At 38.2% G+C, this 103,165-nt stretch overlaps 7 protein-coding genes, 2 long non-coding RNA genes, 1 other non-coding gene and 2 pseudogenes across 11 annotated transcripts; 5 read left to right on the top strand and 7 right to left on the bottom strand.

Annotated features, from left to right (window-relative positions):
* Nucleotides 1-2,389: 2,389 nt before the first annotated feature.
* On the bottom strand, nucleotides 2,390-2,504 carry LOC122649298. Its single transcript, XR_006331261.1, has one exon. It is a non-coding gene; the product is annotated as a U5 spliceosomal RNA (small nuclear RNA).
* A 1,860-nt stretch (nucleotides 2,505-4,364) lies between these two features.
* Nucleotides 4,365-7,786, top strand: LOC122671780 (MA3 DOMAIN-CONTAINING TRANSLATION REGULATORY FACTOR 2-like). 2 transcript variants are annotated; one of them, XM_043869221.1, is made up of 4 exons: nucleotides 4,390-4,463; nucleotides 4,562-4,806; nucleotides 5,175-5,269; nucleotides 5,473-7,786. In XM_043869221.1, the coding sequence occupies exons 2-4, from the start codon at nucleotides 4,602-4,604 to the stop codon at nucleotides 7,273-7,275; spliced, it is 2,103 nt and encodes a 700-aa protein (XP_043725156.1). In that variant the 5' UTR covers nucleotides 4,390-4,463; nucleotides 4,562-4,601; the 3' UTR covers nucleotides 7,276-7,786. The 2 variants fall into 2 exon arrangements, with proteins under 2 accessions (XP_043725148.1, XP_043725156.1); XM_043869213.1 differs by having other exon boundaries at nucleotides 4,365-4,806.
* A 7,232-nt stretch (nucleotides 7,787-15,018) lies between these two features.
* Nucleotides 15,019-17,971, top strand: LOC122643717 (annotated as a pseudogene).
* Nucleotides 17,972-21,290: 3,319 nt separating this feature from the next.
* On the top strand, nucleotides 21,291-23,913 carry LOC122642036. The gene is made up of 2 exons (XM_043835434.1): nucleotides 21,291-21,691; nucleotides 23,581-23,913. The coding sequence occupies exons 1-2, from the start codon at nucleotides 21,332-21,334 to the stop codon at nucleotides 23,791-23,793; spliced, it is 573 nt and encodes a 190-aa protein (XP_043691369.1). The 5' UTR covers nucleotides 21,291-21,331; the 3' UTR covers nucleotides 23,794-23,913.
* Nucleotides 23,914-23,924: 11 nt separating this feature from the next.
* LOC122642030 (ABC transporter A family member 7-like) lies at nucleotides 23,925-31,122 on the bottom strand. Its single transcript, XM_043835421.1, has 14 exons — nucleotides 30,788-31,122; nucleotides 30,580-30,701; nucleotides 30,138-30,299; nucleotides 29,829-29,991; nucleotides 29,613-29,738; nucleotides 29,419-29,499; nucleotides 28,398-28,756; nucleotides 28,103-28,309; nucleotides 27,875-27,984; nucleotides 27,662-27,746; nucleotides 27,068-27,190; nucleotides 26,505-26,610; nucleotides 26,320-26,408; nucleotides 23,925-24,311 (listed from the first exon to the last, which is right to left on the bottom strand). Exons 1-14 carry the CDS (start codon nucleotides 30,942-30,944, stop codon nucleotides 24,030-24,032), a joined length of 2,172 nt encoding a protein of 723 aa, XP_043691356.1. The 5' UTR covers nucleotides 30,945-31,122; the 3' UTR covers nucleotides 23,925-24,029.
* A 614-nt stretch (nucleotides 31,123-31,736) lies between these two features.
* LOC122642045 lies at nucleotides 31,737-32,306 on the bottom strand. Its single transcript, XR_006330007.1, has 3 exons — nucleotides 32,294-32,306; nucleotides 31,970-32,026; nucleotides 31,737-31,883 (listed from the first exon to the last, which is right to left on the bottom strand). It is a non-coding gene; the product is annotated as an uncharacterized LOC122642045 (long non-coding RNA).
* A 6,151-nt stretch (nucleotides 32,307-38,457) lies between these two features.
* On the bottom strand, nucleotides 38,458-38,630 carry LOC122649289 (annotated as a pseudogene).
* A 1,558-nt stretch (nucleotides 38,631-40,188) lies between these two features.
* LOC122648887 (small GTPase LIP1-like) lies at nucleotides 40,189-51,188 on the bottom strand. The gene is made up of 7 exons (XM_043842182.1): nucleotides 50,694-51,188; nucleotides 46,762-46,853; nucleotides 46,526-46,667; nucleotides 45,533-45,837; nucleotides 42,687-42,740; nucleotides 42,461-42,591; nucleotides 40,189-40,559 (listed from the first exon to the last, which is right to left on the bottom strand). Exons 1-7 carry the CDS (start codon nucleotides 50,782-50,784, stop codon nucleotides 40,367-40,369), a joined length of 1,008 nt encoding a protein of 335 aa, XP_043698117.1. The 5' UTR covers nucleotides 50,785-51,188; the 3' UTR covers nucleotides 40,189-40,366.
* Nucleotides 51,189-60,272: 9,084 nt separating this feature from the next.
* On the bottom strand, nucleotides 60,273-62,036 carry LOC122648065 (probable WRKY transcription factor 45). Its single transcript, XM_043841335.1, has 3 exons — nucleotides 61,708-62,036; nucleotides 61,453-61,599; nucleotides 60,273-60,469 (listed from the first exon to the last, which is right to left on the bottom strand). Exons 1-3 carry the CDS (start codon nucleotides 62,001-62,003, stop codon nucleotides 60,274-60,276), a joined length of 639 nt encoding a protein of 212 aa, XP_043697270.1. The 5' UTR covers nucleotides 62,004-62,036; the 3' UTR covers nucleotide 60,273.
* A 10,076-nt stretch (nucleotides 62,037-72,112) lies between these two features.
* On the top strand, nucleotides 72,113-80,063 carry LOC122641125 (ras-related protein Rab7-like). The gene is made up of 7 exons (XM_043834453.1): nucleotides 72,113-72,293; nucleotides 72,402-72,428; nucleotides 73,039-73,138; nucleotides 73,244-73,390; nucleotides 76,460-76,540; nucleotides 76,615-76,760; nucleotides 79,748-80,063. Exons 1-7 carry the CDS (start codon nucleotides 72,241-72,243, stop codon nucleotides 79,815-79,817), a joined length of 624 nt encoding a protein of 207 aa, XP_043690388.1. The 5' UTR covers nucleotides 72,113-72,240; the 3' UTR covers nucleotides 79,818-80,063.
* On the bottom strand, nucleotides 78,349-100,943 carry LOC122641144. Its single transcript, XR_006329816.1, has 3 exons — nucleotides 100,818-100,943; nucleotides 80,079-80,087; nucleotides 78,349-78,359 (listed from the first exon to the last, which is right to left on the bottom strand). It is a non-coding gene; the product is annotated as an uncharacterized LOC122641144 (long non-coding RNA).
* LOC122641105 lies at nucleotides 86,396-100,868 on the top strand. The gene is made up of 8 exons (XM_043834429.1): nucleotides 86,396-86,529; nucleotides 87,007-87,058; nucleotides 89,244-89,317; nucleotides 90,530-90,631; nucleotides 95,237-95,380; nucleotides 96,235-96,286; nucleotides 98,503-98,576; nucleotides 100,726-100,868. Exons 1-8 carry the CDS (start codon nucleotides 86,399-86,401, stop codon nucleotides 100,856-100,858), a joined length of 762 nt encoding a protein of 253 aa, XP_043690364.1. The 5' UTR covers nucleotides 86,396-86,398; the 3' UTR covers nucleotides 100,859-100,868.
* Nucleotides 100,944-103,165: the final 2,222 nt, after the last annotated feature.

The raw sequence follows: 103,165 nt of genomic DNA, 5'->3' as shown, positions 1-103,165 counted from the left end.
ACAGCCCCCATCCACCCTTTGGCCGCTCTTCCTTGAGTTGGGACGCTCTCCTCTAGTGGCCTACGGGCCATTGGTAAAAAACATTGAATAGGTACTTTAATGAAATCAAACCTAATTTTAAATAATTTTATAATTTTCCCAAATGTTTTTTTGTTTTTTTAGGAATAAATCCCAAGGTTTTTTCACCGTAGCTGTTGGAATGTCATAATAACCTACTCTTATATTTACGACAACATGAATAAGGATACCATTTAGAAGTGGTTTTTTTTTTTTTTGGAAAAGGAAAGCTTTATATTAAATAAAAGAACAGAGATGGAAAGAGAGAAGGAACAAAACAGAAGGCCAACACAGCAGACCCTCACTAAAACCCAAGGAGACCTCTTAATTACATTTTAGACGAGCATATCTACATCCCTTGAGATCCCTAACCATACAAGTTTGGATCTTAGAGGGCAAAGACTCAAAAGTGAATTCCACCCTGCCAATAAATGACTTCAACTTGAAGTGGTTTGATGCACCAACAATGTCCAAAGTTATTCCAGGGACAATAAATACTTTTGTACAGTGTAGGGGTGTCAATTTGGGACCCGAACTATTAAAATCATCTCGGACCTGCTAAAATCGGAATCAAACCATGCCATTAAAGGATGGGTTTTGGGATCGATTATTAAATGGGGTGGGATGGTTCTGGGAGTTGGTTTTGAGACTAATTACAAAATGAGATTGTTTTAAGACGGGTTTTCCAATAGTTCGAAAACCGAAAGACCCGTTTAAGATACATTTTTACCACCAAAAAAAAAATTGTCGATAATGTATAGTATCATTGGAAGTTATTTGTATACTTGAAAATTTTATTTGAAAGTCTTGAGTATCAAAACCTTATATGGAAACGAAACTAGACTGTTCTATTATTAAATGGGACCGTATCCAAGTTTTAGAACCATTGTTACAAAAAAATAGGAATAGAATCAATAAGATTGGCCGATTATGATCGGAATTGGCAGTAACCTATCTTGATTCTAGATGCTCCAAAGTGGTTGATTCTAGGGGTCTGGGGACCAGATCGTTGGCTTTTTATATCTAGGGGGCCAATTCTAGGATTTTTGGGACCAATTCTGATTGGGTATTTGTTTGCACCCCATTTTCGGTCTATTTCGATCAATAGAGAAATAGACCAAAAGCTATTTCAGTCAAGACTATTATGTTAATTAGTGATCGGAAAAACGATCAATGATTGAAAACGATTAGACAACGATCATGACCGAAAACGATCAGAAAAACGATCAATGATCAAAAAACCATGCATACTTCAAGGCCGTGCATTGCATGTGCCATAATGGGTTCCTTTTTGAAATTTGAACAGCAAAGTGGGAAGATGGTGAAAGAGGTTATGTGCAGTTACGTAACCACCTACAAGTGTTCAAATTTAAATTCAAATGTGAAGTGATGGAGATTGGAAGTTACTTAACCACCTAATGCCTACAAGGGATTGCCAGCTACAACTATATAAGTGATGATGGTGATGAAGAAGGGATCCACAAATCAATCAAACAATTTGTAATTTATCTTTATCTTTTATTTGTTATGTTCTGTTATCTTAGGAGTAGGGTAATTATAAATGGCTGCTGTTCTTTTCCTAAAAAGAACTTGTTGACGTTACTCTTCAACAACACCATGTTCTTAGTCAAATTGAAGATCTCTGCAGTCCTTCATTTTACCAAAGATGTATCTGGAGAGAAAATTAATTTGATTATTTCTTTTTCTTGTTCTTGGTATTGCAATCTTTGCATTTCTTTTGAAAAGTCCTTGGATTACCGAGGCATTGGTAGAACCCACTTTTTTCAATTTACTTTATGAAATAGTTTCCACATCCAACAACGGTCTCCAGACCGAAGGAATTTGGAGGAAATAGTATTTAGATTAGATCAGAATCGGTAGAATCAATTTAACCCCTAAATTCCGAGTTTAAAAACCATATTTAGGACATGTAAAAAAACAAGACAGCTCTCAATCAGCCCCCAACTCCAAGGTAGGAAGTTAAGAAAGCATCTTGTTCAGGAGCAGTGAGTGTTCATTCTCTGACTCCAAAGACTCTCTAAACAGGGGTAGTATTGGATTTATAGAGTACAAATTCCATTAATGAATACGGCCACGAATCGAATATGAAAGGTGAGTACTTTATTCTTGTTGGCCTCCAAGTGAGAATGTGATTCAATTGCACCGATCCTACGTTTTGAAAACAACGCACCTCATACATCCTAAGGAGAATTTAATTGGAAACCCTCACGCATCCTACTTTGAAATTAATTGAAAGTACATTTTGTATAAAGGGGTATTGAAATTAGAAGAAACAAATCAAACCTTTAGATTTATAGATTTATAGGGTCTCAGTCTATAGAAAGAGACCCTTCAAAAATTGGCGTATGCCGTTTATAAGTGGCAAGCACACGGTATTCTTTAGTAAAAGGCGAAAGAATAGTTCGCTCTGTGCTTACCACACGGCTGCGTGAATGATCACTTTGTAGACCACCTCATTATATAGAGCTTTCTCTCCTTTTCATTCTTCTCCCCAAAACGATGTGGGACTAAATGCCATAAAGTCTTTTTCCTTTACAGGTTGGGTTGGGCTGGGCTGGGTGATTACCAATTGGTTTATTCGGTCCAATTTTCGATCAATCAATTCTATTTTATGCATGTACTGGGTCATACTGAAGCTGAACCATTAAGGTTTTGTTCGATTACTGATTCTTATTTCTTATTTGGATTTTCTTAAGTGGCTCTTATTGGTCTACTATTACTTCGTATTCATTTTTTCATAAATAAAAAATAAATAAATTTCTCATTTTTTTTTGTTTTCTGGCAATCTTAATTGTCGTCTAATTTGGATTTGGTTTTGATTTTGTACCGGTTTCTAAAAACCCAAAACCGAACACGACCAATAAAGCCATTGGATCGTTTCCTGTTTTTTAGTCAGTTCTTGTTGGTCCAACCTGTTTGGGCTGATTGTTTACAAGGAAATCTCACCACTAATATATTGTAATAACCTGCCCTGAATACGAATATTTGAATCCCCCTCTTCTAGAAGTTCCTTCCGAGACCCAAAACCCATGAATGACAGAAAACTGTCTATCTTAGAATTACCACAATAAGAATCAAAATATGGGCCGGGCTTGCACTAACGTTAGCCTAATCCTAAGATCTTTAACTCAGCCAAGGCCCAGTCCAGCCCTACCAAGGCCTAACAAACCCTCGACTTTGCCCAGCCTGGGTTGAGGCCTTGGGCTTGGCCTAAAAGACCAAGATAGTTAATATTCAAGTTCCAGTTAGCTCTTTGTAGGTGAACACATTTCCTTTTTTGTAGGGAAGGGGGAAGATACCAGTCAAGAGACTCGAACTCGAGACCTCCTGGTGAGCATGGGCATGAAGCCACAGCTCACCATCTACACTAGGCAGTTGATGGTCCTCTTAAGACTCTCTAACAGCAATATGGAGGGACATTCAAAGAAACGAAAGGACATGTGTCATTATGAAACCGTACGTGAAGCGTTCATGCACAAGGAGTTGATTCAGTTAATACACCTGTACATAAGGACAGAGGAGTCCGGAGTAGCTTCCACGTGTACGTTACAATTTATATGGTTAGTATACGGTTCACGTGTGCAAACAACCGTACCATTGGGATATACTGTTGCTTGACCAACGGGTTTCCCGGGCTTTCAGTTTGGAAATTTCAGAGGGAAGCCCTACCCCTCTCTCTCTCTCTCTCTCTCTCTCTCTCCCCTCTTAGTTCTCATTTTTTGTTCGATAATTCTGCATTTCTTACCTAAATATGTCTGCATCTCCAGATGGCACGTATTCCTTTACTACTCTTAATCTCTGTATATCCTGTCTCCTTTTTCCTCTTTCATTTTGAAGTTCCATTTCTCAGAAGGCAAGCCAAGCCATCCATTCTCTCCATTTCAAGAGGTTTCTCAATCTGGATATCTTCTTTTCTTAAACTGTGATTCAATTTCTACTTAAGTGGTTATCTTTATAGATCAATTCTGCAGTCTTTTAGTTTTTTCGTGATAAACTATAACGATTGAGAAGATCCCTCCTGCCTTTTATGATAAATAATTTTGTTCTAAGATTGAATTTAGTCTTATTTATGACTGTTCTACAGTGCAAGTCCCTGATATAACAAGATGCTTCTCTGCTGCTCTGTTTTCATACACTTTAGTTGATAATTTCCATTATTTGTTCTACATAGTGAATGTACTTGGAATTGTTTATTGTTTATTAATTATTGAATTGCAATTCAGTTAAAATTCTAATTGTGTCATATGGTTTGTATTTAAAGATTTTGTTGGGTATCTTATATTGAGTTTCTAAATTTCAATCAGGATCTACAGAGCAAACGGTTCCATACATTTCAAAGAACAGTTTCGCAGGCATAAAAAAGGGGTTGAGAGGATTGAAACATCTTCGAGTGCAAACATTGCGGATGTAGAAATGTCTCTAAAAGCGTCTGAGTGTAAAGGGTTGATTAGTTGTCACTGAAGAATGGTATTTGATGTAGTCTTTCAGAACCAGTAAGCTCATATTGGTGTTCATTTTCATGTATGATGGAGTTCAACAATGAGATTCTGCCAGAGGAGAAAGGGGAACTGCTCCAATCTGATCCAGGGGGTGTGGATATTCCCTCTGCTTCTGCAAAGTCTCCAAGGCCCTCCAAAGCTCATCATGGAAAATATATCCCTGGAAAGGGGAGTCCAATCAAGCTTGATAGGCATTCACATTCTGGAAGAGATGGGCGCCCTAAAAAAGGTTTGTTCATGCACTCACTATAATTATTTTGATATGATCTCAAAGATCTTCACAAGGTTGTTCACTATCACCATCGTCTCATTTTCTCCCCCTAAATAAAACCTAGTATGTTTTGAGCTGGTCAAGGAATCTTGATTCTCACTTTAATCCCACCAGACTGATCTGTAATTTGTTTTCATGATGTTGTTTATACGCACCTGTCTCTATATCTCTTTGCATATTAATCTCAAATCAATTAAAGAGGAGCATGGATCTGGCAGTGCAGCCTTGTCCTTGAACTGGATCTTTCTTTAGTTCCTATAGATTGAAACAAGAAGATTGGTGCTTTCATTTCTTGCTTAAAAGAATAGATCTTATTATCTGTGCAGGTGGCTCTGGTGGAAAAGGAACGTGGGGTGGGTTACTTGATGCAGAAGATGGCTATCAACTGGATCCAAATGATCCAAATTATGATAGTAATGAGGTATCTAGTAACCACTTGAAATCCCTATCTCTCTCTCTCTTCATGCCCCTGTTTGTGGTTCTTGTATGTGAATACCCTGCTATGCACAAGAACATCTTAACAAGACCTGGAAAGCCCATTTCTTTTCTGTTCATTTTTTGAGTCATGCCTATCAATGCTTGTGGTTATGTTCATCTCATATTTGAGTAACTATTTGGTCGTAGGAAATCAACCAATTAGACAGAATCAAATCAGCAAAAGCTTTCGAGGAGTTCAAAAAGAAGGCTACAATAATAGTGGAGGAATACTTCGACAATGATGATGTCATGTCAACTGCAGATGAATTAAGAGAACTTGACATGCCAAGCTACAACTATTATTTTGTTAAGAAGCTTGTCTCCATGGCCATGGATAGGCATGACAAAGAGAAAGAAATGGCTGCCATTCTGTTATCCACACTTTATGCTGATGTTATCGATCCTCCACAATTTTATGAAGGATTTCATAAATTGGTTGAATCCGCAGATGATTTAGTTGTAGATATACCTGACACAGTAGACGTTCTTGGTTTGTTCATAGCTCGTGCTGTGGTAGATGACATACTTCCTCCTGCATTTCTATCTAAGCAATTGGACTGTTTATCCGCAGATTCAAAAGGGATTGAAGTCATCAAGAGGGCTAAGAAGGGCTACTTATCAGCCCCACTGCATGCTGAGATCATTGAGCGCAGATGGGGAGGCAGCAAATGTAAAACAGTTGAAGAAGTGAAGGCAAGGATAAACAATTTTCTGCTAGAGTATGTAGTAAGTGGTGATAAATTGGAGGCTTGCAGGTGCATCAAGGATTTGAAAGTGCCCTTTTTCCACCATGAGATAGTTAAGAGAGCCCTTGTAATGGCAATGGAGAGACGGCCTGCAGAAGGCCTGCTTCTTGATCTATTGAAGGAAGTTGCTGAAGAAGGTGTTATTAATTTGAGCCAAATATCAAAAGGATTTGATCGGCTAATAGATACTGTTGATGACTTATCACTTGATATTCCAAGTGCAAGAGAGCTGTTGCAGTCCTTGATTTCAAAGGCAGCTTCAGAGGGCTGGGTATGTGCTTCATCTCTGAAGCCTTTCTCATCCCAGTCACCAAAACCAATAGAAGATAATGCTGCACAAATTTTCAGGACGAAGGCTCAATCTATTATCAAGGAGTATTTCTTGTCAGGTGATATTTGGGAAGTAATTAGTAGTCTTGAATCAGAGAATAATACTTCCTCTGCTGAGTTGAATGCTATTTTTGTGAAGAAGCTGATTACTCTGGCAATGGATCGGAAGAATAGGGAGAAAGAAATGGCTTCTGTCTTGCTTACTTCTCTGTGCTTTCCAGTGGATGATATTGTAAGTGGTTTTGTAATGTTAGTTGAGTCTGCAGATGACACTGCATTGGATAACCCAGTTGTTGTTGAGGATCTTGCTATGTTCTTAGCAAGAGCAGTAGTGGATGAAGTCCTGGCTCCGAACCATTTGGAGGAGATTGGAAGCCAGTGTGTGGGGCATGACTCAATCGGGAGCAAAGTGTTACAAATGGCACGGTCATTGCTACGAGCTCGCCTTTCTGGTGAGCGTATCTTGAGGTGTTGGGGAGGTGGGGGTAGCAGCAAGCCTGGATGGGCAATTGAGGATATCAAGGACAAGATTGCAAAACTGTTAGAGGAGTATGACTCTGGTGGTGATGTACGGGAAGCTTTTCGTTGCATAAGAGAGCTTGGTATGCCTTTTTTCCACCATGAGGTAGTCAAGAAGGCAATGGTAACAGTGATGGAGAAGAAGAATGAAAGACTCTGGGGTTTGCTGAGTGAGTGTTTCAGTGTAGGAGTAATTACTCCAAATCAGATGATGAAGGGTTTTGGCAGACTAGCAGAATCACTTGAAGACTTGGCTTTGGATGTGCCAGATGCTGAACAACAATATGCCCATTATGTTGAGCGGGCTAAAGCTGCAGGCTGGTTGGACACATCATTCTCCAGTTGCAAATCATGAATGGCTCCTGTTAATAAGACTGGAATTTAAGGCTTTCTGGAATTATATTTAGCCCCTCTTTAACCTTACATCTCTTTGAAGTGTGCAGTTGCTTGTCCATGTTTTGCACTGTAATTCCACTTTTTACATAATTGATCCTCCATGCAACACAGCATAAACTTTATGGTTCTAAAGGGTATTCTCTTTAGATGGAATAGTTGCTAAGTTTGATTATTTATGACCAAGAAGATCATCATATAGTTAGAAATTTAAAATGAATCTTCTCAAGAAAAATGAAAGGGTCTCAGGATTTGCATTTCTTTTGTTATTAGCTATGAAGGGAAGGCTTGGAGTTGCTGAAGATAAAGGCAGTGATGAACCATGACAGGCTCTCAGGGCTCTCTGTAACAAATTGAAGTAGTCTTTGTAATCTTGGAAGGTTACTTGTGCTGGTATTCCGTACCGGCTACTTGCTGTTGTACTAGTCTTTCCACTTACCTAAAAAGATGTGGGTTGAAACGAACCAAAAGTGGATATTGTTCATTTATTTTATTGCTGAAGTTGTTAAACATCAGCTGCTTTTAACTTTTATCTTGAATTGAAACATTTTGTATTTCAAAAGCCTCTAAAAACATATTTTGTCTGTATCTTTCCAGAGTGATCTCTTTCTCTGGGCATACTTATAATCATTGGACTTCACAAAAAAGCATTGGATAGGTCTGGATTGAACATTGACAGGTCTGAATTCAGATATCTTTCCTAAGTCAAGTTGGATGACCCTCTGTCTACTCTTATCACCCAAAAATATTGTAATAGACTGAAATCAAGTTTTTTTATCAACAAAATTTGTCGTGGGATCTCTTCATAAGAGCGGGAGATGTTTATTGACTTTAAATTTGAATTTATCTTGAAGAAAACCAACCTATTTCAAGACACCTGAAGGCCGTCACAACTCCAGTACGAGAAGACTCACCCAACCGGTCTCCTTCACTACACCCATGGCAAAGCCGTTACTCATGGGGACCTAATGTTTCAGAAAGTAAGAACGAGACGAGGAGAGTAGGAACAGTGGAAGACGGAAGAACCTAAGAACAGTAAGCTCAGGGATGGAGAATTGCAGATTTTCGAGCGCTTCTCTTCGCACCACAACCCTTCTCCAAAGATTTGCAGAGGTCTTGTGAGGGACGATTATGAGGTTTTAGGGCCAAAAACCCCTATTTTTATGTTTAGATGGCAATATTCATGGAGGGTATGGAGGGTATGGAGTTGGAGAGAGGAATGAAGAGGGGACATCAGTGCTTGACTTTGCGATAGCATATGACATGTGCATTGCAAATACCTTTTTTAAAAAGAGAGATGAACATTTAATTACCTACAAGAGTGGGCAGCATGCAAGCCAAATAGATTTCTTCCTAACCAGAAGGTCTGACAGATTATTATGTAAGGATTGTAAGGTCATACCGGGAGAGTGCTTAACCACCCAACATAGACTGGTGGTCTTGGATATGTACCTTGGTACGAGACACCGTAAGAAGGCGAAATAGGTTTGTCCTAAAATAAGATGGGGCCGGTTACAAGGAGCTCTCCTAGAATCATTTATCGAAAAAATGGCCTTGCAAGGGAGGTGGGATTTTGAAGGAGATACAAACGAGATGTGGATTAATATGACGACTTATATCAAGAAGGTTGTTAAGGAAGTACTTGGGATTTCTAAAGGTATGCATCTGGGCCCTAGAGAGACTTGGTGGTGGGATGATGAGGTCCAAGCAGCCATTAAGACTAAAAAAGATTGTTTTAAGACTTGGCAAAGGACTAACGAGGCAGAGGATAAAGTGAACTATTATTCGGCTAGAAATGAAGCTCGAAAAATTATGGGGAAAGCAAGAGCGAAGAAATATGATGAACTTTATGAAAAGCTTAATACAAAGGAAGGGAAAAATGAGATCTATCGGATAGCTAAAATAAGAGAAAGGAAGAGCAGAGATTTGGACCATGTTAGATGCATTAAGAGCGAGGATGGTAGAGCACTAATACAGGATGTAGACATTATGGAGAGATGGGATTAGTATTTTTATAATTTGCTAAATGGAGCTACCTCGACTGATGGGGTCACTTCGGAAGCGGAAAGCAATAGGTTTGAAGCCAACACACACCATGGACAACTCCAACGAGTTGAAGAAGCCGAAGTTAAAGAGTCTCTACGAAAGATGAAGGTAGGCAAAACACCAGGACCGGATGAGATCCCAATTGAAGTGTGGAAGAGCTTAGGAGGAAGGGGGGTATCTTGGCTAACCAAGTTGTTTAACAAGATTCTAAGTACAAAAAAAATGCCAAATGATTGGAGGAGAAGTATTGTAGTTCCGATTTATAAGAACAAAGGTGACATCCAGAACTGCAATAACTATAGAGGCATTAAGCTAATGAGTCATACCATGAAACTTTGGGAGAAAATATTGAAGCTCACCTAAGAAGAGATACTGATATATCGGACAACCAATTTGGTTTTATGCCAGGGAGATCCACGACAGAAGCTATTTACCTTCTAAGGAGGCTTATGGAAATCTTTAGAGCTTACAAAAGGAATCTATATATGGTTTTTATCAACCTAAAAAAGGCATATGATAGAGTGCCTAGAGAGCTCATTTGGCATGTCCTAGGGAAGAGAAGGAGCTCAATTAACTATGTGGATATAGTTAAGGACATGTATGAGGGCGTGGTGACAAGTGTCAAAACTGCAGAGGGACAAAGTAGTGAGTTCCCAATTACAATTGAGCTACACCAAGGATCAGCTTTAAGCCCCTATTTGTTTGCACTCATCATGGATGATTTAACTAGACATATTCAAGATGCAGTCCCTTGGTGTATGTTATTCGCTGATGATATTGTTTTGATAGATGAGACAGTGGAAGGGATTAATGCAAAGCTGGAACTATAGAGATCAAACTTGGAATCAAGAGGTTTTAAGTTAAGCAGAACAAAGACAAAATATATGATGTGTAACTTCAGGCAAACCAGGAGAGATGATGAAGTGGTGAAACTTGAGGAGAGAGAGCTACCACAAAGTGAATGCCTTAAATACCTAGGGTCAACCTTTAACAAAAAAGGTGATATAGAAGATGATGTTTCCCATAGAATTAAAGTAGGATGGTCGAAATGGAGAGGAGCATCAGGAGTTTTATGTGACAAACGCATGCCTATTAAGCTTAAGGGGAAATTCTACAGGACAGTAATAAGACCAGCGATGATTTATGGGGCGGAATGTTGGGCAGTTAAGAAAAGTCATATAGATAAGATGAGTGTAGCGGAGATGAGGATGCTGAGGAGGATGTGCGGCAAGACCAGGAGAGATAGAGTAAGGAATGTTTGTATTAGAACCGAATTGGGAGTTGCACCAATTCAGGACAAACTTCGAGAGAGCCGCTTGAGATGGTTTGGTCATGTACAAAGGAGACCCACGGATGCACCAGTAAGAAAGAGTGACCAGATTCAATTGGAAGGAACTAAAAGAGGTAGGGGCAGACCTAAAATGACTATTGGAGAAGTGGTAAGAAAGGATATGCATATGGTAGGGCTAGATCCTAGTATGACCGCGGATAGAGTTGTTTGGAGCTAGATCCTAGTATGACCGCGGATAGAGTTGTTTGGAGGTCAAGGACCCGTGTAGCCGATCCTGCGTAGGGGGATGTTCCTGGGATGCTGCTTTGACTAATGCTTAACCCCCCCCCTTTTTTTTTTTCTTTTTTTCTTTTTTTAGCCCTTTCGGATCCATGTAGCCAACCCCATTTAGTTGGGATAAGGTTATGGTTGTTGTTGTTGTTGTTGTATGGCAATATTCACTTTTGCCCTCGTTAACTTAAGTTAAGTTCATGTTTCTCTAAAAAATTTTAAAAGTGTTTCTCACCAGAGAAACACTAATTTGGTGTTTTGCAAATGTGTGCTAAAAGTGTGCCAAGTGTCCTATTCGTTTAAAAAAAACATAAAATAGAACTCGACATACCATCAGATTTTAGCGTGTTTTTGTTCCAAAAAAAAGAAAAAACATTAGAAACACTAAAAAAGAACGTTACTATACAGAGCCTAAACCACCCATCTTAACCAATAGGCAAAAAAGGCATCAAACAATATTGCTCTAAAGTGGTGGACATCGGCTTACACGGGTGGTTGCTTCTTGCTTGTGGAATCCAAGGCCGAGTGTCAGGTCTCCCTTGAGTCCCCTCCCACACAAAGCAATGCTGGCTATCATTGCCCCCCTTGGTCCCACCTTCCACCCTAACACCCCCACTCACGCCTCTCTAGGAAGAGTAAAAATAAATAAATAAATGGAAAAGAGAACGCTATTTGGTTGTGTGCGGTGAGCAGCCCTTGCACCCAAACACAGGGCCACGCAAAAAGACTCGCATTCTCAAGGATTTTCGTCTTTCCATGGGGTGTGGCGATCTTTTCCAGGGATTCCACACGCGACCAAGTAATGTTCTTTCTCCCAAAATAAATAAATAAATATATCTTGCTCTAAAGGTCTGAAGGAGTTTGGCTCCCTCTATATTTTTTCTTTGCATTCATCCAGTGATCGAAATTGTGGGCATTCCTAATATGCATCTAGGTTTTACTAATATTTACATAAGGTAAAAAAGAACGATTAATGTACTTTTTTATATAGTTACATAAACTAAAGAAAAGGTTCTTTGAGCTGCCAGGGAAGAGTACGTTAGAACGGATCACAATCGTCTCCAGGGAGCCCAGCGCCCAAGGTGCGCCCAGGGGGCATCCAACGGTTGAGCTGTGCCGCACACATCTTGATGCATGCCTAGGGTCTAGGGATGTGTGTGGCACAACCCAACTGTTGGCAGCACCCTGGGCGTGTTGGGCTCCCCGGAGATGAGCTAAATTCCGTTAGAACCCTCTCTCTCTCCCTCTCTCTCTTTCATATGAAATGACCTCGCTATCCTCTCATGTATGAACCCATTCAATCGTAGAATCCCCCTCTATGCCACTTGATCACGGACCCTCTCCTTAGAAGCTAATTAAATGTTATAGTATTAATGTGAATGTGCATAATAGAATCATTGTCCAATTGAAGAGTGACACAAATAAAAAGCTTTAAAAGGAGGAAATATAAAGGGTGTAAAAAAGAGTGAGGAATAGCTATTGTAAAGCTAAAAGAAGTTTGGTCTTCTGACAACTTTTTGACTGGACCTCTTCCAACTCCATCCTTATCTCCTTGGCCCTTTCATTTCAACTTATTTTTTGCAAATCTTGGATATGTCTAAAGATGTAATTTTTAGAAACATAAAAAATTCAAGGCTAATCTACCAAGCACACATAAACTACCATGTATGAATGAACTATGTATTAATTTGTAGGGGTGTAAATGAATAGCTGAAATCCGTTTCCGTATCCGTGTCCGTATCCGTTTAGTACTATCCGAATCCATCCGAAAGCTAAACGGATGCGGATACAGATAGGCTATAGCTATCCGAAAAGTTATATTTACATGTAAACGGATAAAATATCCAATTCGTATCTATGTCCGTATCCGCTTAGCATTATCTGAATCTGTCTGATAGCTAATCGGATGCGGATGCGGATATAGCACTATCCGAGCCAAATCCGATCGGTTTACAGCCCTACTAATTTGCCATCTTTTTGGTAATACAATCCTTTCTTTCATCCAAAAAAAAAAAAAAGAAAGATATTGTAAAGCAGAGTCAAAAGCCACTTTAATAGAGAATATGAGATTGTAGAGTGGCAGACAAATGAAAAACTTTAAAAAAGAGAAAATATAAAGGAGAGAGGAAGAGACAATGTAAAGCACTAAGAGGTTAAAGTCACTTTAATAAAGAATAGAATTATTTGCGGGTTTGCAATTTGGATTGTCTACAGCCTGCCTGCCCGTAGCAGCCGTAGCAACCTCCTAATGAGGCGCGGTGCAATAACCGCCTTACCCTTGCCCGAGCACCTTGCCCGAGCAGGGGTAAGGCGGTCATTGCGTTGCACCTCATTAGGAGGTTGCTACGGCTGCTACGGGCAGCAGGCCGTAGACAATCCTGATCCGTGGCTTTGTGCTCCTAATTTGCCATTTTTTCAGTAATACAATATTTTCTCTCATAAGAAAGAAGGGTTTTTACAAATGCTTCCCTGAAAATACCTATTTGTCCAAATGCCCCATACAATTTTTTTAATTATAAACTCCCTTTTACTTTCAAAACATTATAGCATTTTGATCCAATCCGTTAGTCTAGGACATTAGAAGTTAGTTTTAAGGGATTTAATGATCAAAATACCCTTACGATAAAAACCAATCAAAATTAAAAAGTAAAGTGATCAAATTACCCTCATCCTCCCCAAATAATTTAGGGTTTGAAATGAAAATTAAAAAAAAACCCTAAAATCATTCAAAAAACCATCTTCCCTAAATCCTTTACAAACCCTAAGAGGTTATGAGTTCAACTCTACCTATCAAAAAAAAAAAAAATTCTTGATGAATCGAAAGATTTTTTTAATCAAGGACTGGTGAACCAAAGATAAGACAAGTACCCATCACAGGAATGCTTTGGATCGACTCAAAGTTTCCACTCAAGAAGAAGCTGGGAATGTGAAGTGTGGATGAGAAGGGTAATGGAGAGGAATGGTAATGGAGGGGGAAGGAGGAGACAGCTCGTTTTCTTGCTGTTGGAATCGCATTCGAGGGGTCCCTCGTGACCCACCAATTTGGATTTTGTATTACTGAGAAGCCTAGAAAGTCATGGGAATTTAAAAATCATAATCAAACATGAATACCCAAATCAGCTCCTGGTTCCAAGTTTAATAACTTTGGAGGTGAGTGGTGACTATGTGAGCGAGTCACTGAGTCAAAAGTATATTTCTGTGATGGTTACATAGGTGCAGATTTGAGATTTTTTGGTGGTTGTTGTGGGAAAATACAGAATTTACGGATGAAGACAAGAAAGAATGATAAAGGAAAAAGGTTATTGGAGATAATTGTAATTGAAAAGTGAATGATACTAGTTATTGTTAATTAATTGCCTTCTGTCTTCTCTGATTTCGTTTCCTTTCCATTGCAAGTTCACACAGCAGGAAATTTTTTTCCTCCTTTACTTCATCCTTCAACTGTGCATCTAACAAACTTAAAATTAAGCGTGTGTTCTTACTGTTACAGTGTCATTTGGATGTAATGCACTCGGTGTGAATTTTGAACAAAAGCAAACATAAATTCAGAGATAAAACCTAGGAATCATTTAGGGTTTGCAAAGGATTGGGGAAGATGGTTTTATGAATGATTTTAGGGTTTTTTTCGATTTTAAATCTTAAACTATTTGGGGAAGATGAGGGCAATTTGATCATTTTACTTTTTAATTTTGATTAGTTTTTATCATAAGGGTATTTTGGTTATTAAATTTCCTAAAACTAACCTCTAACGCCCCAGACTAACGGATTGGATCAAAATGCTACAATGTTTTGAAAATAGAAGAGAGTTTACAATTAGAAAAATTATGGGAAGACATTTGGACAAATGGGCATTTTCAGGGAGGCATTTGTCAAAAACCCTAAAAAAAAATCACATATTGTAAAGCAGAGTCAAAAGCCCCTTTTAATAGGAGAATTTGGGATTATAGTGGCAGACAAATGAAAAGCTTTTAAGAAAGATAAAATATAAAGGAGACAGGAAGAGTCAAAGTCACTTTAATAAAGAATAGAATTATTTGTGGCTTTGTGGTCCACTGCAATGAGTCATTTGAGATCCCCTAATGTGTGTGATTGTGTTAACTCAACAGCAGTAAGGAACACAGAGGGAAAACTACTTGCTTCACAAAAACAATCAAATTTCTGCTAAAAATGGCGGAAGGCGTCGTCTCATTTCTTATAGGAAAACTGAGCTTGCTGATATCACAGGAAGCTGGTTTACTCGGTGGAGTAGAAACGCAAATCAAGTCTCTTCATGATGAACTTGGGTGGATTAACTCCTTCCTAAGAGATGCTGATGAAAAGCGCATTAGAAACCATAGGGTGGAGTTATGGGTGAGCCAAGTCAGGGATCTGGCTTCTGAAGCTGATGATATTATTGATTTGTACATACTTGAAGTCCAGCGACAACAGCAAAGAAATATTGGGCTGAGGTTTTTGGGTTATCCCAAACACCTATCTACTCTACACAAGTTAGGGAAGCGAATGGAAGACATCAATAGAAGGATTGGAGAGACTTCAGCCAACAAATCCAAGTACGGGATTGTAGCTTTAGAAATTAGTAGCACTGGAGAGACTTCTTCTTCTTCGGCTCGTTTGGATGATGATGGCGGCTTAACACGGAAGGTAATAATGAGGAGAGCTCCCATGGTAGAGGAAGTTGAAGTTGTTGGGTTTGAGAAAGATATTGACGAATTTACTACCCAAGCTTCTTCTGACAAAAGAAGATCCCGGGTCCCGGCAGCTTCTTGTTGTTTCCATTGTCGGTATGGGTGGTTTAGGCAAGACCACTCTGGCGAAGAAAATTTATAATAGGAGTGATGTCAAGAACAGTTTTGATTCTGTTGCATGGATTTACGTCTCCCAAGAATACAGAATCAAAGATCTTCTCTCTGGGGTCATAGCACAACTTATGAAGCTCACAGGTGAGAAAAGAAGGAGCTAGAAGCGAAGGATGAGGAAGAGTTGGAGGAAATGCTCTCTGATTACTTGAAAGAAAAAAGATGTCTGATCGTCTTAGATGATGTATGGAGGATAGAAGTTTGGGATGGATTCAAGGCGGCATTTCAAGCTCATCAACAGAATGAGAGGAAGCAACAACAGCTGCGAGTGTTACTTACCACCCGTAATGTGGAAGTAGCCAAACATGCTGACCCATTAACTGCCCCTCATGAACTCAAACATCTGAGCGATGAGGAGAGTTTTAAACTCTTCTCACAGAAGGTCTTCCAATACCAATACCAATACCAAGCGGGAAGTCATGATCATGAGGAAAGAAGCTACAGCTCCAAAGATTTGGAAGATCTTGGAAGAGAATTGGTTGGCAGGTGCGGTGGATTACCGCTTGCGATTGTGGTATTGGGAGGTCTCTTATCTACAAAAGAGAAAGACACCCAGCGTGTGGAACAGGGTACTCGAAAGCTTGAATTGGCAACTTAATCAAGGACCACAGAAATGCATGGACATATTAGCTCTGAGTTATACAGACTTACCATATTACCTGCAATCCTGTTTTCTCTATTTTGGTCTTTTCCCAGAAGACCATGAGATCCTTTGTGAGAAATTGATTCGGTTATGGGTTGCAGAGGGTTTTATACAACCGACAGGAGATGAAACAATGGAAGATGTTGCGGAGGAGTACCTAAGAGAGTTGATCAATAGGAGCTTGATCCAAGCAGCAAGTAGGAGATCAGATGGAGGTATTGCAACATGTCGTATTCATGATCTCTTGCGGGACTTGGCAGTTTCAGAATCCAAGAAAGATAAGGGTGTTGAGATCTATGGGAGTAGTAGTAACTGTTCTTCTTCTTCGACTACTTCTCTGAACAGATTCCGCCGGCTTGCGATTCATTCCTTGTTATGCTTTAGTAGTACGGAAGGCCTCGACAAAAAGCTGTGGAAGGGTCTGTATGTGGGGTTTAATCTGCTTAGAGTATTAGAATTAGAGGATGTAGAAAATCTGGAAAGTTTACCCAAGGAAATTGGAGGGCTCGTCCTTCTAAAGTACTTGAACTTGAAGGGAACCAGAATTCGAAGAATTCCAGATTCAATATTGGGAAACCTCTGCAATCTACAAACTTTAGATCTATCTTTTACAGGAATCAGACACATACCCAATGAAATATGGAGAATGCACCAACTAAGACATCTACATTTGTGGGGAAATCGGTATTCTTCATCATCAATTTTAGTTGAATGCGTAGACAAGGTTGGTGTGAGTACTCTAAGTTGCTGTTATCGTCGTCCTCCTCCAAGAATCGATAATCTGAAGGACCTCCAGACGCTACGTCTAACTTCAGGCAGTTGGATAGAAGATGGGCTTGACAAGTTGACGAATCTAAGAGAACTCGGGATAGAAGGTAGAGATTCGATGTTTTGGCATACAAAAAAGAAGGCATTAATCGACTCCTATGTCAAATTGAAAAAACTCCGAGTGTTGCACCTACATGCAAGATACGATCATAATTTGCCTGATGATCTTTTTGTTTCATTTTCACACCGTCATCATTTGTATCTCTACAGAATGGATTTGAGTGGACGCCTAGAGAAGATACCTGCAGCCCCTGAGGATTTTCCACCATTTCTCACAGAGTTGAGATTGTATTGGTCGCATCTAAAGCAAGACGACCAAACAATGGCAACACTAGAGAAGCTACCAAACTTGAAGATTCTCGAATTAGGATTTGCCCCATTTGAAGGAAAGGAAAGGAAATGATTTGTTCTGTAGGAGGTTTTCCTAAACTCCAAAATTTGGAACTTTTCAACTTACCTGACTTAGAGGATTTGAAGGTGGAGCAAGGAGCCTTCCCCAGCCGTAAAGTTTTGACCATCATCGACTGCTATAATTTAAAGATGCTTCCAGATGGGTTGCGACACGTCACTACCCTCCAAGAGCTCAAGATAGACGGAATGCGGCAGCAAGGAATTCAAAGACAGGGTTCAAAAAGACAAGGGAGAGGATTGGGAAAAGATAAAAGCACATACCCTTTCTCACCATTGTATAAGTAAATGGAGCAGAGCAGCCAGCGAGATATTTCGTACAGATTAATTACAAGTAAGTTTTCCGGCCCGTCTCAGATATATATATCATTTGTTTTTTCAGTAGGGCTCAGACAGATATATATATATCAGGAACAGTACTTCTTATAATAAGTGCTTTCTAGCTCCCTAGTCTTCATTACTTAGTTTTAAGTTTTAACCATTCTCCTCACCCCTTGTATTCCTTTTCTATTTTATTCTGAATACTTATTTAGTTTTTTTTTTTTTTTTTTTTTTTTTCTTTTTTTGAATTAAGGGACCCCCGTCTACACATTAGACATTACATGAGTTTTTTTTTTCAATTAAAAAAAAAAAAATCCATTACAAACACCCTCTATGATTTCCCCAACTTGTAGTTTGTTTGATTACCGTTGTTTTATATATGCATGCTTAATTATGGTAATCATATATTACTTTCACTTATATATGGGCAGCTTTGACCACCAAACAAATAAATTAAAGAGGTGAGGTTGGGCAGCTGTAATTAATTTTGATCTTAACAAACAGATTTTTCTTATTGTATGTTTTGGATTATATCTATATAGGGAGGGAGCCCAAAGGAGATAATAAGAAGACCACAACAAAGAGCTTGACAAAGCATGCAACGCAGATGGGAAGCCGGTCACAGGGACATATATAGCTAGACAGACATATTATGGTGTCGATATATCAGACTCTGATCAGGAGCTAGCTAGTGAACCGGCCGGCCTGTTGAAAGCTAGCCTTGAAGGTGGTGGTGGTAGTGGTCATGGGATTGAATGTCTGGTATCAAAACTCTATAGAACTCTCATTATACATGGAGTACTTTTGTAAAGATTGATCAAATACAATTTCCTATTAGAGATTCATCTTTGTCTCTCATTCATTATTTTAAAAACTGGATTGGCATTGCGCGCTGGTCAAACCAGGTTTAATTAGAAGCAGCCATTGCAGAACCTGGTTTTCTCTGTTTTCCCTTTGCTGTGTGGGGGGAAAGGGATGAACTGGACCCCTTATCTGAGAGGGGGAAATGTCAACTTGAACTTCTGTATCTATCCAAATATTCTGGAAAAAAAATTGTTGAATGCTAGCTCACATAACCCATATCCTATACTCATTGATTTTTAGCTTTTAAGAACTAGTACAAAAAAGCTGGTTGCCTAAAGAAATATGATATAGTCAGGAAGAGGACAATTTTCTCTCTAATAAAAAAATATCACATCAGAGAGCCATTGAGTCATCTATTTCTTCCCCCTATCCAGCACCACATAAACTGGTCTAGAACAGAGTAATTTTCAAATTTCTCCATATAGACCAGCAAACTGCTTCATCCTCCGAGATCCCTTTTTAAATTTATCTTTGAAGAAGAAAGAGGCTGAAAAGAAATGAAAGCAATAATATGAGGAATTTACTGTTGCTCATTCTATGAAACTCTTTCGACTTGTGTAAGGTCCTGATAGGCTGTTATCACACTTTTTCTTTTTCTTCTTTCTGTTGTTAGTTTGAAATCAGTAACAATCTTTGATATGCTCTTAACAAATGTGAGTTTCATTATAGTCCTCCCAGTTCTCCATGAACATGTCAGTGGATCTGCAACAGCAATTTTAGAAATTCAATGACTATATGGAATTACTGCCCAAATGGTAGCAATTTTGTGATCAAAGAGGAACCTACACTCTAAGGAGAACAGGCCAGAACATACACAACCAAAGAATTTTCCACACTCCCCCCCCCCCCCCCAAGAGAGAGAGAGAGAGAGAGAGGGATTCTTAGATGTGTTAAACTTTTGTCTGCAAACTCATTGCAGATTTCAAATAATCTCAGAGGAATATTAAAACTCATTGCAGATTTCAAATAATGTCAAGAGTAATATTAAGATGATAGCAACTAATATAAATCAACCAAGACATATTAAGGTTACTAAAATACAGAAACTAAAATTGAGATGATAGCTACAAATATAATCACTATCTCACAACCTGGGTGGCCGTGGTAATAAACCGCCCCTGCTGAACTTCGGAGCTTGCATTTTTGGAGTTAAGACGATGAACAAATTCATGATCTCAACGAAGAAGATGGCAACACGAAGAAGGCATTCCCAGACCAACGACAAACAGAGTCACGATCTCAGCAAGAAGACGGCATCATTAGTTAGGGTTCAATATTTAAGGAGAAAGAGAGCTTAGAGTTCAGAAGTAGGAGAAATCGAAGTACAGATGTGTAAGGGTATTTATGTAATATCCCTTCATATGTTCTAATATAATCCTACTTGTATTAAAGCTCAGGCTATGAGGGGCAATCTAGTAATTAACCCATTTGACTTAATCCTTAGTTTTCCTATAAATACTAGCTAGAGGCAGCCTAGGTATTCCAAACTCGATACTCAGGGTGTAATGCTTTAAGCAATCATGTGCTTAAACCCTAAACCCTAACAAGATGTATGGAAGAGACAAGGGTTTAGGGAGGAAGAGAGATCCAACAAAGTCCAGTTCAGTGGAGGAGACGAAGGGAAGAGTGACCTCATCGTTACAAGGGATAGGGGTGAGGCCGTGAGGGTAGAGTCTTACCCAGGTTAGGGACGGTGGGTAGAGTTGTACCTAAGATTAGAGGTAAAAGGTTAATCAGATGCAGCGTTAGCATAAACGGAACGATAAAAAAACGGAATCTTACGATGGATTTAAAACAGCAAAAAATTACAAACGGATGGTCGCATAAAACGGTCTAAAAAACAAAAAAACGATAAAAAACAAAAAACAAATGGTAGGGTTTGAAAGATTTATATTTCAACAAAAAGGAACCAAAAAAATGGTACTATTCTCATATAAATTGAGAAATTTTTATTAGAAATACATATTTCTATTTTTGGTATTCGTGCATTGACCTTGAGTTGAGGGTGTTATCATGAAAAATGTAGTCCTTCAAGTCATCTTTACGTCGGTGAAAGAACTAGGTCGATTAGACTTTGGAAAAGAAAGATATGGTCAATTAAGTCCAAAATCTTAAAAAAGGCTAAACAAAAAAAAGGAATGTTTGCCATTTATCGTTTTTTACCATATGTTTGTGAAACATACAACAAAACATGTTTAAAACGGTAAAAAAAGAGAACGTGTTTGCGTTTTTGCTAACAGTGAGGTGGCCTCAATCTCAACCCAACACAGGCAGGGCGTGTAACTTAACTCGGACAGTGGGGATGGCAGTCATTTCCACCCTGTCTGTGTCAGGCTGCACACCGGCCGCACAAGCCTGCGGCAGCAGAGGATTCCCGAACCCATGAAGTAAGAGAAAAACGGCACCACGCATGCGGTCGTGCCTCATGCTACTACTCCAAATCAGTGTTCCCTCCCTGACTGGAACGAAGGAAAGAGAGAGAAAGCAGAGAATGGAGAACGAGAGCGAAAGAGAAGAGATAGAGGAGAGCTCCAAGATCGACCATGAATCTTCAAAACCCCATAAACCTAACAAACCTCCCCGAACCGTGAAGACCAAAGTTCCAGAGGTGGAAATCCGCCTCTTTCGACGAGGCAAAGGCCCCATTGACGTCTTCAAATCCAGCCTAGGAGGTTGGGATCAGAACCAGTTGGAGGTCTCCGACATTCTTGAGAAATATAGTTTCAAATCGATTTTCGCTTTCAATCCTGAATCGGGAAGAGGCGTTTCTATCCGTTTCAATCCTCGAAATGGTAGATCCTTGCTCCCTTACACAGATGGATCGGTGATCTTCATAGATGGAGAGCCAAAGGTACTTTATTAATTATTACCATTTCCGTAATTGCTTACTTTCAATCGTATCAATAACTGTCTCGATTATTGTATATTTTACTTTCCTACGAATTAGAAGATCGAGACTTTGGGTTTTATAAGAATTAAGAAGCCCTATTGTTTTGGTTACACAAATAACTAAGGAGGTTAGTTTTGATTTTTGAATTTTAATAGATGCTTTCTTAAATTCAATACCGTCAGTTTGAAATAAATCCGGAAAATCGACGGATGGCTAACGAATAATCGCATGATTCCATGGCGTTGCCAATCAAACGATGAGAAATCACTTCATTTCATTAGGTCTGAATCGTTGAAGCTTGAAAACATTAAACGGCTTTTTTATAAACATTGCAGCAAGTATCTTATATTGCTCTTCTTGCAGTATGTAGAATCTTAATTTTTACTGTTTAGTTATTTTGTATGGATTGATTACAGAATTAAAACATCAATAAACATCAATATGTTTGCTTTTGTTAAGTCCATATGTGGGCAGGAAGTGTCAATATTTACTTCACTGACAACTATAACCTGCATTGGAAAGCCAGATAATAGAATTAAGTCTTCTTGATTGGTCAAGACTCATAGTTTAGGAATTGCTACTCTCAGTGAAAGCTTAGCTTCTTTATGGAAGACTGGTTAGAACCTAGGAATTACATTTGGTGTGATATAGAGATCTGGAAGCATTGAAATTGTTGGGTTTCCCCCACCATTTGGATCACTGAGTTTTCAGATCTGAGGGCCGATTGTACAGTTTTTGGGACTGATTTGAACCCCGATTCCGATTTTAATAACCTTGTTTTCCAATCTTTTTTCTTTCCGGGATGGGGGGGAGGGGGGGGGGGGGAGGAGTTTTCCATTGGGGGTTCCCCTATTCAAATACCATTATTGATTTTTTCCCCTGATGAATATTCACTTTTCTTCGATCAGCAGCAACAATTTTGAATTGGCTGATCAAGTGCTTCAAGACAACCCACAACATTGAGATAATGGGCTACTCTGTGTGCCTTATGCGTTTACGGGTGCCAGAGAGGGGGCTGGGTTGGAATTGGATTAGCATTTAAATTCTGAAATTGCATCCAATTCATGTCAGCTGGAGCTGGTCCGATTTATTGAAGTTGTTAAGCAACATTCCAACCTTGATCACTTTGGCATTTCTCCACTCAACTAATATGCAGGTTGGGTTAGGCTCAGAGTTTAAAAACACGGACTCGGGACCCAAATCGGTCCCAGTCGATTCACCTAGATCGGCCTTAGAATTGGTGTTTTAATGCCCTTTAGGGTTTTCCGTACAAGGGATCGGACAAGCCAAATTGACCAAAATCGGGTTCAACTTTGGCTGATTCCGACCGATCCCAATTCTTGAAAGCTTGACTTGCATTCGTCAAATGGAATCAATATGATCTGACTAGTCCATTGTCACTCCTAACATCAATACGACACCTTCTTTAGAATCTCACCATCATTGCTTATTTGGTTACGTAGTCTGCAAATTGCAGGTGTATTTTGGATGTGTTGTGATATTCCTCTCTCCCCCCCCCCCCCTAAAAAAAAAAAAAACCTTATTCTAATTTGGTTCAAATGGAAACATTTTTATTTAATTGTGAAACAATCTGATGTATATTCAGAAACTTATGATTCAATTAATCCCATTCAAAAAGTTCATCCATATGTCACTGTTATGATGTTTGTTACTATCATGGTCTCCTTCTTGAGCTTTGTAAAAGTTATTTCTGGAGTACGTTGAATAATTTTTATCATTTAAATCAAGTATAGGCTGTATAGCTCTGAAGCCGACCCCATTAGTTGGGATAAGGCTGTGTTGTTGTTGCTGTTGTATGTCTCTGACTCAGTTATATTCACTGATTACAGGACTCGATGGTCAAACCTATAACCAAGATTGCGATAGGGATAGCTTTAATGACCTTTTTAATAGTAATGCTTTTCAAGGAAACTCCAGACTGGATGAAGAGATTTAACTTAATAGGTGGGACCTTCCCTCCATGGGTTCTGGCTTGTGCAGTTATAGTTTTCACTCGACTGAGGAAGAGAACTAGGGACATTTTGAAAAGGTATGGCTGGTGAATAGATATCATCTGCATTTTTCTGTGACCTGTTTTATTCTTGTTGACATTGGGAGAGCCATACACGGATAAACGGTGTAGCATGAGATGCTTCACACTGAAACTTTTGGTAATTGTTCAATTGCTAATCTGTTTTCTGGCCCTTCTTTCTGATCTATGTACACAACACTGGATTCTGTATCTTGAAATAATGAGACATTGAAACAACAATTATTAATAAGAAATCAAACCTACTGATTACTGTGCCCCTTTGGCAACTTTGATGAAAACATCTTCCAAGGTGGTATCGGTTAAACCCCATGCTTGTACAGTGAACTTCTTCTTTGCATTCTCAATTGCTCTGAAAACTTGTGCAATTGTGACATCTTGCTTTGGTAATTCAAACTTCAGCGTGCCTGATAAATGATATACCTTTTTTGCTTTCGGAGAGAGCCTGTGTGCCAATTCCTTTATTTCTTCTTCATGATCAGAAGAGGTTGTGATCGTTAAGACATAGATCCCTCCATATCTAGCTTTTAGCTGTCATCGCATGCAAATATGTCAGCATTTCCTGAAAGTAAATATAAGGAACTCTACCAACATGATATCTCTACATGTAGTAGATCAGTCTGCATACAGACTAGGAAAAAGAATCACGACAAATAGGCTAGAAATGACACAAAAACGAAGGTGTGTGTATGCACACACACAGGAAAAACAAGATACTGCCCTGACAATTGTACTTCTTCAATTGTGAAAATGATTGTCTATTCTCATGTATAAGATAATAAGATATGATTGACAATTGTACATCTTCAATTGTGAAAATGATTGTCTATTCTCATGTATAAGATAATAAGATATGAGTTCTACTAAAACCATCCTTGATCATGACTTGTCTGTTCACAGGAACTAAAATAAACGTATGTGCTTCCTTAACAGTTAATACCATTACACACAAATTGCGTCTTTCCTTAGATTTTTTTCTCTTTTCCCTTAGTTACTTATTGGATCTTGGCCTCATGGCTGAGTGGTTGGTCTTGTTCTTTAAATTTGAGACTTTTCAATATAGCAGAAATTTATTTAATAAAAACTCTTGAGTGATTTTGTATTACCAGCCCCAGGCCCAGAGAAAGAAGGATAAATGTATCAGGTTTGCAATTGCTTTCAAAACTCACCCAAACCTTTCAGCATGGATCTGTTGAAACTGAATTCCTGTAACCAACTTGAATCAGTTGGGATAAGGCTTGCTTGAGTTGAGTTTGATTGGGTTTGAAAGTAATTATCATACTGAGGTAAGATAGATATATAAGCCTTAGCACAGCACACATATTGGAAGAATATGATACCAATGCAGGTGCCAGTTGCTACATGCATATCTTTTGGTTGTGGTTTAATTAATGTCCTGAGGGGTTGTTCTTTATTTCAGTTCTTCTACCTTGTTTCGTCAAAATAAAATGAAAAAGAATGTAGAAAATGTTCTAATGGATCTTATCATAAAACTCAATTCAACAAAGCCTTATAGCCTATTGGTTTCAAGAAATTTTACATGATTTTAAGGTTATGAAGATAGGAATTTGCTTTAATAGAAATGAAGCAAACGGTTTAGGTTTTTTAAGTATCAAGGTGTTCCTTCAATAATAGATTTCCACTGTAATTTTTTATAAAAGGCTCTTACTGTCTCTCTCTCCCCTCTCCTTTCTCTCTAAGTAAATATGTGGCCCTCCTCCTCTGTCCTTGTTAAATATAGTTTTTTGTTTTCTTGCTATTGGCTTGGCATGTAAAATATCAATATAAGTGAGTAGTGTATAGATCTCTCTCCCATAATTATTTTATGAAAATAAAACAGAAAGATGATCATCATGTCAGGCGTGTTCCTGTGTCCATATCAATGTCTATTAGGTGGTATGTGCATATGCATGTATACCCGACATTCCACAGTCCTAAAAGTTGGTTAACCTTTTGGGATTGGTGTGTGGTTTGTGCGATTACACTTTCATCAAAAAAAGAAGAGGGGCATGTGTAGGTTTAGTCCCACACCGGGTGTGTGAGTGTGGTGTGTGTTGTGTATATCTGCCATTCCATGGTCCTAAAAGTCAGTTCCTTTTGGGATTGATGTGTGGTTTGTGTGATTACACTTTCATAAAAAAAAAAAGGATAAATTACAGATCAACCCTTGGTTTTTGAAAAAACTCAAATGTCCCCCTCTCAAACGCCACGAGTGCCTCCGTTCTTTTCAATAAATTTTCTTTCGACCAAAAAAAATAAAAATAAAAATTTATTGGTGTGAAAGGATTATTTTTCCCTTGTACTAAGACATTAGAATTAATTTACAATACTACCCTTCCTTCATCTCCAACATTAGTCAAGGGTAGTTTAGGGATTTTAAATTTATTTAACTGGCTGACATCATCACTTAACAGTATAAAACTAACGTTAGGGACTAATTAATCATTTTGGGGTCTAAATCAAGGGGTGATCTGTAATTTACCCAAAAAAAAAAAAAATGCATGTATGTGATATTGTTTAAAAAGTAGGTTAAGTCCACCTCAGTCGGGCTACCGATGCACTGCAGTCTTCCATCTACAAATATTCCTATCCGGTTGCATAGAGCCTCTGCCTCTTCCATTGAATGTGCTGAAACCATTTCGTTAAGCTTATTAATGTCAATTCTTACAGCACCAAAGAGAGAAGTAAATTGAACTGTTATTATGAGGAACAAAAGCATCTTACTTGTGAGAATCATTGCTTTCCCTTGTTTTGCGTTTTTTATTGCTTTCCATAAGAAGTCTCTAGAAGCTGGATCTAGTCCTGTGCTAGGCTCATCCAGAAAGATAACCTGGTAATGAGATAAAGCACTATTACTTGTCATATTTCAGTAATATCTTGAGGGCAATAGGATGAAGATGGTGTTTATGCTGTAGATTTGGCACACTTACAAGGGGATCAGACTAGACTTTTAAAGGGATATACCATACATCCGAAATGTCTGGCAGCAAGGTCACCTGCCCCCGCATTTTTTGAGGTTTTGGGATGGCGGATAAGAACGGCGTCCAGATGGGAAAAACAATCTAACGGCTCCCCCACCATCCTGACCATGGTCGGCGTCTAGACTACTCAAGGCATTGGAGGGGGACCTAGATGCAAAGAAACATTCGAGGCACCTAGACGCCTAAGTGACGCCTTGATAACTATGATCTCGACTAAGAAAACGTTTTGAAAACATTGGGCCAGACATATTTTCAAACATCTTATAGTCTAGCTTACTAGTATTCAAAACGCCACTCTTGCTATACCTTAGGATTTCCAAGCGCTGAGATGGCAACACTAAGCCTCCTTTTCATGCCGCCACTAAATTTTCCTGCTTGTTTATCAGCAATGCTAAATAAATTCACACTCTTTAATGATTCTTCCACAGCCTGTGATAATGAACAAAGGAAAAGACTTAAAATTTGACAATTCTCAAATGGTACACCTGGAAAAATCATGTTAGTACAGTGCAGTCTATATAACACATGCCTAATCCCTTAAGCATAGTTGTCACAGTGTTTAGGCGACCCAATCCGTTGGAGGACTCCAACCTGGATGCAAGGCAACCAAGGCACCTGGACGTCTAGGAGACGCCCTGACCACTATACCCTTACATTCTCACTTTTCTTAGTTTTCTCCATTATTTTTTAATCGATATTACTTAGTCCTTTCTGTGGGGTCTTGAAGGGGCTATTGCTTAAAGCAATGGTAAAAATTTCAGGTCGCCAAAGCAAATGCCCGGTTCGAGTCTTGAGGGCAGCTTTCTTTGTATAGAAAGAGGGACACAACCCCCCACCCCTCCCCCCTCCAAAAAAATAAATAAATATAATCTCAAGGATGAAAGATGGATTTGCTCTTACATGTTCTAATTCAATGCCTTTGAGGTTCTTTAGTCGACCATAAAACATTAGGTGCTCTCTTGCAGTTAACATTTCCCAGAGCAAGCTGCATTGGATTTTTACCAGTTAGGGAATGACAGGAAGAATCTATAAGCAAGTTCTATTTTAACTAATATGTGATCTGAATCCATTTCATTTCTGAGCTGAAAATGCCTAAATATAACTATTTCTTACTCATGCTGTGGACAGACACCCATGCTACTGTACACTTTATCCATTTCATTCCTTAAATCAAACCCATTAACTAATGCAGTACCAGCAGAGGGAGTTGTAAGACCAATCATCTGCAAACAACCATAGACATTTACAGGGAGGGTAAGTAAGTTATCATGAGATAACACTCTGTGCCTCTAAATTCTAAACCCATCAAATTTGGTGGCTATTAGATTTATCAAAACTAACCATACTGATGAAAGTAGTTTTTCCTGCACCATTTGGACCTAGCATACCCAAGCATTCTCCTTCAGGCAAAGCAAGAGATATTTCTCGTACTGCATATTTCTCTGGGTTCCCATCCTTGCTAGGATATACCTTGTGGAGTTTGTCCACAATCATGGGGTAGCCCTCAGAGTTAGAGGGCTCCTCCATTAGTTTATCAACTAATTCCTTCTGCAATGAAAGTGAATGTGAAACAATGAATGCACATATTGAAAAAAAGAAAAAAAAAAGGTAGACGACGCCTGAGATAAAAATTTACCTCACGATAGACATCAGCCTTTTCAACATTGGCAAGCACATCAAATCCTTTTCTATGTGGGTCATTTAGAGGAGTGCATGAACAGGTATTAAATTTGCAATTCAGGAACCATAAGGGGTGTTTCTTGACTCCACCACCAACTGAGAAAACTTGATCCAAGTAATATGCTAACAAAAGCAGTACCATCCATTCAATGATCATGAGAAATAGCGTCGATTCCAATCCGCTCTCACCCAAATCCTTCCAACCCATTCCGATGCCTCCAGATAATTGAGCATCAAAGGAATATTGTCCAAACTCATGTAGCCCACGGAATAAAGCAAAAGCAGGAAACATCTCCAAAATTAGAATGCGGAATTCTGCAACAATAGTAGTTAAATTGGTTAAACATACACCAATATTAATATTGGACATCATTCCATGGATATACTCTCTATTAGAGGCAGAGACCTACCAGTCTCTTGATTGGGTAATCCTTATAAGCAGTGTCGAGTTCTGGTTGGTAGGATTCTTTTAATTCTCATTAAAATGGTGGGTTGAGCACCTAGAGATGAGAGCAAGATCTGAATACTCAACCATTGCACATCCTGTGCATTGACTGCTATCATTATGTATGTTCTTTAAGTTTTGTCTGTGATGTTCTTGTTTGTTTGGCAATACAGTACTCTGCTTCTGTTATGCAGGAAGCTCTATAGTAATCTTACAGTAATATATTTCATGATTGGCTCATCCCCCCACCTCCCACCCACACACAACCCCCCCCCCCCCAAAAAAAAAAAAATTGTATTAGAAAGTAGTGGTTGGTTGGGTTTGGTAGTCAGCTCAGGAATTGCTACTCCGTCTCTGTCATATTTGTCTTGCAGTTTGACCAGGGTTTGGGTTCACCATTTAATGAATCCCACCAGGGTGATTTATAGGTTCAGAAAGATGATTTGATCGGATATGGTAACTGTTCAGGCTACCACACTGTTATCAAATTTATAAACAATTAAAGGATTGGAAAAGGAATCAGTCACTTTACCTGACTTAGATGATTTGAGCAAATTCACAAAAAGAAAGAATCCTAGAAGTGAAGAGGAAAACACGTACAAAAATCCAATCACTGCCATTGGTAAATTATCAGTCAATTAAGGAGGAAGTAGAAGTCATTCTGAATTTTATGAAATGGTTTATCATCCAGGATAAGGATGTAAATTGATTTTTTATTATTCAAACCTGAAGAAGTCTTCACATCCGAAAAAAATGTGGCTACAAGAAAAGCAAGTGCAATCTGTAGGTTCATAAAGACGAGGAAGAAGCTAAACTGGATGCTGTAGCTGTTCATTGTGAAGGATTTTAAGCCTGTAAAATGAGAATCATTTAGGTTAAATATGTTTCTGAGGATAGCTACGAGGAGAAATGTTTTGAACAAGTTTTTGGCACTGAATTTACCTACAACTGTGCCAAACAGTATAAAACATGTCATGTAGGCAGACGATATAAAGAGAAAGTAGGAATACGTAATTAACCAGTAAGAACCATCCCTGAGTCCATGCATCTTCATCATGATCCTTAGTTTATGCTGTTTTTCATAAACTAGGCTATTCAAAATAACCTGCATCATTGTTAACCAAGAAGCTTTATCATGTGACTCATTCCATGAACAATGAAATTATTTTTCTGGGAAGCTGATGTAGTTTATCACATAGTTGCTTATCTCATGTAGCTTGTGACATTAAGATTATAGTTTCTGGTAAATACCGGAAAAAGTAACTGAAAGATCCATGAATAGAACAGTGGTCCAGCAAGAGAAGAAATATCAAAGTTCGGTGTAACTGATAGAGGTTTAGGCATCTCTGCAATAAACTCGAGAATCACCTTCGCACGGGCACCTCTGAAGAATTGGAGGTAGGAATTTGAGGCCTGCATAGTCATTTGAGTGTCATCAATATTGGAGTGGCAGAAAACCAACGTAAGAAATGTCAAAAGATTAATCTTCAAGAGAAGAGAGTTGCAGATTTGAGGTATTGGGGTAAAGGTAAGATCGAATCTTCAAGAAATCAAACACTGTCTCTTTATTGCATTTCGAGTGTTCATGCATCTGTATACTCTTTAACCATCCAAATTCAAGAGTGTATGCTACTCAAGCTTGACCACCTCTGCATCTAAGCCTACCAGATTTTTTTTTGGGTGAATGGCCTACCAGATTCAAAGCCTTCTGAATACGTGTCGTGCTACCCTGATCAAAATCGGATTCTGTGGCAGTTTGATTGTACCAGACTGTTGCATTGAATTTACGATTGTTTGTGTTCAGGAAATCATATACTGCAACAGAAAACAAATCGGTCCATAAATCAACAAGGATGAAGACTATTTTGATGTTCATGATCAAGCTTGTATATGCATCCAACCTCCTAGAATCGCATTTCTCGTCTTATTTTCAGATTTACCCCGAAGGATATCTACTAGCTCAGTAGTAATAATGGAAGAATTGTCTCGCCATAAAGGTTGAACTTGCAAGCATACTAATTCTGGACCAAACCCGGGGGAAAAAGCATTAGAACACATCGTGCAGTCTTACTGAGAAGGATTTTTATTGATATCTGGAATTTAAACAGAGTTTAGTACCTTGAGGGACACGCATTCTGCCAAATTCACCAGTTGGAAGTAACGAGTTTCTTCTGGGAAAGCAATTTGCTTGAACTGTCAGCAAAGGTGTGTCCTGGAAGAAGGCCAGTTCAAAACCATATGTAGTTCGAGGCTTAATATCAGTTGCCTGAGGATTGAGGAAACAATTAGTTGGTATAGATAGATAGATATAGATAGAATAGATAGAGACAGAGACTTACAAGAATTATCTTCTCTGAAATTGTAAGTCGATCTTCATGGAGTAAGGAAGCTGAGTAGATGTTCCGTGGGAAGAGTTTCTTCCCCAATCCTGGTTTACTTTTAAAGCTAAATGTTATTTTTTCTTGTAAGATTCTTATGTATCAACAAACACAAATGCATGAAACACAGGTTGGTAGAAAAAAAAAATGGTATCTTTCTATTCCTTTTATAGTTTACTAGTGGAAGCCCATGAAGTGTGGGTTTCCAAAATTGAACTCTGCAATGGATTTCATTCAACCTGATCTGAGAATTAAGAAATGAGTTGCACTTGTTTTTACCCTCTACTAATGATCTGTTAGCACCAGTAAGCAGCAATATTGCAGGACATGATTCAATCTTCTTGCATATTTCCCCTAGCTCTTCAGGTAATTGAAATACAGGTGGCCATCTTCTTGGTTTTCTTATGGGACATTTATTGGTGGGGGAGAGGGTCCTGGTGACACATTCTGGATCGCATTGCTTCAAAATTCTCTCTGGGTTGGAACAATCACATTGACACTGTGATAGTCCATCAATCTTAGTTGTAAATGTATTGATCATCCTCTGGATTTGAGCAAGCAGCAAACACATAATGATTGGGAATGCCAGAAGTTTCAAGATCATCCCTAAATTGCGTTTCTGTGAAGATGAATTATAGCAATCAATACATTTAAACCACAACAACAAAAAAATAAAAAAGGAAAAAAATCTATAGAGAATCTAACCTGGTAACACAAGTTTTTCCTCATCAGAGCATTAGCCTGTCCGAGGAAACTCACGGGCTGGAATGATGAATTCGCCATTTCACTCAGCCTTTCGACTTTCAAACAGATCCTAATGAATAGGTGTGAGGGAGCAATTTTACTTCTAAACCTTCTGAATTCTTGAATTACCTGACAGATTCAAGAATCTTTTGGCATTCTTTTCTCTATTCAAGATTGGGTTCTCTTCCCATTTCTCTCTCTCTCTCTCACACTCTCTGTCCTTTTTTTTTTTCTATGTTGCAAGTTTTTGATATTGCATTTGATTATGTATCAGAAAAATTAAACTTCCACCCATTTTCGATTAAAAACAAGGGGAAATCTTCTTCTTCTTCATCTCCTTTGCACCGGTAAGAACCATTATAAATTTTACCAAAAAAAAAAAAAAAACCATTTTAAACATTTGGGTAAATTATACGTCACTCCCTGGTTTTCAAATGAAACTTAGATCACCCCCTGATTTTTTTTAAAAATCAAATCACTCCCTCTACAGTAACGGTGTTAGTCTGCTGTTAATTATTAGTGTGAAAAGACTATTTTACCCTTGTGTACTAAAATATTATAATTAAATTTACAATATTACCCTTCTTCATTTACAACATTAGTCAAGGATAGTTTAAAGATTTAAATTTATTTAACTAGTTAACATCATCACTTAATCACATAAAACTATCGATAGGGACTAATTTAAAATATTGAGATCTTACTCAAGGGACAATTTAAGCTTTTAAAAAAATCAGGAAATGATCTAAGTTTCACTTGAAAATCAGGGGGTGACGTATAATTTATCCTAAACGTTTTGATTTCTTGGATCAATTGTTTGTCCTGCGGGTGGTTCTTACTTCTTATTCAATCTTCCAGCTAGTTGCGAATGGTGAAACGGCTTTAAAGGAAGGGTCAAGAGATTGTTTAATCAGTCCATTCATGTTCTGCCACGTATCAAATCAAACAGTGACTTTATTGCATACCCGTCTTGTCCTTGGGTATTACTATATTTCCAGCCCCGGTGTATTCCAGTTCCAGTTGGATAACGGGATCGGTCAACGCCGAAACCGATCCGGATTGGTCAAAATCATTGGGGATCGATCTAAAGTGGGAAAAAAAATCTCGATAGGTCCTCGAATCAGTTAGCATCGGTCAAAAAAATAGGAGTGAGTGGTAGCGGAACGTAAACACTGTGACCTTATTTATGCGTGTATTGTCATTTAACCGTAGATTCACATGAGATTAATCTCAACCATTCAATAAATTTTTTCCTCTGACCGGTTCCTGGCTACTACGGTTGTCCCTTCTCTTCTCTGTTTTCACTCTTTAGCAGAGAAAAAGTATATCAGCAGGTGGATTGTGGAATTTAGGTATCAAAGAACGGAAACGATGGTGAGCAAAAGGGTTTTGAGAGGCGATAATAGTGGGATTGTTGATAGGTTTCTAAAATTGAGAGATGAGAAAGGGAGGATGGATGGTACGTTTCAAGGTTGGGTAGATTCGATCAGAGTAAATGGGGAAGAAGAAGAGATGAATGTAGAAGTGGGTAACTGTTTTTTGTCCTTTGAAATTGATCTGCTAATTTGAAATACTCTCCCAATTCATATGCAGAGAAGAATATGACACTGAAATTCGATCAGATTTGCAATTACCCTGCAAATTCCTCAGACTTTTCTGCAATCACCAATTTCTTCTTATTTTTCTAAATCTTTGGTACTTTTTTTTGGTGAAATCGTAGTTACCCTTAGTCTTTATCTTTTATAATTTTTAATCGTAACTATTACTTTTCTCCATCAAAATCAGACGAAAGAGTTCCTTAAAAACAAACGCTTCTTTTTCTCTCATCATCCTCAAGCATCATTGAAACTTGAAGTTGCAGCCAATCAAAAATAGAAAAAAGTAACAAAGAAAAGGAAAGAATAGTGATGGAATTTCTTTTTCACGATGTCAAAATCTGCTCGCCATTCTTTTGAGTTCCTGGATTTTGAGAGGTTTAGGTCTGCAAGACGGTGGATTTGAGGTTGATTCTACCATTAGATGTCTTTAGTACTAATGAAGACTCCTTAATGTTCTCAGAGACTCTGACTATCTCTGCTATGGATATGTGGAGACAAGAGAAGAGAAAATACTATGGGAAAAGAGGGACGTCGCCAGCGGAGGAATGAGTTGCAGCGGCAGGTCACCGTGGAGGGATGATTTGCAATGGAAGGTCATATGTTCACATGGAATTGTATTAGAGTTATTGAGAAGGATAAGGAGACAAATACGGTGATAGTCGGTCTCAGGTTTATAGAAATAGAAAATTCAACGGCTGATAATTAATGATATTAATGGATGGTGAGATTTCAGAAACGTGTTCAAATCCCTATTTATACACACGTCCCGCGACCTTTCAACCAAAAAATATTAAAAAATTAAAAACATCTAACAATACGGTAATCACAGTTTTGCGGGGGTAATATTGACTTTCTTCCTCAACCTCATCCACTACCACCATTATTGCCATCTTATCCCTATTTAGTATATGGGATGTAGTTCTCTGTCCGAGAGTGTGGCCTACGCCAGCACTGTCATGTGTCTATCTCTCTCCTCCTCAGAACAAGGGGGCAAATGTGTCTTTTCTTATGGAGAGGAAAGAGATAGACTCATGGGAGTGCCGGCATAGGCCACACTCCCAGACAGAGAACTTTCTCCCTTAATTTATATATATATATATATATATATATTATTATTTATTTTTATTTTTTTTGGCGAAAACTCCAAATCACAAATCTGGGATCAAATCATGTTTACTTTGAATGAATCTTTCCTTAATCAACTCCCTCGTCAACAATGGTAAGATCCTCCATATTTCCCGTGGATTTGAGACTCCCAAATTTGTGAATCGTGGCTTGAAAGACTAGTGACGAAAAACAAAGAACATGTTTTATAACCGTTTTAATTATGCGTATTACTATGGGCAGATCTATTAAATTTCGAGTATTAGGAAACAAAAAAGCATCCATTTTCACATCCATAGTCTTTTTTCCAACTAGGATTGCGAAGAATTGTAATATAAATGGTTGGGGATACTATTAGCGGATAAGGATAGGGCAAAAGCGAGTTACCCGATCCAACCACCATTCCATGAAACCTGGATTGGGATCGGCCATATCTTGGGATCGATCATGATCGATACTCACCTGATTCGGCCGATATCGTCCAATCCGATCCAAAATTATGAACCATGGTTTAAAGACCGATTATAGTTCAAATAACTTGATCTTGATTATGGACCGGTAATTAACCAACCGAAGATAAACGTATCCATACCCAAAAGATGAGGCTTGATTATTAAATGATGTCGTAGTGCCTTAAATCAGTGGGGACTGATTACTGATTAGGCCTGACCAAAACCGACTGAGATTGACTGATTGATACTCCTAGATCCTATAAGAGTGTCAATTTAGAACCAGAACTGAAATAGGCCGTTTATAACCAAACCAAAAAAAAAAATTGGCTTGATTTTGATTTTGGAAATTGAATTTTAATTCGGTTCAATTTGATTTGATATCTGTTTTTAGGCTAAAATGAAGTGCAACCCATATAAACTAAACAGGAACCGAACCTCATTCATACTAAACCCGCTGTGTCGTCCACCTTTGTCTTCAACTACTAGTCTCTTCACTTCTCTTATGCAATTTTGCACTTCTACTCGTTTCCTATTTTTTATCTTGTTTCTTCAAGGCTAGCACGAAGCATTCTCAAGTCTCATGCGAATCAAAGAAATGAATCGAACAAAACCAAATTACAAAGATCGTATATGAACCGAATGAAACCTAATAAAGAAAGCTTAACAACCGAATAATAATAGAGTGATTCAGTTGGTTTTGGTTTGAGGTTACGAATAAAGTATTTGGTTTCAATTTTTATATATTGTGAATTGAAAACCAGAACCAAACCCTTAAGTCCCAAGTTTTTTTATATCCTCTTTTGGTAATAAAAACTGAAAAAGGGGGTCGATGTGAGATGGAATCTCCCACAATAGGGAGACCACAGTTAGAGGAGAGAGATTGTCAGGATGCAAGAGAGTGAGAGGGTTGTGGACAGTGACACTGGGTATAACCTTTTGGACTCGGCTCCAGTGCATCCGGGTAGTCGGGCTGCATGTGCAGTGCCAGACTCAAGGCGGCGTGCTTTGACTACCTTACCCCTGTCCAAGCGCCTTGCCCGAGCAGGGGTAAGGCGGTCAAAGCGTGTCGCCTTGAGTCTGACACTGCACATGCAGCCCGACTGCCTGGATGCATAGGATCTTTTTCGTAACCTTTTTCCTAAAAATAAAAATCTTTATAACATAATTTCTTTTTCTTTTTTTTAATATACATGTGATCCACCAAAATTGATAAGAATCGAAAAATTAACTGAAGATGTGAAATAACAGGGAAGGAAGACATTTTTTTTTTTTTGATAAACAACATTTTTTAATTCTTGATTAACTAATTAATCCCTTGATTGATGTATATAAATTGCCTCTCTTTTCTTAAGTTTTATAAATAACTCATAATTATAGAGAATCGTTTTTTTATGGATAATGTTTCTTTCAATGTAGCAGAGGGGGGAAAATTATCCTCTCAGGTTTCCTGTCCGGTACAGTTCCCTAGTGCCTCTAATAAGAGGGGGTAGACCCCAGCTGGACGATGTATTTGGGTAGGGGATAAAGTGGTCATTTCCACCCCCCTATGAGAGAAACCATACAAACTGTACTGAACAAGGAACCTGAGAGGATAAAGATCCAGCAGAGGGTGTGTTAGCTCCTTTTGCTCTCTATTAATCTCTTCCTCAAAAGAAATTACCTCTCTGCCCCAAGGAGAGAGATACAGAGTAGGAGTTGCAAACGCGCCCTCTGCTCCTAGGTAAACTATAGATGCGTTGATAGGGTACTTAACGTTTTGAGAAATCATGGCAAAAGTACCTCACGTTTCACATGTTATTTTTGAGAGACCTAAATCAGTATAACATTACTTAGATTAACCAAGATTTTACTTATTTCTAATTTTACCACTATATATTTAACTTACAATACTATTCATCTTTCCATTCTCGACTGTGCAACTTACCATCGATGTTGTAGGGCGAGGTAGAGGCCAAGGGCCGGAGACTGGAGCAGTGGCATGGGTCAAGGGTGGGACATGACCTGGGAGTTGCAGGCATGGGGGGGGGGGATAGGTATTGGGGTGAGAGTTGCAAAGGGCGGGGACTAGGGGAGGGGGGGGGGAAGTCAAGTTGTAAATACATAATTGTAGCTTTGTTTGAGAATGGAAGATGAATAGTATTGTAAGTTAACTATATAAAGGATCGAAAATAAGTAAAATCTTAGTTAATCTAACTAATGTTATCTAGTTTAGATATCCTAAACATAATATGTGAAATGTTAGGTACCTGAGTATATTACCTATAATTTATCATTTTTTAAATTTTTATAAATATAGGGTGGGAAGCATGGTCCTTGTGTGTGGGGGCTAATGAGAATACACGCATTGGTATCATAGGGTAGGGTGGTCATTTCCCCCGTCCTCTGTCTCGTACATGAATAATTTGATTATAACCAAGATGATTACGATTGTTTTTTGCAACCAATTTTTATTTTCCTGTTTATTCCCTTGGTTACATACATCTCTCTTTCTCTTTGAGTTAAAACATTTTTATAATTTCTCTTCCCCTCTCCCTTTTCTCCTGTCTCCAGCTCCCCCTCTCCCTCTCCCTCTCCCTCTCCCCGCCCAGGCATCTCCCTCCCTCTACCCACTGCGGCACTGCCTCCCATGCAACCATTCAAAAAACAGAACGGGGAATTGAATCGGTTAAGTTCCGATTCCGATCCAAACCGGCCAAAATGCCATAAAATTGGTGGGAATTGGCAGGATCGGTCAAGCCAATTCTGATCTGAATTGCCTGCAACTTCCCCCCTTCCTAATCATCGAGAGCTCACCTGAGCCTAGCAGACGATCTCTATCTTTGCTTTAGGAGAAGTCACCACGTTCCTCAAGCTTCACTGATGCAAACAGACAACTTGGAAAAGTGACAATTTCCCACCCCCGATCACAGGTTCCTGGAGAGCTCCACAGTGATTGAGTAATTTAAGCAAACAGAGCTGATGCTCTCTCTACCACTGTTTCCATCCCCATCTATACTTGAATGAAGATTAACTACTTAGAAGACCAACCAAGTACTTGAGCTCACTGATGCAAACATACAACTTGGAAAAGTGTAAATTCCCCACCTCCAATCACAGGTTCCTGAAGAGCTCCTCAATGATTGAGTAATTTAAGCAAACAGAGCTGATGCTCTCTGTGACTATTCAGCCCCATCTAGGAAGGAAGACCCACCAAGGAACTGAGCTGAAGTTGCAGAAGCAAAAAAAACTGGGGAAGAAGAGGTGTGAAAAATCTGTTTTTAACGACGAGCAAAATAAAAACAGAAAGGGTTTATAGAGTCTGTCAGACAACCGTGCGACCAACCCAGGGTTAGAAACCAACCATGGACACGATCCTCTATTGCTTGATGGAATCATGTCTCATCAACCAGACTTAGGTTCCTGTCTCTTTAGAACTTAAGGATACAGAGGTACGAGCCTATAGAACAGATCCTGTTCAAGTAACGACAAGCACATTGAGGCGAGACACATCGTTAATAAAAGATTTTTTGTCTCTTATCTTTCCGATATGGGATTAAATTTTGAAGAAGAGGAGAAGAACAATTAAATATTAGGAGTTAGGACTTAGGACTGCCTTGTCTCCATTATCAGGCCAGGCAGGTTTCCATTCCTTGCCTCAATCTATGCTTTAGTTAAATCTGTCAAACCGGGTCAATCCATTTGCCTAATTCTCAAAAGAAATCTTTTTTATCTTTTTCTTTCTAAATCAAAGAAATTTGGTTAAAATTAAAATAAACTTCATTACAAAAATTTGGTCATCATTGGTTGTTATACTTACAAAGTTCATATTTTTCTTAAATAATTTAATTTCTCTTTCCTTCATTTCACTCCCAAGTCCCAACTAGATGGAGTCTTACTGAAAAATATCTGATTTGTGAGCTATATTTTATTTACCCTCTCGTAGGGTTTCAATTGGTTGGGTTCAATTGATTTCGGTCCGGTCTAATCGGTCATCACCAATTTAAGGTCTCGCATCGTTTTTGCTAGTTTGGTAGGTCTTCAATATTCCTTTGCTAGACAAGGAAGAATCTTACATGTAATGGCAGCTCACCTCACCTCACCTCATCCACTTAGCAGAATTTAACCCAATACTACCCAAGCTTATATGGCAAAAGAAGTCTATGCTCATTTGTGGCAAAAATAGTAGAAGAAAAAAATTCATGATCAATGACACGTTGTATTCATTTGGCTCTTGTTTTAACCTGTCTTAGACTTTCAATTATGCCATCTTTCATATGTTTTTTATAAAATTGCAAAAAATTAATTTCTTTCAAACTTTAGCAAATAAATGGTGGTGATCCGTGTTTCCACCATTGATTGTTAATCCTATTAGGTATCTATGTAAGATTTAGTTTTGAAGATAAATATCAATACTGGTTGCTTTTGCATGCAGAAATAAAACAAGATTTTAAAACTCAAAATCAGGCATTATTGGATCAGCAGCCTCCTTCCAATTCTGATTCATGTTCAAATGGAAATCGGTCAGAATCAGCTGGACTGGAACAAAATGGAATCAAAGAGGAGAATAGATCTCTTCAGATCTTAGATTTTAAGAGTTTTTATGCCAAGAAACTTGTAGATTTGGGCAAAACAATGAAGTTTCATCACTTTTCTTTGTTTTTTGGTGATCAAAGAAGAAGAAAAACAGAAAGTGTACAGAACCTACTTCCAATTTTGATCCAAATCAGGCAATTTTTTCGTTTCCAATCCAGTTTTTTAAACCATGGAATAACCTGCCAGGCAAACTTTTTTAAAAGTAGAGGTCAAACTAAATTTCAAAAGGAACCTCAATGGCTGCCCAGCAAGACACTGTTTCAAGGTCAAACTTGAATCAGGTACTTATTACTGGCCATAATCAGGAAGTCATATCCTATTTTGGTAAAGAATTGAACAAATAAATTTTTTTCCCAAAAAAATGGCTTTCACTTTGAGCATGAGTAAATCAACCACTATACATTCAACCAAACTATAAGCAGGGAACAACCCCCACCCCCCCCCCCCCCAAAAAAAAAAAAGGAACAGTAAAAAGAATTAACAAAGATATGTGGAAAGTTACAAGCATAAGGCAGAAGAGAAGAATTAAACCCACACACTATATTTCACATCTGTTTCCTCCCAATGTTGCCAGATAAGCTTCACTTGAAATCTCATGTTTCAGAGTGCATCCTTCAGAAAGAACAGAGAAATCAAACATTAATATCCATACGCTTTGATCTGGTTTTGCCAATTTCTGGGGAGCCATTTAGCATAGATCTTGGGAGGCTGTAATTCTCGGTCACAGACACTGGCTGTTGAGGATTAAGTGTGGGAGGTGGAGTGAGGTTGCGTTGAGCCGGAAGGGGAGGGAGCGCATTGTATTTGTAATGGTCACCACTGAAACTGCAATCAATGACAATAAAATGACCAAGTCAATTGAAGGCTCAACTTAAATTTTACTCTTAACCAAGTTGCAGGAGAGAACCAAAGATACAGTGCAACGAAATTTTCAATACAATGCATTTAGATGTCGCATGAATGAATTCTATGGAGAAAAATCGAAAACCAATTTCTACTCAAAATCAACATATACATGCTGCAATTACATAGCAGTTAGCAGCCAACCATGATTTCCTTTAAGTCTTTTAGAGAATATAAAAATGTAACAATAGTAATTATGTTAAAAAGATAAAGGGCACATAGGTGATTGATTCTGCAGATGCACTACTTAACAAAAAAAAAATTTGACAAGTTAAAATCAGTTTTTAGTTATAATCTCATTGGGCAAAAAATAGTTTTTTAGTATAAAATATTTAAATTAAAAAATGGGAAAACATAAAAGCTAAAGTTAAAAGTAAACTTACAGAGAATCTAGCCCAAACTTGTATTCGATTAAGAGTTGGTGTAAACAGTCTGACTACTGCTTTCCTTTAATTTTTCAATAATAGAGACTACTATTGGGAAGAGTTACCAGAAATAAGGACTCTATACTTTTTATGTTCTCTTAAAACTTTGTTTTCTAATTTGACTACTAGTTTATAATGATCTTATGATTCCCAAAAAATATATATATGCTTATGTGGTATATGGTATATCAATGAAAAGTTTTATAGCATTTCACACTATTTTCAACATTTCATGATCTTCAAGAAACATTGATTCAACATCTTTGACATGTGACTTCTTCCTTCTTGAAGAATAAAAACTTTAGGGACAAAGTTTTCCTCCATCCATAGAGGACGGTTCACCCACCATCCTAGAGTTCACAAACCCCTCCTGGGGTTTTAGTATGTTCCAAAATACCCTCCCAATACCCATTCCCAGCCTCTCCCGCCCCTCGGTGAATGGGAACCCATTCAGCATGGTGGAGGGAAACTCGGTCCAAACTTTATTAAGGGGAATCAGAAACACAAAAAAGAAATCACAAGAAAGCCTTTACTACCCAGATCCCATACAACAGTTAAATAAGAAAAAAATCCTCTAGTTAGCGCGTAGTTCTTCAGCCTGTATACTTAATCTTTACAACTAGAAGCTTAGAATAACCACATCCACTGCTTTATCCACCATGAAGTACCCCAGTTCCATACTTCCATATAATTATCAATGCCCTAGTTTTCTCCATCCACAAGATGCACAAGTAGCAGCATTTGGAAAAATCCCAGTTTGCTGCCATGTGGGCTACAGCTCGATATTCTCCATCGGCACATAATCTCATGTCTATACCTGGGCAAGAGCCACCTTACACAAGCAGGCCTAGAAAGCTCTCCATACTCAATATGCGAAAGGGCAGTAACAAAGTTGTGAGAATGATTCAGCATCACTTGGACAAAAGGGTACCATGCATCCAGGATAGTAAGATCTCTTGAAACCTTGAACGCTGGTGATACATATTTCCACCTGACTTCAGAATTTATTTCCCAGTAAATTGGTGCTAGTTTTCTTACTTCATATCTTGAAGCAACAGTTGTATAGATAGCTATCTTAAGAACTTCATACAGCTAAGCAGTTGCAAGATTACTAGTTATATGACATAACATACTAATTCCTACATTCTAACAATATTTATAATAGATCCAACGGTTTCATTATTCACAAGAAGCAAAAATATGTCCAGAGGAACATTAAGAAAGAATTTTCTGTAAGTTCTTTCCAAGAAATGTAAGTTGGGAAAGAGAAAAGAGATGTTATAGAAATAAATCATTGACAGTGTTATTAGTCAGCTTTTTTAAGATACTTGGAAATGATATAGAAGCAAAAAAATAAAAAATTAAAGGACTTTTGTGGAAACAGTTTAAGCTGTAGACCTTAGATTCTGTTTGAATTGATCATCATCACTCGAAATTCCTCCTGAGAAATGGTAGGGTCTCTGAACTGGTATAGTAGACCATGGACTTGATGTAGATAATTCATCCGAAAAATATCTTCTCCTGATCAACTGAAATGATTGATCCAACTAATGTTAGACTTGGTGATAACCCAATAAGCGCATAATTAAGACCGGAAAAGGCAAAGGCAAGGGCAAGCACATACCATACGGAAAAACCTCATCAGGGCTTCCTTGTCATATCTTGCTTCTTTGGCAGCCTACAGATGTTAAACAGAAATTAGCAGTCATATATATAACCAACAGAATCAGATATAATATAATCAAGAAATTAATCAATTATCAACTTATAGCTTCCATAATAAAGGTGAAGAATTGTTTCACCCTGTACAGAGCAACCAAATTTGGAACAGCAATTCTGTCTAGCCACTTGCACTTGAGAACAAAACTTTCAAAATTCTGTCAGAATTAATCATGCAAGTAGTCCTACCTCAGCTGATGAATGGACCTTACTTTAAGTTTTTGCTTGCTAATTAATAAAATGCTGGTTAGAGGTCATCGCAGGAACCAAGCTTTTGGGATGTTGAACGAATTTATAGCAAGTTCCTGTAGTTGCTGAAGCTTTTCTGGAAAGTAGTGGGGGTGGGGCAGACTCAATAGCATCATACAGCGATTTCCTAGGAAGGAACTCGAGAGTATTCCACAGTGCTCCCATCCACGACGGGAATTATCTGTTGAGCAGCAGACTGCATTAAATGATCAAGCCCTTGCTCACCTTTCCCACAAGGAACAAATCTGCATTTGGGCGCAATCATCCGGCAAGGCATCTCAGCCTAAGTGGCTTCTGCTCCTTGCATGGAATGGAATGCCCAGAAGGGACACAGAGAAAGGTACCAGGTTATTTTGAATCATCTACTCTTAAAATTGATTCATAGTCCAAGGGCCATGCTTAAGACACCAATTCAAACAGTTGCTCCTGAACACCAAATCTTAGATCCATCCATGTTATATATCAGTCAGATTGGAAAGAAGATTATAATATGACCTCACCAAGAATTCTCCCTGACCATCAGCTGTCATAGAAAAAGAGGAGCCAACGCCCTAAAAAAAAAAAAACAATTTACTCTCTCAAAAATATTGTCAAAACATTTTCCTATCCAGCCAACTGATTTAAAATAGGAAATCTATTATCCAAACTCCAGTTACACAACTAAATATCTTTCTTCATGAAATCTGATTCCATCTCCATTGCCAATCCTAAAGCCACCCAAGAAATGAAATACAATTGTTCTTCCAAACTCCAATAGCAAAAGACCAACTAATCACCCCCTAACCCACCTCATATTTATGAGAACTGAGAACACACCTCCTTCTGTGGACATAGAGCTTCACTACTAAATTTGCGCAACATATAGGGCGAGGAGTGTCCCTTCTTTTCCTCCCTTTTCTTTTTGAGTGCAAGATATAATACCAAACCATCCAATTTCTTTGGCCTACATACCACTCTTTTTTTTGGGTGGGGGTGGGGGGTGGTGTTGGTGGGTGGGTGGGGGGAGGGGAAGGTAACTTGAACCACATACCATTTCCTGACAAACTAAATTCAAGTGCATCCACCACGTCCCATACAAAATTCAAGATAAAATTCTTTCCATCTGCCTAGACATGGAAACCAGAACTAGCACAGTGGAAATAAGATATACAGGGATACTAGTAAGGATGTTGCTTATAAGAGCTAACCTTCCACCCAATGATAAATATCCTTTCCAACCAGCTTATCTTTTCCATTCTTCCACTAGTTATCCCAAAAAGAAGAGACTCTTGGATTTGCCCTCTTTTAGACCCCAAGCATATAGACTGAATTTCCCATACCTTAAACCCCATATACCCCACTCCCTCGTTTACATCTTCTTCATCCATTCCCCACCCAAATAATCACAATTTCTTTATATCAACTCTAAGAGCAGAAACAGCCTCAATTTTTCATCTGCATAATGCATGTAAAAAAGAAAACAGAGGATCCCCTTGTCCAATCCCCTTTATTATATCCAAATTCCTTCCCTGCTGCTCCATTAATCAAGATTGAAAAGAAGCAGCAAAGAAACATGCTTTAACTCGTTTTCTCCATTTCACATTGACCTCCCATCACCATGGTCACTTTGGGGAAAGATTCCATCCCAAATGGTTATATACTTTTCCAAATCAATTTTAAATTATGTCGCCCACCAATTTCCCTAAAAAGCTGATCCATACACCCAAAGACTGTCCAGTTTCAATACCCTATTCAGCATTTTCCCACCAATCAAGATCTCAGTCCGAAGTAGAGGAAGCTGCTCATCCAGTCAATGTGCCAAAGCTATTATCTTTCTCTTCAGGATTCAGATAAAAGCGTGAAATAGTTATTAAAAAAAAAATCTTGCTTGAAAACTAAAAAGAAACTGGGGAAAAAGGGAATTTGCTCTCTGGATTTTTTGTGGTGAAAAGGATTGGTGAAACTGTTATAGAGCCTTGAGTCCTTTAAAAAGTGATGAATTGTTCTCCTTTGATATTCTTAAATACCACAACTCAAACACAAAGCCATGTTCAGAACTTATTGTTGTCAAATTGACGAAGCCAAGATTTTCAATTTGAACCAAGATTAGACTCTAACATCGAGAAAATAGCAGAACCATTGCCCTTAGGTAATATGCATAATGTGAGTAATCAGAATCACCACAATGAAAAGATGACCATTCTTGTCGAGCACCACTAGAGTTTCTACTGCTGAATATTGAGTTCTATCAAAAACATAACAGCACACCTATAACCAAAGTACAGAAAACAGGGTGGTTCCACTAGCAACCCAAGCAACTGATGAGCACCCGAACATAGCAGGCCCACATTATGCTAGTGGATGAGGACCAATATACATTGAATCCATGTCTTCTCTCTATTTCACTAACTCATAAGCTAGGAAGTAACTCAATCTAGATCATTCATCATCAATCCCAACAAGCACTTAAACACCACAAGGCTGGTAAGATTCGAAAATATTTTATATAAAAAAATTACTTACAGAAAAAAGGTTCCCACTGCCAGGAAAGTTTTCTGTCAGAGGAAGTTCCTCACTTGATGGAAGGAAACCCTGCTTTTCAACCCACTGGCGAGCAACATCAACAAGATTGCCACTGCTTCCTCTAATTCCTTCCTTTGCAGCAACATCAGCTTTGTTACCAACAACAATGTATGGGACAGGAAGGCCACCAGGCCCACCAGATCCTAGAGGAGCAGAGAACGTTCCAGTTGTTGCTATCTCTGCTGCCCACTTCTGCAAGCTTGTTTTTGTCCTTCTTTGGGAGAGATCATAAACAAAAATAACACCTGAAGATATCAATAAAAAAAGAAATTGTAATTTACTATTTTACAGAGTATTAAATAATCAAAGGTGGACCAACTTGTGAATAGGTATTAAAAAGAAAACAACTGCTTAAGTTGGAAAGCAACGGCAAACAATCTATCCCTTGCATCCTATGTATAAGTAACATTTTTTTCTTGGGAGGGGGAGGTTTGTCCACCATCAAATGGCTCATCAGAAAACCCTACTTCATCCAAACACGACCATACCTAGTGCACATAACCTTCTGGAACATCCATCATATTTAGATTTGCCATCTAAAGCAATGCATCAGTAATCTAACTGGACTTGGTTTGGGGCAGGAGATCTCCAAGCCAGGACCCAATAAATGTACTCCTTTCAACCCACCCCTCAAGCCTCAGCAGTCAGCAGGGAACGTGCATCAAATACTTGACATAGGAATTTGACTTCCTGTCCTGACTAAGTATTGCTGAAACAAAATGTGCAATTAACCATATGGTCTTATGTAAACAGTAAAAGATCGATGAACGGTGTTATTCACTCTGTGATAGGCCACCGGTTCTTTCCTTACATATATATACTAAGGTTTCAAATAACCTTTCAAAAAGATTACAGAAACAGTTCTTCAATTATAATTTTGCCATTGTATCATTCAGCTGCAAATGAGATTAGAATATCACTTAGTATATTCACCATTGATTTGTGAATAGAAAAGTGAGCGGCAGTCCTTGTATCGCTCATGTCCTGAGATATCCCAAAGTTCAACAAAGAAATCGCTCTCCGCATCACCTTTAATGCTATTAGAAGAGCTACTGGGACTTCCATAAGTGGTATGCTGCATAACAGAAGCACGAGAAGATTAGAGAAAGTTCTAAGTCTGGCCATAACTCCTAATTGCCTCAAAGAAGATAAGAAATATTAACAGTCACCTTCACACCAACTGAACATCCAATTGTTTGAGGAGGGCGACTGATGGAGGAACCTTTTACAATTAGATGAACAAGTGAAGTTTTCCCCACACCTGCCAGCAGGTAGAAGATTAAAGTTCAATTCCAATGCTAAACAAATGATGTAGATACAAAATTAGGTACAAAAACCACATTGAAACAAGACATGGCCCAAATCAGCAATTTAGTTAAGATTTAAATCACTTCAGAGGAAAAACCAAACAGGATAGGAAGATAAGAGAAGGCCATCCTCCAGACAAGTAATATATATTTAAAGTTAATATACATGCAGAGATATAGGGGATATTTTAGTGGTATCCCAGCTTTGGAGATACACTATCCTGAATGTTAATCCAGCATATTGTCTAAACAATTTGATCGATCTTTACATTTAAATGATCAGAGCAGTTTAGGGCACGATCAGGGTAGTTTTGGCCTAACAGACCTCCTAGCTGGTATTATTATCTGTAGAGCACATCACAACCACATTTATGCATATGATGAGAAGACTAAGCAAAAGAATGCTATGCACTCCGAATCTGATTTACGACTCCTAACACTCCTCTTCAGCTAATTATCACATATAGATCTCAAAAGCTATTTTTGCTATGAGTGTCAAGAATTTAAATAAAAATGACAATTGATGTCAGAGTCTTGTCATAACTATTTTGGTCTGCCAGTGCCACGCTTTCAGCCATTCAAACAAAAGCAGACTCTAAATCATCCGTTAAAAAGTGGCTGAGGGGAGAACTGGGATACTTTTCTGCCTGCTGAGAAAAAAAGGTGATGATTGATGGAGATTCAGCAAAAGTTATTGACTAGATAAATGACCGTTCTAAGTAACCCGGGCATTTTTATGAATGCATCAGATTTATTCAATACCTCACTTCACAGTTGAACTGCTAGTTCCACTGGAAACCAAGGAGTGAATGAGTTGGCTAAAGCATGGGGTCCTACATCCAAGATATGTTCGAGGGATAGTGATGCAGTACAATGCAAGCGTAGAAGGAAGAAGGCCCAGCCCAATCATGCCCCTATTTAGCCCCATGGTTCAAGTTAAACAAGGCCCATATTATGGTTCACCTTCAGGCCCATATTCTGCCTATAATATGGCCTGCGCATCTAGAAATTGAATGAAGAGTGTGGACCCCATGTGATTTGCGTGGAGAGGAGAATATCTAAAAGATTTGGTTGCTGAAATATTCTTTTGGCTAAAGATTTGATTTTCTATTTCTTGTAATAGCCACGTTAGTAAGTTTCTATTTCTTTGTTTTTGTTCATTTTTTTAAGTATCGTATTGCTGTAATAGAAGAGGGCGGGCCTTGGTGCAACGGTAAGGTTGCTCCATTGCGACCTAGTGGTTGCAGGTTTGAGTCTGGAAACAGCCTCTCTGTGAAGCAGGGGTAAGGCTGCATACATTATGACCCTCCCCAGACCCCACAGTGGCGGGAGCCTCATGCACTGGGTACGCCCTTTTTTTTGTACTGCTGTAATAGAGAAAGGGATGGAATGAATGAGTTATTTCACTTATGCCTTTGAGTGGTTTGTAGTAATTCAGAATTTGTCATTGTGGTGATGCAGAGACAACCCTGTAGTGGTGAATCAACAGGTTGGGTATGGTGGTGATTCCACTCCCGTAGGCCATGTGGTGAAGCTTTGGTCATATCCTTTTATTTCTTCTTTCAAATGTTAAAAAAAAAAAAGTGTTAGGAATTATGTTATCAATACTGATTTGTCCTTATTGCGATCCTGTTGCAATTGATATCCCACTGGTTCTTCCCTGGTTGAGATCGATTCTGCATTGATAGTCTTATGTGGTTTGGGGGTTCATGGGGTTCATGGGGTTGCATGGTTGGGGGGGAGAGAGAAATCCATCATTTCATCCTTGAAATAAATCTTCAAATGTAATTGAATCATCTGAACTTTTGCCATCGTGAGGGGTAGAAGGAAATACGAAAAATACATCCTTGCATCCTTAAAATAGCTCTTCCATATTTGTTGAATCATCTGAATTTGCCAGTCTCATGAATAATGATGTTGTGTGCTGACAGCCCGTCTTTGTAGTTGCTATTATTCCTCATTAACAAAAACTTTCTTGTTGCATATCCCCCAAAAAAAGTTGTTTCTTTGTCATGCAGGAAAGCAGATTTTGGAAGAGAGCTCCTGGTGCTGGGAAGTTGAAGTAGGCAAACCCTAAAATAAATGATCATCTACAAACAATGTAGAAATTGGGACGCAACCTTTCGTTTCCTAAATTCCAGGCACTCATATTTAAGGTTTATACCCCCTTTTGAGATCAGCAAGAGTTACTTTTAAGTAACTATAGCATTTATTTTGTTGGCAAATTACTGGCTCTAAAAGAAGTTGCATTCCTGCCCAAGTGTCTGATGTAAATTTGAATGATTAATACCCATATGACTCTCTACTAGGGTTCTTGAAATTTGCACCTCAAGGCTCAAGCCCCTTGATCGCCACTGGATCTTGATTCCAAACATCAAATCCATCAATATAGTTTTCAAAGGCGTCACCTAGGCATTCAGGCGCCTTGGATGCTTTGATCTCCTTGTTGGTGTCGCCTTGCGTCTAGGCCCCCTCCAACGCCTTGGGTCACCTAGATGCCATGACAAGTATGCCAATCACATGATAAAAGTTGCTTTTCTCCACAAGTCTCTCAAAGCAAAGAGAATGGCAGAATCAACATCCAAGATCAGTACCATGATATCAGCTCTATTGGATTCTCCTACACTCATGGTGGCTAGGGGGAGGGGAACTGTAGTATCAATTCTATTAGTGAAGATGCACCCAATACTTAAGTGCCATTGAAAAACTATCAGAACTTGTAAAGCAGAAATCTGAAAGGATTTTCAAGTGAGAAATCTCCAACAAATGGGGGACTAACTTGATCCACAAACCAATCTCTCATACATGATCAATGACAACCTCTACATCAGACTGCTGTGGAAACTCAATTAAAAAACCAGCTGCAAATGATGTTGAGTTGGATGAGAACTACCATGAAATTTTTTTGAATGGTATGGCTCCCATACAAACCAAAGAGTGGCAACAAATACGCATCTCCATTGCCCTTACCCCAAGGTGAGCAGAATGCCAATTCCATGAAAGCTCAATAAAATCACCTGGCAATGCACAACTCGTACCAATTTCTCAAAGAAGTGGCTCCTAATATAACCAATTAGCTTCTAATTTTTACTTCTCCAATAAAGCATACAACATGTTGACCTTAACAGGCAACTTCCCAGTTGAAATCATATAGCGCCAATGATTCCACACGGACTTGTGAGGGAAAACTGAAAAGACCCTGGTTCTGGGTTTCAGTGCACAAAGCCTACGGAGGACCTATGGGAAGAAAAGTGAGGTTCTTCAAATAATAGTTAGTTTCACATTTATAGCATGTTTCATCCCAATGTAATCAGTATGCTTCCATTATTGCTGGAAAATGTGAAATAATTTCACTTTTTAGTTATACTAACTACTTTGTTTTTATTGTTCACTCTCTTGTTCTAATAAATGTTCGATTAACTGGAAAAAAGGTTTTCTAATCTTTTTTATACCTCTTTTTAATATACCACTATCAATTTTTTTTAATATGACCTATCGTAGTATTCTTTCTTTTCCATTAAGACCAATATCAAAGTTGGATTCTTAACACCTTTCAATTTTCTTAATAAATGGCACGGAAATAGTTATTAATTACTGTCATATAATAGAAAAACATAACCAAAGGAAAATCCAGCAATTACTAGTGTCAAAGTTATAGTAAAATTTCACTTACCCGATCTCGCCATGAGAATAACAACAATTAACATCTGATACCTCAACAGCTAGAGAACATAGAATACAGCCATCTAAAGATTCAATCTGGAATTCAAAAACCAAATGAACGAAAAGCACACCTGAATCTCCAACGATAAGCACTCGAACCTGCCCACAAGGAGGGCCGCCATTAGTCACTTTATTTTCCCTTCCACGGTTCCTCCAAAACATGTTTTCGTGGAAACAACTGGGCCAAAATCACCTCTCCCACTGATAGCAGAAAAGAAGATCCCAAGTTCCTTCCCCGGTATTTTAAAACTCAAGTCCCTTCAAACATACACAATCTCCAAAAATAACACTGGATTATCAATAAGGGTAACCTAAATCCTGGTTTATCATCCATATCAGTCAAAACCCAAGCTAACGCCCAACCAAAAGCTGAAGCAGCAAATACTTTCACACATTACATGCCGTTAAATTTTATAATTTCTTTCGAGACTACTCAATTTCTCGATTAACGAAGCCAAGCTCAAGATCTGTAGAGAACTAGGAAAGGATCTCTGCATGAACGAATCTTCACTTTATAGATCATAAAATTCCCCCAAAAGTCGAAGGCGAGGCGGTGAAATGTAACGCTCTCTCTCTCTCTCTGAACTCATATGAACCTGTTTATATGAATAGACGGAGAGCAGAAGCTGAAGAATGTGACACCGACGGCAGTTGAAACTTGGTAAGGAGACGCAGAAGGTTTTTTTCAAGAAAAAATTTAGACTACTCGTTGAGTTCTTATTCGTTTAGCAAGGAAAACGATTCGACCCATGCGCGCAACGAGGGACGACCAATTTCACGGTAATTGAATAATACCTTATAATATATTAAAATATTTTTATAAATAATAATTAATTTATAATATTGAAAAATATTTTATCAATTTTTTTTGGGAAATTTATACATACCATCCCGAAGTTTGACGAAAAGTTATTTTCACCTCCTAATTTTGGAAAATTCTGCATATCCCATGAGGTTTTCAAATGATAACAAATAAAGCAATTCCTTCAGTTCATGACTAGCACCGTTAAAAATTAGACTTGAATCGACGAAATTACCTTTCTAAGAAAAACCCCAAAAAAAAAGATGAATGGACAAAATTACCCTTACAAAGAAAAAAAAAAAAAAAAACCTACAAATTGAGGAAAATGAGTTACAGGTTTCAAAACCATAAAGCAGAAGCACATGGAGTGTGAGAACTACATCAATTATCAGATCTACTACCCATTACTCCACCAAAATCTGAAAACAAAAAAACAACCTGCAACTCATCTTCCCCAAACGATTTGGAGAGGAAGAGTTGCAGGTTTCAACCTCTGCACTATTTCTTGCTTCTATTCTTGAAATGGAGTAGATTCAGATGAACAATCACCCTTGGAACAATCGAAGATGAGTGGGATGAAGAGAGAAAAACCTGCAACTACTTGCCTCCTTCTTCTGCAGAGCATCAAATGGGTCTTTAAACCTTGTAATATCGTCCACATTATGGAGTGTGGGGCGAAAACCATGGAACATTCTGCGGGACAGATAGGATTCAAATGCGTATATCTTGTGGGACCTTTTCAAGTAGACAACTGATTCTTCAATGGAGTTGGCAGCGAGGTCAAGATCCCAGCATGAAGCTTTCATCAGACAGATCAAGGGTTTAGCAAAATCCTGAATCGACTTCGCTGCCGCATTGAAAACATCAACAAACGAATATGGATCCAACTCCCGACAAGGCCCCATATTTTCTTCCCAAAATCTTTTTGTCTCTTCAACTGCTCTTCCAAAGATGCATTCTTCCGATCCAACCCTTCCAAGTTCTCGCCGTAGTTCGAAGATCTGGGAGACTTAGTGTTGTATGTGTGACTGTAATTTCTCCAACCGGCTTTCATGATCTTGGATCTCTGCAAGCATAAGAGAACTACCAGAGGAGGAAACACAGTTGGGTTTGGTGATCTGCTTCTCTTTGTAGGTACGCTTGATGTCAGAAACGACTTTGAGCTGGGACACAAGAAGGTCATCAGCGACTTCGATTTTTTCAGGGTTTAAGGGAATGTGAGACTCCTGGAGTTGAATGTAAGCTAGTTTCAGAGCTCAAATGCTATCAAATAGCTTTGGAATCACAGCAGTAGCAGCCGCATTGTCACTTCCAACTAGGGTTTCTTCAATGGGATGGGGATGTTTTATCTGCTCATCAAACTCGATCTCAGCCGAAGTATTACTGCTATCTTCAGTAGAAGAGGCTCTATTGTGGTGGTTATCCAAAAAAAAGGAATTTCTAGGGTTTTGAGGTGTGAATCAGTCATATTGAATTGGTCAGAATCGAAACCTTTCGCAGCCAATTCATATCCGAATCAACCTATTCACCGTTGGATATTGTTTAAGAAAAACCTTTATGAGTTGCAGGTTTTTTTTTTGCCCTTTTGTAAGGCTAATTTTGTTCACTCATCTCTTTTTTTTTTTTTTTTTTTTTTGTTCTTCTTAGAAGAGAAATTTCGTCAATTCAAGTCTAATTTTTAATAGTGTTAATCATGAACTGACGGAATGGGTTTATTTATTATCGTTTGCAAACCTTAGGGGGGTACGCAGAATTTTCCAAAAATGGGGGGTGAAAATATCCTTTCGTCAAACCTCAAGGGTGGTATGTGTAAATTTCCCATTTTTTTTTTGTAGAAATATTTTATCAATTCCGTGATCGAATATGAAACTATTAAAATATATATTGGATGATGTTCTCTGTGCCACAGCAGAGTCCGTGGGTATTTAGGGGGCAGGATGATCATTTCGTCCACCCTCATGTATTTGGGCGCAGCCTACACCTCTAACACAGGGAACATTTGGCCAATATATATACATATGATTTTATATATATGACCCTTTATAATATCAACCCTTGTGGGATAGTGGATTCAACCATTCACCTTCTCCTTATCTTCTCTAGTTTTCTGTTGATGCAAACATTGAGATCATAATGTCACTTTTTCTAGATTCACGATTCAACTCTTCAATCTCGATCCATTAAGGATGTAAATGACTTTCGTCTCAATTTAGGGGAATCCATATTTGAAAATTAATCGGATGTGCATATGAAAATTATTGTATTCAAATTCGATATGTTTACATCCCTAGGTGGAAGTATGATTTCAGAAAATCGGATAAAAATGAGTGGAATCTATCAATTATTGCAATTTATTTGGAATCAACTATGAATGATTATTGATCTTCATTTTGGTCATTTTCCCTTCTTTTTACTTAGTGAAATAATAAAAATTTATGGAATTTTAACAAGACCTACAAATATTATGAATAATTAAAAAACTCTAAAAAGTTGTAAATCCATAGAAATCTTTGTTTCTTTTTTCCTGATTCCAATTTTTAGGGTTCGGCCAATTATTTCAGCCAATTTCAGACGATTCGTATAGAAATTGATAGAGGCTGATGGACTGAATCCAAGTTTTTAAACCTTGGGTGGAAGATTTCTTAAGTTTCTAACAAACCCTTTTTTCTCTCTTTCCTCAACTATTCAAGTATTTTCATTAAACCCGTAGCTTCTTAAGGTTTAAGGTCTAGTCGTGTCTAATTCTCCATCAAATTTGGCCAAAAAATAAAATAAAATAATGCAACTATTCAAGTTCGACTTGATGAAATGGGTTTCACGTATGGGAATGCAAAGTCCATCTAAAAAGATAATAGAGAAAAGATTTTGTACAACGCTAGCTCAAAAATGAAATTACACATCCCCCACATATCAATGATCTTGTGAGGGGATGATATTTCATAAAAGCCCCTATTCCTTTTGTTAGATTCTAAAACAGGTTCATTTATTCATCCAAAGCTGTACTTAGGCAATGTAGGGAACCTTCTCCCAAAATATACGATCATACCTCCCAAAATATTTCATTTATTGTATGCGGTCATACTCATTCAATGGTTGAAAACACATCCGTTCACTATGCACGGTCGTAGATAAAACCTAACCCTCTATTTTTTTTAAAACTTTTTTGGGAGAAAGAACGCCACCCGGTCACGCCAGACATCACCACCCTTACGTCCTGACATAGAGGCATGCAAAATGATAGCCGCAACCCTAGTCATTTCCAGGGTGTCAGAGTATAGTGGCGGTGTGCGCTACACAACTGGATGGCATTCACCAATTTTTTTTAACGAAATTGCTTTGCTTCTATAACCCATAGACGACCAAGGAAGAGGGTGTCGGAGCGAATACTACGCAAGGGAGAAGGAAGTAAGCACATGCTACTTAAAGGAGGGATGTTTGGACCAAGGGTGAAGGGAATCGTTATCCTCTCCAATTCGTTGTCCCCTCCAATTCTTTCAATTCCTCACATGGAGGCAGAAATGACCATCCTACCCCTTGCCCAAAAACACTGTCCAAAGTGGGGTTCACCCCGGATCTTTATCGTCTCCATTTATCTGACCCTTCATTTCCTCCATTACATCTCATAGGTGAGCGAAAATGATCACCCTACCCCCTGCCCGAACACACCGCCCGGATGGGATCCACTTCCCCCCTATTAGATGTAATGGAGGAAATGGAGGGACAGATAAATGGAGATGATAATTTTCCGGTCCATTCCCCCTATTAGAGGAATTGAAAGAATTGGAAGTACCCACGAATTGGAGGTGATAATTATTAGGATGAAGGGGCCAGGATTCAACCTCGAGATCAAGCTACCACGAGTGCAAGTCCTTACCAATTAAAGTTAGTCGTTAACTTCAATATTTTATATGCAACAGTATGGATCTGATCAAGCCAGCCTCAACATTGCAATAAATAAATAAAAAAAAAGTGTCAATGGTAGGATTTGTTGGCTGATCCAGTCCTATCGGAAATTAATCATTCCATGATGGAAGTGGAACCAGTCCCACATATTTGTTTAATCGATTTTCATGAAATTGTCTCGCCACTTAAAGAGAGAATATATAACCATTAGTAGCCAATGTTTCATTTGAATTAGACATCCAATAAGAATCACAATATCTTTCAAGCATCAGTCAAGTGATCACAAAAATATAAACCTGTAATTCATAGTACATTTTAAATATCATAACAACCTATTATGGATACATCATCTATGCCATAAGCCCTAGCACCACAAAATGCTATGGAACAAATTCATGTGAGTAAATTCAATTCCAAATGGGTTGCAAACAAATTTAGAATTTAAATCTTTGACTACTGTTCATTTTTGTAAGACAAAGATTGATCACATCCCATACCCCTGGTGTTCCCCAAGTCTAGATAACTTTTCTTTAAATAGACAGAACTTCAATTATATATAAAACTTAGAATAATGTTTGTTTAAGTTTTGACCGATTAAACTTACACAATCATTAGAGCATTTTCGTCAAACAATCACCACATTAGGAGTCAAAGTCAACCATTACGGTCTGTCATATCAATGATTCAAGTTTGTTTCAAAATTAAATGGTATGTCTAATAAAAAAAAGGGACGCTCTTCTCTGTGCCGCAGCGCAGCCTACACCCAAGCACATGGGGGTGGGTGCAATGACCACCCTGTCCCCCTGCACAGGCTACCCATGTACCTCGGCACAAGCTGCGCTGCGGCACAAAAAACATTTTCCCTAAAGAAAATGATTGATCTTTCAATTAACGAATTCAATGACATTGATCGCACAAATTAGGACTAGAAAAATCCATTGAAAAAACCGTACAGTAGGTATAAGGTTTATGGGTTTAAACATTTCTCCTACTCTGGAGCCAACAAACTTTTCCATGCTCAACAACATAAAGATAAGAAATCACTCTAAAGTCTAAACACTAAAGTTATAACAATAGGTGTTAGAAAATAATGTCTAGATCCATAGCTTGGGCTGTGGAGAAAATCTCAATTCATAAAGCAATAAATGGATAGGAAATCACTCTATGAGAAAAGACCTCCTTACAGATGTGTTGATCCACCAAAGCCCAAAAGCTTAGGACAATTATAACATGATCCAGCAACTATGAACTTACATTGATTTTTTGAAATCTGTGATCAAATGATTTTCAAATAAATCATTGTATTAACAAATGGGATCTTTATCGTCTCTATTTATCTGGCCTTCCATTTTCTCCATTACATCTCATAGGGGGTGGAAATGATCACCCTACCCCCCCTCCCGAACACACTGCCCGGGTAGGGTCCACTCCCCCCTATTAGATGTAATAGAGGAATGGAGGGACAGATAAATGGAGACGATAATTTTCCTAATAAATGGGCCTTGGCCCTTTGTTCAACGACGAACCTTTTAGACGATTAAAAGAAGACATGTTAACGGCAAAAGCCTTTCAACAATTGCAACAATCTCAAATCTGGAAAAAAAAAAAAAAAATCTAGTTGGTTAAAACCAATTTGATTGTCTGTAATGGTAAAAACCTTGAACCCCATATGTCACGTATTTTACCAATTTTTTTTATTTGAACCATCAAATGCTTAACGCCATCAAGATCAGAAATAATCCTTAAATTTTCCATCGCTGGTACAAAATCACTAGTCATATCCAAGATTTTAGTCTCTCACTAAACTAAGTTTATGGTCTTAAAAAATTATAAGAAATATATGTCATAATATTAGAGGTCAAACTTAATTGAATAAAAATTTGCTTTTACGATAACAAAGCCTTCAAACCATCACTTGCATTGACCTTTTTTCAAAAACTTGTAACAAAAATTAAAATTATATTAGAAATTCTGACGGGCTGAGTTGTGTCACTTGACACTCTCTTTAGGACCGTTAATGCCCCCTATGGTGCAATCGAGAGTGTTGCAAATCAGCCTTTGAGATAAAACAATTTACTAACTCCCCCAGTAATCATGCACATGATTACTAGACCTCTTCAAATACTAAAGAGGAGTGTTCCAAACTAAAAAGCGAACACTTACAAGTATGACTTGTAAAAATAAAAAAACAAAAAAAAATAAAGTTGCAACACATACGCATGGATGGCTCATCAAGAGGAACATGATACTCAAAAGGCTAGTCGTCCCCTCTATTTATAGAGGTAGGAAGACATTACTGAGACATTAAGGGCCCGTTTGTTTGCCGAATACAAGTGGAATAGGAAAAAATGGATGGGAAAAATGTACTATTTCCCCACAAAATACCAAAGATGTGTGTGTTTGGATATATGGGATGGAAAACTTCCAGATAAGCTTATTAAATGCATTTATTCTTATCTGGTGAGGTGACACCCTCTTTTTCCTACCCCATTCACTTTCAAAGTCCTACCAAAATTTGTAGGACTTTGGCACTATTGGGGAAAAAGTTATTTTTGAGTCTATCTCTCTCATTTTCCTATTTCCTTTATTTTTCATGGAATCTCACTCCATGTCCATATCCTCTCTCTCCCACTAGATCCCACTCGACTACAAAATATATTTTCCATTATTTCTTTTCCTTTCTTTTTTTTTTGGTCAACCCAACCCACAACATAAGGATCCCACCCTCACAAGTTCCCCACCCCCACAAGTCTCTCCAAAAAACACTGAATTGACATAAAGTGCATTTTGAATCTTCCCTTATTTTAAACATTTAAGACTTCCCCTTTAGGCTTTTAGTTGTTTGATTTGCCTTTTGTAAATGATGGAATGGTGGGCATTGAGCAAGAGATCTGTGGAGGCAGGCAAGTGTAGCCTTAGCCCAAGCCAATACCAGCTCGAGCTTGACCAAACAACAGTATCCAAGCTAGCTAAATCATTCAAGTCCACATATTAATACTCAATATTTATTTTCAAGTCTTTATCATGCAAGTGGATGTAAGTATGTCTCATAATACTCAAAAACTTGTAAAGGATGACAAGTGATGACCCAGGCCAGAGCACCAAGAACCCTACAGGTCTGACAGAGATGATGGTACAATAGTAGGAATCGTGACTTTTTTGGCATTGCTATTGATCCTATGAAATGGATATATATTGAAGGAAGGAATGGAGATTATTTCCCTTTCTCAGCTACTATTTCCTGTTGCAGTGGAACAAACTTAATCATAATTTAGCAGATTTTAGTTTTTTTTTTGGAGAAGGTTAAAATCCGTTCCTGATTGGGTGTGGAGATCTATTCGAACTTTCAGTAGGTCTTATTTGTACTTTCTGTTATCTTATGACTTATGAGTCAGATGGGTAGACCCTTAGGTTTGCTCCTTACATGTCAAGTTTCTATTAAAAGAAAATTGAAGTTTCTTAAAGTTTGAAAAAAAAAATGGATGGCTAAAAGTATAAAAGATAATAAAGAAGAAAGTTCTCTCTCGGGGAGTGTGGCCTACGCTAGTACTCCCATGAGTCTATATATTTATACAAAGGCCGTACCGTATGCACAAGGCTCCCGCATTTAGCAGGGTCTGGGGAGGGTCAAATGTACGCAACCTTACCCCTGTTTCCAAGACTTGAACCCGTGACCAAGCGTTCAGCAAGTGAACACTTGACCAACGCGCCAAGCACGACCTTCTGTGAAATAGACATAACACTTCATCAAAATTCAAAGAAATATTCATTGTAAAATTAGTGACTATTTGTGTGTGTGAAATAGAGAGAGAGAGAGAGAGAGAGAGTGATGAGGCAAAATATTTGCAGAAAGGAGATGAAAACCTTCTGATAGACCTGTAAGAAAGAAAACAGTAACCACATGAGTCTATATATCTATCTCCTCTCCATATGAAAAGACACCTCTGCCCCCTTGTTTTGAGGAGGAGAGAGATACACAATTATTTAACCATCCATTTTGGTTAATAACAAGGGGGCAGAGGTGTCTTTTCATATGGGGAGGAGAGAGATAGACTCATGGGAGTGTTGGCGTAGACCACACTCCTAGACAGAAAACTGCTTCCCAAGATAAAAATACAAATACTTTTGAGGGTATAAGATTGAATTTTGGTCCTGAAACTTCGTATAGGGTTGTTGGATATCCCATTGAAAGAAAGAAGGGAAGTCTTCATCTCTAGAGTAGTGCTCCTTATTGGACTTAATTAGCACCAAAATCACCTATCACAATCGAAATCTATTACTAAGAATACCTCTAATTTGCATAACAATATATAAACTAGAGCCTGCTTGATAATTACAGTTGTGTAAGCACAAGCATGTGCCCATGCAAGAGGAGAGAGAGAGAGAGAGAGAGAGAGAGAGCAAATTGCTAAACAAATCATGTAGACAGTATGAGCATAATTTATTGTAGAATGTCAATTAAATTTCCATTCCAACCCACAATGGAGAGAGAGAGAGAGAGATGCACCACACTGACCATATAGATGGTGTGTTTCATTACTTTACATAATCCCTGGTTCCATAGATAAGATGTTAATGGTGGTGGCTCAGTCCCACAAACACATGATAGCTCCATCTGGTTACAAGGGAAATAAAAGGAAGGAAGTGAAATCAAAACAAAACTATAGTGAAAATGTTATAGCTATAGTGTAAATGTTATAATCATTACCTAAAATAATTGTGTAACTAACTTCAAAATATTTCAAATCTCGTTATTAAATTTAACTCTATTTTGTAACCAGATTCCTTGATTTTAAGAACGAAAATAAAGATTTCATTTGAAAGTTACTATATTTATTAAGAATTTAAGGTAGTTACACAATCATTATTGCACTAGTTTTATTTTATTTTTAAAAATATTTTCACTTCCCTTCACTTACACTCAGCAATCAGAGCCAATTATTTCTTCAAGAAGATGAATGTGAAGCCTGCAAGGTCCAGCCACTAGGAACCATGAGAGGAATTTGTTCATAATAAACCACACAAGGGCTTTCATGATTGTGGATACCCTCGTAGCTAGTTATCACATAGCTTGAATCATCTCTATCCCTCTCCACTCTCTTCTTCACTTGGCATCCTCCATTTGTGCACTTGTAGTAATTCCTGTTTCACCCACAGTACTAAAATGTCATATATATCTAAAAGCAGAAACAAACCACCTTTGAGGTTCTCATCATCGTCTTGTTCTAAAGAAGAAAGTTACCTAGTCTTTTTACCTTTTTTAATTACACTTTTAGTGGGGAAAGACAAATTGAGCCTCCTGCAACTCCATTCAAGGTAGCTACTAGAGTGACCCACCAAACCTATATTTGCAGGTTAGAGCTAGGGATGTAAACGGATCGGATTCGGATCGGATACGGATCGGATGTGATCGGAGTCGGATATTCCCTGACCGAATTCGGATACCTCTAAACGGATTCGGATGCGGATCGTATTCGGATTTTTGACCATCCGTTTACATCTCTGCCTTGTGTAACTCGGACCTTCCTCCCCCTAGTGGATACAATTCACTCTCAATCCATATCTCTTAGATCATGATTCTCTTTTCATCATATTCTAGAACCTATTGAATCTTCAAAAACCGTCAGAATCATTATTTATTTAATTTTTTATTATTAAGTATTCGGATTTTTTTTCGGACGGATTTTAATCGGAGTATTCGGATTATTTCCCGGATATCTCTAAACGAATACGGATGCCCCTAAACGGACACGGATGCAGATTCGGATTCGGATTTCGGTTATCCATTTACATCCCTAGTTAGAGCTAATGGAGATTCTCTCTATAGGGTCAGCATCCATGGGAGATCTTTGTTGTAAGTGAGTAACAGATAAATGCATGGATTGGTCCCTCCCAAGTTTAAACCCTAGTGCACCACTAGCTAGCAGTCCATGAAAAAGCCAAAAAGGAAAGCAAAGTTTTATCTCAGCTAGATCATCATTTGTGGTGTCAAATTCTCCAAATTAATAACTCAAATATATAATTGCTGCATGTGATATAGAAATCAATTTAATAATAATAATCCACTATAGACATGACAAGACAGTTAAATGAGTTTAATTAGAACTTCTTGTTTAATTAATTACCTTGGGTTTGGACTGCTCTTAACTGATTTCTTCCCATACTTCCTCCATCTGAATCCATCATCCATGATTTCAAGCTCAGATTTCGTTCTAAATGCAATCCTGAAATCCATCTCCTCTTTAATTCTCTTCACTCCACTCTTACATGTTCTGCAAAAAAAAACATAAAATTAGGGATACCCATTAATCAAAACTGTAATGAAATCTGTATTTAATTATTAACAATATAAGTAATCACTAAGTGTAATGGTAAGTTACTGGGTAGCTATCATTTGCAGGTCACTACTACTTGCGGTTACATTTCCACTGTTTCCGATCGAATGAAAACTAAAGTTTTCCGGGAGAATTGGATTCTGAAAGTGAAACCCAGCGGTGGCGCCGCCGATGTTGTTGGCAGTTGATGAATCTTCCTCTGAACCAGCTTCAGTAACCAGATAATCGGAAAAATCGAAACCGGTTGACGGTACCGGAGGAGACATTAGTGGATGATCGTAATTATTGTAAGGATTAGGGTGTCCAAGGAAGTCCTTAGCTGGGAAACTAGGGCTGGCCATGGTAGATTTTTAGGTTTGAGTTCTTGGGGATGAGTCTTCTGTGTTTTCAATGGAGTCGACGTTGGTTGGTTTGAATTTTTTTGATACCCTTTTATTAGGGATTTACTTTGAAGCCACTTTAATTTAATACCATCTTTATCCATGACTTCGAGCCTTCGCGGATACTTTCCTGGTGGGGATTTCAGAAGGTCCCTGATTGTGACACGTGTATAAATTATGACGTCATCATGATTACGTTTGATATTTTGTCTTTTATGAGAGATGGGGACCACTTTACGACCTATGCCGTAGCCGACTTCGCAGATTGGTCTTGGTGCGTGAACCTTTATGGTGGGTGGGGACCGTGGATGCGATTACCGTCTTCTGCGGTTAAATTACTCGGTGTAGCGCAGGAGTATGATTGATCTCATACTTGGGTTATTATTGGCCCAATGATAGTATTTTTTGGTACTTCAGATAGATGAACCTAATCCGAAGGAACAATGAAAAGTTTACCTAATTATGGGTGTCAAAACCTAGCCCAAACCGGTAAAACTGATCGAAAAAAGAATCGATGGTATGATGGGATCGGTTAAAAAAATTGGATCATACCAAATCGACCCATATCTAGATTGAAAATCGAATCGAATGAAACCGATAAAAAAAATCATCAGGTATGAAGCTATGAATGGATGCATTTATTATCTATTAATTTCAATGTTAGTGAGAAGATTTCTGATTACCAGGGGAGTTGTACGTTACAAATCAATGAATATGAAGTTATGAATAAGGAGATTGATTTGTAACAATACTTCCATTGATCTTCATTTTAGATTTACAATTTTAGTTGGATTATTAAATAAATAATTTGATAGGAGAATTCGTTTTGTGATTTCAACACTAGTTATCTTCTGATTAAATAGTTATCCATTGATCTCAATATTAGTAATCTTTCCTTTATAGTGATAAACAATGATTTTATTTGTAACAATGATTTCACCATAATCTACATTTTTTCATTGATTTCAATACTAGTTATCTTCATTTTACAATTTATTCTTCGTTGTTCTGATTACATGATCACATCAAATTAATAAATTTTTCTTCTTCATGGTTGTTTACTTGTTTGACTTGGGGAAGAAGATTTAAAGTGTTATTAACGAATGTTTTCTCACTACAAGTAACGAATGTAAGATTGCATTGCAGTTCAAGCTTGAAAACAATTCGGTATTAACCTGATATCAAAAAAATCGAAATAAACCAAAACAAAACCAATTAAAAACCAAAGTTTCTTAATAGTTTGATTTTGGTCTCTCATTCCTAAATCGAAATCAATTCAACCCGACCAAAACCGGGCTTCCTTAGAATGTTACAGATCATAGCAAAAGAGGATTAGAATGAAGAAGAAAAAGATGAAGAAATTGCAAGTGAAGGACCGGATCATACACATCTTACTTAAAAAAATTTACAAACAATGATCAAGACCATATGATATCATCGAATCATGGTGCATGACAGAAGGATACAGTAAACTAGGGGTGTCATATATATATCATCGAATCATGGTGCTTGAATCCATAAAAGGACTTTTAAAAATTTTTTTTCTTTTAAAAAAAAAATTGTATTTTCTTTTCATTTTCAAGTTTATAATTATGTATAATAAGTGCTTTGCCAAGTCAAGTCAAGGTATGCAAGTTGTGACCTTGAACTTTGTTAGGGTTAGGGTTTAAGCACAAGGTTGCTTAAAGCATTACACCCTGAGTATCTAGTTTGGAATATCCAAACTGCTGCCTCCAGCTAGTATATATAAAAAAACTAGGGTTTAGGTCAGATGGACTAATTACTAGATTGCCCCTCACAGCCTGGACATTAACATAAGTAGGATTATATTAGAACATATGAAGGGATATTACATAAATACCCTTACAAACTTGACCTAAATGAATAAAAGAATGAAAATCCTTGGTGATCAAAAGAGTCTCTCGAGAGCCGCGTCAATATTTCAAGTTCAGTACTCATTTGTTCATGACTTTTGTAATGTAATATGGACAGGAAAGCTAAATTACTGGTTAGAAAACTGAGTCTTGGTTCCACTTTTGGTTTATTAATTTCTAACTTCATTCAATTTACACTAGCCCCTTCCAAATAAATTTATCTCAATGATCCATTATTCAAACCAGCACGTGATTAAATGATATGATAATTCTGATCGTTAAATAGATCAATTGGACTCCTCTACTTTCGCCTGCCCCTATTATCGTGTGCGCCCTACACACAACCATAGCGGAATATACTGCCTTACCTCTGCCCGAGTGTCTTGTCCGAGCAGGGGTAAGGCGGTACTTTCTGCCGCGCTTGTGTTTGGGAGCACACGGCAGTACCAGACAGGCGGAAGTAGAGGAGTCGGATCCTAAATAGATAGGTCTCTATATTTGGATTAGCTATACATGTCTTTCAGCAATTGCGGCTAGGGATCCATATATCCTCCCATATAGGATTTAAAAGAATGGAATCAAAATCCTAATTGGTCAGGAATCGGTCAAAATGTGCCCTAACCCTAGAAAAACCCTTATTCTTAAAACATTGTTCTCATAGTTCTAAATTTTTTCAAAGCTTTATTTTACCATTTGACATGAAACTTGGTATGTAGGAAAGGAACATTTAAAATTTCGTTCTGACATGTGGTGGATATTTAAGCATGAGTATAGCAATCGATATCGAATCAGCCATATCTGATGTTAAGTGTACAATGTCTTGTGTCTTGTATTTCATCACTTGCATTAGTGGGCTGATTTTGAAGGATTGTTAAGAGCCCACCACGGCTAAAGGAATCGGGTGTTAAGAGGTTGTAGGTGCCGAAGGATCGATCCAATTTGCGCATTAATCTTCGTTATTGGAGTTGTGACGAACTGACATGTCCATATGGGGGTTTTGGGGGCAGTATCCCCCCAGAATTTTTTTATGGGTATATCGGTAAATCACTTGTATAGGGTTTCACTATATATTTGTAGTGAGGGTTCTTTCTCTATAATCGATTTAAGAGTTGTGTGACCCTATTCTCCATTGATAGTGAAGCAATTTTCACCTCATTGTGGAGGTATGTAATCTTGCATGCATCGTATGATTTGTTTATATTGTGCGATTGTTTGTTTGCAATTTCAGTTTTTTTCTGCATCGTTTTAAGTTCACGTTTTAGGTCATGACGAGTACCTTCACAGCCATGAATCGTTATCTGCATCGTGCGGTGGCTACAAAGGCCATGTGCATCATGTGGGATCCGTTGTACCACATGGCCTCTGCAGTACCGCATGATGCAGTATTGCACCGTACAGTAAAAGAAGAAGAGGATAAAAATTCCACAGCCACCTTGAATCAAATCCATGCATGGATTTAGGTCCAGTACTGCCATCCGTATTGTCTAGTGGTAGGGATACCACACCATAAAAACACACACCTCACATCCACAAATATTCTTCTTTGTGCTTCATCATGTGAGAGGGGGGGCGGCGGCTGACTTTACTTGCCTCTCAGTTATGCATTCACCACCTCCAACAATGATGTTCCCCTTTAGTCCTTAATTTCTCCTTTCTGCTTGGAAGCATCATAAGCTTAACCCAAAAGTCTTTATATCAGAAAGCTAGAATTAAAGCTAGACAGCTACTAGATTCCAGTTGACCCATTGGTAGACTTGACCTCATCAGATATACAATTATTTTTGGGATGATTCATTATGCCGCAGCGCAGTCTGTGGCCTATACACATAGACCTGCCATTTACGCGGGGGGGGAGAGGGGGGAGGGCATTATCGCCCACTCCCATATGTGCCTATGCCCCTGGTACAGAAAACATTCTCCCTTATTTTTCAATAGCAATAGCATGGAAGGTCTCAAAAAGGTCCTGCATGATCACTTTCCTTTCATGTCATGTCATGTTGAAACTGGTAATTATGATTAAAGAAGCTGCAAGGGGGTAGGGGGGGAGGGAGAAGGGGAGGGCACTATCGCCCACTCCCATATGTGCCTATGCCCCTGGTACAGAATACATTTTCCCTTATTTTTCAATAGCAATAGCATGGAAGGTCTCAAAAAGGTCCTGCATGATCACTTTCCTTTCATGTCATGTCATGTTGAAACTGGTAATTATGATTAAAGAAGCTGCAAGGAAATGCTTAAGAGTTCAAGAGATTGGCTTAATCCATGTAAACCCTCTTTTATTATTCTTAATTTTTTTTTTAATTAAGTGCATTCCAGATAGAATGAAGTCATTAACCAGGGAAGAAGCTTCTTCACTTGTTGACATTGACCTTCCTCAGAAATTTTTTTTTCCTTATTATGGTCCCTTTGTTTCCATGTAAAGGAGGAAATTGAAAATTTTTTTCTGTGAATTAAAATAAGATTTTTCTTTGTTTGTTTTAAACTTTGAAACTGGGGTTTGGTTGAAGAAAATATTTCTGACCTTTTATAACCCTTTCTCAGTTCAAGTCAAGCATTTAATTGTCTATAGAGAGGACAGAGTTTTCTTGATGTAACCAAAATAAAGACCCAAGCCTGTTCTTTTTCTTTTTGGTGTTATTCCATTTAGTCCACGGCTTGAGTTGGATCCAATTTGGTTCATACCCGATCTGGTTCTAAAGGTCCACAAAAGGATTTCATTGGACAATGATACACTGGGTCTGTTTTGGACAGTTTGAAATAGAGGTCAGACCCTGAAATTCTTGGACTGTTTGAGTTTCAATTCGTCATCAATGGCATCATCATTCTATATATGTGGATCATGAAGGCTTCTTCTGCCCAAAAAGATCATGTCAAGTATCCTACCTGGACTACATGTACAGCGTTGGATAGAGTGAGGATGTACATCATCGGACAAAGTGAGGCGTGAAAAGACCACCTCACTCCTGCTTGGGTAAGGAGCTTAGGCAGGGGTGAGATGGTCTTTTCATGCTTCACTCTATCCGACGTTGCATGTGCAGCCCGGGCAGAGTGCTGGACATGAGCCAAGTCCTTGATTGACTTAAGCATGATAGATGGATGAGATTAGGAAGAGAAAAGTAGGTAATTGGAGTAGTTTGAAGCAAACTAGTTTTTTTTCCAATAATCATCATTAAACAAGTCAATCAAGCTTGGGCATGCCTTTTTACTTCTAATTAGTAATCAAACTAGGGTTCTAGATTAAATTTTATGAGACAATAAGTTTGACAATTTGACAAGACCCATAGCATTCAAGGATTGACACACTATACTAGTTAAGAATTAATGTGAAGGGGTTGTGATAATTGTTGGAAGTCTTGGCATTGGAATTTAGTGGGAATGACTGGCTTGTACCTTCTAAGTTTCAGCTTAATTGTTTTTCTTCTTTCTTTATTTAACTTGTTTTTCTCAGGTGCTATTGCTAGAGAGTGACATTTCAATTGCTTCATCTCTAAGTAATCTATGATGGACTTGTTACTTGGTGCCAGCAAAAGATAGTTCTCATACTCTGAACTGAAAAAAAAAATCATGATGTTATCCCTTTAGTGTTGGTCATGCAATTGATTAAATGGTTGGGTTTTTTTTAACAATCTACCTTATAATATTTAAGGGTGTTAAATGATTCGGTTCAGTGTAAATCGTTTAATTAAACGGTCTCAATTTTAAAACCATTTATTAAACGCTTTTACACTATTCAGATCGATTTTGATAAACGGATTTATATTTGATTTTGGTACATTTTATATACATTTAAGAGTGTTAAACGGTCCGATTTAGTTTAAACCATTCAAATAAATGGCCTCAAGTTTGAAATCATAACCGAACCATGTATTAAACGATTTCAAAGTTTTGGTTTGAATGGTTCAGTTCGATTTCAGTAAATGATTTCAGTTTAATTTTGACACCCTTAATAATGTTACATGAGACTTTGAACTACAACTGTTAAAGCAGAGGGGGACGAGCGAAAAAGAGGTGCCTTAAATACACGATGAAGATAAGAGACTTAAACATATGACCTCCTACTGATACCTTGCACAGCTCACATAGGAAGACATTCTTGCGTGGTCAAAATATTTTTTATACGTCAATTTAGTTGGGGTCCAAATTTTATGGGTAGAATATCCCAAGGTCCCTTATTCACATTTCAAATTTGAGTAAAACAGAAAAAGGAAAAATCAATAACAAAATAAGATATATGTGGTATCATATCCAAAATGAGAATATCTCCACATCAACATAGACAAATCCTTTGTTCGATATGGAAAAAATAGAACTAAGTACGGTGTGTGGACAGGAGTGAAATCTATATACCCCATTTCTGCCACAAGACATGCCAAGAACAAAAGTCCAACCATTGAAAGGGAAGATGGCACATTAATATATTAGTCAAGTCTCAATATGTAACCTCTAGTCTTGTTTAATATATGCAGTCTTTTATCAAAAAAAAAAAAAAAAATAAATTTTGAAACCCTAATTCAAATTGGGATAGATTTTTTTAGGGGGAAATGGTGGTTAATGAAATTTCCTTTCCAATAAGCAATGAAAAAAAAAGGGACTTAGTTTCTCTTCACCTATATTGAAAAAAGAATCTCTTCATACGCCCCATATGACCCTTTGATTGGATCAGAGAAAGGTATTTTGGACCATGAACAATAGAGGGTGGGAATTAATAATGAATTTAGAGTTCAATCATAAAGATATTTTCTTTTTACCTTGGGTGAAAAATAAAATTTAATCCTTGAATTTTGACTGCTCATGAACTTGCTTCATTTGCCTTTGGAATTAGGATTTTTTTGTTTTAGGTATAGACACCTCATTTCTCACAGTTTAAAAAAGATTGTGAGATCATTATTTATAGTTCTGGAGGTTTCTCGTCCCCAACAGTGTTCCAAATCCATAAGATTTAAAATCGGATAAAAATGAGATTTTAAAATCTTGGATGCAAGTGTACCATCACCCTCTTACATGAGTTTTTTTTCTTCTTTAAATTTTCCTAACATATGGATTTCATGTGGATCATATCATTTGTCACCATTGGTGTGTTATGAGAGTTCCCCTCTCTCCCATTGGCGTCATGGAAAATCCTCTCCCATAAAAATAAGGAAAATTTTTGGAGCCACCAGGAGGGTACTCTCTCTCTCTCTCTCTCTCACTTGACATTACTAGATCCCCTCATGTATACAAAACCGCTCTGTCACAACTCATTGAAGCGCTTCTATGTCACTTGCGTTACTCAAAAATTTATCCTTCCAAGTGCGGTGCATTGGACATGTTTTTGCAGTTAAATTCTTAAATGTGGTGCACAGTGGATGAAAATCCCAGTCACTCAGAGAACCCATTCCCATAAAAATAATAGAAGGTCATAATTCATTTAAGCAGATTTCTTTATGGGCTTAGAGAGCTCTTAAGGAAGCCCATTTAGTAGTGGTTTTTTAGCCAAATTGATTATGTGCCTTACCATACGTTAACATGGTCCGTGAACAAGAGTAGCCCATCACCATCATCATCGTCAGTCTTATCATCTCCACTTGCAAAATGTGGTGTTTTTTGTCTCGTTTTGCATCTATGAATCATCTAATCATGCCGAATTTTGGGGCTTTTCCATAATCATAGGCACTTGACAAATATTTTAGAGAATATTCGAGTTTGGATCAGGTCGACGCATGGGCCAAATCTGGACCCTCCATGGGATGTGTGGGTCCTACACATCAGCGGTGGGTCCCACTCCCATGGAGGGTTCAGATCATGGGGACCTGATCCAGACTCGAAAGATTCTTGAGTCATCAGTGTACGGCCAATCCAATACTCATATTTAATTCCATGGCTGAAGTAGAGGGTATGCTAGCACTCATATGTGTATCTCTCCTCATATGAAATGACCTGGCTGCCCTCAATATATGATACTATTTAATCAGACCTCATCTATGCATTCCTCTATGTCGCTTGCTTAGAGATTTTCTCCCATATTTTTATTATGGGAGAGGGATGCACTTGTGGGGCATCCAATAGGGATAGGATTTTTCATTTCATGGGTGTAAGGACGATCGTTTCACCCTTTCAGAATGAGCCAAGTGCCTTGCAGCATGACAATCTTCTTCTTTTTCCCTTTATTATATTTTGGAAAAATGTTGCAATTTCACCGGACTTAATGAAGTATTATAACTTCATTGTGACACCTTGGTGCAACGATAAGGTTGCTCCATTATAACCAAATGGTCACGGGTTCAAATATGGAAACAACCTCTTTGTGAAAGTAGGAGTAAGGCTACATACATTATGACCCTCCCCAAACCCCATAGTGGTAGGAGACTTGTGCATTGGATACACCCTTTTATTGTGAGGCCACATGACATGTTTCAATGCCTCGGGGTGGATACCTAGGCTCCCTCCCCATTGGTCCAGACATTGGTGTAGAGAGTGCAACCAAACATCGATCTCATGCCCTTTCTTTTAATAGTCATTTTATTGGACAATTATTTTTTCGATCTAGGCTTTTCATATATATAAAAAATAAAGTATAAAAATTTGAATTTTATCAAGTTTATCAATTTTTATCATTTTTCCTAGTTTCATTTCAAATAATTGATTTTATTTTATTGTATTGGTCGATCTAATCAATTTTGATCTTTTGCCATTTTTTGTGGATAAGTTTCCCTCCACCTCATATAGGACCCTTCACCATTATCCTAGGGTTTTGGTATGTTCCAAAATACTCTTCCGATATCTTTTTCCACCCTTTTCCGTCCCATGATAAATGGGATCCCATTCACTGTGGGTGGAGGAAAACTTGATCCTTTTTTTTACAAAATTTTCCTTCACCGAAGGATTCACCACATCAACCTAGGGTTCTTAAACCCGTATAAGATTTTAATATATTGCCCAAAATATTCTCCCACATGCATCCGAACCCCTAAATGGATTCTCATTCACCGTGCCACCGTGGCCTTAAGAAAAATGTTTTTTTTGCCCCCTCTTTTTCAATGAGAATCTCTAACTGTTTTTAAGCACATGCCAAGCTTTTTTTGCAATTAGAAAAACCCAATCCGCTCCCATTAATCCGCAAAAGAACACGTTAGTTAGATATCATGGGCTTCGTGAGGTCATCTGGGGGCCCAGGACCCTTCTTTACTTGCCCTGGATTAAACTCACGTGGTGACGCTTGCTTGCAGAGAATTCATATGCCCTTGCCACTTGCCATTTTGGCAAATGTACCAAACAGGGATGGCTATCGGGTCGGGTCAAATGGGCGGTACTTCTCAAATCAGCCAAATTGGGGTAGTTTATTGGTTACAGGGAGTCTGCAGTAGTGGTGTCAAACGGTTGGAAGGTTCGGTTTCAGTTTTAGCCTAATTTGGGTTCGTGATATTTTGGTTTTCTTTTATTGGGTTGTTATTTATTTGATGTTGGTTTTTTATTGGTTTCGATCTGATTTTCCGGTTCAGTGGAGTCTAGTTTTTGGCCGGTTCCATAATACCCCCAAAAATCCAAAGCTAACCCATAGGAGATCAGTTTAGTTCGGTTTTTCCCAATAAGTTCGACCATTTGATTGGGTTGGTTTAGGATTTGACAACCGATCACTTAGGGAGGTGTTGATCAATCTTTTATCGGGTTGGCTTAACAGATTCTTATCATGTTGCTTTTCGGTTGTTACCGGTTCGGTTTTGCCTTTCATATATACATAAAGAAAACACATAAAAATTAGCTTTTATTGATCTTTTCTGGTTGTTCCAATTTTTGTATTGGTTTGGTTCATGTACTATCATCTTGGGTTGGTCCGACCAGTTTCGTTTTCTCCCAGCAAACTCCTGGGCCTTTTCGAGCCCATATATGCAAACCCATTTGAAGGTCGCCCTAATAAATCGAAAATTGGCTAGTACGGGCAGCTCTGATCCGACCCAGATCTCAGGATTCAACAGACATTTCGTAAACTATGAAGGGTATATATGACATTACGCCGAAAGGTGAGGGATGCACGAGTCTCTTCTGGAGCCTTGGCCTTAATATTTAAAAGGCGCCTCTCTCGCTCTCTCTCTCACTCTGTTACAGTTTGTCACATGGTGTCTTGTAGTTTCGTTGGCTTGCATGCACGTTGTTTCCTTTTGTTATTCAGGCGTAGGAGAGTTTGCTGGAGAGAAGAAGAACCTCTAAACCTCCTCTCTCAGTAATTTTCTTTCCTTTTCGTCACTTCTGAAATTGAAAAACGTCAAAGAAGTAAGCAAAATTTCGATTGTTTCGAGCAGGTAGCGTTCGAAAGGAAGATTTCCCCGTTTTTCTTCTGCTTCTTCGCCATGTCTGCGCGAAGGCGGACCTTGCTTAAGGTCATTGTTCTGGGAGACAGTGGGTACGGTTTCTTTACATTTGGATTTCGGTTTCGATGGTATTCCTTTTGATTCTTGGTTTCTTTAAATTCTAATGCCTTAACTTTTTTTTTTTGGTTTTTGCATTTCAGGGTTGGAAAGACGTCTTTAATGAATCAGTATCCTGGAGAAACAATGGGATCTGCAAGACACGTTCTCTGATTTGTTTACTTCTTTTATTTGCTTTTATTCTTTTCGAATTGCTATTTGCCGCCATTTTCTTGTTTTCTTTGTTGTTCTTTTTTCGCCATTTTCGTCGAATTTGAATCTTTTTGCCCCTTTAGCGCCAGAGAAATTTTCCTTTCTGAAAAAGAAACTTTGTTGTTATTAATGCGGAATTATCCCTTGTAATGCTACAATTTTCTTGAATTTGTCTTTTGTTTTTTTTTTTTTTTTTTTTTGGTTTTTTGTCATTTTCGGATAAATTCTCATGATTGTTCGTATTTGTTTAAGATTTATTTTAAAGATTTTTCGGTATTGAGGATTTAATATGTACATTGTTCTTTCTTTCATCAGCTGCTTAGGAGGTCTTTGTAAGAATTAGTAATGGAGGTGGTGAGGTTTACAATTTAAAATCTTAGGTATTCTAGGGTTTCATAATTCGTGTCTTTCAATCGGCTGTAATCACTTGACCAGTGACAGTTTCTGGAAGGTCTTTTTCCTGTTGTAAATATAAATTTAACTTTTATTATCTGAATCGATTAGATGGGGCCTTAACTGCTTATTTAGATACGTACATCAAAGGTTCACTCAACAGTATAAAGCGACAATTGGTGCTGATTTTGTTACGAAGGATATTCAGATCGACGACAAACTTGTCACCCTCCAAGTGGGTTCTTAGTTCAGGAGCAATTAATCTGATTTATTTACTGATTCAAGATACCGTTATTGCGTCTTCTTTTTCTGAACTATCTTTATTCGTTTGCTTTGATAGATTTGGGACACAGCAGGACAGGAAAGATTTCAAAGTCTCGGTGTTGCTTTTTATAGAGGTGCGGATTGCTGCGTTCTGGTTTATGATGTCAATGTTCTGAAATCGTTTGATACCCTGACTAATTGGCATTCGGAGTTTCTCAGACAGGTATTTGATGCCTTCTCATATTTTTTTTTAGTTCACTGAAATATTTTCTTTCACATCTCCTCAAACGGAATGTTTAGAATCTTTAGGTGATTCCATCTCTCAGCTTTCAAGAAATGTATTCAAGTATCAGACAATGGGCATGTGCCTATTGTACCATTTCTTTTGCATGATGTTTAATGGATCTTAACATATGTAATTTCAATAAGGGTGTACAACATCACCATAACCAGAGCTTCGGTCTTCACACTTGGAAAACCAGATGCTGTTTCTGTTCAGTTGTGTGCTCACAAGAATTGTAGGAGATAGCATCAGCAAATGTTAGTGTAGATATCTTGATCTAAGCCAAAACATTGAGAAAGTTAGTGTTTGTTGAATTATTACCTGACGCAAACTAGTAAGTTCCCTAATATTTTGGTTCTTAGAGACTTGTCTACTGTAGCTTCTTGCTTAGTGGTTTTTAGATCTACTTGATTTATGTTAAAAGATGCAGTAAAGAGATTAATCTGTAACTATTTAAGTATTTAACAGAGTTTATTTGGAAATGTCAAGATTGTTACCAGATTGCCCAATCCACCAACTGCATTGGATGATCTACTGTGGATCAATGTAATCTTATCAATGGAATGGATGATCCACTTTATAGTCACAAGGGGTTGGTCCCAGCCATCCTGTTTCTTATCAGTATCACTTGATCTTTGCCTCCTTGGACGATGATTCTTGGTGTCTTTGTAGGTTTTTTTCACTAAAAGCAAAAAAATATTGATTAAAACTAAAGGAAATCAAAACCATTTTATTTGAAAATAGAGCCATGAATTTTGTCCTTCTAATTGGGTATGCATTTTATTTAGATAATTTATTTGATACAATTATATGTTGAGGAAAGAGAAAAAGCATTTGAAGTTTTGGAGGGCTATAATTTCTTTTTCTTAAAAAAAATCAATGGTAAATTTATATTTTCTTCATGACCCTGATCAGTGGTTCACTGGTTTATGCTCCAACGAAGGGTTCTAAATCACAGTTCTAGCATCAATTTTTAGTCTGTTCAAATTCAAAACAAAAGCCTAAATATTCAATACTGGGTAGTTTTTCAAATATTGACGGATAGAGCTCTAGTAGATTTCACTGATGCATTTATTTGATGAAATATGTTTCAGATACTATATTTTAGTCCTTTTGTACTTATTTACTACATTATTCTCTTCCCCCCCCCCCACCTCTACGTCTTCTTTTTCTCTGGGAAAATACCACATATTAGTAATCATGGCTGCAACTGTACCTTGTTTTCCTATGCCAGAAGTCCATATGCTCTGTTTATGGTGATGAGAAGTTAGAAGTACTTTTCATAAACTTTAGGGAGCCTGGTTCCTACACACCCACTTTAAATGCCAATAACTGCCACATGGCAGTCAGATGGGGCCCAAATTTTGTGGATGGGTAGGCGTTTAGGTCCCTGCTCAAATGTCAAGTTTCAGCCGTGTTGGAGCTTGCCACATGGAAAAATAGAGCTTTGAAAATATGGGCCCTAGAGAGAGTACACAGTAGTGGTTGGGAGTACCGTAGAAGTGCATGGACATACATGAGGATGCATGCCAATACATTGGAGAGTAGTTGATTGAATTAGGCTCTGAAATCTGACACATGCCTAATCCAAACCATGACCTCTCTATCCAACAATCAGAACAGCCACATCATCTTTACAGGTGACAATATGTAAAGTGGGCATCTAGGAAAGGTTCCTACCACGGGTGTTTAGAAACCATTCTTCGTAAACTTTATTATGTCCCAAAATCTCATGTCTTTCTGATTTGGTGGATTTATCACTAATTGTGAAACAGCTCACCATATTGATGTGGAAAGTTGCCAAATTTGGCTATCAGACCATAAGGAACAGCCTTGCGCAAACTGAGCAAGAAATAGAGCAAGTCTGGTTCCCGATCTTTACCACGTTTGTTATCTATCTTCATCTGGCCAAGCAAGTCTAGTGCAGGACAAACCTGAATCTAGATCTTGGGGATAAAAGAGCTTATTAAATTGTTCTTTTATTTTTGTTTTTACTTTTGAATTTTTTTGACAATTACCTGGAATGGGCTTGTCTCTTGTTTTGAAGATCTGTGTTCCGCCAGTGGAGGTTAAAGGCAGACCACGACCATTGGTAAGACAGAATAAGAGATGATCTGTAACCATGAGCGTACTTCTAGTAGTTGTTCAGGTTTTGATGTCATCCTTTCGCTTTGGTTAACTCTTTCATCTTCTGGAAATGGTCTTTGGTTCCTATCAAGATCTAAGGATGAATTTAGAAGTAAACTCAAATGGAATTTGACTATCTTCTCTCTTTGTCCTTCATTTGATTCTCTATAATCTGTTTGGAATCAATACTTCTGATTGCCATTCTTTTGGATCTCTGTTAAGATTGGCAAATGTGTTGCAAATGGAGAACATTTCAACGCCAGATTCAGTCTTGACCTTTGGGCTAGGGCAAGAAACCTTATAATTACAGTGTTATCAGTATATCTTGCCGGTTCTTGTTATGCCTTATATGAAGAGCATAGCCTCTAGCTTTCATACTTCTGCTCATAACAAGATTCTACAGATTTTTTTGGTCTGTAATCGGTTTTTTTTTTTTGGTTATTTTATATGTTTGGTTTGTTCATTCTATTAGGGACACACCTCTCAGTGCTAGAAGAGAAAGTTTCTTTATTCTAATTTTAGTTATCTGCTCCTGTGATGCATATCAAGGTTTCAAGGACCAGCAAATCCTGATCTGAATTGCTTAATCCAGTTCAGGATTAGCTCAGACTGGTCAATTGTTAATTGTAGTATTGCATTGTGGATCATCCAAAAAGACTGACTGTATCAAATTAATCCAAAGTGGACCAGCTGATCCGTTATAGACCAATAGCGCTTGGCTGCTATTGATTTCCCCTGATCCCAATCCACTGCTCTTGTGTGTCTATCAAGGTTTCAAGGATCATCTGCTCCAGAGTTAATTGTATATTCAATTGTTTAATCCATTTGTGAATTCATAATATAGTCTGTACTTGTACTTACTCAATGTCTATGCTTCTCCAGGCGAGTCCACCTGACCCCAAAACATTTCCATTTATATTACTTGGGAACAAGATTGACATAGATGGTGGAAATAGTCGAGTGGTGAGGATATTAAAATGGTCTTTAAAGTTTTGTTCTTCCTTTTTTCTGGTTCTAAAATGTCTGTTTATGTACAGGTCTCAGATAAGAAAGCAAAGGAGTGGTGTGCTTCCAAAGGAAACATACCTTACTTTGAGACCTCAGCAAAGGAGAATATCGATGTCGATGCTGCATTTTTTTGTGTTGCCAAAAATGCATTAGCGATTGAGCGTGCACATGACATGTAAGTGTACATTTCTTATTTGTACCTCCTCCATATTTATTTTACTTAATTTAGCAATTACCATATTTGCTAGGTGGTTTTCCTTGCTAAATAAATAAATAGTATGAAGTAAAATTGGCAGCAAATTTCATCTAAAAAGCATTGACAACATGACAAAGTAATACCCTCATCTGATTATTTGTCATCTGGGAAGCTTAAAATTTGGATGGTTGACTCTACAACTAGAATAGTCAAATACACTGTGGGCAGTCTAACCAAGGAGGAGAATTAGGGATGGCAGAACCTTTCTAACTCGACATGAACGTGACCCGATATTTCCATGTTCGAGTTGGGGGTAGTTCAGGTCAGATTCGGGTTGAATCAGAGTGACATGAAAAGTGTTCAGGTCCTGGTCAGATTGACCTGTTGTGAGCTGAAATCAACATGGAATAACCTGAAAACATATTTATTTCAATTTTTTTGGGGGGGGGATTTGACATTTCCAGTTCCACAATTAATGATATGGGAATAATCTCTTAGTGTTTGTATATTTACAAAAAAAAGAATTGCATGATTTTCGTGGGTCATTTTTAAAATTTGGAGAAAAAATCTGTACTAGGCCAGGTTTTTTCATGTCAGACCAGTTAGCATGTTGTGTTTGTGTCTACCCGGAAAAAAACCAGGTCATGTTCATGTTTGGGTTGACTGACCCGATTAATTTTCAGGTCGTATTGGGGTTGGATGCATTTGACCCTAAAATTATAAGACCTGACCTGACCCATTGCTACTCCTAAAGAGAATGAAAGCCTTATTCATACACAATTATGCACACACATAATTCCTCAAAAAATATTTATGTATAAGATATATGTATTTATAAGTAACTATTCAAAACTTAGTCAAGAAAAATCATAGTAGTAAATGGATGCTAAGACATCTCAATCTGGTGTTTGAACATCTTATAAATCTGGTTACAGAAATTCTCTTCTGTATGTGTATTTTTCATTCTAATCATCCATCCACTTTAATATTTTGACACTGATTGGAACCACTTCTGGATTACTGAGGATCTCCCCCCCCCCCCCCTCTATCTGAAATTGCTTTCTTTCATATGAAATCGAACTAATTAATGAAATGAAAGTTTTCCCATTGGCTGGAATATTCTGATGTGTGTATTGATGATCTTCCACTTTCCACTTTCATGACTAAACCCATTTGGAAATCATACCAATAGATGAGATCTGTTTGAGTAGATCGATGTGGCATTTTTCTTCTCATTTAGGACCAGGGTTGTACTATCAGTTGGTTACTGGTTTTTTTTTTTGTTCCAAATGGAAATAGTTTTTGGAGAATTTTTAGTTTCAAGTTGAAGGAATCATCTTTCAATTGCTGCATTCATTTTTTGTGAAACTGGCTTTGGTTAAGGAAGTTGATGGACTAATATCATCTCAAACAATCATATCTTTACGGTAGACTCTCATGCAGTGCTTAATATGCTCCTTTCCACATGCATACACTATTTGCTGTCTTGGGACACTAACTCCACACATGGATGTCTGGTTCTAATGGCTCACATACTGTTTAAGTTCTTACTGGGGCTGCTATTGATATGTTGCATTTCTTTTGATATATTTGTTAGTTTGAATATTTAAATAGGGCATAGGTTAAAAAAATAAGATGTTTGGGTTGTGTTGGAATGGTTAAATATTTCTTGGTGTTTTCGGTTGAAGGAATTGAAATTGGAAATGAGTATTACAGTTGAGAATTTTTGGATTTTCATCTCCAGAAATCCAGTCACTCTGGGGTTTAATCTTTCTGGATTTCATCTCTAGTGACCAGTCACGCTGGGGTTTAATCTTTCTAGTTGGTGTCCATTCACAGTGGATTTTTGCTTGGGGTCTCATGGTTTGAGGTTTCGTGTTTAAGGTTGAAGGTTTCATGGTTCTCTGGCAATAGATTTTGGGTTTTGATAGATGCCATTCTTGTCCCTCTCACAACTGGAGAAGTTTGAGGCATTGGGGTTCTAAAGGTAACATGGCAAGATTCAAACACCAGTAAGATGGGTGGTATTTAGCTGGATCCTTAATTAATTGTTTTGAAAATATGCAACCTTAAGCTGAGAAATTGTGGATGCTCTACAGAATGGTAGGTTGGGGGGTGGGTTTGGCACCAAGGATAACAGCTGAGTTCTAAGTCCAGATCCAACCCAGCAATTAAGTGGCACAAAAGTATGAATCTGAAAACTGCTTATCTAATTCTAAACCCTCATTGTCATCTTGCACTAGTTAAATACTCTTCTAACGTGAAAAGCCTAAGGGGGAGTGGCAGCATACCTCAGTTGTTACTTAAGGTTTTTATTGTTTAATTAGTCAGCAGATTCATGTTCGGCCATTTCTGAACTCGTGGAGATTACTGGTTAATGATGTAGATGAGTCAAGATGGTACCCAACAACTATTAATAGTGCATATTTTTTAAATCTCAAAGATAGAATGAGTAGTGAAATTAATACCTTTCTATACATAAATCATTAGAAGAGAGATAGTGCTGCACTAGCACTAGAGTTAGCTTGACAGAAACAACAGAGGTCTATTTATGGGATACTTTTTCTTCATCATTGTAATGGCTTCAGTCGCTTCAGCCAAACAGTTCCATTAACTTAAAGTTATCAGCATCTATCGGCAGAATTATACTTAATTTTTTCTCTTACTAGCTTCTGAAGAATGCATAAGCCATCTCAAGGTGTTCTTGGCTATTTAAAGATGCATTAGTCATCTCAAGGGGTTCTTGGCTATTTGAAGTTAAAGTTTCTCAAATTCTGTCCTTTTTGTATTCCCAGTTCCTATTGTGGTAGCTATTTTTGTGTTCTCGCTTTTTGATTGCCCAAGTCAATATGTTTGTTTACATTCTTCTTTGTAATTCTCACAAAGAACTTAGCTTCCTGTTTTAGATTCCCCGACTCTATGCAATGATGAGCTATGAGATGAATGAAATACTGTTCAATGTGCAGATACTTTCAACCCCTACCAGAAGCTGTTGTTCCTGAAATTGAGGAAAGGGGAGGAGGATGTGCATGCTGAAAAAAGACCGACTCATCTCCGCCCCCTGTTGCGTGTGAATCATAATTTTTGGAACCCCTCTTTTTTTGCATTGTTATGATTCAGAGCCATTTTTTGTAACTACCTCATGTACACTAAATTTTTCGATTGAGACCTTGATAGTGAGTGCTTCCAGCTGCTGTTGTAAAAACAGCCATCTGTTTTGGTGGTGGTGATGAATTTGAAGAACAGAACTGAAATAGATAAAACACATTTTTGAATTGTTCACAAGGTACTAAGTACTGATCTGATCTGTAAACGTACAATTTTTTATGAAATGATGCTATAAAGCGATGAGCATTTCATGTAGTCATTTATCATTTTGAAACACAGACATTAGGGAAGCCACCATATGTATCTGTTCAAGCAAAGGAAAGCAGTGGAGATTATAGAAATTACAGTAAAGTCTTTATTAAATGTAGATTTCAATTTTTAATATCATTGCTGCCTGGACACCCAAAGTATGCTGGTGCTCCATGCTCCATGCTCCTGCTATGATAGCCACAGATCGAGTTTCACCCTGACTATTGCAATCATACCAAGAACCTGAGTTACTGTTAATGGTTACTTAATTTGGTTGCTGGTAGAAACTGCTTGGTCCACTTCAGTCGAACCAAGGTTGCCGTGCCCTAAACTTAAAAGCTTCACACCACATGAGCCAAGATGGGGTGATCAGTTTTAATGTAATGGGTGTCGGTTTCTCTTTGAAGCTGATAGTTGTATTAATTTCGTTTGTTTCAGTTGATTGAATTAAGCTCTGAAATTTGATATGCGGTTAATCCAGATAATTTATTCTCCGTAGATTTTCCTTAAATTAGTGTCAAAATCATAGGGTAATTTTAGTAAATATAGGCAAAGTGTAGGATAGTGATAGTAATTGCCCCTTTTTCTTCTCCTCCTCCAAGGAACTCTTCCACCCCCTAGGCTAACCCTAGTAAAACCATTAATCCATCCTAATCTAACCCTGGTCACGACCAAGCCCGCCCTCACTCTCCCCTCCGTCTCCTCCAAGGAACTTCTACTGGAGAAAAATTCCAACTCTGCATTTCTTCTTCTCCTCCTCCAAGGAACTCTAGCGGAGAAAAATCCCAACTCTCCCCTTCATCTTTGTCACCGTCTGCTCCAACCAAATCTATCAGAGAAAAATCAACAATGCTTAACGGAGAAATCAAATTCGTAAAATGGTGACAAGGTTTCAAAACCCAAAAATTGACAGAATCGATTTAAGAGGGTTTCAATGTTTCAATTCAGCAACTAAAAAAGAAAAAATTAAACAGCTGCCAATTTTAACAGTAATAGTGGAATATGAATCTCACTTCAGATTCCATAATTTAAGATAAAACTGAGAAATCAGATAAGATGTTGGACTCTGTTAAATCGGTAGCAAGATTCAAGTTTGAAAATAGGAATATACTACAAGTCAGATAAGATGTTGGCCTTCTGAAACCAAACAGGGGCAGGAGTTTTTACTTCATTGGGGCAGGGTGATCATTTCACCTCCTTTTGTGTTTGGGTGTAGGCACGAAATAATTATTACCTGGCACCTCCAATTCCTCAATTGTTCTAATAGGGGGAGTGGACCCCATCTTGGGCAGTGTTTTCAGGCAGGGGGTAGGGTGCTCATTTCTGCCCCCATGTGAAGAATTGAAGGGGACAACGATTCGTGTAGGCACCACACTACTGCCAGGTCGAGTTCTTTTTCCATATTTAAAAAATGATAAAAAGGCATTTCTCCTTTTTTTATCGGTAAGCTTCCAAAGTGGAAAATTATCTCCTCCAGTTTGCTGACCGGCCCAGTTCCCCAGTTCCTCTAATAGGGGATGGTGGACCCCACTCGGGCAGAGTGTTTGGGTATGGGTAGAGAGGTCATTTCAGCCCCCTTTGTTAAAGGAACTGGGGAACTGGGCCGGGCAGCCAACTGGAGGTGATAAAGATCGTCCAAAGTTTGGTTTGGTTTTTAGTTTCAGTTGGGCCAATCAATTTTGCTTATATAGTTCTCTACGAATCCAATTCTGTTTCGGTTCAACCGGTTCAAGTTGGATTTTTTTTTTTTCGGATTAAAAGCTTGTATAATAGGGGTTGGGGTGGGGAATAGGCCCCAAGGTGGGTCGAACTCATGACCTTATTTGAGGAGTTTACCAACTGAGCTGACCCCTTGGAGTGGTTCTGGTTGGATTTTGACACCCCTGCTCTTGTATCCCCCTCCATTAATGGTTCCATCTAATTAGTAGCGTTCAATCACATTGGACTGTAAACATTTAACTCATACTCTACGAATTTGAGTAACCAATCACGTCTTCCCTGATTCCTTACCAGAGAGAGAGAGAGAGAGAACTAATCCCATAAAACAAAATTCCTTCCACGAGGAGATTCGCCGTTTCACAAAACCTCACACAGAAACCAAAGCACCTCTCGCTCTCGAAGAGTTGTGATGATCGTAAGGTCGTCGATCAGTTGCGATTCATCGCAACCCATCGTCTTCCACAAATTAAGTAATGCAGGAAGTCTCACTCAACCCCGTACCCTGGTGGGATCATCACCAACACACAAATGGGTTCTCCGTCATCTTCTTCTTCTTCATCATGGATTACAGAAGAAGAGCTAAAGTCATTTCACTGGATCGAAAGAGATATCTTCAGTCGCTTGGTTGTCGAACTCGGCCATAACATCGATGAGTCATTTAGGGTAATCGGTCTCTGGCTTTGGCTGGAAGAAATTGGATTCTCTAACCTGATCTTGAATTTAAAATCCAGGCCTGATTTCATCGTCAATCTTGTCTTTACCGAAACCCTAAATTGCTTGAACCGTTTGGAATCGATGAACGACAACGAAGGAGAAGAACAAGGAGAAGATATAAATATGGGTTTAACTCTTGGACACTTGAACATTCCTCCGCTCTCCCCTCGATTCTTCTCCGAGAAGAAGGTCTCTGCAATTCGTCGCGTCCAAAGGTTTGTCACTGAAATTGCACCACGAGCCTTCGATGACATCATTCGCAAGTCTCTTCTCCTTGCCGGCCCAGCCCAACGGATTAGTGGGTTCAATAGGAGTGGCCCTTTTGGTAGAGGAGAAGGAATCAACCTTTCTGCCCGTCCCCCATCACAGGCCCAGGGCAAGCCAATTTTTATGGGCCCAGGAACTTCCATGTCCCCTCAGCCCATGGTTCCTTATTCTCTGGGATTACAGTTGGGTTCTTTACTTGGGCCTTTACGATCACATTTTGTTGCTCGGGGTGCTTCAAGCTCTGGTTCCAATCCAATGGCTGCTCAACCTCCAATCCCTCATTTTGTTACTGGGGGTCCCTCAAGCTCGGGTTTCAATCCAATGGCTGCTCAACCTCCAATTCCTCATTTTCTTGCTGGGGGTTCCTCAAGCTCGGGTTCCAATCCAATGGCTGGTCAACCTCCAATCCCTCATTTTCTTGCTAGAGGTCCCTCAAGTTCTGGTTCCAATCCAATGGCTGGTCAACCTCCAATCCCTCTTGAGCTTGTAATCACACCCAATGGTCGAACGCTCTTTGTGACATTCTCCCGGGGTTTCCCTATCACTGAGAGTGAACTCCATGATTTTTTTACAAGGTACACCTAGAATCTTTCTCTCTCTCTCTCTCTCTCAAATTGCAATAGTAGGATTCCTAAAAAGGGAAGTCCATACAATTGCCAAGTGATAATGGTAAACATGGATGGATCCATCATCCATGTTATGGGATGCCACACTCATCTCATTCGTCAAATTTCAATATCATACGAGTATTAAATAGATATGGTTGGATCTATGTCACAGTAATACCACAATCATCTCATTAGTCAAATTTCAGTACAATACGAATATAAATAGGTCAAAACAAGATTAAAAGTAGGGATCAAATCAAGAAAATATTGCTAAGGTTTAATTATTGTTTGATTCATGGATAAATGAAGAATTTCTTCACCATTGGTGATTTGACTCCTATTTCATCACTAACTCCCACATCAAGAGTGTTGTTATATGGGTGGGGGAGAGGGCATTGCTAGTGTGTTTTTGGTAAATACGATAAACCCCATAGGGGTTCGTCCTCTACGGGCGGAGGAAAAATTTGTCCTATACTTAAACACGCATGAATGAAGTTGGACCAATGAGATGAGTGGTGAGGGAATCCTTTAAAACATGGAACCATCTAAAGTGTAGAATGTAAATTCAAGAACCCTTTTAACCTTATCAGAATAACATTTATCTAATTGGAATCTTTCTTGTGATTTCATATGCAGCAACTTTGGGGATTGCGTAGAAGGTATCTACTTGCAGAGTTTGCAGCAACGTTATGAACAAGCACTGTTTGCACTTGTTGTTCTTCGTTCTCCAGCTTACCTTGATTTGATCCTTCAAGGATCTGAGGATGGCAAGGTCAGATTTATGATAAATGGTAAACAAGCCAGGGCCAGAAAGTACTTTACCAGTATCTGATATGATGGTTTTAATTATTTATTATTTGTGATGAGTCTGAAGTAGTTAACTTGTTGGAAATTATATGATAAGGTCTCAACTCTGTAGATTTATATAATAGGGAGGTGATAGTTGGTTATATTTTGGTATTATGTAATAGTGTTTTAGCTTTAGTATTTATTCATAAATCTAATGGATTTGTGATAGTAATATGTACCAAATCCTCCCCTCTTAATGTTTTAAAGCAGAGTTCTGATAATAATTAACATAATAATATTTTCTTAACTGTTAACCACACCTGTGTTCATAAAGCATGGATTTTACAGCACGAAATTTGTGAATGATGTGTTGATGAATCTTAGTCTTGTGATTCTTTTGAGTCTTGGATTAAAAAATGAAGATCTAATATGATTCACCATCGATTCAAAAAATGGTTTATAAAATTAATTGGAAACAGGAACGAGTGCTATCGATTCCAATTCAAATCTGCTGATTCGCCCGATCTGGTTCGGATTACTAAAATGGTGAGTAAACTCACATAAGTGTGACCACATTTAATCATCTGAGTTGATCTCACACCATCCATGGTGTGATAGATTGGGTTCTTCCTTTGTTGATTATGAATGGCATACAACCTTAGCGGATAAGAATATGGTTTGTAAGGCAAATCACTCCATGGAGCCTCTCACCCACCCTATTCCATGAATACTTAGTGTCCTTGAACTATAAATACTTAATAGAGTAAATCTATGGTTCATATAAATAAATCCAAAATCACAAAATTCAAAAATTTGGGGGGGGTGTGGGGGGTTGGGGTGAAGATCCCAAAATTCTTTTTTTTTTTGGTAGAACCCAAAATTCAATTCTCCTACATCAAATCAATAATCCCAAACATGGTTTATTTTGGCTTTTAATCGGTCGTGGCGTTTTTGATTAATTCATGCTTAGAACCGTTTCAATAGACTAATGGATGGGATGGTTTCAGTTTCCAATGGGTCGGTTCTAATCCGATTCGGGTTATAATCCCAAATCTGGCATCCATAATTGATGAATCTACCCATGTTTCAAAGAATCAGATTGGAATCAGTAGAATCATTTGATTTAAATCGGAAGCAGTTGACCTTGATTCTGATTGTACCTAATTTTCAAAACCCTATTTTGAATCGGCTATTAATGCATTTAGATCTTCATTATTTTCTTCTTTTTGTTAATAAAATAACAAAAAATAATAATAATATCTTCTTCCCAAACTCATTTCCTAAGGTTTTGATTGATTCCAAATCGATCCCAACCGATTCCGATACAAATAATTGAAGCTGATCCGGTATCTGATTTCGGGTTTTAAACCTTGCATCTATCCAAAGTTCCAAACTGAGTTAGTTTTAGCTCGGGCCCTAAGTTTAAAGCCCATCAGTACGTTGGCCCAAAGTTCATGTCTTATCCAAACTGAGTTAGTTTTTTTAGCCCATATGAAACACTAGAGAAGCCAGGAGGCAATTGCGAAGTAGTGACGATACTCAGAATCACGATTAACCGATATAACTGTCATGGATCATGGCCCACAATTGCAAATGTTTAACTAAAATATCTCTCTTAGGGTGTTTTGGACGGTCAATCTGTCATGGGTCCATGGCCCACAAATCACAATTGCAAAATGAACTAAATATCTCTCTTAGGGTGTTTTGGTAATTTCGAACTCTAATCACACTATCATTTGTCCTAATTCTAAATGTGTTAATTTCAAATTGAAACCAATCAAATTGGTTCACTTTTGGTTTTATATATTTTGTTTTAAAAAAAATCGATTTGGTTTAATGTTGAACTGATAAATCTGTCAATTCTACACCGGACACACACTGACACTGTATAATAAAAAATCTAAACCATACTGGTAATAGTATTATCGACTTCAAATTGATTAATAATTGGTTCGGTCTATCAATTACAATATGAAACGACTTGAACCGAACCGTTTAAACTGAAACCAAACCAATTAACACTAACACTCATCTTCCTCTTCTTCTTCAGACGTGGGATTTGCTTATCCACTAATCCACAAATACGACCATTCTTCTGCTGCTTCTTTCATCCTTTCGAAGAAGAACTTCAATTCATACTTTCTCCAAACAGAACAGCTTCCAATGGCTAAGGCGGTGTTTACTGTGAATGCCTTAAAAATTCTGTTCTTTGTGTTGGGTTGCTTGATGTTGGCAACCCTCATCTACACTCTCTCCACCGATGGTTCTCCATTCCGCAGAGAACTCTTCACACCGTAAGTAGTCTCCCTAAATTGCTGCCTCACTGGTTCTACTTTTGTTGCATTTCCCCCCTTTTTTTTTAAATTTATATTAATGATAATGAATTGTTCTTCATCCAAACAAAAAACTCGTTTCATGGTATACTGTAATCTATTCTCTGATTAATCTGTAATACTTTTAACCTAATTTTGGTTAGTTCACTCATAACTAAGCTTCAGTAACTAGTGCGCACTTAGAGAAGTGATCATTCTCTAAAATACTACTACTTTCTTTTTCATGGCCACTGTGATTCATTGAATAGAATTGAAGATGTGGGAAAATTTTGGATCTCAGATGGTCATTGGGATCCAATTAGCTACCTTGATTTTTTATTCCCCCACCCCCAATGATAATCAACCATCATATTTTGTGTTTTTGCTGAGGTAATCTGTTTTCTTATGAAGTTTTAAAAATGGTATTTAATAGAGACAGTGTTTTATGACCTTCTGCAGGGGGATGGCAGCAATCTTGGTTGATTTCTATATCAATGTTATCGCACTAGCGGTATGGTGCACCATTTGTATGCTTCTTTTCATTTTTATGCAAGAAAAGTTTAAAGGGATATGCAGTGAGTTGTTTAAGAACTTAAAAAAGAAAAATGTATCACCTTTCTAGCAATTTTTACTATTATGACTTATTTTGCAGAGCTTAAGATACCTTTCTTATATCTGATGTTTTTTGTATATGTTCATGAGTGTTTGAATTTATGTGATTTTCAATTTTATATTGGTTACCTTAATGCAGTAAATTCTTTGCTGCAAGCTAGCTAAGAAATTTTGCTTAATTTCTGACTGAAATACAATTGGTGCAGATACTTGGAGTACTGTCCTATAGGTTGGTGCATGATTTAAGCCCTGTTCTGAAAGGGCTTATGTCCTAGTCCTCGTAATGTAGTCCTAGGTAGGAGTAATCCCACTAGGAACCAGGGTAATGAACACACCAAGGCTGGCTGATTGGGTTAGGGTTCAGAAATCTAGGTCAAAACTAGGGTTAGGGTTGGAGAATGGCAATGGGGTTTATGGGGTTCTAATGTGCAGGTCTAGGGTGCTTTTATGGCATATAAATAATAGGATTTGGGAAGGTTTTAAAATTCTGCAATACTGGACAGAATTGTGTTGCAGGTTTTGGGTTTTAATGGAGTGAGGGAATGGAAGGGTTAGAAGAAGAAATTGGGTGTCAAACTTACTGGAGAATCCACTGGCAGCAGCTTGAACAGATGTGAAGGATAGAGCCACCTTCGAATTGAAGAAGATCCTCCCAGCCGTCACGGCGTAAGGAGTCAACCGGATTCCACCAGTCCCTTTCCACCTTGATAGAACCACAAGGATGCACACTCACAAGGAGCAACACTCAACAGAGCAGGGCAGCAGCAATAACAGCAAACAAAAGCTTTTCATTAATCAAATTCGTATGTAATGCTGGCCTCCCTTACAAACTTATATAGAAGACTCAAAAATAGACTTAGACACTAAAAAGGAATGGCTTAACCCTATTCCTAACCTATTAGGTAATTTAAACTGACTAGGAAACTAGAATACTAAAGGAAATAGACTCAAAACATGGCTGGACTTATAGAGTCCTAATCCAACCCAACTTACATCACATGACCACTTAAGTTGTCACATGACCACTTAACTAAGTCACATGATTACTTAAATTGAACCAATTTGAACCGGTTCAATTAAAAAAACATAAAAATAAACTAATTATTTGGCTAATTCCGTATGCAACCTATATACCCCTAGTTTAGGCTCATTAAAGTGGCCTATTACATAGAAAACCCATGGGATCAAAGGCCCAACATGTATATAACCCAACCCTAGGCCTATTTCTAAAGAAATAAGCCAATATCTATGATGAACCTGCATCACCTCGTCAAGTTTCTTATTAGATAGTTAGAAGCAAATTCTAAGAAGACTTAATGACCTTCTTTAACTCATTGAATTTTCTAAAGGCTCCATTTGGATAGTTTTATGATCCATTCTCATCTTTTATTTGGAAGGATTTCACACACCAGGTCTTTAATACAACAAATCTAGGCCATGCTTCTATGTGACAAGATGTTCCTCTTATCATTGAAAATGGGGCAACTGGAGCTCAAGTTAACTCCTCAAATTTACTTCGTAAATATTTTCTTGTCTGAGTGAATGCAAATTGAACCTTTGGAAAATAAGGGACAGTCAAATGCTATGCAGTTTGATTGTAAAATACCATATTTGTAATTCTTTTGATCATAGTTGTCAAAGCGTCTCTTAGATGATGCCTAGGCATCCTGGCCACTTTTTTTTTGGGGCCTTGTTGACGTCGCCTTAGTTTTTTACCCCCCTCGACTGCCTTGGTTCATCTAGGCACAGTGACAACTATGCTTTTGATATTGAGTGATTAATGGTGTTGATATACTGATACTGACTTTCAAAAGTGAGATGACTTATTGTTGATATATATTGAAGTGTTAATGAGTTACACTTTTGCTTCTTTAATCCAGAGCACGAGCTAGAAGAGAGCTGAAATATTGGTTTCTCATGTGTATAAGAGTTCCTGCATCTAAGCGTGCGTAATTTTGTATAATGGCTAACAGTTGCTTATTCTTTGAACTGTAGTGAAGGTAGACTATAGATATTTTTCGTAATTTGTTTTACTTAGATAACTCAGTTTTCACTTGTTCTTATTGATCTCTCTAACCTCTCAGGTTTGGGTTGCCTACAAGGAATCAAACTGGATTAGTGGAGCACTCTGGATAATTCTATTAGTATGTTTTGGAAGGTAACCTTTATGTGTTCTTCCTTTCTTCTTTTCAGTGTGACAAGCATAGCTTCTTTTATTAAATAAAATGTATCCTTCATTTTATCCTTTTGACTTCTTTGTGGCCACTGTTACACAAAAATTTGATGTATGGTTTATCATTATGGGGAATTTCGAATTGTAGTACTTGTTTAAATTGTCTTAGTTTGTGTAAAACAAAAAAAGAGAACCTATAAAATAGAGAGAGACTGATGCAGTTGCGTTAAACATTAATCCTGTATGGAGGCCTAGGAGGCTCATAAGGTGCTTATGGCAGTCCAATGGGCTGAAATTTACCTTTGGATAGTTATATTTTAGGTTGGCCTTTTACTCTTTTTTTTTTTTTTGGGGGGGGGGGGTGAGAGGTTCGTTGTAATGTGCCTAATTTATAAGTCCATTATGTGGGGATAAAGTTAGTACATGGGATTAGTAGTTCAGTTAAGTATTTGAGTTAAATTAGAATACTTAATAGCTAGATAAAGCTTGTTTTGGATTTATTTACTTTATTGAGTGTCTTAAGAGTTTTGGTGCTGTTGAGCAGTACATACGGGATGGATATCCCAAACCTGGTTTCTTCTCTTCTTCTTTCTTCCAAAAAGATCGATTTCATCTCTTTCTTTCTCCCCTTCCATCAATCTGATTTCTTTCCTTACCAATGCAATTTCTTCTTTTATTTCAGATATAATCACAGATTTAATCATTGGGCTTGCTTGCATCTGAGATCCATAATTTGGATTTTCAGATTGCATTATTTGGTATCAGAGCAAACTTGGCCATGGATTCCTTTGCCCAACGGAAAGCTTGCTTTTTTATTCATGATAGAAGGGTGAAGTGACAATTTCATCTCGCGGTCTGTGGTGGTCATGTATTTTGCTTATGATCCTTCTGTTTAAAAAAACAAAAAAAAAAAGCATCCAGTGCACGAGGCTCCCGCTACTCCAGGGCTTGGGATGGGCAAATGTCAGCTTTACCCCCTGTTTTGCTGGAGAGGCTGTTTCCAAGTTTTGAACCCACAACCAAGAAGTTGCAATAGCGCAACTTAACCGTTGCACCAAGGCTCACACACTCTTATGATCCTTTTGTATCTTCAAATAATAGTTCATCACTTTCCATTAACCTAATCTTGCGTGATAGTTTTGTTTGTACTTTGTTTCAACTTTTAATCTCATTACTGACACTTTAATTCCATTTCAGCATCACTACATGTGCCTATATTGTTGTCCAACTTTTCAAGGTCTCATCTCAAGATCCTTTACAAGACCCTATGTACCATGTTTTGTTGCGGCATTGGAACAAGTAAGCTTACTACAGTTACTTGTTAGATATAAATTCTATAGTTCAAGAATATGATCTTTTTTAAAAAAAATTACCTTGATTGATATTTTTCTTCTTGTTTGTTTTTTCTTTCCATAATTACTCCATTAAAGCTTTCTTTCAGTTGTCAGCACTCAGCTCCATAATTTTATTGAGTCATTTAAGTTTCTGGTATCTTAAGTTCCATGATCCCAGAAGCCATTTCACTAGTGGCTGTTAATTTAAACAACGATATGTCCAAGAAGCCCTTGACATCATGTTTTTATTCTGCTGAGTGAAATTAAATAAATAGAACATAAATCATATTCAAGTCTCATTCATACCTTGTTCATGCAAAAGAAAAGGAGCATCAGCCACATATAACTTGGATAATCCCAATCAGACAGATTAATGTGTTTTGGAATCTGGAATGAAATCTAGAAGAACTCAAGGCTGCTGAAACACTCTAGCAGTCCAGGATTGATAGAACAGGACAGTGACAGAATAAGAGATATTAAATATCTTGCAATTCAATGGACAGATCTGGATGAAAACATGGTCGAATATAAAATTAGTGATCTATTAACCATTATCAGAATCTTGAAAATCAGAGGTCAAGAAAGAGATGAAACTCAGCTAGCTTAAACTTCAAGCTAGATTCATTAGCTGAGAAATTAAGAAAGATAGTGATGATCTGATATCAACATTAGATATGATGCAAATAGAAACCTGGATTTCAGACTTGAAGATTAGAAGCAACAAGCGATCAGAGTTTTGAACCTGTATGTAGAATAGAAAGGATAGGAGAGAGAATAAGAGATTCAAGAAGAAAGAGAAGTAGAATGAGAAGAATATGAGTAGTAGAAAGGTATCACCTGGTTGCTGTGGAACCAGAATAAGCAGAAGAATTGAGAGAAGCAATAGGCATTAGGCCAAGGAAGGTTCCTTCACCCATGTATGCACAGTTTAACAGCTCAAAAACCGTTTAAAATAACTCAATTCGATTGTTCACATCATTCCATTTGATTGGGTCACAAAAGGACTTCAGTCACTCTCTCACACTGAGCTAACTTAATAGGCTCAAAACTGAACTGTATGCTTGCTAATGAATGTCCTAATCTAACTCAAACTTTCTAACTTAGAAGCTAAGACACTATTCCAATCTGCAAACTTAATCTCCAATATATGGGCTCATAAACTAGGCCTGCTAAAGTGTAACCCATTAAAATAGAAGGCCCAATGTACTGACTACCCATAGCTTAATTTCATCCCATTGAACTTCCGCCAGCCCCTTGTGGGCTTCCCTAGTGGATCATGTCGATCCATCCAGTCAAATGCAACTGCATCATTTTTATTTTTAGTCAAGCCACTATTCATTATTGGGATTTAGAAATGGGAACTAACAGTGCCTTCTATAAGGTTTTTGATTTCGTTCCCTATATATATTTGGGTTGGGGGGTGAATCAGTGGTATTTTGTTATCTCTTACTTGTTAAATCCCATCCTTTCCATTTCAACAACTGTCTTCTAAACTCAAAAAACATTCTGCTCTGCAAATTCAATGTAACAGAGGTGCTATCAACTCCTTACCAAAAACAAAAACAAAAGCAAAATCCAATTTACTAAGAAATCTGTAACAGCATCATAATTCATAAAGGTCTCTTGGTAGTGAAATGTGAAATTGGTTTTGATTTTGATGGTACTTTCAAGTTTCGACTGCCTCATGGTGGAGCTAAAAAACAATTGGAGTGGTCGTAATAGTTTTTACTCCTTTCCTGGGCAAAAGTGTCTTTCTTTATGTTGTTGGCCTCAAGTAGGAAAAAGGTTTTGCCATATTCAACTCTTATCTCATTTGAAAAGCGAGTCATGTTTCGAATTCCAAAAAGACAGGGCGTACTCAGTGCACAAGACTCCCGCCACTGCGGGGTCTGGGGAGGGTCATAATGTATGCAGCCTTACCCCTGCTTTCGCAGAGAGGCTGTTTCCAGACTTGAATCCATGACCACTTGGTCACAATGGAGCAATCTTTACCGTTGCACCAAGGCCCGCGCTCTTGCCAACCTGTTTCAAATTCTCCAAGCTACTAATAAATGAACTATACCATTTGATCCCTTTCTCGGCAAAAAAATTGTAATAATTGCAGAGGGATTTGACCAGAAATCTCTTCCCTATCCTGTAAATCTTTGTTAAAAAATGGAATCAGCGAAAAAGTGACGTGCTAAAAAAGTCAACTCTTATCTCCTTTATTTCTAGGTGTAGCAAACCGGATCCCTCTATAATATCAAATGCATTTTATGATATCAACAGCAAAGATGAAAGTAAAACAGCCAGAAATTTCCCCCATTTTATGTGTCAGGTTTGGAGCAGATCCACACAAATCCAGAACCAAATCTGATCTTGATACGGATTCATGATGTTGGATTCAAACATGATCCAGAATTTTGAGGGATCTATTTATGGATTGATGGATAAATCTGATCCATAATGGATCAGATATGGGTTCAAGTCTGGATATTTAAGCCTAATCTTTGTTTACTTTTATGGCAGAGACATATGGGGACTTTACCAAGGCACTTTCCTGATTCAGGTCTGAACCCAACTTGCCTAACCTTTATCAGGCCCAAGAATTAATCTGGTCTAATCCTATTATCTGAACCATTATTCTAATGGAGCAGATTTCAGAGCTGACTCTCTCCATTTTATGCCGTATAACTGGGCATCAGGAGAATTGCATTCTCCATCTTCATGATTTTATCCCCTTGACCAATAGGAATTGACATCTCCACCTACATTTGAGGAGTTCAATTTCTGTTCAGACGAGGGAATTAGTTGCTTTGATGGGGAATCTAACCATTTCGACTACCAATCATTTATTGATGCAATCCCAGGGTTCGAAAAACCCTGATTCAGATCGTTATGGGCCTACCCAAGTGTACAATAGCAAAAAGTTGACAGGACCATTTGTGTTTGAAAACCTAGAAAGTAGAAACTGTCATCGTTTGGCTGAGGACAACATTTTTTGTGAAGATCTCGCACAATGCGTTTCATTTCAGAGTGATATAAATCCTAGAGATTCACTTAACTTTTAATTGTTGAAACACGAAATCTCTTTAGGGAGAGGGAGCATTGTTTTGTTTTGTTGCAGAAGTAGAATGGGAGCCAATTCGAAGTCGATTGGGAGTTTCTTATTTGTTTCTGTTTTATTTTATTTCTTTATTTAAACAAGTGTAAGGCTGTTCATCCCCCATGATTTAAATATGGAATGGAATCATTTTTTTTTAAATTGAGGTTGGTGCCTCTCCCTTCTCTCTCCTCTATTTTTTAAGTAAACCCGCCACCAGCAGATCCATCTCTCTGATCTGCTTCAATTCCCCTCACTTTTTCATGGACTTAATACTGTTACAGTGTCTGCTACAACCTTGCTGCTTATCCTATTAGCCATGCTCATATCAAATTTATGGGAAAGTATTACCATATTCTTCATGAGTGAGTTGCTTTTGCTATTCTTTATGTTCAATTTATTCCCAGTGAAGATTAAATCACAGGCAATTTAACTAGAGAATTATCATTTTAGTGTTTCGAACAATTGCATAGCAAGCTGTCCTATGTTCCATCCTTTAGCTTGAGGAGGTTATATATAATACACAATTGTAATCTATATTTTTTGTATGGGACTCCAAGATTTTTTCCAGATCAAATTTTGAGGTCCTTGTTCACACTGATATTACTTGGACTATTTTGCTTCTTTGTGATGTCAGCATCTTCCTTGCTTCTTTGCTGAAATTATGCTGAGAAGATTCCAATCTTCTGTACTTTCTGTTAGTCCTATTCTATATGCTTTTGCCAAACATATGGAAATAGACAACCATTTCAATTTTGAACGATAACCAAGTTGTGCACTGTACCTTTTAAATTATTTGCCAGTGCTTTTATGAAGATCAACTTGCAGTTGCAGGCATTTTCACCTAATGCTCTAAGCACTCATCAGCTATCTCATAACACTCATTAACTATTATGATATTTTTTTATGTATTATTAACTTTATTTCAAGAGGTGGTATGTGGGCCTGAGGACCAGACTCTTCTTTGTTTGAGCTGCTCCCATGCACGCAGACCGGAAGATCTCAGTTGTCCTGGACTGGACAAGAACATAGATATCTTAGTGGGACCAGGGAGCTAGTCTCTATCGATCTTTTCTAGGATTCCTTATCACGCTACGCATGGAAATCTTTCCATTGATAGATAAGAGGGCTCCCCCCTTTAACAGAGTCAACAAGACCGCTAAATGACTATGTGCTATATGTACTAGTTACAGGTATGTGAGGTCCTAAGGCTTCTATTTTGAATGTTGTTTTGGTGAATAACAGTAATTTCCTCACCTTTTTGTATATTTTTCTGTATATTATTTTCCTGTGAGTATGCTATAAATTCCTTCACTGGGCACAAGTGAAAATTTCGGGAAATCTAAATGGGAAGTGGATGTACTTTTGGTATTTCTTTGATCCTGTGTATATGTTCCATACTTCCATTTGTAATATATTTTCTTTTTACTTCATAAATATTTTCACTAGAGTATGATTTGTGCACCATTTGTTATTATTTTTTTCTAGTGGTGATGTTGAAAGAAATAGGACCATCTCCTTCGTCTTGGTTGCAAGAGTTCTTTTCAGTGCATTGGGTTGCTTGATGTTGGGAACACTGATTTGCACCATAATTATTGATGGCCTTCATTCCCGCAGAGAGCTATGGACACCGTAAGTGCTTCTTCATATTTCGATTGTTCTTCTTTTGGACTTAAGATAATATCTGAAAGATTGTATGTACATACAAAGAGACCTACCTAGATTTGATAAGGAGACAGGTGTGGACTTCAAGGGCTATTTGGTTTGTATTAATGGTTGTACCTCTCCAATTTAGATGGTCCATTGTACAGCCCTGAGTATTGACTGACCGTGGCACCCTGTAGAACAAATTGTTCAATCTGGAAGATTCTCTCCTAACATGTGAAGTTTCTATTCTAATGCATTTTCCCATGAAGTGAAAATAAAGCCCTTTTATTTTACCTGTCAACCTGTGTTTGACATCAACCCCCATTGGCCCATATTTCCCGCCATCAGCCCATCAGGGGGAAAAAAGATAAAGTCATTATCTTGTTTGCAGAAATTACAAAGGGGAAATTCAAATACATCGTGGACCATACGATTGGGTTCACAATACGAAATTTGGCTCGTGGTCAGCCCAGAGATACCCTGTCCATTACAGTCAGAATGGGCCGAATGGCCACAGCATCTCTCCATGTGTTTCAATCCTTTGCCCCGTATGTATGAATGATTTGATGGAGGAGTTGTACTCATGCTGTTAATTCTCTTGAATTTTCTTCCACTTATTTTTTTTCTTTCTATATTCTTTTCTTGTTTCTGTTGTCCTTAATTTATTCTCGGACCCATTTGCAAGTCTCTTCCATGAATTCAGATTTGTACCATTCAAGCACTTCACTTGTATGTACTTTGTAGACCCACCGTCCATTTATGTGTATGCTGATGTGCATGTAAACTTTTGTAAGTTTTGATTTTTTGATTTTTTTTTCAATGTTTTTCAATGTTTGCAGATGGATGGCAGCAACACTGGTAGATTTGTATATTAATGTTGTGGCTATTGCGGTACGTTACAGCTACATTTTTTTTTTGGTAATATTGACCGTAATTGTCAAGGCGTCCAGGCGCCTTGGTCGCCTAATTGGTGCCACCTTGATTTTAGACCCTTTCCACTGCCTTGGGTCGTCTAGACGCTGTGACAACTATATTGCTATGCGAGTGACTTCAATTTATTCTCTCGAGCATTTTTAGATTTGAAGAAAATGTGTAGAGGAAATTGTTGGAAATGATTGATATTTATGGACTGTGAATATGGAATGGAGTATGGAAGGGATAAGCAGGATAGGTAGGTAATATTGTGATTTCTGGGGATACTATGTGTGATGCTGTCTGGCCCTAAACAGCATGATTGTACTTTCATGGTTATCTTGTTATTATGAAAGGGTATCTGGAGCATGGAGGCATAGAGTAAGGAACCTGATATAGCAAAATCAAATCTTTGGGTGTTTATGCTCCTTCGCTCTACTGGCTGGCAGCACTATGCGGTCACTCTGCGGCTCCGCCCATTGGCTGCTCTGTGCTTCTTTGTCTTTTGGGGAAGATTTTAGGTTTCTATCATGGGTTTCCATTCTGTTTCTGATTTCATTAGGTTTCTTTAACCCTTCCATACTCCCCAAAAAAAAAAAAATGTTCCAACACTTCTTGGTAGTGTTTGTAGCAGGGAAAAAGCGATCTGGTTGGTGGTGGCCAGACCTGAAGAGATCTGTTTGTTTGAAGGTTAAACATTAAGAAACCCAGTCGATGGTGGCCACGAAACAATGGGATAAAAGCAAAAAGAAAAAGAGGGAATGGGGTTCCTGTCGGTGTCGTTGGCAGGGGAATTGTCATGCTGAGTTCAGTACATTGAATCTGTCTCTGTTGGGAGCTCTCCAAGAAAGAAAGAAAGAAGCAGAGGAACAAGAAAGCAAAGGTATCTGCTTGTCTTTCGGTCGTGCAGTGAAGAATGAAGAAGAAGAAGAAGAAGGGCAAAGAGAATGATCTTACTTCCGCTCCTCTTCAAGACAATTGGGGGTTTAATTGGGTGCATCACGACCACATGTGATTGTGCTATACCACTATACCCCCCACTGACCCAGATGGGTTGGCTGGGGTTGGTCATCCGATCCAATTACATGATGTGAACCTGCTCAGCAAGTGACAATGGAGTCAACCGGGCAAGTTGACTCATCCAGAGAAAACAGAGAACAACCTATGGGCAACTTCATGCCAAGTTGGACCGAGTCATACCAAATTTGGATGGCGGTCCCTTGAAGATGTACAAGTGCTTGAAGCTGTGCAGCTGACTACCTGAAGTGTTTGTGTGGATTGTAACATGTATGTGCCATCAAGTTTGTGTACAGTACCTTCTGTGATGCCCAAGACAAGGAGGAGAAGCTTCCCCTTGGTTTTAAAGTCTCTTGTGTGGTGGAGTTGTATCTGCAAATTAGGCATGTGTTTCATCCATGTGCTCCCATATTCTCTCCTTCTACCATATGGCATAACTGAGATTTCACATAGAAGTAATTAAGTGTTCACCTTGAACTAAAGACTTCATGGCTTTCTCGTAGAACTTCAAAAACTCTTGGAACAATAGTATGGGGTTATGGTTATTACATCAAAGGTAGCTTCTAGAACTGATTTCATATCTTACAGTTACAGAAACAATAGAATCTTTCAGTTTGCTAGATAATATTAAGGACTGCAGCAATGTCAAACTATATTATTGTCAGATTCATAGTGTGACACATTTGTTGATTGGCAATTTATGTCCTGTTCTTCAAGCGTTTTCTCTTAGATGGTTGAAATCACTTATAAGTATAAAATTATAGAGTGGTCTTTGGGTGATTGAAGAGGAAAAGAGCAACTGTATGACTATGCCTAAAATGTTCAATGACCCTAAGACCATGTTTGAATGGAAAACTTGTCTTATAACTAATGCTTTAGCACTATGTCCCAGAAAAGAAAACTGTAATTGCATTTATGTGATGATAGACCCACCCCCCAAAAAAATTGCAGAATCAGATTAATTAAATGTGGAGAAATGTGCATGTCATTGTATAACTAATCCTATATGCACATTAATAGTTGAAAGCATACATAACAAATCATATTCAAAATTTTAAGAAATTCTTAGTTTGATGTCTCCCCCATCACATTTTATCCGAATAGAAAGCTTCTTGTTTGGTGGTAATATGGTTACCACCATGACCCTTAAAAATTATGTATGCATTTTTTCATCTCAGGTTTGGATTGCTTACAAAGGATCGAGCTGGATAACTGCACTCTTGTGGATAGTTCTATTGATATGTTTTGGCAGGTATTATCCACTTGCATCTGTAGATACAGCATGAAAAGATTATTATGTTTTCAAAATCAAGTTCATTTTTATATGTACCCTCACTGGACAAATTTCACTGAAATGAAGTTCTCACAGTATAAACTATAAGGCAACCAAAATTAGTCTGTATAATCCGTAGCAGTTTTTCTACTGTGTCATATGATCCTGTAGTTCCTCTTAGCTTATCAAATAAATTTGGGATAAAATCATGTTTTTCAATTTTTTAGCTTAATGAGTCATCTTTCAGTTAGTGATAAGCTCTTAAAAGGTTCATCATACTGTTTGAGAGTTGTAATATTATGTATTTGATTCATAGTCAATAGTTCCTTTTTCTTTCCAATCCCTGGGAATTCTGGATTCTTTATGACAGTAGCAGAAGCTGTTGTGTATTATAGTAAAGGAACTTATTTCGTTCCCATGAAAACATGTGATTCCATTCTTGTTACCCATGAACTGAGCCAAACTGCTCATTCAATGGCTGGCTTTTGTAGTAACCTGAAAAAAACCAAAAATATAGTCATTTGCATCAGGAATTCCTAAGCTTCCCAACCATTTTTTAGTGCCTTTCTTTTTCTTCAGCATAAACACCACTTCCACCCCCACCCCCCACCCCTTTTTCATGGAGCCAAGATTTTGCTTGTTGATAAAATTGGTAATAAATATTATTGTGGGCCTTGGCCTATCAAGGAATGTCAATGTGATGCATAGGGAAACCATACTTTTTCTATATCATTAAATTTAGGGAAAATCTTCATGGCACCTCAGGGGTATCATCACCCACTTTCCTTTCCCATTCCAAGTAAGAATATTCAACTGGATTCTACAACTGATGGGAGTAAATGAGTAATTTAATATCTCTTTCGATTTTCCTGCCAAATAAAAATAATAGGGAAAAAAGTAATCCTTGTCCCATCATCGTGAAGCACAGCCATATCTGCTACTCTTTCTTTTTCTTCCCCTTTTGCTTCTCTGTTTTCTCAACTAGATTTAGATTCCGCCCCCCCCCCCCCTCCTCTGTTGGACTTTCCCAAGCAAGAACAATGACCGGGAAGGGTGAGGGTCCAGCTATCGGAATTGATCTCAGCAATGGTCGAAAATCATGTGAGAGGAAGGGGATGGGAAACTAAAACGAGGAGAGGAGCAGAGTTAGGTGAAATACAAGAAAAGGTAAATGAGTTGTGACCCCGTAACTTCGCGACTGTTGTCATAGTCAACAAGGTTGAAACTTCCAGAAAAAACTTCGAATTGGGAGGGCGATCCTCCTGCTGAACCGTACCCCAAACCGACAAGAGGCACCACTTGCTTTGCAACCGTTGGTTTGTGATTCCAAGCAAAGGGTGTTTGGTTTTAGGCTCTGCTCCTTCTTGTTTGAAGAAACCCTCCACTTCAATTGGTTTTTTTTTTCACGAAAAGCAGACATGAGATAACAAATCCAGTATTTCGCTAAAGATTTTGAAGTTCGATCTATCTGTCCTTATTGCTCCCGATGACTACTTTAACTGTCCTGGCGTTGAAACCAGGGTCCCTATCTTCGGTTGCACTCAGTCCCTTCTGTCTCTCTCTCAAGGCTGAGAGAGTTGATTGTATGTCGCCAAGTGAGAAGTGTTTTTACTCCCTTTAAAGGGCCCCAGAAGCAGAAGATCGCCCGAAGTCTGACGCCCACCACCCACCTCCACTAATCTTCTGTACTCCGTCTCTCCTTTCATCTATCGCCACTCCAACAATTACTCTTGGCAACACCACCACCAATTCAATCAGTGCTTCTGCAGAACTCCCCAGGTGGGCCCCACCTCCAACACTACCAATGGTGGTGCCGCTCCCCGCTAGCATCTCTGCTTGGTTCCAGATCGGAAGAACAGAACCAGCTGGTCCAGATCCCGGGGCTTCAAAAGTCTCCAGGTCGTCTTTAGTTACTTCATCTTCTTCACCCATCTCACAAACCTCTGCCCTCCTCCCAGTTGCCTCCTTAGAAGACGCTGCCACCACCACATCAACTATGTTTGTTCTGGCAATTTTTTTTTTCAAATAAGTCGCGATTTACTTATGTATTTGGTTCTATTTAATGTCCTCCATAGCATTTGTCATATGTCTGAGTTTATTACTAATATTTTTTTGCTCCAATTTGCAGTCTCACAACATGTGCCTTCATAGTCATGCATCTTGCCCACCTTTCATCCCAAGATCCACTCTACCTAGTTTTGTTGAATGATCATAGCAGACAGAGAACTTATCTAAGCAGGGATGCAAGTGTCAGTAGCTGAAGGGATGATATTCCATGGTTTGGTAGTTCTTACCTTCTAATCAGCTTAATTTTGATGGCTCCACTCCAGTTGTGGAAGAGGCCAGTATGGTTTTTAGAGCTGTTCCAAAGAAGCGAGAGCGATGTATTTATATTCAGATAAATGTTCAACTAGTGAGGCCAAATTTTGTTTATTTTTACCTATATAGAGATATAAATCTCCTTTTGGTTGTGTTGGAGATGAAGCCTCTTGTGGGTTGACTAGGAAGTAAGATTGGAGATAATACATCAGCTATATGGTTGAGCAGGTTTAGAAATTTAGGACTGCTGTGTGGAATCTAGTTTTTCTCTGGCATCATCACGACATGTACAACCAAATCTCATCTGAGATTTGAGGTGCTCTGTTTGTAGTGGGGATAAGTTTGATTCAAGCATTTATTCGTTGCGAAAAAGTTTTATTTAGTAGGACTTATTGATGGGAAATTTTTTAGTTTCTCTCATAGATTCTTGAAGGATCATCTAGAATATCATAATATGTGACATTTTGTGAGATCACAAATCTTTTAATTTTCATGGTAGGGCAGCAAACAGGTGGCAGAGAAGAAGTATCGAGCTACAAGTTCGATGGAAACAAACATCTACAGTTAAAAATGAGGTGATGAAATAAAAAAACCTGTACAATATAGTAAATATATTTATTGATTCACTCATTGCCATGCCAAATATTAATGCCCTTTAATGTTTTCTGTTCGATATGAATATGCGATTTGTTATCTGTAAAGAATCACTGATTTCAGCATCAGACCATACTTCTTGCTTTTTGCCCATTCGCAACCAGAGAAAGTAGCAGGTTATACTTACAATGCCAATGATAGAAGTTTTCTCAGAGAGAGTTGAGAGAAGCTAGGAAATCCCCAAAAAGAGTTAGCAGAAACCAATTGAGACCTTAAGCCCACGGGGCCAGAAGCCCAAATTCTCTTGGAAGAACTCACATGAGATAAACAGATGCCAGAAGGACTCAGCCTGATGGGAGCAAAAACCACATGAATCATCCACAAGGACTGCCAGGCTGCATGGCGCCTGTGCCTAGATGCAAGAAGGGCAACATGACCACCTACGCCCCCCATAAAATGGAAAATCACACCCTTGTTGGATGCCCCCCGTATGCACTCTCATTGGTCTTGCGCTTGTGCAGGAGCGATGCAGCCTGGCACTCTGGCATCGTTCTCTCCTCCCATAAAATTACATTAAATATAGTATTTAAACTTACAAGTCACTGAAACAAATTCAACCATATGAAAATTGAAGAAAAGTTTATGGGTTTTTTACAATTACCATCCCAAAAATTTTCATATCTACTATGACCCCCCCCCCCCAAACTTTCAAACAACTGCTACCCTCCCCTGTTGCATACTAATCACTAAGTGACCCCCACCGTTACAGACCCGTAACAGAGGGGGTTAGTAGTGATACTGTGTCGTTGTCATGGAATTTTTAGAATGAAAATGCCCTTTTGGGTGGTAATTGTAAAAAACCCTGATGGCAAATAAACTAAATGGCACTCACCCCATCACCGTCTCTTCTCCTCCTCCTCCTTCTCCTTCTTCTTCTCCTTCTTCTTCTCCTTCTTCTTCTTCCTCCTCTGCAACCCTAACCTCCCCGATCGATGACTCCATCACCACCGGACGTACGCCGGCTTCCTTCATCTCGTTCACTATGTACTTGGTCCCATTCACAGCCGGTTCCACCATTTTTCTTGATCAAATCGCCCTCTGCACAATCTTTATACCAATCAACTGGAGTAGCACAAGACCTCTCACCATTGCAAAGTAACATATTTGTATTAAGCAGCACAATCAGAGTCATCGATCTCCTGAATGAAAAGTCACCTAAACTATGTTGATTTGATGCAGGACAGGAGGTCACTGGCTAGTGACCACCTAATCTGCAGTCAGCAACATTACAGAAAGAAGATCTCATCATCCCTCAAAGATGGATTCATATCTTTTAGTTTCATAGCACTGCTTGAAAGAATAGTGCCAAATCTGCAAAACCTCACTTTGGATCTTGCATAATCACTCAACAAAATGCACTTGCTGTGGAATCACTATAGTGGATTGATACAAGGCTCCCCCACACCTGTGATTGGGGGGGAATCACTCAACAACAAGTGTAATATATTAGTCCTTGCAAACAAGAATTTGAATCCACAAGGCCATGTGGAGTTGCATTTCTCACAAGTATTTATGGAGTTGTGAACTTGTTACAATCACGTCAGAAAAAAGACATAGGACTGAGTCTATTCACTTGTTACCTCTATATAAACAGA

This window comes from Telopea speciosissima, chromosome 1 (assembly GCF_018873765.1).
Source record: "Telopea speciosissima isolate NSW1024214 ecotype Mountain lineage chromosome 1, Tspe_v1, whole genome shotgun sequence".
NCBI lineage: Eukaryota > Viridiplantae > Streptophyta > Magnoliopsida > Proteales > Proteaceae > Telopea > Telopea speciosissima.
The sequence above is the reverse complement of the archived record's forward strand: the minus strand, read 5'-3'. Positions and strand labels throughout refer to the sequence as shown.

Excerpts from the sequence above, each read along its gene's own strand:
- LOC122671780 (XM_043869213.1), top strand. The coding sequence starts at position 4,602 with ATGATGGAGTTCAACAATGAGATTCTGCCAGAGGAGAAAGGGGAACTG. Across the intron at positions 4,807-5,174 it reads AGATGGGCGCCCTAAAAAAG|GTGGCTCTGGTGGAAAAGGA; the intron begins GTTTGTTCATGC and ends TTATCTGTGCAG. Across the intron at positions 5,270-5,472 it reads CAAATTATGATAGTAATGAG|GAAATCAACCAATTAGACAG; the intron begins GTATCTAGTAAC and ends ATTTGGTCGTAG.
- LOC122642036 (XM_043835434.1), top strand. The coding sequence starts at position 21,332 with ATGGAGAACGAGAGCGAAAGAGAAGAGATAGAGGAGAGCTCCAAGATC. Across the intron at positions 21,692-23,580 it reads TCATAGATGGAGAGCCAAAG|GACTCGATGGTCAAACCTAT; the intron begins GTACTTTATTAA and ends CACTGATTACAG.
- LOC122642030 (XM_043835421.1), bottom strand. The coding sequence starts at position 30,944 with ATGTGTTCTAATGCTTTTTCCCCCGGGTTTGGTCCAGAATTAGTATGC. Across the intron at positions 30,300-30,579 it reads TTCAGAAGGCTTTGAATCTG|GCCTCAAATTCCTACCTCCA; the intron begins GTAGGCCATTCA and ends ATGACTATGCAG. Across the intron at positions 28,310-28,397 it reads AGGCTGATGTCTATCGTGAG|AAGGAATTAGTTGATAAACT; the intron begins GTAAATTTTTAT and ends CTTTCATTGCAG.
- LOC122648887 (XM_043842182.1), bottom strand. The coding sequence starts at position 50,784 with ATGTTTTGGAGGAACCGTGGAAGGGAAAATAAAGTGACTAATGGCGGC. Across the intron at positions 45,838-46,525 it reads TTTCTATTCACAAATCAATG|GTGTTATTTTTGTTTATGAT; the intron begins GTGAATATACTA and ends TGATATCTTCAG. Across the intron at positions 40,560-42,460 it reads CAATTCAAACAGAATCTAAG|TTTCAGTGGTGACCATTACA; the intron begins GTCTACAGCTTA and ends CATTGATTGCAG.
- LOC122648065 (XM_043841335.1), bottom strand. The coding sequence starts at position 62,003 with ATGGCCAGCCCTAGTTTCCCAGCTAAGGACTTCCTTGGACACCCTAAT. Across the intron at positions 61,600-61,707 it reads CTGCAAATGATAGCTACCCA|AACATGTAAGAGTGGAGTGA; the intron begins GTAACTTACCAT and ends TTTTTTTTGCAG. Across the intron at positions 60,470-61,452 it reads AAGAGCAGTCCAAACCCAAG|GAATTACTACAAGTGCACAA; the intron begins GTAATTAATTAA and ends TGGGTGAAACAG.
- LOC122641125 (XM_043834453.1), top strand. The coding sequence starts at position 72,241 with ATGTCTGCGCGAAGGCGGACCTTGCTTAAGGTCATTGTTCTGGGAGAC. Across the intron at positions 72,429-73,038 it reads AAGACGTCTTTAATGAATCA|ATACGTACATCAAAGGTTCA; the intron begins GTATCCTGGAGA and ends CTGCTTATTTAG. Across the intron at positions 73,139-73,243 it reads ACAAACTTGTCACCCTCCAA|ATTTGGGACACAGCAGGACA; the intron begins GTGGGTTCTTAG and ends TTGCTTTGATAG.
- LOC122641105 (XM_043834429.1), top strand. The coding sequence starts at position 86,399 with ATGGCTAAGGCGGTGTTTACTGTGAATGCCTTAAAAATTCTGTTCTTT. Across the intron at positions 89,318-90,529 it reads CTATTAGTATGTTTTGGAAG|CATCACTACATGTGCCTATA; the intron begins GTAACCTTTATG and ends ATTCCATTTCAG. Across the intron at positions 96,287-98,502 it reads TTAATGTTGTGGCTATTGCG|GTTTGGATTGCTTACAAAGG; the intron begins GTACGTTACAGC and ends TTTTCATCTCAG.